We start from the raw sequence: 144,179 nt of genomic DNA, 5'->3' as shown, positions 1-144,179 counted from the left end.
TAAAAGTAGTTTTGCTTTTAAAGTTCTAAAGTTATATTTTAAGTTGGATCATTGGCTAAGACTAAATACCTGAATTTTCCAACTTTACATAAGGTCTATCAGCGGGTGGTTTTTGCATGAAACAAAAGTTTCCAAAATCTTAGAATGATTGATTGGGCAAAAGAAAAACTAATGTTAACAAATAAAATATAAAAATTGAAACTCAGAATACTGGTAGCACTCTTCTTTAAAAATAATGAAAAAAAATACCAGAAGAGCTAAGCGTTTCTACATAACTAAGAGAGCTATAGACTAAGATCAGTGTACCTCATCTTGGGATGCAGCAAATCGTGCTGCAAGAACATATGTTGTATCATCAGAAATACCACATCGCTTCAAGGATTCAGAAATCTAGAAAAAGACAGTTTTGAGGAATTGTTATATGGAGTTTGTAAACAACATACAAAAAAAATGGAATATGACTTGATACATGTTTGGATCCTGAGTAGTTATAGATCAGTTCTGAATGAAGAGTTCGTGTAGTGAGTGATTCCCTTGATTTGGATAGAAGTGCCTTATGTGCAGCCGCTAAAACAGGGAAAACGTCCGGTACCTGTAGTGACAATGTAAATTAAAAGCTAGAATGTACAATTTGGAAATCAAAAGACATCAGAAACACCACATTAAGAACACAGCCCAATTGCAGAGATACTGTGAAGTGTAAAGAATGCTACCAGGATGAAAACTTCATATACGTGAGCAATATTTTAGCACAAAGTTTTTTTTTAACAAGAGAAGCTCAATTAAAAAGAAGAGGAAAACGAGCATACTAGCGATGCATTTAAAAGTGCTACTTCTGGTTCAAGTTTTCCTGTCTGTACAGAGTCAAGAAGTTGCCTGGCAATTAATAAGAAAAAATTGTTAACTAACCTTTAAACATAAAGCATTTATTTGCAAGTTACATACTCACTGTCTCAGATAAATTAGGCCATTGATGTCAAATTTCCTTTGACAGGTGAAACAAAATACATTTCAACCAAAAAATACACAATATACTTAACAATTGCAAACACTATTTAGTTTCAAAGCACACAAAATATGCACTATAATTCAAACTTTTGTCATAACAAAATTCATAACATGTCGGAACCTAAACAATCAGTGTCAAACATGTAAATTTCAAGTGTAAATACACTCGTATCAACTTCAACATTCTAATTGAGTGTACTACACTAAGATTTTGCACATGATAAATAAATTGTTGTCAAAGATTCATCAGATCTAAGAATCCCCTAGAAAGGAGGAGCCATATAATGTTTCAGAAGCCCTTCCAATAGTAGGGCTTAGGTAAGTTTCTTTTGATGGATAAGAACCATCAGAATCACATTCTTATGAAACCACAGAAGCAGAACCACACCTGCCACAAGGTTCCAATTAAGATGGAAATTTAAGGATCATTCATTTCATAAGCCACTGACCCATCAAATATTTATAGATCAAATAGCAAGAATGTGTTTAAGAAGCCCTTCAAATAGTAGGTTACGTGGTATTGTTCTACACAATTTTGTGGGAAACAGTTCATTTTAATGGAAAATCTCTTCTCAAATAAAATAAATTCCTTCCAAGATTGCCAATTATTTCTTATAAGCATGTGATAAAGTAAATATCAGAAAAAGGAACTAATTCTAGATAGAATTAAATGAATAACTAATTCTAGAGAAAATAAGGTAGTACCTAATTTTAGAGAAAATAAAGGAAGATAATTCTTAATAATGGGAAATTGAAGCGATATTTAATATATGCTGTTGACATTCCAAACAAGCAGCCAAGCTTTTTTTTTGAAACCCATGGGGGTTCAAAGGAGAGAGAAGTAGTTCATTTTTCCTTTTCCCCTTTCCCCTGTTCAGAAAACTGAACCTCGTCCGGAGCAGGGAAAAGAAGGAAAAGGATGTTGGAGATGACTAAAACAAGAGAATCTGAACAGAAGACTCGACTTAGTCATCGAAGAATGATTGATGCTGAGCAAAAAACAAACAGATAAATGAAATTTGAAGGAGCACATAGAGTAACATCAGGGCAAATCCGAGCAATAGGTGAAGGTTGTAACCTGCTATTGGTAACGTCGGTGAAGAGAGCGAGGGAGAGAGAGGTGGTACCGTTCACCTGGAATTCCTTCATTTCTTCCCACACCTTTTCTTTCTTCCACTTTCCTTAGGAATCGTTCGAATAAGGCGCGGCCGTCGTAGTCGTAGTCGCCGTCGCCGCCGCCTTCGCCTTTGCCGCCGCCAAGGAGAAGCTGGGCGAGTGCACGAATGAGGGCAGAGTGTTATCGACGGGCGAGCGTTGATCCAACGGTTCGAACGGTTCTGCTGCCTGAGGAACCAACGGCTCGAGCGGTTCCTCCGGTTGTAGTGCGTTTTCCCAATTTCTGAGAATAAATTTAGTTTCTATTTATGTCGTCGAATATTTATATAATATTAAATTAAAAAAAAAGAAAAAAATCCTAAAATTTTAAATTATTATATTGAAACGAATTATAAAAATATAAATACAATCCTTTAAAAAAAGAATATGTAATATCCGAATTTAATTGCAACAAAGGGCCTTAACACTGCCCATTTGTTTCTCTCCCGTTTCCAAAAGCTTTAGACGTGTGTGTCTCATCAAGAACACATAATGGTTATTTAACATAGATTCTTTTATTTAGGATCTGGTAAGGATGTCAAACATAAATTTGACGTATCAATTGTAGGGGATATATTTAATCTGAGTGATTTTCATTGATTTTTTTTATGATAGATTTTTGTAAAGTTGATTAATTTTATTGACTTATATAAATCTCGTATAGTTGTGAAAAGAATTTTATAGAGTTCTATAAATTTTGTTGCAAGATTTTTAATATTTATAAATGTTTTCATGGAAACTTGTTGATTTATGAGAAAGAAAAATTCGTTTCGTTATTGCCAATATGATAAACATCGCTATACATTCGATTCGCTATTGTATCTCTCCATATATTGACATTTGCTCATTGTTGATCTTGAGTATCAGATAATTGGTCAGCAATTGACACCATGAACTTGTTGTGGTAAGGATGATGAAGCTTCGTTATCTAGTTCAACTAGAAATTTATTAGAACGGCACTCCTTACGAAGAAAATTATGTAATCCGGTACAAGCTAAATTTTTTATAATAAAAATTTTATTTTAAAAAAGATTATAAACTTTAAAAAAATAAAGAAAAATTAAAAATGATAAACTTAAAAAATCGTAAACTAAAAAAAAACGTAAATTTTAAAAAATTGTAAAGAAAAAAACATAAACTTCCAAAATAACTTAAACTAAAAGAAACGTCAAGTAAAAAATGTAAAAATTAAAAAAATCATAAACTAAAAAAACATAAAGTGAAAACTTTAAGGGTGCGTTTGGTTCAAGTTATCATGTATAACCTTGGTTATGTGATTACCAGGTAATCACATAACCAAGATTATGGGGAATAAAACATAATCAAATGTTGTTTGGTTCAAACTAGATAATGCAACAAAAACTTGTTTGTTTGAAGGTTTTAATGAATACCTTAGTTTAATATTTTACCGTATTACCCTCAATTACAAAATCAACTATACATAATAATAATAATATTATTATTATTATTATTATTATTATTTATTATTTTTATGTTTTTTTACTTTTCTTTTTCTTGTATATTTTTTTACCTTTTTATGTGTTTTTTTATTTTTTTTTAATGTTTTTATATTTTTTATATTATTTATATTTATATTTTTTTTACATTTTTTTAAATTTATTTTTTATTTATTTATTTTATTTTTAAATTTTTATAAATTTTTTTAAAAATTTTTAATTTTAAAAAAAAATAAAATTTTTAAATTTTTTAAAATTTTTTATTTTTTTAAATTAAAAAAAATTAATTTTTTTTAAAATTTTAAAAAAAAAATTAAAATTTTTTTTAATTTGTAAAAAAAAATTTAAATTTTTTAAAATGTTTTAAAATTTAAATTTTTTATTTTTTATTTTTAAAATTTATAATTTTTTTAAAAAAAATTATTTTTAAAAATTATTTATTTTTAAAAATTTTAAATTTTTTAAAACATTTTTTTACATTTTTTATTTTTTATTTTACATTTTTTCTCTTTTTTCCATGTTTTTTCTTATCGGAGGGTATTTTTGGTAAAAAAAAATTCGTTAACCTCGGAATCAAGAAAAATCTTAGGGTGTGTTTGGTTTGCACCATTTTCATTTTCATTTTCTGGAAAACGCGCGTTTTCTAGAAAACAGAAAATGACTTTTTGTCATTCTCTGTTTTTCTAGAAAACGATAGCCAATTTTTTAGAAAACGCGCGCGGAAAACGCAAACCAAACACCATTTTTCAAAAAACGCGCGTTTTCCAGAAAATAAAAATGGAAAACGCGCGTACCAAACGCCCCCTTAGTTTTCTGAGGTTTTCCGATTCCGGGCTTCATGACCCTTTTGCTGACGTGTCGGGCATGGAACATTACTCGGGAATCATCGAATACCTAAACCAAACAAGGTTTTTGTTGATAACCTTGGATGGGTAACCAAGGTTATCAAGAATAACCCTGAACCAAACGCACCCTAAAAGAAAACTAACTTAAAAAACATAAATTTCAAAAAAAAAAAAAACGTAAACTTTAACAACAAAAAAAATAGAGAGAAAACATAAAATTAAAAAAATAATAATAATAAAGTTAAAAAAAAACATGTATAGTTGGACTGCGACGTGATCAAGGTGGTGAAGGAATAACATCGAAAACAACGTTAAATTTGATCAAGGTGGTGAAAATTGGACTTACTCGTACAAAATTAAAATGATTTGAAGTCTAGAAATCTTAAGGGTGAGGAGAAGAATTTTTATTTTATATTTAAACTTGTATCGAGTATTTTGGAGAGTTCTCATTGGTTAGAATTTATATATAAGGAATTTAAAAGAATTCATGAAAATCTATTAAAATTTTGGATATCAAAAGATTTTCATAGAGTTTTAAAAAGTCAAATTTGAATACACATGACTTTTTAAAACTCTATAAAAATCCAATTTAGATACCATTATATTTTTATAGAATTTATAAAAGTCTAGATTAGATTTTAAAAGATTCTTTCTATTTTGGAACAATCTCTAGTAATAAACTAGATTACGAGTTGGAATGAATCAAAATACTCGTTTGAATGGGGTAGATTCCAACAAAAAAAAAAAACTTTTACAGTACACCTATACTAAGGTAGATCCGCTACCTTAGCGGTCCCCCTAGTGCCGGTCCCACGGATATGGAGGGAGGTTCATGCAGGTACACAAGCCATAGGCGCATGGCGGGGTAAACCCCAGGTCGTCAGTTCCTGATAATCAACCATTGGCCATTACGCTAGAGATACCATGCGCTCACCGTCTGCGCTACGCCCTGGAGGCTACAGTACACCTATACTAGATACTAGACAATGAAACATAGCAAAAAATGGAGTAATCTAATCGACGAAATCATAAATGATTTACATAACATTACATTTCCTAATGAAAGAATTACATATTATCGAATCATTTAGTACCAATTCATTATCTCTCCATTATTTGTGAATCAATCAATAAGGCTTCTCTTGTTCTACCAAAAGAAAGATTAGAAAGTAGTTTTAAAAGTCCAACATTGAATATACCCCCTTAGTAAATAGATTTAAAATATTAAATTTAGATTGAGAATTTTCAAATTCGAATTCAGGTTGGAAGTTTTCAGATTGCATTAGAATCAGCTCGAATTCGAGTTTACCTAAATTGACTTGAATTTAGTAGATTTTTAGGATTAATCAAATTTTATTTTAAAAATTATGTATATTAATATTAAGATTAGTATATTAATGATGAATATTAAGATAAAAATGACGAATTATGAAAAAATAATTTAAAAAATAAGGTAGGATTAGGGCATGACCAAAAGGCTAATTCCCTAAATGGTTAAAAAACTATAATTTTCTTGTTTTACCATTTTTTTAATTAAATCTCCATGTAGTTAATATCTTCACCAAGATTTTAAACGAAAAGGAAATAGAATTTTTACATTATACCATTTCACTTTTCCAGTTTGGTTATCCAAATTCAAATTTGGGTTTAGAAATTTCAAATTGTCGTGTTATAGTTTTTTTTATAAAATTTTTACTCAATCGAATTTATTGAATGCATCTAAATTGACACTCCTAATTTATGGATTTTGCACTAACTCAATAAATAAAAATGATAATTATGATTATGTAGAATACGGATATTGAAATGATCACTGCCCTGTACATCAATGCTAATCTTCTTTATAAAAAAAGACACAAAATTTACTAGTCAAAACAGCAGCTTCAAAGCCCTGTTAAAGTGATCGATCGGTTATATCCCACTGCGTTGCACCGTCGCCGCCGGCGAACTGCACCAGTTCTCCCTCCGCCCGTCATCCGCTTCGTCGTATCATCCTGTACACGCTGATTACAGAGAAAAATGGGAAGCAAATTATAGATTAAAGACGTCGAGTTATTAATTAAGAAAAGCAACTAGAAAAGAGCGCCGACGACGGTTCGCCGGAACCAAGGCACCAAGTCCTTGAGGTAGCCGGCGGAATCCGTGACGCGGCTCGGCGATCCTGCCGGTGCCTCCCGTTCACGTACCGGTACATCCAAATGGTTCCGGCCACCGCCGCGGCGGCGACGCCGCAGGCCGAGAGCGTCACGGTCACCGCCGCGAACAGGAAGATGGCTGCGGGGACCCATATGGGGCTGGTGAGAAGCAAGATGGGGCCGAGGAAAGCGAAGGTGAGCAGGGCGGCGATGAGGGTGGCGCCGGCGAGGAGCACGAAGATGCCGGCGAAAATGACGAGGGTGAGCAGGCCGACGAGCTGGTTGGAGTCAGGCACGTGGTTGCGGAGAACTCCTTTCCACGGCTCCGCCATGGAATTGTAAGGCAGTGGCACGTCCTGTGATGGAGGAAGAAGACGATCGAGGAAGTGAATTTAATGGCGTCGCTCGCTGCAAAAGACTCGTTCTGGTCGTGCATGATAAGTAGCACAACGGATAAAATATTCATGTCGATCTTATATTTATCATCGTTATTTTTATTTTTTCAATTTAGATGGATATTTCAATTGTTATCACCTTGAATATTCCAAACGTACCCATTGTATGATTTTATCTAAAATTAAAAAAAAAATATTTATTTATTTATAGATAAAATCAGAAAGTACCCCATCCATCAACCCCCATCCATCAACCCTCTATGAAATTATAAAGTTATCCTCAATCAATCGGCTAGTTATATCAATAGAATAAGTCTCTATTGTATGTGGTGCACAGGGTTAGACATTTAAATACATGAAATGTTAGTGAATAGTATTGATATAATATCAATTTATTTATATTTATTCAATAAATATAAAATTAATTAAATAAATAATTTTAAATAATTTATTAAATTAAATAAATAAGTTTAAACCGTCCATCCATTTCCCACTCCAAAACATTGAGGAAGGAAGGTAAATGATGATATTGAACTACGTTCTAGGTGGGAGAAACTAATTGCTTAAGGAAATGAACTCTTGGAGCTACTCAAGTATCAACTTGATTATAATATCTACGATTTATAATTGCTACACTATAAATATTGCTGAACGAGATAAATTATAGCAATCATAATTTAATAAATATGAATATTAGATGAATAGGTTAGTCATTACAAAACTATAACAGCTAGCGTGAAAAAATTATGAAATCATGACTTCTGCAACTTAAATATTATTTAATAAGCCAAGTACATTCCGAACTGTTGAGGATTTAAAATCAAAATCAATGTATTTAAAAATTGAAATCCATCAATTGAAATTTTAAAACTGATCAAAATAGTGCACTTATAAGATAACTATCTAATTCCGAATTTGTGTGGGGGCACTCGTGGGATTGCACTCGTGGGATTGATGTTTTTTAATAATAAAATAATATTGACGTATGATTAAGTCTGAAAGTCAAAAAAGACGGATGTTGATGACGTGACGTTCTTACTGACCTCCGGTGGATTTCACATTCACCTGTAATATAAACAGCGTCAATACCGAACCAGGAAATATATCCCGGCGATGATCTTTCGACGCTCAAGTCAGTCTTCGGCGGAGCAAGAATAAGCAAGAACTGTAGCGCAATAGTAGAAATCGCGAGAAAAGCATACCTCCGTCGATACTTGGACCCTCTTTATATAGAGTTCCGGGAGCACACGTGCACGCCTCCCAAGACGAGCATGTATCTCAAAGCTTTCCCTGAAAAGACGTGTCGGTAAAGTATCCCTGATACAATACCTTAACAGGTCGAGCATATCTCTGAAGTGACAGTGGAAGATTCCGCCGTACGATCCTTTGTCTGACTATACCGCCTGTCAGCGGCGCTAGCTCCAAAAAGGATATCCAAAGATAGTCTGCTCTGTATATTGCTTGGCCGAGCGGAATGGTCGCCCGGCTGGAACTCTGTTGTCCTGTCCGCTGTCACGCCGAGCGGGATAGCCGCTTGCCCGGAACTCCACTATCCAATTGTCATATGTTGTCGGGTCGAGCGGAATAGTCGCTAGGCAGGTAGTTCACTATCCGTGTGCTTGACTATGTCAAGTCTGCTGCTAAGGCGAGCGGGGGAGCCGCTCGGCTAGGCTTTTGCATGTCCCCTTAAGCGTCGGTTTGATTACTCCGTGTCGAAGACGGTGGATTGGCTCTTAATCCCTCAACTGGAGTATGCCTTGCCCGATCGGACAACATCATTTACTCGTTGATCGTCTTAATTCTGACCTCTTTTAACCTCTACCATGACAGTGAGGTGGGACCTCTCATCATTACTGCATCAGCATCCTTTGATGACTACAATGAAAAAAATGCCCCAATTAAATTTTATATGCAACTCCTCTGCTATGATAGAATGATAAAGTGCTTTTATAATTACTCAGATATTTATAGATGAATTCCTTATTATGGTTATGAAATGATTACGCAAGTAAAAATATTCATAAGATTAGATAATCATTTTTAAAATTAGTCTATTAGATTATGATCCGGTGACAAGGTCGGGTCCTACCTTGTAGAGAGGTCAACGTCACGTGGAAGGTCAAAGTCAAGGTGGTCAATGCCCCGGGCAAGCGTCCGATCGGGCAACCCCAGCTGCCGATCGAACTAGGGAATGGTTGGTCCGACATTATTACAGCTCGGTCTCTCATCGAGCTTCCGACGCTCAAAACTATCACCAAAGCAGGCGCCGACTGGTAAGTCATTTGCCGAGCAGTTGGACATGTGCCGAGCGAACAGTTGGATCGGCCACGGATCAGATCACAGCCATCAAAACGCAAACCCGACCCAGCAAACCTGGACAATGGAAGTAGCCGAACGGTCATCCCGCTCGGCTCAGACAGCAGAATTAGCCGATCGGCCTCCCCGCTCGGCCCGCTAGCATACAAAAGCTGGCCGAGCGGCCCACCCGCTTGGGCCACTAGCAGACAGAGGCAGGATCAACTGGTATCCTCCTCGAGACCCATGTCGTAGACAGACAACATAGTCGGCGACATGATTAGGCAAAGAATCGTACGACGGAAGCTTCCATTGTCTTGTCAGGATATGCTCGGGTTGTTGAGGTAGGGTGTCAGGTACACTTTTTTGACACGTCCAATAAGGAAGAGCTTTCATATGCGTGAATGCCTCAAGGATCGTGCGCGCGCACACCCGAGAGCCCTATATATAGAACCCCAAGCTTCGACGAAGGTATGCACATTCTACTGTAGCGATGCAACTTTCGTTTCTTTGCTTGCTTGTTGCCTTCGTCGGAGATCTGACTTGAGGGTCGAAGGGTCATCGCCGGGGAACCACTCCCTGGCTCGACACTGACGCTTTTGTGCTTGCAGGCTAGTCTCGCCGGAGGTCCACGCATGGTTAACAAGAGCGCCACATCCCCAGCATCCATCACCTCGACTCTCGGACATGATCAAATTTGGCACCGTCTGTGGGAATATAACCTGCATTCGAGCCGAGAGGATAGAAGAAGTTGGACGACTTCACACGGTGGCGCTCACTCAAGAGGAGCTCGATGCACTTGTACAATCGCGAGCGGCAAAATTAGTCGAGCAGCGACAGCAGAGAGTGCTAGCTGATTGGCTGGCTCAACAACCAACATCGGCCTCGGGAGGCCGAGCGGCCCATGAAGACCGACCGGAGCAATTGTCCATCTGGGGGCAAAATAAAGGGCCGACCGACACTCACGGGAAGGCTCCGCCCGCTCCTATTCCATTCCACCGAGCCTTGTTTCAAACGCCCTCCGAGATTGCTCAAGCCCATCAAGGAAGGAACTCTTCTTCAGATGAAGCACCCGTACGAGATGCAAGGAAAGGCAAGGCACCCCGAGCTGATTCATCACCCGAGAGGGTCAACCATCAATTCTCCGAGACAATCCTACAAGATCCGCTACCAAGGCACTACGCTCCTTTGGCGATTGGAGAATATAATGGGTCAACCGACCCGGACGACCATCTTGGTAAGTTCGATAACGCTGTCACTCTTCATCAGTATACATAGGGAGTCAAGTGCCGAGTCTTCCTCACCACGCTCTCCGGCTCGACACAATGATGATTCAGAAGGCTGCCAGACGGGTCCATCCAAAGCTTCAAGGACTTCCGAACGGCCTTCTTACACCACTTCGCAAGCAGCAGATGATACCAGAAGACGAGTGTAAGCTTGTTCTCCATGAAGCAAGGCCCCAGAGAGCCCCTTAGAGCATACATCCAACGCTTCAATCAGGTGGCCATGAACATCGTCTCATCGATCTCGCCCGAGACCATGATGAATGCGTTCACCCAAGGGCTCGTGGACGGAAATTTCTTCCGGTCTTTCATCCGAAAGCCTCCTCGGGACTACGACCACATGCTGAAGAAGGCCAACAAATACATAAACGTGGAAGAGGCCCAGGCGACGAGGAGGAAGGAAACACTGTCCGAACCATCAGCGCCAATCGAACGGAGGCCGCTAATCAGCCATCAGCCACCACGAGGACCTCGAGCCGAAGGGGCGCGACTACACCAGGAAGCAAGGCCTCATGCAGCTCAACACGTGGTCGCCGAGCATCCAAAACCGAAAGGAAAGGTATGGACCCCTATGTTTTGTTCCTTCCACCAGTCAACAACTCACAATACTCACGATTGTCGCGGATTCAATTCGGTTGACTAACCGGCGCTCAGAAGTTATTGTCGTCGGCCTCCATCTCCTGACCGGTGACACGGGCACCACGACGTCGAACAACGAGAGGAAGTAAGGAGATCATCGTAGTAGCCCCATCGAAGAAGCACCGAGCTCGACCGAACCGCACGTGAGCGAAGCAGACTGTCCTCTCGGGAGGAGGAGAACAGGAGCAACGTGACGCGAGGTAAGATCAACATTATAGCTGACGGACTGACTAGCGGAGACTCCAACCAAGTCCGAAAATCATACGCTCGGTGGCTGGAGATCCACGTCGTTAGCTGCAGCAGGGAGAATGCGAGCAGACCTGAGATCAGCTTTGGCCCCAGAGATCTCGAAGGAGTCGAAGTGTCGCACGACGATGCCCTCATTATCCGAGCGGTAATTGCAAACTATACCATTCACCGTGTATTCGTTGACACAGGTAGCACGGTCAATATCATCTTCAAGAAGGCATTTGATCAACTCTAAATTGATCGGGGCAAGCTACTGCAATGACAACCCTGTTGTACAGGTTCACCGACAATGAGGTCCAACCGATTAGCCAAATCAAGTTGGCCATATCACTTGGGGAGGAGTCGCTCGGAAGGAAGAGGGCCACAAACTTCATCGTGGTAGACACCGCCTTAGCCTATAACGTCATTTTGGGGCGACCGACCCTCAATGAATTCAGAGCTGTCGTCTCAACCTTCTGCTAGAAAATCAAGTTCCCGGTAAAAGATCGGGTAGGATAGGTAAAGGGTGATCAATTGACCGCTTGACGATGCTACGTCGAGATGGTCAAGACGGAGGCCAAGTCCGTCCGGAAGACTCCCTGGCTAGAGGTTAACACCATAACTAAAAAACCTCCTACTTTAATTTACGAAGAGAAGGAAGAGGTGCAGATCCACCCAAGCCGAGCGGAAGCTACTACCTTCATAGCTGTCGATCTGAAGGCCGAGCAGAAAGCCAAGCTGATCGAATGTCTCCGGCGAAACCATGATGTCTTCGCGTGGCCGACACACGAGCTCCCAAGGATCTTTCCTAAAGTTGTGCAGCACGGACTCCATGTCCGACCAAACGCTCGGCCGGTGAATCAGAGGAAGAAGGACTTCAGTGCCGAATAGAATGTAATCATCCGAGCAGAGATAGAGCTACTGGAGGCTGGCCACATCTGGGAGGTTCAATTCCCGAGCTGGCTTGCAAATGTGGTGCTGGTCTCTAGGTCAGGGAATAAGTGGAGAGTTTGCATCGATTTCAGAGACCTCAATAAGGCGTGCCCGAATGACTTTTATCCTCTGCCCCGGATCGATCAAATGGTATATTCAACTGTTGGGTGCGAGTTGATATGCATGTTGGGTGCTTACCAAGGGTATCATTAAGTGTCGCTCACCCAGGAAGATCAGGAGAAGGTCAGCTTCATCACGACTGATGGAATCTACTGCTACAACATCATACCATTTGGACTGAAGAATGCCGACGCTACCTATCAGAGATTGATGAACAAAGTATTCTGGCAACAGATAGGTCGTAACATGGAGGTATATGTCGACGACATTCTAATCAAATCCTTCTGAGCTGCTGATCTCTGTGCTGATATCAAGGAGGCGTGCCAGACGCTGAGGACATATGAGATCAAGTTAAATCCGAACAAGTGTCTGTTCGGCGCAATTTGTGGGCGTTTTCTGGGATACATAGTTACCGAGCGGGGTATTGATCGAACCCGAGCAAAGTGAAAGCACTGCAAGATATGTCGCTACCGAGAAATCTGAAGGAAGCCCAGCGTCTCACTGGGTGGATAACTGCCCTGTCGCGGTTCATCTCCAAGTCATCCGACCGGAGTCTACCATTTTTCAAGATACTGCGTCGAGCCGCCAAGTTTCAGTGGGATGAGGCATGCAACCGGGCATTCGAGGACCCTAAACAGTATCTCAACTAGTTGTCGTGCTCGCTAAGCCTATTGTCGGCGAGCCACTTCGTATTTATTTGTCCTCAACCGAGCATGCGGTCGGTTCAGCACTAGTTAAGCAAAATGGTGATGAGCAGTCTGTGTACTTCCTGAGCCATATTTTAAAGGATGTTGAGTTTTGCTACACCGGTCTTGAGAAATTGGCTTATGCACCTATGCTTGCCACTCAGAGTCTCCGTCCATACTTCCTCGCTCACACAATCATTGTAATGACCAATAGCCCTTTGGGAAGAGTCCTTAACCCCGAGGCGTCAGGGCGGTTGATCAAATGGACGACGTAGCTCAGCGAGTTCGACATCCAGTATCAGCCTCGAATGGCCATCAAAGCACAGTCCTTGGCGGATTTCGTCACTGAGGTATAGAATCCTGAACCAGAAGCTGTCTGGAAGATATATGTAGATGGGTCAACCGCTCGGCAGGGGAGTGGGATCGGAATATTGGTACAATCATGCCCTGGATATTTTCAATGTGTTGACAACTATTTAAGTTTAGGTTAATACGTTTGGATCTAACGTGTGCTGCAAGTTTTGCAGGAAGAAGTCCAAGAAGGTCGAGTACCGGAGTCTTGGCAGGAAAAATCCTTGCAGGTCAGAAGACCGGGTGTAAGGCAAGAGAGGTCCAAGAAGTTCGAGGACCGGAGTCTTGGCAAGAAAGTTCAGGGAAGCGTTTATCTGGCACGAGGTACTAATGGAGATACTGGCAATCGATTGAGACGCTTAACTATGGAACAGAATACTGCTGAATCGATCAGTCGATCGATTGGGGGAAACCAATCGATCGGTCGATCATAGCTTCTGCACGAGAGCACAGAGGGAAATTAAATCGATCAGCTGATCGATTGGAGATAACCAATCGATCGACCAATCGATTCACAAGTCTACTGCGCTCTCACACAGTGCAATATTCGATCGATTGGAGGTAACCAATCGATCGGCCGATCGATTCAATTCACCTCTGTATCCATACAATATGGGGCTAAATCGATCCAGTTTTGGATCAATCGATTGAGGTTGTAATCGTGACGTGATGAAGCACAACGACTATATCTGAATCGATCGGAGACATGCACAATCAATCGAAGGCGATAATTATGTGAGAAACGGCTACTTTCGAAGCCGAAAAAAAAGGGGGAAACAATTGTAGCAAACTCAACCTCTTGCAAAAAAAAAAAAAACACTGATTGTGAAAGAAAAACGTGTGCTCTCTAAGCAATTTTAAAGTGAAAATTTCTTGCACTCCTAATTCAAAATCTCATCTTGTAAAGAGGAAGAGGCAATCTTGTAAAGGTTTCTCCACCTTCGTTTGTGACTGGAGAAGGAGAAGTTCATAGTGGAGCTTGATCGTGTGGGCGTGTGCCTTGGATTAGTCACCTCAAGGAGGTGGAGACCAAGTAAACCAAGGAGTTAGCATTGTTTTCTTCTTTTTCTTGTCTTTCCTTCCTTTCTATTTGCTTCCGCTAACAAGTTGTAGGTAACAAATCGAAGAAAGGCTATTCACCTCCCCTCTAGTCGAACGCAAAGGTCCTATCAATTGGTATCAAAGCAAGGTTCACATTGGAAGAATTCATCGTCAACCGAAGCATCAAGATGGCGTTTCAAGAGGGATATAGCACCGCTCGACCACCTTTCTTTAATGGCAACGATTTCACATATTGGAAAGGTAGGATGAAATATTATTTGATGAATGATATTGAAAATTGGTTTAGTATTGTAGATGGATTTGAGAAACCAAAAGATGGATCGGGAGCACCTCTTCCAACCAAGGATTGGACAAAAGAGATGACAAAGAAGGCCCAAGCAAATGTAAAAGCCACAACAACCTTACAATGTGGACTCTCAAAAGAGCAATTAAGCAAAGTAGAACCATTCAACTCCACTAAAGAGCTTTAGGAAAATCTCATTGAATTAAATGAGGGATCAAGCGAATCTAGAAGGGCCAAGAGAGATCTCTTGTTGGGGCAGCTTCAAATCTTCACCATGAAGACCAATGAGACCGTGAGTCAAATGCATGGAAGATTCAAGGAGATAGTGAATGAACTCCATGTAATAGGTGAGAAAATTGACAATAGGGATCTAGTGAGGTATGTTCTCCAATCTTTTCCTAGAACCACTTTATAGGCATCAATGGTTGATGCGTATAAGGTATCTAGAGATCTTTCCTTGGTTAAGCTTGATGAATTGTTTTGCGAGTTTGAACTTTATGAACAAGCTAATGTGGTTTCAAAAGAGAAAGGTATAACTCTTATTGTAGAAAAGAAGGGGGAAAAAAAAGAAAGAAAAGAAGGTGGAATCCTCATCATCCGAATCCGAGCAAGAATCATCGGATAGTGATGATAAAATGTCGGCAAGTGAAGTGGCACATTATGTTAAGAAGATGATGGGAAGATCAAGGAAATTCACAAGAAAGGATGTGAAGAAAATGTTTCAACCCTCAAAAGGTAAAAGTAGTCAAAGTTAAAGCTTTAACACTAATGTTATTTGCTATGGATGTAACAAAAAAGGGCACATCAAACCAAATTGTCAGGAATTGAGGAAGAAAGAAGAAAAGGAGAAGAAGAAGGAGAAAAGGAAGAAGGAAGCCATGGTGGCTCAAGCTACTTGGGATACACCAAACATTGATTTATCGGATGAGGATGAACTATGCCATGTTACCCGACATACTGCATTTATGGCGTTTGAAAATGACAACGAAGAATCAAGTCAAGAGAAGAGGATTCATCAAATGAGGAATCAAGTGATGAATCATCATCAAGTGACGATGAGGTAAAAAAATCTCCCAAAGTAGAATTTCTTTACAAAACAATTGTTCATCTCAAGAATGCGTTTGTTAAGTCACAATCTAGAGTGAAGACCTTGAAGAGAAATCTTAGGACCATTAGAAATGATGCATGCATGTCTAGTGAGTCAAAAATGCTCAAGGAAGAAAATGAAAAATTGAAGAATGATGTGATTGAATTAAGAGCATGTTTAGATAAATTTACAAATGGATCCAAGTATCTAGATATGATTATTAGATATCAAAGAGTCGTTTATAATAAAGTCGGAATAGGATATAGACCTAAAGAAAGGGAAGTTGCATATATGTCTTTAATAAATGGTACTAGAAATGATGCACTTAGAAACAAAGTCAAGAAGAATTAAAGGCAAGGTAAAACAAGCTTGGGTGCCTAAGAAATATTTGAACGATATTTCTGAATCAAGTGCATGGGTACCAAAGAGTTGTGTGCTTTATGTTGTTTAGGTAGAAGAGAAAAAGGATGCAAGTATGTGGATTGTGGATAGCGGTTGCTCAAGACACATGACCGGTGATGTGAGCAAGTTCTCCACAATAAATTATATAAAGAAAGGAATGATATCATTTGAGAATAGTGGGAAGCTCAAGATCGTAGGTAAAGGTACAATTGAAGTATCATCCACAATCATCATTCATAAAGTCTTATTGATTAAAAATATGAGATTTAATTTACTTAGTATTAGCCAATTATGTGATGTCAGATATAATGTAGAGTTTCACCCCGATAAGTGTTTAGTTAAGCACAAAAATCTTAAAAATGTTGTGCTAAAAGGATTTAGACAAGCTAATCTTTATTATGTTGATCTTTCACATGATTCTAACCCTTCTATTAAGTGTTTGATATCAAAAGAAGAGGAAGGATGGCTATGACATAGAAGACTTGGACATATCAATATGAGAAACATAGTCAAGGTTGCCAAGATGGAGCTAGTAAAGGGACTACAAAAAATCAAGTACATCAAGGACAAGTTGTGTGATGCGTGCCAAGAGGGTAAGAAATCAAAGTCATCATATAGAGGTAAAACTTTAACTGGTACTTCATTACCACTAGAATTATTGCACTTGGATCTCTTTGATTGTCATAAAACACCTTCGTTGATAGGCAACAAATATTGTTTGGTGATAGTTGATGATTACTCTAGATATACTTGGGTGTATTTCTTGAAAAATAAGGAGGAAACTTTGGAAACAATCATAGGGTTTACCAAGAGGGTAGAAAACGAAAAGAATCTCAAGATTGATAGAATTAGGAGTGATCATGGTGGAGAGTTCGAGAATTTGAACTTTTCTAAGTTTTGTCTAGAAAATGGCTATAAGCATGAATTCTCTTATCCAAGAACACCTCAACAAAATGGTGTAGTGGAGAGGAAGAATCGAGCTTTACAAGAGGCGGTTAGAACCATGCTCAATGCATATTCCTTACCTAGCTATTTGTGGGCCAAAGCCGTTAATACCGCTTGTTATATTCAAAATCGTGTCTTGATTCATAAGTTTTTAGGGAAAACACATTTTGAATTATGGAATGACGCAATTCCTACAATTCACTATTTTAAGGTCTTTGGTTGTAAGGTCTATATTCTTAATACCTAAGATGACTTAGGAAAAATTTGAGGCCAAGTCCAATGAGGGAATTTTAGTTGAATACTCATCTACTAGTAGAGGATATAGAGTATACAACAAAAAGACTCAAACGGTTGAAGAATCATCCAATGTTGAGTTTGATGAGTCTACTAGTACTTACCCTAGAAAATCATCTATTGATAAGGATATAATTGAACATAATCAAAACATTACTCAAGAAATACAAAATCTACATTTAGGGGGTATTGATCAAGGGGGAGGAAGAGATGGTTCGGAAGATGAAAGAAACAATGAACTTCCCAACGACAATGCCCCTATAACTTCGAGGACCGTAAGGCACCATCAAGATCATCCTATTGATCAAATAGTTGGAGATGTGACTCAAGGGGTAAGGACTAGATCCTACTTTAGAGATCATACTAGTCAAATTGCTCTAATATCACAATTTGAACAAAAATCAATTGATGAAGCCTTAATTGATACTGATTGGATTCTAGCAATGCAAGAAGAGTTGAATCAATTTGAAAGAAGTGATATATGAGAATTAGTTCCAAGACTAAATGATAGTACAATTGTTACCACAAAATGGGTTTTTAGAAACAAATTGGATGATCAAGGAAAAGTCACTAGAAATAAGACTAGGTTAGTAGCTAGGGGTTTCAATCAAGTTGAAGGACTTGACTATGGTGAAACTTATGCTCCGGTTGCTCGATTAGAGTCCATTCGGATATTATTAGGATATGTCGCTTATATGAATTTTAAACTTTATCAAATGGATGTGAAATCGACATTCCTAAATGGGTTTATTAAGGAGGAAGTGTATGTGGAACAACCACCCGGATTTGAAGCCATAGATTATCCAAATCATGTTTATAAACTTAAGAAAGCGTTGTATGGGTTAAAACAAGCTCCTCAGGCTTGGTATGAAAGACTCTCATCCTTCTTAATCTCCAAAGATTTTATAAGAGGAACAATTGATCCAACCCTATTTTTAAAGTCTAAGGATGGAGACATCTTTGTTGCACAAGTTTATGTTGATGACATCAATTTGGTTCAACAAATAATGAACTTCTTCAAGATTTCATTAAACATATGGAAAGTGAGTTTGAGATGAGTCTAGTTGGAGAACTAAGTTTCTTCTTAGGATTGCAAGTCAAACAAACTAAAGAAGGAACCCATGTCTATCGAACAAAATTTGCTAAGGAACTTATCAAGAAATTTGGTTTGGAAAATGCTAAGGTAGTATCTACTCTCATGGGAACTAATACCAAAATAGATAGTGATCAAGAAGGAAAATTAGTAGACCCAAAGCAATATAGAAGTATGATTGGTAGTTTGTTATACCTAACCACTAGTAGACCGGATATACTCTTTGCGATAGGCATGCGTGCAAGATATCAATCATGTGCCAAGGAATCTCACTTAGTGGCGGTAAAGAGAATTTTGAGATACATCAAGAGTACCATTAATGTCGGTCTTTGATACCCTAGGACTCGGAATTTTGATTTGATTGGGTACACCGATTCCGATTATGCAGGCTGCAAATTGGATAGAAAAAGTACTAGTGGTGGATGTCAATTTCTTGGATCCTCTCTAGTGAGTTGGAGTAGTAGAAAACAACCTTGTGTTGTTTTGTCTACCACTGAGGTCGAATATTGTGGTAAAAAGGCGAATACGCTCGCCCCCAGCGCCTCCGTCAACCCGTCCCAAGGTCAACACGGAGGAGGTAAATCACGGGTGGCTACTAGCCTTTGGAATAGTGACTAGCACATAAGGGAGGTATTTACCTCGACTTTGTCGAGATTCGAACCCCAGACCTCATTGTGGCAACACCTCATGCGCTAGCCACTAGACTCATCCTAGGGGACCACCGAGGCCGAATATGTAGCTATGGGTAGTTGTGTAGCTCAAATACTTTGGATGATGCATATACTTTAGAAGATTATGAGTTTCACTATTTCAAAGTTAAGGTATTATGTGATAATGTTAGCACCATTAACTTAACTAAAAATCCGGTGCATCACTCTACGACAAAGCACATTGAAGTGAAACATCACTTCATTAGGGATCATGTGGCAAGAGGAGATATTATACTAAATTATATTGATTCTAAGTCAAATCTTGTCAACATATTTACCAAACCACTACCCGAGGAGAGAACTTGGTATGTGTTTTGTAGAATAATGAGTATAGCATTACATGATCCTATATCACATCACGAACTTACCTCAATGCGTCTCACAATAGACCTAAGAGGTCTTACTTGTGTATTTCTTCACTTAGACATTATGTGAGATGATTAGGATGATGCACTTGGCTCATCATGTTGGTTATGATACATTACTTTGAGTCGATATGACATCTAGTAACATTAATCCATAATGGTCCAATCATAGGGAAAGCAAGTGTACAAATCTTGTACACTTAGCCCAAAGATTATGATTGCAAATTTTACTTTAAATACGTATAAAACTTCTTTTTAAAACTTTTGTTGAAGTTTGTGTTTGAATGAGAGTTATCATTGAATAGTTAAGATAGGAACCTACAAAAATATTGAAGCTTTCGACAATTTCTAATTTTGTGTCAATCTTCAAAAATAGTCATTTTTGTCAATCTTTATGTTTACTTGATAATATGAGACATATATATAGTGTCTACATGAAATTTCATGATTTTTGGGGTAGTGTACAATTATTTGTGCTTTCAAAAATTTGGATCTGAAAATTTTCGGAAATGAAGTAATGTCAGAATTCCCAATCGATTGGGCAATCGATTGGGAAGCTCGGATTTCTCCATAAAGGGCAGTTGAATCGATTAATGAATCGATTCAGCGCATTTCGATCGATCGATGGATTGATTGAGATGCATTTTCGATTTTCACAGAGGGCATCTTAATCGATCAATGGATCGATTCAGAGCGTCTGAATCGATCGATGGATCAATTGAGATGCGGTTCTGCATTTCACAGAGGCTTCGTGAATCGATCGACCGATCGATTCACCGGCTCTTAATCGATCGGTCGATCGATTGGGTATTTAAAATCCAACTTAAATCACTGTTGATGTAAGTCCACCATCACTTTCTCTCATTTTCCTTTCAACTCAATTCGTGCCCTAACCTGGGCGATTCTCCCGACGAATCTCCCGCCTACATCGGTCATCCTCTTCGACGGTTCTCTCCGGTGAAGGGCGTTTTTCCATCTCTCTCCCATTTTCTCTCCTTCTCTCTCAACGAACGAGGCGCTCCTTCCTCGTCTCTGCGTCGCACACAAAATGCGGACTCTGAACCCTAGGTAATCTCTTCACTCTTTTCTCATTTTCTCTTTGGCTCTTGCTTCTAAACCTAGATTGCTAATCTACCTGTGTGTTGTGTGTTTGTGTATGGGCCATTGTATTTCCCTGATGCATTGCATTTTCCTGCATTTTCTTCCCTGCATTCTCTGTTGTCCTGCCTTTTTCTTGCCATTGCTATTGCTTGCTTCTTTTTCATTGGTTACCCAAAAATAGAAGGTCCGCGAGTCGGGTGAGGGTTATTCTCGGCCGCCACTTCGTCCTCTCCCTCCTACTAATCAGTGTTTCCCTAATGCTACTATGCAATAAGCCTTTAGCAAGCACGCATTTAAGCTTATCCCTACTAGGTCTATTGATCTTCCATTCTATAGGAATTCTTGTGTGGATGTCTACAATATCCTTGTGCATTACAACCTTGACTTCATACTCTCTTGTGAGCAAAGTATAAATGTGGCTCTTGTGTCCGAATTTTACAACAACCTGCATACTTTTGACGGTGTTTCGTATCGCACTCGTGTTGCGAAACGAATTCTAGACTTTTCCCCTGAGATCCTTCAAGCATTTTTGGGATGTCGTCCCTCCACTAATGATTTTGTATTCTATCCTTCACTCCCTGATCTTTTGCCTCTGCCATTTGAGCACACTAGTATTGCTACTATGCATCAGAGTTTGTTTGGTCGTCCTCGTCCGGACGGTCCAAATGCACAGCTCACAAACTTTTCTTCTCTTGAGGTGTCAGCTGGGGACAACGCACTTTACAAAGTGGTTGTTAACTGCATTTTGCCTATTGTCTCGCGTGCCCTCGCTGTTCTTCGACCTTCCCACATGTTTTTGTTGTATGCTATGCGGCAGACTCTTGACATCAACATTTCTCTAAACATCTTTCATTGCATCATTCATTTCATCTAACCAGTGCAGCAGACGATCCACATGCCTTTTGGCCATCTCATCACTGCCTGGCTTGAGTATATGGGGGTTGATGCCACTCGAGGTCAACTGGAGCCCATGCCCGCTGCATATTCCAGGATATCTTCCCAATCTTTCACGAAGATCGGCTTAGGGGTTGGTCCTGCAGGAGTCCGGTGGCTCGATGGGCGCGCGTTGGGTGATAGCCCAAGGGCTCGCCAAGGGGGCCGCACAGGCGCTAGTTCCTGTGGGGGCTGATGCTGAGGAGGATATCACCGAGCCTAATTCTCCGACATTTGAGGAGACTGTAGATACCCGCCTTGAGGAGCTGACCATGGAGGTAGCTCGCATGCGCACCGCGATGGACATTATGCCCATCGACAAACTGCAATGCAAGTGAGTCTGGACACGCTAGTGGATTTGGTGAGCTCTTGGGTGACGGGTCGTCCGCCTCAGTCTGTTCCTTCCACTGATCTCATCCCGTGTGCTGAGGTTGTTCCTGGTGCTGACTCTAAAGCGGCTCCTACTCCGGCTACTACGACTGCACTTGCTTCTGATCCTGTTCCCACTCCTCCGGGAGACGATACATTTGATTTCCCTGTATCTCTATGACACGTGATTTTGTACGTTGTGTGGATGTTTGTTGTGAAGTCCCTTTTGTGAACTTCACTTTATTTTGGATGTATGATATACTGCTTTTCTTTATTATCTTTCGTTTTTCGAATCCAGATTGTTATCTTATGTTGATATTTGTATAATTTAGGGGGAGTACCCCTCGGGTTTATCGTGTTTGTTTAGTGCACCAATTAAGGGGGAGTTTTTGTTTTGCTATTTGACAAAGAGGGAGAAGTAAGTTGAAGTTTATGCTTAATTAGGAAGGAGAGTTGAAGTTTATGCTTAATTAGGAAGGAGATTCATGCTTAGTCATATATGAATTTGCTATTATTGCTTATGATCAAGTAAGATGAATTTTATGCGTAGTTAATAACAATATTGTCATTTACTGTTAGCTCATGCTTAGTACTATTTACTGCTTATCATCTTATTATTATGGTGTATTGGAAATTAGCCTAAACTCAAATAGATTGTCAAACATCAAAAATGGGGAAGATTGTTGGTGCAATCATGCCCTGGATGTTTTCAATGTGTTGACAACTATTTAAGTTTAGGTTAATACGTTTGGATCTAACGTGTGCTGCAAGTTTTGCAGGAAGAAGTCCAAGAAGGTTGAGTACCGGAGTCTTGGCAGGAAAAGTCCTTGTAGGTCAGAAGACCGGGTGTAAGGCAAGAGAAGTCCAAGAAGGTCAAGGACCGGAGTCTTGGCAAGAAAGTTCAGGGAAGCGTTTATCTGGCATGAGGTACTAATGGAGATACTGGCAATCGATTAAGACGCTTAACTATGCAACAAAATACTGCTAAATCGATCAGCCGATCGATTGGGGGAAAGAAATCGATCGGTCGATCGATTGATAGCTTCTGCGTGACAGCACAGAGGGAAATTAAATCGATCAGCCGATCAATTGGAGGTAACCAATCGATCGACCAATCGATTCACAAGTCTACTGCGCTCTCACACAATGCGATATTGGATCGATCAACCGATCGATTCAATTCACCTCTGTATCCATACAATATGCGACTGAATCAATCCAGTTTTAGATCAATCGATTGAGGTTGTAATCGTGACGTGATGAAGCACAACGGCTATATCTGAATCGATCGGAGATATGCCCAATCGATCGAAGGCGACAATTACGTGAGAAACGACTACTTTCGAAGCCGAATAAAAAGGGGAAAACAACTGTAGCAAACTCAACCTCTTGCAAAAAAAAACATTGATTGTGAAAAAAAATGTGTGCTCTCTAAGCAATTTTAAAGTGAAAATTTCTTGCACTCCTCCTCCTAATTCAAAATCTCATCTTGTAAAGAGAAAGAGGCAATCTTGTAAATGTTTCTCCACCTTCGTTTGTGGCTGGAGAAGGAGAAGTTCATAGTGGAGCTTGATCGTATGGGTGTGTGCCTTGGATTAGTCACCTCAAGAAGGTGGAGACCAAGTAAACCTAGGAGTTAGCATTGTTTTCTTGTTTTTCTTGTATTTCCTTCTTTTCTATTTGCTTCCGCTAACAAGTTGTAGGTAACAAATCAAAGAAAGGCTATTCACCCCCCTCTAGCGGAACGCAAAGGTCCTATCACAGAATATTGCTTATCTCCCCTCAAGAAGAGCGGATGCAACTATCTGTTCAGCTAGACTACCGGACGACCAATAATGAAGCCGAGTACGAGGCGCTCTTAGCTGGCCTACATGTCGCTCGGCACGTCGGAGCTATCCGAGTCCTCATATACTCAGATTCGCAGTTAGCCGCTCAGTAGCTAACCGAGACGTTTGAGATAAGTAACAAGCGTCTCAGGCTCTACGCAGAAGCCTTCGAAAAGTTGGAGGCCAACTTTCAGAGGTAATCATACAGAAGATCCCCCAAGTGGAGAATCAAGCAGCGGACGAATTGGTCAAACTGGGCAGCTCTCTATCTCCTATCATCATATCACAGCCGATCGAGCAGGTGCCCCTCGTAGCCCACATTGATCGGATGGAGGGCTCACCTTTCCAAGCGACTGGAGAATGGCACGGGTAGAGTTTCTGCGTTCAAGAGCTACACCCTCCGATCGGGAAGAGACCAACGTACTTAGGAAAAGAGTTGGTCGGTTTACTCTGATCGAGGACCAACTCTACAAAAAAAGCTTTCGCCAGACCTTTGCTTAAGTGTATTGGATCGGAAGACGCCGAGTACATACTACGAGAGGTGCATTAAGGATCCTGCGGCGGGCACCCGGGCGGGAGCTCATTAGCAAGGAAAATCCTCCTGGCTGGATACTTCTAGCTCATCCTTCAGGAGGACGCCGCTTGGACAATCATCACCTACCTGTCTTGTCAGAAGTATCACACCTTCTTGTTGGTTGCTACTCGGAAAGGCTAGAGGTTTCACTGTACAAAAATTTTGTACAAAGGTCTGAACCTTTTCCTAGCTACCATGTGTTCTTTTAAATTAAATTTCGGATCGCCTGCGGAACTTAACAAGTTTGATCCAAAACTTAATCTATTTGTTCTTTTAGGTTTTGACTTGGATCTCCTGCGGAACTTAACACGTTCGACCCAAATCACCTTAAGTTATTAATTCCATTAAATATTAATTTCCATAATCGGTTCCCAGTACTGACGTGGCGAGGCACATGGCCTTCTTGGATATGGGAGCAACCACCACCGACTAGACAAAACCTTTTATAGAAAGCTAATATTTAATTTCATAAAATAACTTTAGGTTAATCGAAAAGAACAATCAAATCACAAGGAAAAGAAAAAATAAAAGAACACAACATCGAAAAATATATTCAAAATTCTAGAATCGTAAGCCTCTTGTATTTGGTATTATTTCCATAAATAACTAGCATGATGCGGAAAATGAAAAACTACTAGTTATACCTTCTAGAAAGACCTCTTGATCTTCTACCGTATTCCTCTTCTAACCTCGGACGTTGTGTGGGCAACGATCTTCCGAGATGAGAAACCACCAACCACCTTATTCTCCTCCTAGCTAGGTTCGGCCACAAAAAGCTTAACCAAGGATGAAGAACAAAACACCAACCAAGCTCCAAGAGATGCTAGCTTTCTCTCCTTCTTCTTCTTCTTCTTCTCCAAGTAGTATCCGGCCGCCACAAGAGCTCCAAGCCTTTGAGAGTTTCGGCCACCACAAAGAGGAAGAGAGGAAGAGGATGGCCGGCCACTCCAAGGAATAAAAGAGGGAGAGAAATAATAGAGGTTGTGTCTCATGAAGGCACCCTCACCCCTTCTTTTATATTCCTTGGCCTAGGCAAATTAGGAAATTTATTTACAATAAAATTTCCTTAATTCCCTTGACATGATTTAATTGAGAAAAATAAAATAAAATTTCCCCAATTAATCTCTAATGGCCGGCCACATCAAACAAATAAATTAGACAAGTTTTAATCAACAAATTAAAACTTGCTAATTTGTTTCCAGAAATTTTAAAAATAAAATTTCTCTTCAAAAATCTCTTCATGGTTGATAAAAGGAAATTTTTATAATTTTAATTTAACAACATGTGAATAATTTTTAAAGAGAAAATAAAATATCTCACCAATCTACAAATAAGGAAAGAGATTTAATCTCTTTCTTTAATCTTTTGTAGATATTTTACAAGAGAGATATTTTAATTTTAATTCTCTTTAATAAATTATATCTTCCACATAATAAAAATTAAAATTAAAATTCCTTTTTAATTTAATTTGGCCGGCCCCTCTAGCTTGGGTTCAAGCTAGGGCCGGCCACCCCAATTTATACCTAGGCTGGCCCTAGCTTGGTTCCCAAGCTAGCTTGGCCGGCCCCCTTTGGGTGGGTATAGAAAGTGGGTATAGGTGGGTATAGTACTCTATAAATAAGAGGCTATGATAGGGACCGAGAGGAGGAATTGGTTTTGGTCTCCCGATAAAATTAAGCATCCCATGTTCGCCCCGAACACACAACTTAATTTTATCAATAATAATTCATTCCACTAGAGAACTATTATTGAACTACCGCACCAATCCCAAATTACATTTTTGGGCTCCTTCTTATTATGAGTGTGTTAGTCTCCCTGTGTTTAAGATATCGAATGCCCACTAATTAAGTGAGTTACTGACAACTCATTTAATTAATATCTTAGTCCAAGAGTAGTACCACTCAACCTTATCATCATGTCGGACTAAGTCCACCTGCAGGGTTTAACATGACAATCCTTATGAGCTCCTCTTGAGGACATTATCAACCTAGTATCTCTAGGACACAGTTTCCTTCTATAATCAACAACACACACTATAAGTGATACCATTTCCCAACTTATCAGGCTTATTGATTCATCGAACTAAATCTCACCCATCGATAAATTAAAGAAATAAATATCAAATATATGTGCTTGTTATTATATTAGGATTAAGAGCACACACTTCCATAATAACCGAGATCTTTGTTTCTTTATAAAGTCAGTATAAAAGAAACGACCTCAAATGGTCCTACTCAATACACTCTAAGTGTACTAGTGTAATTATATAGTCAAGATAAACTAATTCCTAATTACACTACGACCTTCCAATGATTTGTTCCTTTCCATTTTGGTCGTGAGCTACTGTTTATAATTTATAAGGTACTGATAACATCATCTTCTATATGTGACACCACATACTATGTTATCTACAATATAAATTAATTGAACCACTACAAACAAATGTAGATAAATTGACCAAATGTGATTCTTTATTTAACATAAATGTTTACAAAAGCTTAGGCTTTCAGTATACACTCCAACAATCTCCCACTTATACTAATGACTAAGCTGCCATATCTTCTACCATACATCTGATTCCCATTCCCTCCACATGCCGATCAAAAGCTTTCGCCGGAAGGGCCTTAGTGAAAGGATCTGCCAGGTTATCCGCTGATGCAATCTTGGCGATGACAACTTCTCCTCGCTTCACGATATCTTATATCAGGTGGTATTTGCGCTCTATATGTTTACTTGCCTTATGAGCTCGTGGTTCCTTCGAGTTTGCAACTGCACCGCTATTATCACAATAAATTGTGATAATTTTGGGCAAACCAGGAATCACATCTAAGTCCATTAGAAAGTTCCTGAGTCATACTGCTTCTCTGCTACATACTCAGCTTCCATGGTTGAGTCCGATACGCATTTCTGCTTAACAATCCTCCATGAAATGGCTCCACCTCCTAAAGTAAACACATAGCCTGATGTAGACTTACTATTGTCCCTATCTGATTGGAAATCTGAATCCGTGTAACCCACAGGGAGCAAATCGTCTGCTTGGTAAATTAGCATATAATCTCTAGTCCTTTTTAGGTACTTTAATATATTCTTTACCGCAGTCCAATCTCCTTGTCCAGGGTTACTCTGATATCTGCTGACCATGCCCACGGCAAAACAAATATCAGGTCTCGTACATAGCATTGCATACATAAGGCTTCCTACAGCCGAAGCATAAGGAACTGCTTTCATGTCTTCTATCTCCTTTGATGTCTTCGGAGACATCTCTTTAGATAGAGCTATTCCATGCCTAAAAGGTAAGAAACCTTTCTTGGAATCCTGCATACTAAAACGAGCAAGGATTGTATCTATATATGAAGCTTGGGACAGACACAAAATTCTTTTCTTGCGATCCCTTATCACTTTGATCCCAAGAATGTGTGCACACTCTCCTAAGTCCTTCATATCAAATTGTTTGGACAACCATACCCTTACGTCTGATAATACCTTGACATTGTTGCCAATTAACAAAATATCATCTACGTATAGTACAAGAAATACCACCACATTTCCGTTACACTTCTTGTATACACAAGACTCATCCGGACATTGAATAAATCCATATGACTGGATTACTTCATTAAACCGGATGTTCCAAGACCTTGAAGCTTGCTTCCATAAATGGACCGATTGAGCTTGTACACTAGATGCTCTTTGCCTTTTCAATGAACCCTTCGTTGCTTCATATGGATGTTCTCTTCAAGACTTCCATTAAGGAAAGCTCTTGACATCCATTTGCCAAATCTCATAATCCATATGAGCGAATGGATAAGAGTATCCGGATAGACTTAAGCATGACTACCTGTGAAAAGGTTTCATAATCGATTCCCTCTTTCTGAGTACCCTTTCGTAACAAGCCTAGCTTTGAAGGTTTCTACCTTCCGTCTCCTCTTTTCCTTTTGTAGATCCACTTGCATCCAACGGCTTTTACACCATCGTGGTTCTACAAGCTCCTAGACCTTATTAGAGTACATAGACTCTATTTCGAATTCATTGCCTTTTGCCAAGATGTCTGCATCTATATCTTGGAGTGCTTCATAATATCTGTTCATGTTTACCCGGATCAAGTCCAAGACTCTCCCAAAACATGAATCTTCAGTTACCTTACAACCCTCCCACTACGACGAGGCATTGTCGTGGTTGTGTATCATGTGTGACACGTGTTGCGTCTCTTGTGGTACTTCATCTTGTACTGGTACTCAAGTAGACGTGTCCTCTCTAAGTTCTTCTAAAACAACTTTACTCTGGGTTTGTGATCCATTATATAGTCTTCTTTTAAAACGGGCATTGGTGCTAACAATGACCTTCTCGTCTTAGGACTATAAAATAAACCACCTTTCGTTCCTTTGGGATATCCTACAAACACGCGAACTTCTGTACGGGATTCTAACTTATCAGCATCTGGTTTCAGCACATGTGCTGGACTACCCCAAATCCGAATATGTCTTAGACTGGGGTTTCGCCCATTCCACAATTCTATGGGAGTAGAAGAAACTGATTTAGAAGGTACTAAGTTCGTAACGATATACTGCTGTTTCCAGAGCATATCCCCAAAACGAATTTGGTAATTCGAATAACTCATCATCGATCTAACCATCTCCATAAGAGTCCTGCTCCTTCGCTCGCTACACCATTCTATTGGGGTGTTCCAGGTGCAGATGGATTGAATCCGACCTCCGATAAGTAATTCCTAAACTCTCCTAAGAGGTATTCGCCACCACAATCAGATCGTAGTGTCTTGATACTTTTACCTAGTCGTTTCTCCACATCAGCCTTGTATTCTTTGAACTTATCAAAGCACTCGGACTTACGACGCATTAGATAAATGTATCCGTATCTTGAATAATCGTCTATAAAAGAGACAAAATATTCAAAACCACCTCTTGCCTGGACAGACATAGGACCACACAAATCAGAATGAACCAATTCTAACACTTCTTTGGCTCTATACCCCTTGGCCTTGAACGGTCTCTTGGTCATTTTACCTTCTAAGCAAAATTCACAAGTTGGAAAATTTTCCAACTTTAATGAACTCAAAAGTCCATCGGCTATAAGCCTCTGAATCCTACTTAAGTTAATATGACCAAGCCTTAGATGCTAAAGATATGCTTGGTTCATTTCCGAAGGTTCTTTTATCTTATTAGAGTTAGAAGATGAGTTATAAATTTCCATGTTTTGCTTTGTGGAAGAAATTGGATTTAAAGTATACAAATTGCCAACTAATGCACCAGAACAGATAATCACTTTATTTCTTTTAATAACTACATCGTTACTGAAAGAAACTGAATATCCATCTAAGAACAGTTTAGAAACTGAAATTAAATTCTTTCTAAAACTGGGTACATAAAGACAATTTCTTAAAACCAAATTTCTATTTCTACTAAAAAATAAGTAGACGTCTCCCACTGCAACAGCCGCCACCTTAGTAGCATTGCCCATGTAGACGGTAATCTCTCCTTCAGTTAGTCGTCGGGTTTCCTGAAACCCCTGCAGGGAATTGCTGATGAGACGACGGGCTCCCGTATCTACACACCAGGTGCTGGTAAATAACACCGCTAAACATGTTTCAACAACTAGAGCATGAGATATACCTTTGTTGTTCTGATTCCTACGAGGACAGTCCGCCTTCCAATGCCCTGACTGCTTGCATATGAAGCACTTGCCCTTCGGCTTCTTCACTCCAGCTTTAAATCCTGTACTCTGAGATTTATTCGCTTTCTTTGCTAAGCTAGCTTGTTTCTTCTTCTTCTTTCCTCTCGGTTTAGAAGTAGAACCATTTTCAGCATAGTGAATTTGAGAATTGTGACGAAATAATCCTTCTGCCGCTTGAAGTTCTGTCAGTAGTTCCCCTAATGAATAAATCCTCTTATTCATATTATAGTTCAGGCGGAACTGCTCAAAACTTCTAGGTAGCGTTTGGAGGATCATATCGATCTGGGTTTCCCCATCAATTTCTCCTCCAAGGATCTGTATCTCGTTCAGATAAGCCATCATCTTTAGGATATGATCCCTTACAGGAGTACCCTCTTGCATGGTGGCTGTCATTATCTTTCTCATGGCTTCTTGCCTAGAAGCCCTATCCTGATGACCAAAGAGTTCCTTGAGATTGTTCATAATATCATAGGCTGTTGGTAAATCTTGATGCTGATGTTGCAATACATTTGACATTGAAGCCAAAATATAACACCGCGCCATCTCATCTGCTTTTACCCATTTCCTATGATATTCAATCTCCTCTTGGGTAGATTCACCAGTAGGTGCATCAGGGCACTGCTCAGTCAGTACAAATTTATAGCTTTCAGCAGTAAGAACAATGTCTAGGTTTCTTTTCCAATCTATGTAATTAGGTCCAGTAAGTCTATTTTGTTGAAGTATGATGGACAGTGGGTTGAAAGTCATCCTAAGAATCACAAATAACTTTTGGTCAGAACTCTAAATTTAGAATAATATTGATTCCTCAAACAATACTATTTTAAATTAACCAACACCTCATAACACCGTGAATTTTGTATGCCACGTTAGTGTGGACGTATACAAATTCAACATTTGTAAAAGGAGGGTTTTAACCCATTAATTTTATTATCTTGTCAACCTAACTTTTTGACAAATAAAATTAATAGTTGGTATCATTTGGTCACACAAATAATAGCAGTGACTCCGATGGGGAGGATACTATTAGATATGTCTAAGTGTATACCATTACTTGACACTAAGTCCATTAATAAGATTATGCCCCTTCCGTTGGGGAAGATCACACGCTCTTAATTAACTTCCTATAGTCATCCAAAAATGGAAGTTTGTTCTAGTGATCCACAAACAAGCTCATCCGTTATGGAGGAAGGCACTCAGAGCCAACGCGCAAGCTTGTTTGCATCACTTACAAACCAGTAATGGAGACCATGGGATTTACTTAAAAAATCCCTCTCCCACTTAGTTATTTATAAATGAGGAATTTTAACTATGCTAGCCTACTAAACATGTAAACTAACATACACACATAACTCAATATAAAAGCAATAAATAGAAAATCTAATTTTCAATTATTATGGCTTTTATCTCTAGTTGTCCTCCGTGTGTTGTCATCCCAAGCTGCTGCCATATTTGGCCACCGCCACCGGGTCTAGCTGTCGCATCCATCTTGCTCCTAGTTCCGTTGCGCCTCTGGTCCTTAGAAGGTTCCACGCTTTGCAAGATTCGATCCGCGACATAAATAGAATTTTACATTTTTGATCCTATATTCCATAAAAGGAATGTACATGTATCTAGATCAAAAATAAAATCCTAATAAAACAGCTCCTGCTGTATTTTTAATACAATCATGCACACACATATAAATGCCCTTGACATGTCCAAGGGTCCAATCACACACATAATAACTAAAAGTCATAATAGTTGGATCCTGCATCCACAAAGTTAGCACATCCTACTATTAACCTGTCTAAATTATGTATGACATGTGCATAATTAAACTAATACCAAATACACAGAGGCAAAACCTAGCTCTGATACAAATTGTTGGTTGCTACTCGGAAAGGCTAGAGGTTTCATTGTACAAAAATTTTGTACAAAGGTCTGAACCTTTTCCTAGCTACCATGTGTTCTTTTAAATTAAATTTCGGATCGCCTGCGGAACTTAACACGTTTGATCCAAAACTTAATCTATTTGTTCTTTTAGGTTTTGACTTGGATCTCCTGCGGAACTTAACACGTTCGACCCAAATCACCTTAAGTTATTAATTCCATTAAATATTAATTTCCATAATCGGTTCCCAGTACTGACGTGGCGAGGCACATGGCCTTCTTGGATATGGGAGCAACCACCACCGACTAGACAAAACCTTTTATAGAAAGCTAATATTTAATTTCATAAAATAACTTTAGGTTAACCGAAAAGAACAATCAAATCATAAGGAAAAGAAAAAATAAAAGAACACAACATCGAAAAATATATTCAAAATTCTAGAATCGTAAGCCTCTTGTATTTGGTATTATTTCCATAAATAACTAGCATGATGCGGAAAATGAAAAACTACTAGTTATACCTTCTAGAAAGACCTCTTGATCTTCTACCGTATTCCTCTTCTAACCTCGGACGTTGTGTGGGCAACGATCTTCCGAGATGAGAAACCACCAACCACCTTCTTCTCCTCCTAGCTAGGTTCGGCCACAAAAAGCTTAACCAAGGATGAAGAACAAAACACCAACCAAGCTCCAAGAGATGCTAGCTTTCTCTCCTTCTTCTTCTTCTTCTTCTTCTTCTCCAAGTAGTATCCGGCCGCCACAAGAGCTCCAAGCCTTTGAGAGTTTCGGCCACCACAAAGAGGAATAGAGGAAGAGGATGGCCGGCCACTCCAAGGAATAAAAGAGGGAGAGAAATAATAGAGGTTGTGACTCATGAAGGCACCCTCACCCCTTCTTTTATATTCCTTGGCCTAGGCAAATTAGGAAATTTATTTACAATAAAATTTCCTTAATTCCCTTGACATGATTTAATTGAGAAAAATAAAATAAAATTTCCCCAATTAATCTCTAATGGCCGGCCACATCAAACAAATAAATTAGACAAGTTTTAATCAACAAATTAAAACTTGCTAATTTGTTTCCAGAAATTTTAAAAATAAAATTTCTCTTCAAAAATCTCTTCATGGTTGATAAAAGGAAATTTCTATAATTTTAATTTAACAACATGTGAATAATTTTTAAAGAGAAAATAAAATATCTCACCAATCTACAAATAAGGAAAGAGATTTAATCTCTTTCTTTAATCTTTTGTAGATCTTTTAAGAGAGATATTTTAATTTTAATTCTCTTTAATAAATTATATCTTCCACATAATAAAAATTAAAATTAAAATTCCTTTTTTAATTTTATTTGGCCGGCCCCCACTAGCTTGGGTTCACGCTAGGGCCGGCCACCCTAAACCATACTTAGGCCGGCCCAAGCTAGCTTGGCCGACCCCCTTTTGGTGGGTATAGAAGGTGGGTATAGGTGGGTATAGTACTCTATAAATAAGAGGCTACGATAGGGACCGAGAGGAGGAATTGGTTTTGGTCTCCCGATAAAATTAAGCATCCCGTGTTCGCCCCGAACACACAACTTAATTTTATCAATAATAATTCATTCCACTAGAGAACTATTATTAAACTACCGCACCAATCCCAAATTACATTTTTGGGCTCCTTCTTATTATGAGTGTGTTAGTCTCCCTGTGTTTAAGATATCGAATGTCCACTAATTAAGTGAGTTACTGACAACTCATTTAATTAATATCTTAGTCCAAGAGTAGTACCACTCAACCTTATCATCATGTCGGACTAAGTCCACCTGCAGGGTTTAACATGGCAATCCTTATGAGCTCCTCTTGAGGACATTATCAACCTAGTATCTCTAGGACACAGTTTCCTTCTATAATCAACAACACACACTATAAGTGATACCATTTCCCAACTTATCAGGCTTATTGATTCATCGAACTAAATCTCACCCATTGATAAATTAAAGAAATAAATATCAAATATATGTGCTTGTTATTATATTAGGATTAAGAGCACACACTTCCATAATAACCGAGGTCTTTGTTTCTTTATAAAGTCAGTATAAAAGAAACGACCTCAAATGGTCCTACTCAATACACTCTAAGTATACTAGTGTAATTATATAGTCAAGATAAACTAATTCCTAATTACACTACGACCTTCCAATGGTTTGTTCCTTTCCATTTTGGTCGTGAGCTACTGTTTATAATTTATAAGGTACTGATAACATCATCTTCTATATGTGACACCACATACTATGTTATCTACAATATAAATTAATTGAACAACTACAAACAAATGTAGATAAATTGACCAAATGTGATTCTTTATTTAACATAAATGTTTACAAAAGCTTAGGCTTTCAGTATACACTCCAACACTTCTCGCACCGGCCGACCGAGGAAATGAAAGCGTCCACGGTGTCTTGCCCATTCGACCAATGGGGCATGGATATCGTGGGACCCTTCCCAATGGCGACGGGTCAGCGGAAGTACCTGCTTGTCGTGGTCGATTATTTCTTCAAGTGGGTTGAAGTCGAGCCACTAGTCAGGATAACCGAACAGATGGTTAAGAAGTTTATCTAGCAGCACATCATTTGTCGATTCGACATCCCTCGCCAGCTCTTCTTGGACAACGGGAGACAGTTCGTCGGTCAAGAACTCAGGGAATAGTGCGAGGGGTGTAATATCCAGCAGACCTTCACCTCGTTAGCATATCCTCAGAGTAATGGGCAGGCAAAAGTCGCCAATCGGGAGATATTGCGGATCCTGCATGTACGGCTCGACCATATGGGAGGGAACTGGGTGGATGAACTTTCTAGCGTGCTGTGGGAAATCCGCACGACCCCCAAAGAAAGAACGGGAGCAACCCCTTTTCACTTGGTGTACGACGGTGAAGCAGTCGCCCCCGTTGAAGTTGGAGTAGAGTCCGACCGGATAAAGTACTATGACGAGGACAACGCCGAGCGGAGACTCTTGGAGCTGGACTTAGTGGACGAGGCACATGCTAAAGCCGCCATCCGACTGATGTCCTATCGACAAAGGATGAGGCAGAACTACAATCGAAGGGTAATCCCAAGATCATTTCAGGTTGGCGACTTTGTATGGAATAAGGTAAAGCCGGTCGGCGATGTTACCAAGTTGGAAGCTCCATGGGCCGGACCCTTCAGGATCGTGGAAAAGCTCCGCTCGGGCGCCTACTACCTAGAGGATGAGGATAGACGGCGATTAGAACATCCGTGGAGCGCGAACCATCTCCAGTCATATCGAGCCGGATGAGAGGTGCGCTGATGTAATCAATGTATTTTCTTTATTTCTGCGCCCTTTGAGTGCAGGACTGAAATCAAAAGCAAAAGGTTGCCAAAGCTCATGCCGAACGACCTTCACCAAATCGTCGAGCGACGACGTTTAATCCAGGTCTCCATCGACGGTCAAGCTGCGGCCTTAAACTCCAACCTTCACCAAATCGTCGAGCGGCGACGTTAAACCCAGGTCTCCATCGGCTGCCGAGCGACGACCTTAAATTCTGGCCCTCATCAAATCGTCGAGCGACGACGTTAAACCCAGGTCTCCATCTGTGATCGAGCGACTACCTTAAACTCTGGCATTCACCAAATCGTCGAGCGGCGACGTTAAACCCAGGTCTCCATCGGCGGTCGAGTGGCGACCTTAAACTCCGGCCTTCGCCAAATCATCGAGCGGCGACGTTAAACCCTAGAATCGAGCGACGACTATAAACCCTAGAGTCTAGCGACGACTATAAACCCTAGAGTCGAGCGGCAACTATAAACCCTAGAGTCGAGCGGCGACTATAAACCCTAGGGTCGAGCGGGGACCTTAAAACCCCAAAGGTAAAAACCTGATAAATTCCCGAGGTCAAATGGCGGCTTAAACCCGCGGAGGGGTCGTCCATTCGGGATTATATAACTAATGAATACCTCGGTCGGGAAGACTACGCGCAAACATGGAAAAGGGAAGCAGCGCTACAACGAGCGAGCATGCATTGCATTAATAGGAAGGGCACCGTCGAACGACGGGGATACAATCAAGACTTGCAAAAAAATTTTCCTACAAACTCCTCGCTCACTCAATGTAGTCAAAAGCTTCGTCAGGTATGGAGTCGAGGAGCTGGACGCGGTTAACAGCGTTATCGGACAGGGCTTCGGAGAGGTGGTCGTTTGTCTTTAGCTGGCTAAGCATCGCGTAGATGGCCAGCTCAAACGATTGGATGATCCGCTTGACTGCCTTGTCAAGGAACTGGTCCGAGCGGAGGTATGCCCGCTTCATGGTCTCGAAGCGGTTCAACTCGTCTGCCTGGGAAGTTACCAAAGAAGAGCGGGCGGTCTCCAAAGCTTCTTGAGGGTCTTCAGCTGACCTTGGAGAGAAGCCACTTCGGTCGATCGGTCGTGTCGTTCGACGACTAGATTGTCTTCAAGCCCCTTGAGCTTCTGAGCCAGATTCTGAGCATCCTGGTTTTTCAGCTCCAGCTCGATCTTGTGGTCGTAAGTTTTTACTTGGGCCTAGGGGTGTAAATGTGTCAAGCCGCTCGTGAGCTATTCGAAACTTGATTCGATAAAAGCTCGTTTGAGCTTGGTTAATGAGGCTCGTTAAGATAAACAAACCAAGCTCAAGCTTCACAATATTCAACTCGTTAGCTCGTGAACATGTTCGTTAAACTTATAAATCAACTTTTAAATAAAAAAATAATAGTTTTGATATTGAATTTATAGATTTTATACTCTACTTATGAAAAACATAGACAAATATATTAAATTTATTTATTAGAATAAAATTATAAACTTTAACAAGAATATTATAATTTTTTTAAAATATATAATTTAGTTTTTAATGAATATTTAAATTTATAATTTATATTTATTAAGCTCGTTTATGCTCGATAAAAACTCGAATAAGCTCGTGAGCCATGAATATATTCATTAAATAAAGCTCGAGCTTGGCTCGATTATAAACGAGTCAAACTCAAACATCCAAGAGTTCAGCTCGTCTCGGCTCGATTACACCCCTACTTGGGACTCGAGCGGGCCCAGCATAATGGCCTGATCGGCATACTTCTTCCACTGGACCTCCAGAAGTTTACTAGTTTTGGCCAGATCAACCTGCAGTTCGGCAATCGAGGGCCCCTGGGATGATAATCCACCGGAAATCTTGAGCTTCTTGAGCTCATCCTCCACAAGTGCCAGGCGCCGGCACATCACCATGCTCTCCACGCAATACTGTCGTCGAACTGAAAAACGTTAGTACTGAACAGAGGTAAAACCACGAATTAATCATTGCATACATACCCCGGTGGACATCTGCAGGTGGCTGTTGGCAAGCAGCCTGGGCGACATTGTTGTGGCGTGTGCTCTGGCCTCCTAAACCTTGGCGAGCGGCTCGCGGATGAGTATCTGATGTTCGGGGGTTTGTGGTTGATCTTCGGCCGCCAGAAACTCCTCCGTTGGGAGGTGGAGAATGGCCGTCACGGATCGACGGCCGCTCAGGGCCGATTGAGCCGACGCCGTGGGACCAGAGAATTGACCAACTGAAGCCGGGAGAATACTAGATCGCAGAATCCTCTGCCGAGCTGGAGGGAGAGACACGATCAGCTCGGCAGAAATCGGATCCGGTGGAAGATCAGAAAGCGATGGAGTCCGATCAGAGGAAATGACTTCAACTGTCTCGGGAACGACCGGAGAAGAGGTACCACCTCGCTCAGGAGAACGCACTACCGAAGTAGCCGAATGGGACGAAGTGGTCGTGCAGCGTCTCTTGCGCCTGGATAGGGGAACCTCACCAGAGGACCCCGAGCCTTCGACTTGGGTGGCAGGCTGCGACTCAGGAGGGAGTGGGTCTACAGTTGGTTCAGTGTGGGGCGTTCGATCGGCGGCACCCTCTCCCTCAGTTTGCGCCGCCTCGCTCTCACCCTCATAAGAGTCAACCGGAGTCAGACCGAGACTCTCCATCTCTTTCGCCGCCGCCGCCTCTATCTCAGTGTTCTTCAACTTCATCAGACCGGCTGCTCTGGCATGCAGCATTATGTTAGTTGCGAAAGAAGGAAAGAATCAGTTAGATTCAAGAGAAGAATGCTGAGAAATTCCATACCTAGGTTGTTCTGGAGTTTCGTTCGGATCGGGCTGAGTCCGAACACATACATCACACCCTCCGGCAGTAGCTTGTTGATGTCAAATTTCAGGCCAGCAAACAGGTTAGCCATGTGGAGGTTGTCCGGCTAACTTCGGTACTTTTGTAGGTCTGGTTGAGGTGGCAGTCCGACTTGCCACTTGGTACGAAAGCACGGCCGCTCGGGGAGTCGCATATAGAAAAAATAATTCTTCCAATGTTTATTGGAAATCGGTATTTTATCGAAAAAGACCAGACCGACTCAGGACTGGAAGAGGTAGGTGTCCAGCTCGGACTGCTTGGGATAATAAAAGTAGTGAAATACCCGAGGGATTAACGGAATTCCGTGCACTCGGAATAACAAGACCACACCGCACAGCAGGCGAAATGAGTTGGGGATGAGCTGGGCAAGAGGGACACGGAAGTAGTTGCAGACTTCGATTATGAGACTTCGATTATGAAGGGATGGATGGGGAATCGAAGATTGGCCACGAATTAGTCTCGGAAGAAATAGACTGTGCCGGTCGGCGGGTCATTGGGCCGATCAGACGGGGAGGCCAAGATTAGTTCATGGTTAGAAGGAAAGTCAAAAGCATTTATAAGGCTCGCAGCGTCGCTCGAGTCGAACCGAGTCTCCATGGTATGGTACCAAAGACCGGGAGCGGTGTCGGACGATTGAGAAGAGCTCACCATCGCGAGAAAATCGAAAAGCAGGAAGCTCGACGGACGAAAGGAAGGAGAAACGCGAAACACACACCAAAACAGTGGTGCGGGGAGAAAAGAACGACAAGAACTGGACGACGGGAAAGTTTTAAAGGAGCTTACGAAAAGGAGAAGTCGTCGAGGGATAAGAGCACATAGACGCCGAAGCATTGGTCCCACGCACAAAATCGCCGGCAGCTATCAAAGAAGAAGACACAGAGTGAGAAGAAGGAAGACGCGGCGGCTTTATAAAGGTCGGGCTCGGTCGATCGGAGCCGTCCAATCTAGGTCACGGGAATCGGAGCACAGATCTAGCCGTCGAATTCAAACCGCCAAACGTCACATCTGCATCTGTCACCTCGGATGTGCGGCGATTACGGAGGTGACACGTGGTACACTTTCACAGGGCAGCATTTACTAGGCGCCATTATTAGACGTGGGTGCGTGCTCGACCTTAATGGGGAGGATTTGCACGAATTCCGAGGAGATTCGGACTACGTCAGCATTGATCGCGTGGTCCACACTCATCCAAAGACGCCGAAGGAAGTGCAAACCCTCAGAACGCCGAGTGGCCTTAAATATCGGTCCTACATAAACCGGTTGGGGTCCAACCAGTATATTGGCCGATTGACCAACCAATCACCAGACTACCTTGTCCAGTCAGTCGGACTTGCCTCCTCCTTCGACTAGAATTGAGAGGGAGGCATGTGATCCTGTGACAAGGTCAGGCCCCCGCCCCCGCAGAGAGGTTAACGCCACGTGGAAGGTCAAAGTCAAGGTGGTCAACGCCCCGGGCTAGCGTCCGATCGGACTAGGGAATGGCTGGTCTGACGTTATTACAGCTCGGTCTCACATCGAGCTTCCGACACTCAAAACTATCACCAAAGCAGACGCCGACCGACAAGTCATTTGCCGAGCAGTTGGGCATGTGCCGGGCGGACAACTGGATCGACCACAGATCAGATCACCGCCATCAAAGCGCAAACCCGACCCAGCAAACCTGGACAATGGAAGTAGCCAAACTGTCATCCCGCTCGACTCATACAACAGAATTAGCCGATCGGCCTCCCCGCTCGACCCACTAGCATACAAAAGCTGGCCGAGCGGGCCACCCGCTCGACCCACTAGTCGACAGAGGCAGGATCAACTGGTATCCTCCTCGAGACCCGTGCCGCAGACATACAGTATAGTTGACGACATGATCAGTCAGAGAATCGTATGACGGAAGCTTCCATTGTCTTGTCAGGATATGCTCGAGCTGTTGAGGTAGGGTGTCAGGTACACTTTTCTGACACGCCCAATAAGGGAAAGCTTTGAGATGCGTGCACGCCTCAAGAAGCGTGCATGCACACCCCCTAAAGCCCTATATATAGGACGCCAAGCTTCGACAGAGGTATGCACGTTCTACTGTAGCTACAGTTACGCTGCCACTTTCGTTTCTTTGCTTGCTTGTTATCTTCGTCGGAGATCTGACTTGAGCGTCGAAGGGTCATCGTCGAGGAATCACTGAGCTCCCTGCCTTGGCACTGACGCTTTTGTACTTATAGATTAGTCTCATCGGAGGCCTATACATAGTCAACAGGAGCGTCACATCTTCTGAGTCTCATCATCTCAACTTCTAGATAGGATCATAATATTAAAAAAAAAAAAACCTTTTTCCTAAAATCCATAAAGCAGATGAAAAACCTCTGCCTCTTCCGGCACATCCCTTACATGTGTCAAGGTACGGCCCAGGCCTCATCTTATGGGAGGTGATGAGCTGCTATTTAAGGGTAGACAAGACAACGTGGAAGCAAAGCTACTTACGATTCGTCCTCTGCAAAGTAAATTGTCGACTGTGGCTGAGTTGGATCTTCTGTCCTAATAATTATATAATTTTATATCTTTCTATTGATCGAACGGGTATTATATATATCTAAAAATATCATGACCGTTCGATCGATCAGTGAATAAGAGGATTTAAACTCTTAGTTGGACAGCAATGGTGTATTGGTCTTGGGGCCACTCATTCTTCTACCTCAGTCAAGTGCAGTTTGTCATTTTGTGAAAGCTGGACCAGCTGGTGGCCACTCAGTGCTGCAGTGCATTCTCCGCCTCAGTTTCTGCCTCGATCAACTACGTACGGCGACTATCAGCGTTTTCAACTGGCGCCCACATGCTGGGGATGCGTTTGGAAGAATAACTAGAAAGTCCGGAAGCGTGGGCCGCGCCGAGGATCATGCCACGATCGCTCGGTAAATGGGACGGCGTCGACTCTCACGCGTAATCAAATCAAACTGCATCTGATGCTCACGTGGAAAGCCGTGCAGTTGGGCGCCAGCTTCAGCCGGTAAAATCAAACCGCAGGTGGATGATGGACCCCCCGCAAAGTCGAAGAAGCCAAATCCTGGCGCACGACACGGCATTCAATTCAGGCCGGAAACGACGCGCTGCGCTGCGCTGCGATCAACGGCAGTTGGCCCGTCACGTTCTCCTCATTTATCTCTTGCCGAATTAGCAATTTGGCCCTTTTGAATGAAAAAAAATACTTATTAATTTTATTTCTTTATGTGTAAACTTAGGCAACTCCCCTTCAGTTTCTCACCGACTGCATATGCACTAGGCTGCTACTTTAGTCCCGAAACCGAGTGGCGAATAGCGAGTGGAAGAAGGGGAGAGAGTGAAATGGTGAAGCAGCAGCGATTGCGATCGAGCTCGGCGGAAGCGGTGGGTTGGGGGGCGGTGGCGCTGCTTTGGGCCACCGCCCTGGTGGTGCCTTGCTTCGCCGCCGACCCCTACGCTTACTTCGACTGGGATGTGACCTACATCACCGCTTCTCCCCTCGGCGTCCCTCAGCAGGTCAGTCTCTTCTCCTGCCCTGCATCGATTTTGTTAGATCTCGGAATTAGAGCAAATGGTGAGATCGAGCTTGTCGTCGTTTTTAATCTGGCGATTGTCGATGGCAGCTGATCGCGATCTCGAATCAATTCCCTGGACCCGTTATGAACGTGACTACGAACTGGAATGTGGTCGTCAATGTGCTCAATAGTTTGGATGAGCCCCTCCTCATCACATGGTATCTTGTGCCGGATTGATTTGGTGTTTGTTTGTTTGTTTGTTTTGCTGATGGTATTGGTGTTTGTTTGACTGCTTGGTGATAAGGGATGGGATTCAGCAGCGAAAGAATTGTTGGCAGGACGGAGTTTTGGGCACCAACTGCCCCATCCCGCCCGGCTGGAACTGGACCTACCAATTCCAAGTGAAGGACCAGATCGGCAGCTACTTTTACTTCCCTTCCTTGGGCCTCCATCGTGCTGCAGGAGGATATGGTGGGATCACTGTCAATAACCGCGATGTGATCGCTGTGCCGTTTGGGAAGCCGGATGGGGACTTCACCCTCTTCATCGGGGATTGGTATATCCGGAATCACACGGTGTGTGATTTTGTTGAGTAGTTGTGTCTCTCGATGATTGAGATATATGCTTGTCTTGATCTCGGATGGATTCTTCTTGTAGGATTTAAGGCAGGCACTTGATGATGGCAAAGACCTTGGGATGCCTGACGGTGTCTTGATGAACGGAAAAGGCCCATATCGTTATAATACCACACTTGTCCCTGATGGCATTGATCACGAAACAGTCAACGTTGAACCAGGTAATTGTCTGCTCCATGAACTTTAAACACGAGCAAAGATTGTTTCGATTGTAATCTCGAATCTAGTAGGAAATCTCATTCCTAAGGAAGTTGCTTTTTTGGAAGCAGGAAAAACATACCGTTTCAGAGTTCATAATGTCGGGACATCAACAAGCTTGAACTTTAGAATTCAAAATCACAACATGATTCTTGTAGAGACAGAAGGAACATATACTGCACAACAGAATTTTACCAACCTTGATATCCATGTTGGCCAATCATACTCCTTTTTGGTCACCATGGATCAGAATGCAAGCAGTGATTATTACATCGTAGCTAGTGCTAGATTCGTAAATGAATCACTATGGACCAGAGTAACTGGTGTTGCCATTTTACATTATTCAAATTCTGGAGGTAAAGCTTCTGGTCCTCTCCCTGATCCTCCTAATGATTTCTATGACAAGACATTTTCAATGAATCAGGCAAAATCTGTCAGGTATGTTGCTTTACATCACTTTGGTTTGGGCATATTTCCTTTGATTGGTTAACATTTCTCTATTCTGTTTTTTTTTTTTCAAATAATCTGAGCAAGTTATGTCTCTTCATTGTTTCTTGAAGTAATAGTGCAATATGATTTTCTCTTTAGCATCCTTTAAAAAAAAAAATCTTTAGGAAAGAATCCGCTTTCACGTCTTACAGTTTTTCTATCAAGTTATAAGATTAATAAAGTCTAATATGTTTTGCTCTTTGTGATCCTTTTTCAAATTTTCTCTAAGAATATATTTTCTGTCGAGTTATTGAATATCCTTTTTTGTGTTTTTTTAACTGCAGTTTCTCTTTATAATCTCTTAAAAAACAAATATTATGGGGGCTTCTGTTATTACCAATTTTCTTGGCAATGGAACCCTACTCAACTTTTTCCTCATTTCTAATAGCCTTCAACCTTACTTTTTTTTTTCAGGATGAATGTAAGTGCTGGTGCTGCACGTCCTAATCCTCAAGGTTCATTTAGATATGGTTCCATCAATGTGACCCAGGTTTATGTTTTGAGAAATATGCCTCCTGTGACGATCAATGGAAAACGAAGGACTACTCTTAATGGCATATCATATTCTAATCCTGATACTCCCTTGAGGCTTGCTGATCAGTATAATAAGGAGGGAGTTTATACACTTGATTTTCCTACAAGACCACTTGATAGACCACCTCGAAATGGAACATCTGTGATCAATGGTACTTATAAGGGGTTCATGGAAATCATATTCCAAAATAATGACACCACAGTTCAGACATACCACATGGATGGATATGCATTTTTCGTTGCCGGGTACTTCAGTATTTTTTGTTTTTACATCTGTAGAATTAGGAAAAACAGTATGAGTTTATTCATTTACAATATATTTGATTTTTATTTAACTGCAGGATGGACTATGGAGAGTGGACAGAAGACAGTAGAGGCACCTACAACAAGTGGGATGGAGTTTCTCGCTGTACCACACAGGTGTATTTGCATGAGAATCCTCTAGTATTATGAAATGAATATGATTCTTTTGTAAAGAAAATATGTTTGTCCAAATAAGTAGCCAATACGATTTTATTCCCCCACAAATTGTCACACCTATCCTCTAGGATTGAGTTCCTCAATTTGGCCATTTTATTTGCAAAATTTTCTCCTTTCTGAGTGTTCAAGGCTTTTATTTTTTAATTTGTCGCTGCTTTTCCCTCTAACAAATATTTATGCACCTTCCCATCTTTCTGTTCCCAGGTATTTCCAGGGGCATGGACTGCTGTTCTAGTCTCACTCGACAATGTAGGATTTTGGAATGTGCGAGTCGAGAATCTTGATACACGCTACCTTGGCCAGGAGTTATATCTGAGAGTTGTCAATCCGGAAGACCACTCTAACAAGACCGAAATGTCAATGCCAGATAATGTTCTCTATTGTGGTCTCCTCCGCAATATGCAGACGTAAGTCCCATCACTTCTGAATCATCCTTTTGATTACATTTGAAATTGTAGTCAAACTTGTATATGCATATATTTCCATCGTTGATTGATAGATTCAATTTGCCAACGATGCAGGCAGCAGACACCTCATGGCTCTCAAACTTCGTCTTCTTTTATCACATATGCCGGAGGCTTGCTGTTCACTTCAATGTTGATTTTGGTCTCTACTGTTATTTCCTTTAACTAACCCAATTCAGAGTTAAAGCCCGATTGTGGATATGGAAGGTCTTTCAACCCGCCTCAGCAATCAGATTTGTTTGAAACTTAGATCTTGGGCACATCTTTTATTGATATTGAGTTTGTTTTGGTTCTTGTTACCATCATGTATTATGGTCATTCATTTAGGTAGGATGCATTGTTGATTATTTAACCAATGCAATTTTCCATTCACTCTCTATAGGATTACATAGTTGAAGTTAGAAAATGCTTAATTTTGTCACATGGCAAGTTGTAGAAGAAGAAAGTACACTTTTATCGACTGCAATTTTAATTCCCTTCTTTTATATGCACTTCATAATTGCATTGGGTTATTTCTTGCCATAAGTTCTCATGAACAGAGCTGTTTTTTTTATCCATGTGGAAATGTCTTTAGTTTGTTTCGATATCAAGGAGTTAAAATGTATAGCTATTAGAATAGAGTTAGGTTTCATTCAATTTACGAAAAAAAATATTCTAAGCAAATATACAAATCATGAGAAACAAAGAAACGTTATAAGCTATAAGAAATGAAACATTATTATAAACATAAGGAAACAGTGAAAACTCTAGAAACTTTAAAGATAGAAAGTTTGTAAGAATATATAGTAAAAGGAATAGGACAGCAAGAAATATGAAAGATGTAAAAATTTAGATGGAGATAGAGGAGGAGCTAGAAGAGGAGATGAAGATAATTCTTCTGGGCTGTTGTTTACCTGGTGGAAAAAGTGCAGAAGACAAAAAGAATGGTCACGGTCATGGCAGCCGTGGTATTCCTTCATCCTTTCCACTGGTCTTAAGTTACTCCACTCAAGTAAAATAAGGGAATGGACTGCCTATGAGAGCGATCACGATCATGCTCTATAAACAAAACTTACATGATATCTGAGAAATGGATGGAGTGCGGATGATTCATCAAATGCATACTTTTGATAGCCCATCGGGTGTAAAACCAATTTGCCAATGATCACTTCGAAAGCCAGTAAATAATTATGAACACTATGCAGACTGCAATGACTGCGGAAAGGATTAGAGAATCCTTCGATCGCTTCCTCCTGATGGCACCTGCGATCGCCGACAACTTACCGTTCAGTAATTTCCTTTTTTCTACTTTACAAAGAAAAAGAAAAAATATATGCATGTGATGAACAGATCTTGCATACCAAGTACGCCACGAATAACAGGAAATTTATCACCGAGCTGCTTCACTTTTCCCTGGACATCAAAATATAAAGCTCCTTGAGACCCCAAAACTGATCTTGTTGCTTGTGCTTGACTTATCAACTCCTCAATCTGGGTGGAACACGAGCAGTAGGGTGTCTTATCCCAAAATAATGTATAAAACTAAATTCTCTGATCTATAAAATATTTTCTCAGCATTAAAGGTCATAATGATTACAGAAGACTGAAGATCTCCATCTTATTTCAATAATTGGTTCTTCATCTTATTGACGATAGATAGTTTCATTGCTATCTCCTTATTGAATAATGGATGAAAGAAATAGAAATGTTATATACAATCGTGTTACATATTTCCTTAATGCTATTGAATAATTTTTTTTATTACTTAAATCACATGTCTGGTAGCCCCTTAACCGCATGATCGAATCAACTTCATCAATCATACTAGGTATTGGCTCAAATACCATATTGAAATGAGGAAAACTACGATCAATTTCTGGTAGTTCCTTCAACTTCCATATATAATTATCTCATCGGCGTTTAAAACATACGACTGTGTGTTTTGCATATAGACTAATATATATCCCTCACTTTGTGTTTTGACCATTCTCATTATATAGCGCTCACAATGCATCAGTTCTGGAAATACGATATTGAGGCATTGAATTACGAAAAAAATAAGAAAACTCACACTAAATAGTCGGATTTAGAGATCTTACATCACTGATGTTTCCGTGAATTGCTGCTCTCTCCCTCAGCAAACTTACCCTAGGCGACATTCCACCTGATCCCTGTACAAAGAAACAGATCATACAATCCCATATCATAAGGTCGTAAGAAAAAAACGTAATTTCGATACAATATTTTATTTGTGCTCACCTTGGATTCGGTGATATCATCTCTGACAGAGTTAAGGAGCTCAGCATGCTCCCTCATAGAGTTCAAGTTCCCTTTGGTTCTTCTAAATTCCTAAAAAGGATTTGAATAACAAGCACTGGAAAACATCAAGAAAGGGAAAGCAATCGAACGAATCTGTCTTGGCAAAATTTTGGTATTCTTGGCTGAAGTTAATACTGTTAACAATACAAGCAATTAAACCTACAGATATACAAATCATCTTTCCTATATTAACACATATAGATTATATGTGATTCACCCACCATTTAGAAACCCACAGAATGCCGAGTATAGAAAATGACAAGTGGCATAAGTGTTGGTGAAGTTGTCCTTTAAGTCAAAGTTGATCAGGTTGGATCAAGCTTGAGTTTTAATGTTTGACAACATACAAGCTTTAATGTTTGACAACATATGGAGGGAGACTACAGGTGCAATTGTCCATTAGGAAGATTATTAGTACAAGTCTCCTTTGGTCAAACGTTGACCGGTTTGAATTGAGAGAGTAGTCAAGTAGATCAAAGTTGACATACTTAACTGAGAAAGTCCTAACTGGAAGTTAGGCAAGGGCAAGACCAACGGAAAGATTAACAAAAGAAGAAAAATCAAATGGGTCAATGTTAAGTGGACACTTGGTGTGGGAAGTCCTAGTGAGTAAAGTCAGTCAGTTGGAAAGTCCGAAGAAAAACAGTAAGAAAGTCTTGGTGAGTCAAGTCAAATAGTTAAAAAGTCCTGGTGGGTGAAGTCAGACAGTTGAAAGATCCTGATAAGTGAAGCTAGATAGTTAGAAGTGTTATTCTTATTCTTCTTTCTGGTATCAGAGCTTGACAAACTCTTGTTGTTTGGGCTTGTTGCTATTACGCAACCTGGAGAAGCAAAAGGATAGATCCTAACTTGGTAAGAAAGGCAGGAAGCCTAAGAAAATCCAAGGGCACATATATATGAGATTTTCTGGGAAGGAACTGCCCTCGCCCGAGCTCCAAGAGTCCCTGTAAGTCCTGAAACTTTATGAGCACTTTTATTACTACAAGAAATACTACCTCTTACAGAGAAACAATTTCTTCGACTGATTCTATTGAAACCCCTTCCATCGGATTTGCTAAACCAAGCGACTACCAAGGTGTTACACCTGGGATAGCCGCAATCATTGCTTATTCAAATAGCTGAAACCTTAAAGGAAATCCAATCAGAGCTTCAAAAACAAAACTCTCCTCCTTTTCCACAAGATCTTATTTCTAGACTACAAAATTTGTCTCTTAGTCCCCCTAAGCCAAAGGAAAAGGCAGGTAGACTTCGGGTATTCAAAGACCCTTACAAAATTCTAAGGGAAGAACAAGAAAAGTTGAAAGGAGTATGTCCACCACCAGGACAGAGCAGCAAGTAGTCACAGCTCCACTATTTGAAGATCAAATAAGAAGCTACCGAAGAAACCAACGAAGACTCCATAATGCCCAGCAAGCAGCACGAAGAATTGGGCGACAATTCACTGGCGGGGCAACCACAAGATATACTCTAGAGCAGCAAATTGAACCAGAAACTCAATTACAATTATCAATGCAAGAATGAGCCTCTATAGTACCCGCAGAAGTACTGTATCATTTAAGACGAGATGATGCACATCATAGAGTTTATGTGCATAGATCTGAAGAAGCTATGTTAGTTACTGATAACCATCAAGCTGATAGAAGTTTTATTCAAGAAGAAAGCTTTAATCAATTGAGAAGAAGCCGTATGCAGTATATACATTTAGGCGTCCTTCAGGTACGTGTTCAAATATTACATAGGCAGCGAGAAGGAACGATGGCTCTTATTGTATTCAGGGACAACCGATAGCAAGGTGACCAAGTAATATTGGCAACCATAGAGGTAGATCTAACATCAGGAAGCCAAATGATCTACGTCATTCTAGAAATAATGATGACCATCGGAGATTTTTACAGAAACATTCAAATTTCTATCCTTACAAGAGGTTATGAAGCCTGGGAAAACAGTGAAGCCAACCTCTTAATCACAAGAGGACTTGTAGGTAGGCTTTCTAACACCCCTAATGTAGGTTTTGCTTATGAAATACAGGGAGTGGTAGATTATTTAACCTCCCATAGGGTAAATGCCCTATCTGGGCGAAGCTTTTCAACAAGAAGCCTACAAAGTCTCAACTGGGTAATTAATTCTACCCAAATATCAATCCCTGTACAACCTGTACATCAGAAGTCGACAGTCAAATAATGATGGATGGACGAATCTCACTTAGCTTTAGCAATTATGCTGTTGCACAACCATCAGAGCAACCAGTATATAATAACAAAGACGAAGAAATTCTAGAAATTCTGGCAGTTCTTATAGAAACAAAGCCAGAAGTTTTTACCAATTATAATGGCACAGTTGATGAATATTATGAAGAATATGGTGATACGGAGGACTACATTAAAGAAGACAAGCAAAAATCAAAGTATAAAACTGGAAGGTGGGATACACTGGGACAACCAAGCGGAAGGTTTGATTATTATGGAAACTATGATCTCCCATAGGCTCCGCCTAACTTAGAACTCCCTCCATCATGGGATGATGAAGTTATGGAAAAACCAACAACGGCAAGTGAAAGGTATTCCTCAATAGCTGAACCCCATGTTCTTGTTAAGAAAACTTCTCAACACGCAGTGTTACCACAACGTCAAACGGAGGGATCAGCAGGACTTGATATTTCTGCAAGTCATGCTGCTGTAATTGAACCATATGGGCGAGACATAGTCCACACATGTCTACGAATTAAAATTCCCTATGGTTATTATGGGCGATTAGCCTCACGATCCGGGTTAGCATGGAAAAATAGAATTGAAGTCGGAGCTGGAGTAATTGACTCCGATTATCGAGGTGAAGTGAAAGTTCTTTTATTTAATAGAACTAATATTCCAGTTTATATTTCTCCACAGCAAAATATTGCACAATTAATATTGGAGAAAATAGTTTTTCCGGAGGTTTATGAAGTACCTCACCTCAGTTACTCCGAGCGAGGTGATAAAGGGTTTGGTTCCACTGATACCAAGACTGTTACTCCTGAACCAGCTCAAGCCTCGACCTCACAGCAGCCCCGTAACCTTACTACCAAAGAAATTCTCTCTCTCCTTATGCAACGAGAAGCAGCTGCAGTCCTAGTGCAAGATGACTCGATCCAAAATAATTCCGAGCAAGACCAGGCAACGACTACAAGCCTATGAGCCTCTGTACCACGGTCCCTGGACCCTACTCTTAATTATAAGGATAATGATGATTCTTATCTGGACTGTATTCAATATTTATCATCACTTACAACCTCAACTGAACCAATCTGGGATGATTACCCCGAATCAGACACTGAATGGGTTAATCCTTTCGCCAGCAAAGGTGGTGGAGAAAATGAACTCATCGTAGCCAACTGTGAGATGGAGTACCCAAGTTTAAGACGGCTAGTGGATGAAGTAACACCAACAACAGAACAGATTTATTCTACAAGCATGGTTATTTCTCCATACCGACCTCCTACATATACTGCAATGGGACCACCAGGATATCCCCCAGCAAATAATACAACAAATCCTCCAGCCTTTCAACCAATCTACGAGCAGCAACCTCCAAAGGCAAAATTCAAAGGAGAAATGAATAATGAATTATGGACCTTAACTTCTGCTCAGCAGCAAAGTGGAGCATTATTTGTAATACCGGAACAATTAAACCACTTTGATGACGCCTTTTCACGATGGGAATCCATAACCAAAAATTTTGTGGCATCACAAGCATTTACGGATTCGAAGGAAAAAATTGAGTTCATAGAAAACCTACCGGGAGAAATTGAAAAAATAACCTGGGTCCAATAGAGGATGACCTATGCCACTGAATATGATGCTCTTATATCTATCAGTGACGGAAGGGAAGGAACTCAACATTTTATCCCAAATGAGGCGGGTTTTTTCAGCAGAAGATTCCACTCAAGGCTCTACTGAAATACAAAATTCTGCATATAGAGATCTGGAGAAGTTATCCTGTGACAACGTAAAAAACATTATTCAATATATCAATGATTATATGAGGCTAGCAGCGAAGACAGGACGACTTTATGCAGGACCAAAGTTATCAAAAAAATTCTGGCTTAAAATGCCTGGAGATCATGGAAACAGGATTAAAGCAACATTTGTAGCAAAACACCCAGGATTATAAGTTAGAGTATTTACAAGAATCATTTTTGATCATAAATTCCTAGAGCAGGAATGCAAAGATGCATCTTTCAAGCGATCTCTAAAAGACTTATCTTTCTGCAGCCAAATCCCTATACCAGGGTATTATCAAAAATTCGGACCAAAGAAAATTGGGGTAAGACAATCAAAAACTTACAAAGGTAAACCTCATGATTCACATGCACGAATTGAAAAGAGAAAACATTTACTCCGTAACAAAAAATACAAAGGTTATCTCTGTGGTCAAGAAGGACATTTTGCCAAAGACTGCCCAATGAGAGAAGAAACATAAAAAGAGTTATTATTTTCAAGCAACTTGAGTTACCAGAAGACTGTGACATTCATTCTGTTCAAAAAGGAGAAGCTCAAACTGACGCTATTTTCAGCATATCAGAAGGAGAGGAGGATATACACGAGGTACAAAGATCTATCCAAACACCACTGTTAAATACAATCTAGCTGTCTCCATCAATGGAAGCATAATGAAAGAATCTTTGCCCCCCAATCACATATCTGCACTTGTTGTAGAAGGACAACTATACGAGCAAGGATACACTGTCCTGACTGTCTGCAATTTATGCGGATCTTATTACTTCAACAAAGAGGTACCTGTAACTCCTGCTCCATCAACACCATTTTATCCAATGAATTTAATACAGGAACAGAGAAATTATATTATTTGGTGCGAAGAAGAGATAAAGAGATTAAAAGAAGAAGTCAGCTACGATAAATCCTACTATGAAGCTCTGGAATTAGAAAGAGACTTAGAGAAGGACTTTCAAGGTTTAGAGGATGAAGAAGCTGCTAACATGCTTATTGAAGAAACAGTAGCTGCAACACAAAGCCCACGGTTAGTGAAAAATATGTTGTATAACTTAATAGTTGAAATTGAAATTCTAGATATTCCAAGATTCAAACTAAAGGTGATCCTTGATACGGGAGCAACTATCTGTTGTATAGATCAAAGATCAGTCCCGAAAGAAGCACTGGAACAAAACACCTTCGTGTGGTATAAATTCACAACAAACCGCTAATATGAAGCTGAAAAATGGGAGAATGATGATCAAAGATAATATTTTTCGAGTCCCCTACACTTACAGTTTTCCAATGGTACTGGGTGATAATATCCAGTTTATTATCGGATGCAATTTCATAAGAGCTATGCACGGAGGACTCATAATTAAAGGAAATACGGTAACATTTTATAAAAATTTGACTACCATTAATACGTTACCATCTATTCATGCAGCAATAGAAGAATTGGAATTAGATGAAGAAGAGTATATCCAAATTAAGGAAATGGTTCACATTTCCATAGGGAGGATAAGTCAGACCTTTGAACAGAAATTCAAACCACTCTTGCAAAAACTCAAGGAACAAGGAGTTATTGGAGAAAATCCTTTGCAGCATTGGCAAAAGAACAAAATTGTATGTCAGTTGGATATTAAAAATCCAGAATTTACTATTGAAGACAGGCCTTTAAAGCACCTTACTCCATCCCAAAAGGAAGCTTTTACAAAGCATGTAAAGGCATTATTGGACTTAGAAATTATCAGGCCTAGTAAAAGAGCAGCATCAAACAACTACAATAATAGTAAATTCCGGGACCACAGTTGATCCAATCACCAAGAAAGAGAAGAAAGGCAAAGAGAGGCTGGTATTCAATTACAAACGCCTTAATGATATAACTCACAAAGACCAATACAGCTTACCTGGTATCAACACTATTCTTAAAAAGGTAAGTAATAGCTGCATTTTTTCAAAATTTGATCTGAAGAGTGGATTTCATCAGGTTGCAATGCACCCTGACTCAATTGAATGGACGACCTTCTAGGTTCCCGACGAACTATACGAATGCTAGTAATGCCATTTGGGCTAAAAAATGCACCAGTCGTATTCCAACGAAAAATGGATTTATGCTTTAAGGGAGCAGAAGAATTTATAGCTCTCTATATTGATGATATACTAGTATTTTCACCAGATGAAAAAAGTCATGAACAACACCTTCAGAGAATGCTCCAAATTTGCCAAGCAAATGGGCTAGTCCTAAGCCCAACTAAAATGAAGATTGTTGTACCAGAAATCGAATTCCTTGGAGCCATCATTGGAAATTGCTGAATTAAATTACAACCGCATGTTATATCTAAGATCGCGGATTTCAAGGATAATGATCTCAAAACCACTAAAGGTATGCGATCATGGTTGGAACTACTAAATTATGCAAGAAAGTATATCCCAAATCTTGGAAAACTCCTAGGTCCCCTCTATGCAAAAACATCTCTTAATGGAGAGAAAAAGTTAAATCAGCAAGACTAAGACTTAATTCATCAAGTCAAGGAGAAAATAAAACAACTCCCATATCTAGAAATACCCCCTCCGGATTGTTACATAATCTTAGAAGTTGATGGATGTATGGATGGATGGGGAGGAATCTGCAAATGGAAAAAGAAGAAATTTAACCCAGTCTCCTCTGAAAAAATATGCGCTTATTCAAACGGAAAGTTCAATCCTCCGAAATCAACAATTGATGCGGAAATTTATGCGATGATGAATACTATGGAAGCTTTGAAAATTTATTTCCTGGACAAATCAGAACTCCTCATTAGAACTGATTATCAGACAATTATTAGTTTTTTTTGGCAAAACCGCCAACCACAAGCCTTCTAGAGTACGGTGGATTTCTTTTACTGATTGTATCACCGGAGCCGGCCCAACAGTTCAATTTGAACATATTGACGGAAAAAATAACTAGGTAGCTGATTCATTATCTCGATTAATATCTATGTTAATTTTGGCAGAATGGCCGGAACAGGAGCTAGGCCAATTAGCCTTGGTGGCACCAGCACTCAAGGAGGTGGAACGTCAGCCCAACCCAAAGGCACAAGCAACACTGAACAGGATGTTACAGATTCTCTCAAACTCGCTGAGCAGTACCAACAGAAGCTTGATGAAATACACGGCTCCTGCCCAATTCAACTGGAAAAATACGACCAGCTCTATGAAGAATTACACATGCTCGAGCAAAGAGCTGCAATCCAGACCATTAACGCACTACAGCAACACAGAATCATCCACTCATTAAAGAAACAAGAGTGCAATAAAAGAAGGGGAAAGGACAACTGGTGGAATGATTGGTATCCCGCTATCAAACAAAATGACAAACTATTATCACAGACAACATATCTCCTTCAAGATTGTGTATTCAGAATGAGGAATTTTAAAGTCTAAAGCAGCGGACATGATGGACCCTGGAAATGACTACTCAGCTTTAATAAAGTAGATTCGCAAGCAACTTTGTTTAAAGTAGACCAATGTGCTGTAAAGATAAGATTCCTTCTTATCTTAAGATAGATCAGTGCATTGTAAAGTAACCATTGTTAGTTAGAGCCCTAGAGCCAATCATTTGATGATTGTATGGATTCATGTATATCATATTCTTATATATATATTAAGGCATTTGGTTTTTGGCTATTATGCTTATTTGTATTAGTGCCAGATAAAATAAGTATAGTAACGTCCTTGAGTAGAAGGTTCTTACCTATATCAATCGATTGGTTGAATCGATAGTGAGATGATATAGGGAACACTACTCTAAATCATTCCTAGTCGAGTATTAACATTCAGGGACAATGTTAATACAATAAGACTAGCATGTAGGTCAGCTCGATGACTTGATCTCACAAGTCATGGATATAGAGATATCAAGCTGACACATGGGTATGCATTAGAGAATGTATACTGAATGACCCGCCATGAGAAAGTATCATGGATCGTTATATGAGTGTCATATACTTTCTCATGTGGCTATTAGTATGACTATTAGTCCTTAGACCGTAAGTCACCATGGCTCCCTACATAAGGAGTTATGTACTTTAGTTTCGTCAAACGTCACCGGTGGACTATAAAGGCGATTACTGGGTATATAACGAATTATGTAGAGGGATGTGAGTGATGTAGATGGGATCTATCCTCCCATATGACGGAGAGACATCGGTATTCTTGATAGAGTGAGACCACTAAGTGCGTTGCCCAAATGAGTCAACATTAGATGTTGAGCTCGTTTGATCGAGTGAGTTTATTGGGTTCAAGATTTAGATTGATTAGAGGATGACACAGTCTACGCCTCACATGATCAATCTAGATGTCTAGGATAGAAGGACACTTGTCATTATTTTGTGAGTAGTCACAATTGGTAGTCACAAGGTGATGTCGGATCTCGACATTCTTGTAACTTGGGTAGTAATGATGTGTTGCTAGATACCGCTCATTACTTATGCTCCTAAATGGGTTTAGGGCATTGCCAACGTTACAAGAACCTATAGGGTCACACACTTAGGACAATTAGGTGGAGATTAGGTTCATATGATGAACCAAGAGGATTAGATTCATTTGATGAATCAAATTGGATTAAGAGTAATCCTAATTGGGCTAACTTGAGTTCGACTCAAGTTGATTCATGTGTTAAATGAGTCTAATTTAGATTTTGACTCATTGAATCAATTTAATTTAATGAATTAGATTCATTATATTAAGTTGGCTCGAATCAAATGATTGGATTAGATCCACCATGGTAGAGATTGAGTCAAGTTTGACTTGACTTGAGAAGGAAGACCAAAGGTCAATTTTGACTTGACCTTTTGCCACCTCATTGGTGAGTTGGCATTAGGTGGACCAATAATGATGTTCCACATCATCATGGGTGCCACCTCATGGAAGTTACAAAGCCACTCTCTTAATGGTTTCATATTAATTGCAATTAATGCAATTAATGTGATTTTATGGTTTCATATTAATTGCAATTAATGCAATTAATGTGAATTTTGAAAGTGGCCGACCACTTGGTTTTTGGGTGAAAAATTCATTTTTTCCCATTCACGTGGTGTAACTTCTTCTTCTTCCTTGTGTTCTTCCTCTCAAGCTCTCCCTCTCCCTCTTCTCCTCCCTTGGTTTTGTCATCTCCATCTAGTGTGTCCGTGTGGATACTTCAAGAGGACCGGCGCTCTTGAGATCCGGCATCATTTGGACGAGCGGGAACGCGAAGGGCATCGCATCAAAGGTATAAATGGTTTATCCTTATGTAGATCTACTGTAGATTAAAGTTTTCAAACTCGTACTCGTATTTTCGTTCGGTTTTACCTTGCACGAGATCCGTGGCTTGGGCGATTCGGGGTTTCCGCGACGCGAAAAGCGGTTTTCGCGGTCCGAAAAACCCAACAACCAGTGTGCTGTAAAGATAAGATTCCTTTTTATCTTCTTATCACCAAACGTGACGATGGGGCCAAAGAGCACCTGACGTTTACTATAAGAAAGAAGGCAATCTCTTCTTGCAAGGCATCAAGCATCCACTTGAGCTTTACTTGAGGGTTTCTAAGCTTTTCTGTAAACTTCTCAGTTTGTAATCTCCTCAGTTTCGGGAGATAATCAATTTCCACTTTCACCCATCTCGCTCTTTCATCACGCTTCCCCCTCTGGTATTTCTTATTTCTGGTTCTTCTTACTGGAATCTTTGAATACCCGAAGTCTACCTGCTTTTTCCTTTGGCTTAGGGGGACCAAGAGACAAATTTTGTAGTCTAGAAATAAGATCTTGTGGAAAAGGAGGAGAGTTTTGTTTTCGAAGCTCTGATTGGATTTCCTTTAAGGTTTCAGCTATTTAAACAAGCAATTGAATTTGAGTGTTATTTTGTTTGATGATTGCGGCTATCCCAGGTGTAAGACCTTGGCAGTCGCTTGGTTTAGCAAATCCGATGGAAGGGGTTTCAATAGAATCAGTCGAAGAAATTGCTTCTCTGTAAGAGGTAGTGTTTCTTGTAGTAATAAAAGTGCTCATAAAGTTTCAGGACTTACAGGGACTCTTGGAGCTCGGGCGAGGGCAGTTCCTTCCCAGAAAATCTCATATAGATGTGCCCTTGGATTTTCTTAGGCCTCCTGCCTTTCTTACCAAGTTAGGATCTATCCTTTTGCTTCTCCAAGTTGCGTAATACCAACAAGCCCAAACAACAAAAGTTTGTCAAGCTCTGATACCAGAAAGAAGGACCAGAAATAAGAAATATCAAAGGGGGAAGCGTGATGAAAGAGCGAGATGGGTGAAAGTGGAAATTGATTATCTCCCAAAACTAAGGAGATTACAAATTGAGAAGTTTACAGAGAAGCTTAGAAACCCTCAAGTAAAGCTCAAGTGGATGCTTGATGCCTTGCAAGAGGAGATTACCTTCTTTCTTATAGCAAACGTCGGATGCCCTTTGGGCCCCATCTACAGGTTTGGTGATAAGAAGATAAGAAGGAATCTTATCTTTACAGCACACCGGTTACTTTACAATACACTGATCTATCTTAAGATAAGAAAGAATCTTATCTTTATAGCACACTGCTCTACTTTAAACAAAGTTGCTTGCGAATCTGGTTTATTAAAGCTGAGTAGTCATTTCCAGGGTCCATCATGTCCGCTACTTTAGACTTTAAAATTCCTCATTCTGGATACGTAATCTTGAAGGAGATATGCTGTCTGAGATAATTGTTCGTCATTTTGTTTGATAACGGGATACCAATCATTCCACCAGTTGTCCTTTCCCCTTCTTTTATTGCACTCTTGTTTCTTTAATGAGTGGATGATTCTGATTTGCTGTAGTGCGTTGATGGTCTGGATTGCAGCTCTTTGCTCGAGCACGTGTAATTCTTCAGAGAACTAGTCGTATTTTTCCAGTTGAATTGGGCAGGAGCCGTGTATTTCATCAAGCTTCCGTTGGTACTGCTCAGCGAGTTTGAGAGAATCTGCAACATCCTGTTCAGTGTTGCTTGTGCCTTTGGGTTGGGCTGACGTTCCACCTCCTTGAGTGCTGGTGCCACCAAGGCTAATTGGTCTAGCTCCTGTTCCGGCCATTCTGTCAAAATTAACACAGATATTAATCGAGATAAAGAATCAGCTACCTGATTATTTTTTCTGTCAATATGTTCAAATTGAACTGTTGGGCCGGCTCCGATGATATAATCAGTAAAAGAAATCCACCGTACTCTAGAAGGCTTGTGGTTGGCGATTTTGCCGAAAAAACTAATAATTGCCTGACAATCAGTTCTAATGAGTTCAAATTTGTCCAGGAAATAAATTTTCAAAGCTTCCATAGTATTTATCACCGCATAAATTTCCGCATCAATTGTTGATTTCGGAGGATTAAACTTTCCGCTTGAATAAGCGCATATTTTTTCAGAGGAGACTGGGTCAAATTTCTTTTTTTTCCATTTGCAGATTCCTCCCCATCCATCCATACATCCATCAACTTCTAAGATTATGTACCAATCTAGAGGGGGTATTTCTAGATCTAGGAGTTGTTTTATTTTCTCCTTGACTTGATGAATTAAGTCCCAGTCTTGCTGATTTAACCTTTTCTCTCCATTAAGAGATGTTTTTGCATAGAGGGGACCTAGGAGTTTTCTAAGATTTGGGATATAATTTCTTGCATAATTTAGTAGTCCCAGCCATGATCGCATACCTTTAGTGGCTTTGAGATCATTATCCTTGAAATCCGCGATCTTGGATATAACATACGGTTGTAATTTAATTCAGCAATTTCCAATGATGACTCCAAGGAATTCGATTTCTGGTACAGCAATCTTCATTTTAGTTGGGCTTAGGACTAGCCCATTTGCTTGGCAAATTTGGAGCATTCTCTGAAGGTGTTGTTCTTGGCTTTTCTCATCTGGTGAAAATACCAATATATCATCAATATAGACAGCTATAAATTCTTCTGTTCCCTTAAAGCATAAATTCATTTTTCGTTGAAATACGGCCGATGCATTTTTTAGCCCAAATGGCATTACTAGCCATTCGTATAGTCCGTCGGGAACCCAGAAGGTCGTCCATTCAATTAAGTCAGGGTGCATTTTGCAACATGATGAAATCCACTCTTCAGATCAAAATTTGAAAAAATGCAGCTATTACTTACCTTTTTAAGAATAGTGTTGATGACAGGTAAGCTGTATTGGTTTTTGTGAGTTATATCATTAAGGCGTTTGTAGTTGAATACTAGCCTGTCTTTGCCTTTCTTCTCTTTCTTGGTGATTGGATCAACTGTGATCTCGGAATATACTATTATTGCAGTTGTTCGATGCCTACTCTTACTGGGCCTGATAATTCCTAAGTCCAGTAATGCCTTCACATGCTTTGTAAAAGCTTCCTTTTGGGATGGAGTAAGGTGCTTTAAAGGTCTGTCTTCAATAGTAAATTCTGGATTTTTAATATCCAACTGGCATACAATTTTGTTCTTTTGCCAATGCTGCAAAGGATTTTCTCCAATAACTCCTTGTTCCTTGAGTTTTTGCAAGAGTGGTTTGAATTTCTGTTCAAAGGTCTGACTTATCCTCCCTACGGAAATGTGAACCATTTCCTTAATTTGGATATACTCTTCTTCATCTAATTCCAATTCTTCTATTGCTGCATGAGCAGATGGTAGCATATTAATGGTAGTCAAATTTTTATAAAATGTTACCGTATTCCCTTCAATTCTGAGTCCTCCGTGCATAGCTCTTATGAAATTGCATCCGATAATAAATTGGATATTATCACCCAGTACCATTGGAAAACTGTAAGTGTAGGGACTCGAAAAATATTATCTCCGATCATCATTCTCCCATTTTTCAGCTTCACATTAGCGGTTTGTTGTGAATTTATACCGCTAAAGTTAACCACGAAGGTGTTTTCTTCCGGTGCTTCTTTCGGGACTGATCTTTGATCTACGCAACAGGTAGTTGCTCCCGTATCAAGGATCGCCTTTAGTTTGAATCTTGGAATTCCTAGAATTTCAATTTCAACTGTTAAGTTATACAGCATATTTTTCACTAACCTTGGGCTTTGTGTTGCAGCTACTGTTTCTTCAATAAGCATGTTAGCAGCTTCTTCATCCTCTAACCTTGAAAGTCCTTCTGTAAGTCTCTTTCTAATTGCAGAGCTTCATAGTGGGATTTATAGTAGCTGACTTCTTCTTTTAATCTCTTTATCTCTTCTTCGCACCAGATAATATAATTTCTCTGTTCCTGTATTAAATTCATTGGATAAAATGGTGTTGATGGAGCAGGAGTTACAGGTACCTCTTTGTTGAAGTAATAAGGTCCGCATAAATTGCACAGTCAGGAAGCAGTCAGGACAGTGTATCCTTTCTCGTTGTATAATTGCCCTTCTACAACAAGTGCAGATATGTGATTGGGGGGGGGGGGGGGGCAAAGATTCTTTCATTATGCTTCCATTGATGGAGACAGCTAGATTGGACTTCAGTTAATTTTACTTGCTGCCTGTAACCTCCATCTTCTAATCCAAGCATATATATTGTATTTAACTGTAGTGTTTGGATAGATCTTTGTACCCCGTGTATATCCTCCTCTCCTTCTGATATGCTGAAAATAGCGTCACTTTGAGCTTCTCCTTCTTGAACAGAGAGAATGTCGCAGTCTTCTGATAACTCAAGTTGCTCGAAAATAGCAACTCTTTTTATGTTTCTTCTCTCATTGGGGCAGTCTTTGGCAAAATGTCCTTCTTGACCACAGAGATAACATTTGCATTTTTTGTTACGGAGTAAATGTTTTCTCTTTTCAATTCGTGCATGTGAATCATGAGGTTTACCTTTGTAAGTTTTTGATTGTCTTACCCCAATTTTCTTTGGTCCGGATTTTTGATAATACCCTGGTATAGGGATTTGGCTGCAGAAAGATACGTCTTTTAGAGATCGCTTGAAAGCTGCATCTTTGCATTCCTGCTCTAGGAATTTATGAGCAAAACTGATTCTTGGAAATACTCCAACTGTTAATCCTGGGTGTTTTGCTTCAAATGCTGCTTTAATCCGGTTTCCAAGATCTCCAGGCATTTTAAGCTAGAATTTTTCTGATAATTTTGGTCCTGCATAAAGTCGTCCTGTCTTCGCTGCTAGCCTCATATAATCATTGATATATTGAATAATATTTTTTACGTTATCACAGGATAACTTCTCCAGATCTCTATATGCAGAATTTTGTATTTCAGTAGAGCCTTGAGTGGGATCTTCTTCTGAAAAAAACCCGTCTCATTTGGGATAAAATGTTTTGAGTTCCTTCCCTTCCTTCACTGATAGATATAAGAGCATCATATTCAGTGGCATAGGTCATCCTCTATTGGACCCAGGTTATTTTTTCAATTTCTCTCAATTTTTTTCTTGGAATCCGTAAATGCTTGTGATGCCACAAAATTCTTGGTTATGGATTCCCATCGAGAAAAGGCATCATCACAGAGGTTTAATTGTTCTGGTATCACAAATAATGCTCCACTTTGCTGCTGAGCAGAAGGTAAGGTCCATAATTCATTATTCATTCCTCCTTTGAATTTTGCCTTTGGAGGTTGATGCTCGTAGATTGGTTGAAAGGCTGGAGAATTTGTTGTATTATTTGCTGGGGGATATCCTGGTGGTCCCATTACAGTATCTGTAGGAGGTCGGTATGGAGAAATAACCGTGCTTGTAGAATAAATCTGTTCTGTTGTTGGTGTTACTTCATCCACTAGCCGTCTTAAACTTAGGTGTCTAATCACTTATGGTAAGTGATTAAGCACGACTTGAGCGATTAGGCTAATCGCTTAAGGTTGGAAATATAACTGTTCTGCAGGTTTTGAGCAGGTTGCTGACGTTATTGTGGTAATCACTTAAAATTTGCTTAAGCAATTAAGGCGCCCGAGGTTACCCTAGAAAAGGATTTTTCGTAACCGTTCTCCAAAAACAACACTCAACGCTAGTTCTTTGGAATTCTTGGAACTTAGTGTTGTTGCATTTCCATCTACCAAGAGGCAGATTCGAGCAATAAGAAGAGAGCAAGTTAAGATTTTATTGCTCTAATTGTATTTGTTTCTGCTCTTCTTGGTGTATTTTGTGTTGTTAGCTTGTACGAGACTTCTCTGCCTCCGGATTGTTTCCAAGAAGGAGGTCTTTCATAGTGTATGTGTGAGAGAGGGCTGAATGCTTAGATTAATCACCTTAAAGAGATGGATACCAAGTAAATCCTTTCCTTGATCCCAACAATAAGTGCACTTCATAAGCTATTAGGAAAACACTTATTATCAATGTTCTTTACTAAGCAAAACAAAACAGAAGATGTTAAATGCATATTTCAAATTTAGGGACGATTGATGAAGAGCCACCTGCTATTTGGAGAATCTTCATAATTTAATTTTCTAACTAACAGAAATAAACGTATTAATCTAGATCAAGAAATAAACAGAAAATTAACAAACTATCAGCTCCATAAGTACCAGATAGTTGGCAAAAAGGAATAAAACATTATATGTTTTAACGTTCCAACCACACATGGTACTCTTAAGGCCTAAAATAGTGATTTAATGACAAACATAATGCTTTTCAAGTACTATTTTTCTTCATTTTTCAATATTAAAAGCAAAATAAAAATAAAATAAATAAAAAGTTATACTATACCTGTGTGAATTCATGAAGTATGTCTCTATGTCTTGCAAGTTTTTGATTTATCGAAGTTGTGGCCGCTGTTGATGCAGCACATCGACTCATGGCATCATTGACATCCAATAACTTCTCTAGTAAGGATCCAATTTCCATCTCCATGGACTTCCATGATCTGTTAGATCCTATAGTGGGTGATCCATTGTCTCCATTACCTGAATATCCATCTTACTCTATGAACATAAACACAACCTAAATGGATTTTTCTAGGACATAAATAGAAGCTTAAAGTAGAAGCTGAAATAAAGCCAAATTTATATAACTTAAAACATACTTCACCAAATAACTGGAAAAAAGATTTTAAAAAAAAACAAAACCAAACCAAAATAGTGAATGAGTTTTAATTACTAAAACAACAATTATCCTATCTGCATTTGTCTGATTGTCTCTAAAGATTCATAAAGGTTATATCTCACAAAAAGCATATGACCAAAGCCTGTTCTTTCCCTCAGTAATTGGTTGTCTACTCATTCCCTAATGAAAACTTCCCACAAAATTTGCTATGATCAACAAAAACAACTCAACTAATTGAAATAGTGGCAAGCTAGTCGCATCAACTAACAACCAACTACAAAAATCTCCCTGAAACATCAAATAAAGGATTGTAGTTATAATGATGTTTATTTGTTCAACCTTCTGAAATTATACAAGTGTCAAAGTGAAGAAACATTTACGAGCAGTTTTTTCCCATTTGCTCAAATTCATCACACAATTAGGCTTTACAAACCAATTTATTGCCAGATCCGCCATAGATCAAGATTCAAATTTTACGAACAGATTAAAAGAGATATCACATATTTACTATCGTCCCACGAAGGAAAATAAACTTTAGGCAAAAGAATGAACTATAATAAAGAATGCCTACAACAAATAACACAGGGCACAATAAGATCTTGACGATTCTCGGAAGTTCAAGAGAAATTTTGTCTCTTAAAGTATATAAACACGCATATGCAGTAAGATTGGAATTCCAGTCATCGACTAGGGTGGTCGATGGACACCGCGAGGGAGAAACGTGAATCGCCTATCTCTATTAAACACCGATTCCGAGTATGGAGAAGTGCGGAGAAGAGAAAGGGAGGGCCGAGAGCGTACCGGAAGAGTGGGTGAATATGGAAGCGAGCTTGGCGTAGGAGGAGAGTTTGACGTCCAGGTCACCCTCAATCTTCCTGGCTTCCTTGCGGAGCTCCTCCCACCCTGTGGATTCTTGGGCATCCGTCGAGCTCATTCTTCTTCTTCTTCCTCTCCTTGCCCTTGTCGCTGGCGGTCGGGGAGATCGCAGATCGCGGAGATTGTGGTTCCATCGGCCGAGAGAAGAGGAGAGAAGCAGAGGGAGGCGAGAAAAACACGGGCGGATCTTGTTCGTGGTCTTCCATGAACCGAACCGAACCGGGTATGATCTCACAAAATACATTTTCAGAGTAAAATTGTTACTTATTCTATTGTTTTATCAATTAATATTCTTTAGATTATTCTACGGAAATTATAGATTTATCTTGTGTTATACATGTGATTTTTTTCTTAATTTTCTTGTTCTTGTATAATCGGCTAAATAGTTAATAATTTTTATTTTTCATCTTATATACCTAGAAAAAAAAGGCACCAATGTATTTATTGAACCTAAATTGTTTAAACAAATAATGTTTGGGTCTTAGAACTACATTAATGGTCTTGATTTTCATTTTTAACTCATATCTAGTAAGTGGTCAATAGTAATGATTATTTAAGAAGTCAATAGTGATGCAAGCTATGGTAGGGTTTTCAAAATCTTGAATACTCCCTATATTCAAAACTTAAAATATAGAAAAGTTATTATATGTGGCATTTAATTGTTGTAGAACTCATCGTAAAGAAACTCCACCATCTACACTTTTTGTTAAGCATATGATGCTTTCTTAACGAGTTGGGACTTCATCTGTTAAAATGCTCCATCTCTGATACTTCTTATCAAATATCAAATCCTCAACCCATCAAAGTCTTGTCAGATATCTTCTAGTTCTCTTGATCCGTCGGAACTTCATTGCCAAAAGCACATTCTCTCAGACTTCAAACCTACAAATATCTCATCTCATATATTTTCACCCACCAAACTTGGCCAAACTACGATTTCACATTTTAATTCAAATATTCAGTTCTTCAACCCGATTAATTATAAAGATGACCTACCCGAATGTATGAAAATTTTCCACTAATCAAGATAAATTACAAATGACTGGTTGCACTGCAATTAGCATTCCAGGATTACCTTCCACCGGAGAAAATTAATGTGTAGCAACTAGGAATCAACCCATGAATATCATTCCAGCATCTTAACACTTGCATCTGGCATCTTTGTACATGATCAATTTGTCATCGTTGCTAAACTATTAACAAGGCAACATTTTAACATATTACTATATTGGCAATCAAACTCAATATTTAACGTGTAGGGAGGGAGTAATGACAACAATTGATTATAATTAGCAAGGATTTACCATATAAATAGTACTTGATGTTGTTTTTGTAAATATCATAACTCATATAACTAGTGATTGTATACCATATTTATGAATAAAGTATAAATATGCGTATGAGAAGCAAAAAATATTCTCCGAACTTATTTCCCACTCTCTGATTTCTACAAGATCAATCATCTCGTTGTAAGACCAAAAAAAAAAAATAGTGAAATTTTTTAAGGTGAAATCACCCGCTAAAGCGTAATGGTAGAACTGCATAGCAGGTTTACTGTCTAGATCAACTTGAGGACGAAGGTGGGGCAGTTTAAGAATCGGAGAAGAACAAAGGGTAGAATAGATGGATCAGGTGATCAAAAGACTAAAATTATGATCCACTTTTGAGCATAACCAGAAATTCGATAACTCTTTCTAGGAAAATCAAACGGAAGGAACACGAAGGTAACGGTAAGAAAAACAAGTAATTGAAGTGACGAACTTGAACCCAAACGATCCTTAATTATCTTTCTGCAAGTGACAGAAAACGAACGCCGACTATTGATTACGCCGTTTCTTGCACTCGCATCAGCTCCTCGTCACCGCATGCCCGGCGGCAAGTCGGGCACGTTCTCCTGGCCACCACCCACCGCTCGACGCACTGGGCGTGGAACCCGTGTCCGCACGCCGGCAACACCCGCACGGCGTCGCCGTCCACGAAGTCCGCCAGACAGATGGCGCACTCGACCGCCGCCCCGGCCAGTCTCGTGTCCCCCGCCGAGAACAGTAAAGCCGGCGCTGCAGCCTCCATCATCTCCGGCTTCCCCGGAGGCTGGCGTTCGCTGCCGAAGCGGCGGAGGAGGAGGCGGACGGCGGCGCCGAGGGAGAAGGCGAGGAGGGAGGTACAGAACAGGGAAGCGAGAACGATGGCCATGTTGGTGCCGAAGTCGCCGGCGCCGGAGTAGGGACCCCACTTGTTGGCTGTGGCGTTGCTGGTGCTCTCTGCCGGCTCCGGCGCCGGAGGGCGGTGGACCACTCCGCCAGTGCCTGCGTGAGGCTCCGCCATGGTCGCCTTCTTGGAGATTTAGCTGGTCGTCAATAGAGGGGGATAACAAAGAAAGTTTCTGGCTTTGATTTTACAGAAGAGTCAGTTGCATGATGCGACTTAAATAACCAAAGCAATGCTAGAGACACATGAAACAGATGAACTCTCAATGTGTTCACAGTAACTAACTTTTACTAAGAAAATGGTCCTGCTGAAAAAGAAAATGGTCCTACTGCTACCTGGCAGTGGAACTATCATGCTAAAAAAGAAAATAGCCTGATGATAAGGCACGGAGATAAATGTTTACATAATTCAAATCATAGTTTAATCAAAGATATTTCAGAACATGGTAACCAAAACAAAACAACAGGTAGAGAAGATCAAATTGGTGGAGTGGTCAAAAAGGTGATAGAGCATATTGATGATGACTGAGGAAGTATCCCTCTTCCACCAGCAGCAATATAATTCCGTAAAGTGAAACTTGTAAATGTCTAATTGGAAGACGTATATCAGCAAACACTTTGCTAATATTATTTTTTTCAAGAATTGAGAACTTCATCCTCCAAATCTCAAGCGACGGGCCATCTTCCAATTCAAAGAAAAATAGCTTTTATCCACTGCTATTACCCATCAATAACATTGAATTATTGCAGAACCATACCAGAATTGATACAAGGACAAGACTAGTGGCAACTAAATGAGGCTTGATCAGGTTACTTGTTAGGCTCTTCCTCTCCTCTTCACAGGAAAGAAATGGTGCCAAGGCATCCAAGCCAAAGTATATGCATTGGTTGCCCAAAATGTACGGCATCATCAATCAATCTTCTGCAGAGAAATAAACACAAAGGACAAGAGAATCGCCACAAGGTGATATGTTTGTCTGTACTGCTACAGTTAGAAACATTGTCTTCATGCACACATCTGCCAACTTAATTAAGCAAGATGAGAACTTGGGGCTGAGGCAATGGGTCGTGGTCCTTGTACATATGCTAAATTTAATGTTTTTTTTTCTTACTATAGAAGAAGATAAGTTCAACATTTTGATGTTCAAGTAACAAAGAAAGAAAGAAGATAAATGTAAATATTTGTAACATAAAGTTATGATTATAGCTTCAAAAGTACAATTAACAATGTTTATAATTTTTTTCCTAAATCTTATGAATCCACAGTTGGATTATTGACAATTAGATAATTCACTAAAATCATTTAGGATACAACTTTAATTGTTTATCATAATTTAAATTATATTAATAATACTAATAACTTTAGTACTGTATTATTAAGTTAATAATTGACTAAATTAAATTATTATTAATAACAATGCATGTACATTATAAAATCATATCAAGTATCTGTGAACAAAATTATTATTAATAAGTAATAACTTTTGATATTGTTAATTGATAACCTTATTTTATTGATTTGATTAGTAATTGTGAACAAAATTTTACTTTTCTGATAAGGTAAGATTTGACTGTTTACTTTTCTAGCAGTATCAGCAAGTGAAACATAATATTCACTATTGTTAAAGTTTTGAAGCTTTACTTTCTTATCTTGTTATTAAATTATTACACTTTATTTTATGTTCACTTTTAAAAATATTTGGATCTAGTATAACCAATCTTTAAGTTTCTAATGGGTCAATAGTGCTCAAAGAACTATGGGTAGAGAATGACCTAAAACCAAATATTGGCCACCCCTTGCAGCAATAGGAAAGCTGATGACACCACCATGGTTCACATTACATGAAATGACCTCCCTCCTAGCTTTCACCCTATGGCCTTAGTCATGGAATTGTCATTCCATGATAGTGGATGGATGAGGCCATCAAGCCCATCGTTTCAATGTCATCACCTGCCAAGGTCAGGGACAATGGTCCCTTAAGGTCACATTATAGAGGATTGGTACAATAGGGAGCTCATAGTGATGATTGAGGAAGGTGGATCTTTGCCTTTCCACGCGAGGAAGTAGCAGTGACAGGTTACATGAACATTGGAGAAGGGGTTAAGGGTGTTCCACTGCATAGTCAAGAAAAGGGTAGAGGCACCAGTTCAAGCTTCCCTAAAACTCCCATCATCATTGGTACCCTAGTAATAAGCAAGAAGAAGAAAGTCCAATGTATTCTCTTCCTATTTCTTGGTGTACTGATTAAATGTTAGATCATTCTATATATTTGTTTGAGCTTGAATATAACAAACTGCTTTTACTGGATTGTTTCATTGTCTTATGTTGTAACCGTTCAATTTGTGTGTGCATACATCTTTGTCGATGTGAATTGAATTACCATACTGAATATTCTCTCATTTTTTTCTACTGAGATTAACAAAATTGTAAAGAGAACAATCAGCTCTATGACAATCACCAGAATATAAAGACACATCTAGTGTGATAAATGCTTTATTTGCATTTATATATCAGGCCAACAATTAGTAATGACAAGAACATACATATGTGTGTAATGGAAATCAGAGCTAGAAGAAAAACCTCTTCTTGGGCTTCACCTTCTCGTCTTTACCGATCTTCCTCTTCAAGTCCAAATCCTCCTCATCGTCACTGCTGTCATCCTCATCATCGCTCTTTGAAGGATCGAGCCGAGCCGAGTCCATCGCCCACTGCAGCAATTTGTCTACCTCTTTCTTCGAAACTCCACCCTCCTCTTCCTCTTCCTCTTCCTCCTCCTCCTCCTCCTCCTCCTCTTCGAAGGGAAGTTTCCTTTGCGGCATCTCCAGACCTGAATTCTTGATACCCGGATCCGATCTCCCGGCACCTGAGCTGGAGGAGCCCTTAAGCGCCGCGAATCTCATCGCGAGGTCATCCCCCAGGACCTCCCCCCACTGCCGATCGTCCGATGCCGACGAAGCTCCTCCCTTCGTCACGGTTATGAGAGGATCCAAAGGACGAGGCTGTACCGCCGAGGATGGAGGCGGAGGGGGCGACTTCAGGTCCTCGAAGCGGCGAGCGAGGTTTGGATCCAAAGGCGATGAGCGAGAGGAGTGAGTTCCAACGCTGAGTTTCAGAAGGAGATCGTCCTCCGCAGCGCGGAGTAACTGCTCGACCTCGGCCTCAGCCGGATCAATTCCCCCCGGGCGACGGCGGCGGCCGCTCATTCTAGTTGTCGGAAGACTATCGATTGGAAAGGTAGCAAGAGAGATGGAATTGGGTCCCTCGGGTTTCCTTGAAGGATCTGAGAATGGTCTATCTCTTGCATCCGACCCGTTAAGTCACACCCATATGACGTATGACAACCAATAGATACTTTTAACCCATAAGTGCACAACTGCTATCATTTCTCATAATGTCAATTAGTCAGATACTTATAGCTTATTTTTACTGAACTAAAATTTCAGCATTATTCATTTCCCTTCGCGTACTGAATTTTCATAATTTAAAAAAAAATACGTATAGCATTGTTTTATACACCTCCTTTCATTTCACATCCAAAATTTACTTGAACCATTTACAATTTATTATTCCCAATTTACATTATCTGTGAGTATAGATGCATTATGAAGAATACAGATTTTAACTTGAAATCATTCGAAATTTTTTATATTCATTAATTAATTTGATCTAAAATTAAAAGATGGCCTATAGTATTTGAATATTTAAAAAATTGGTATTTTTTGAACTCAAGGAGCCATAGAAATTTGTCGACAGTTTTGTTAATAAGTATTATTATTCTAAGTCTTTAACGAGCGTGTGACAAATTTTATAAATTTAAAAATTTATTAATTTGATCTGAGAACAGATATATTAAAAAAGTTTTTGAAGGTATATTAATTTTGATTCGAAATTATTTATGTTCATCAGTAAATTTCAGACTAAATCAATGGACATATATACCGCTCAAAATTAAAATTTGATATTTTTAGAACCATTATTCTAATTTACATTAGGACCCTAGGAGCGGCTCTAGGCGATATCACGTTGCTGGAGCATGGAGCAAGTGGACCTCTAGTTTTCAGTTGTCTACGGTGTTCCTGGGGAGTTGGCGTTGACTGATGCTGCAAGGAGCGGGTGCATCCCTTCGAGCGGCCTCACATCGCAGGTGTTGCAGACGATCCAGCAGGCGTCGAACTACAACAATAGCATGGTCAGGAGTAGGTTCTACGATGTTAATAGTGGATACAGCTAGATCTGACCACGGTTCGGAACTAAAGGTTCAACGGTTCGGAATTGAAGGTTCGACGGTTCGGAACCGCCGGTTCAACGGTTCCAAGCAGGTCGACCCTTAACCTTAACCGCCCAAGACGGTTACGGTTCACGGTTCAGAACCGCCGGTTCACGGTTCGGTTCACGGTTCGTCACGGTTCGCCACGGTTCAAGATTAATATGTTAAAAAAATTAAAAATTAAAAATTAAACATTAAAAATTAAAAATTAAAATTTATTGAAAAAAGGGCTTGCACTTATTTAAGTTGTCTACGTATCCCTTTAGGGGAATCAAAGCCCACATAGTTCTTTTATATTTTTATCCTTTTATATTTTCATTCACTTCCATTTCCTGTTCCTGTCGTATTTGTTCCTTCAGTATCAAAATCTTTAACTCCGTCATCTGAAAGTTGCATTCCTTGGATTCTTTTCTCCGCTCTGGTCCAATCGTCCAGTAATGTTTGGGCTTCCAATGAGTCGAGAGACAAAGTTGATTGTCGTTCATCTAATATGTTGCCGCCGGCACTGAACGTCTGCTCCACAACAACAGTTGACACTGGACAAGCTAAAATTTCTTTTGCGATCACGGAGAGAACGGGAAAGCTTTGAGCCTTCTGTGACCACCACTTTAAGATATCGAAGTTTTCGCTATCTGCTTCATTAAAATTAAAAGAAGTAGTAAAATGATTCTCAAGTTCCTGTGTGGAACTTGAGGATCCTCGTGGACGTTTTGTCCGTTCTTTTAATAAGAGTTGTGCTTTTGTAAGTTTTAAATTACTAGTAGTAGTTTGTTGAATTTCAGAAATATTAATTTGTGTTCCATATTTTGCATAATACTGATTATAAATATCATATAAATAAATTCTAACATTATATATAATATTAACTGGAGGGAAGAAGAATCTTTAATTAGAATTAAAGCGTCATAATATAAAGTTAACATTTCTGGTAAAACTTCTAATTTAAATCTAGGATCTAAAGCAAATACAATTAAATAAATTTCAGGAATTAAATAAAAATATTTTTCCCATTTAGTTTTCATAGCTAAGATGCAAGGAGATAAAAATTCATTATTAATATGTTCATTTAAAACTAATACTATATTAGAAAAATTTTCTAAAACTAATTGAGCAGTGGGATAATAAACATTGGAAAGTTGTTCGGTTGCATCATTAAATACTTTTAAAATTTCACAAATACTACTACAAATATTCCATTGTTGTGAAAATAAATATATATTAGTATTAGTGTTTTGTGCAAAAAATGAACATAATAATTCTTTATATTGAAATGAATATTGTAATAATTGGTATGTTGAATTCCAACGTATTGGTACATCATGTGGAAATTTTTTAGATCTCATTCTATTAATTTTACAAAACCTACCTCATTGTTTCATTATAGATGGATGAGACCATAAATAAGAAATTACAATTCTAATTGGTTTAATATAACTTTCTTAAATTTTTAAACCATCTTGAACACATAAATTTAAAACATGGCATACACAACGAATATGAAAAAATAAACCTTCAATAATATGTTGACAAACAAATTTTAGATCATCTATACAAGCGGTATTAAAACTAGCATTATCTAATGATATTGAAAATATTTTATGAGTTAAACCATATTCTTCTAAAATTAAACATAATAATTGTGCGATATTATGAGCATTATGCGATTCATCAAAACTCTATAAGCTAATAATCTTTTTTGGAGGTTCCAAGAGTTATTGATCCAATGGCAAGTCACACCCATATACGAATGTGTTTGCCAATGATCACTCCAAATATTGGAACATAAAGAAACTTTATTATCTAATTTACTAAATTCATCAATTAAATTCTTTTTTTCCTTATTTTACTAATTTTTTAATTGTACGAGTAAGTGTAGAACTAGGAACACGTTTAGCACATGGATTAAAAGATTCTTTACAAAAATCTTCAAATGTGCATTTAGATCCAAAACTAAAAGAAAGATGTTCTACGGAAATAAATTTAGCTAATGATTCTCTTAATTTATTATCCAAATATAAAAATAAACCGGAATCGGTACTACCGCTAGTTGAAGAAAATTTTGATAATTGTGTTTGAGAACGGTCGAGTCCATATTCCGTCGGGTGCTTCGTTTCTACATGTCATTTCAACGACTCATAGCCGCCGCCAGCTTGGAATTTGTAGGAAGCATTGCAGTGCTTACATTTTGCACGCATTTCTCCCGACGGAAGAGTGACCTTCTCAAAATGTTTAGTAAAAATAGAAGACTTTAGAGGAGGAAGTTCCCGAACCTTAGAAGTAATTGCATCGATACTTCCTTATGTTTCGGGTGTCAGATTCGGAAGATGCTCGATCTCATCATCGGTGGATTGAATGTTGGGGTCCTCCTCCCGCGGATTCATTATTTGCTTTCCCTTCCGAGCTCGAGATGATGCACCTCTATGGCCTCCTTCCATTGTAATTGAAAATTAAAAACGAAAGCGTGTAGAGATTAGAGAATACGAAAATGAGATTAAGAGTAGAGAAGATGTGTGTGAAAAATGATGAAATGAACTTTCTATTTATAGAGTTTTGATAGTAGCGGACACTAAATAATAGTCATTGATCAAAAAACGGTCAAATGATCTTAACCGTTGAAAAAAATACTCAAAAAACCCTCCCAACGGGTACGAACCGCCGGTTAGCCGGCGGTTCCAACGGCTATGAACCGCCGGTTAACCGGCGGTTCAAGCCGTTTTTTTTTTAAAAAAAAATTGCGGCTGAACCGCCGGTTTTACAACCAATGAACTGGAACCGGCCCGGCAACTTGCCGGGCCGGGTCCAAGCTAGACCCGGCCCGGGGTCGGGTCTAGATACAGCCAGGGCTGGCTCAAGGCATAGGCCTATGCCCAAGGCCCCTATTATATTGGGACCCACAAATTTTATATATATATATATATCAAATATAAATATTAATTTAAAAACATATGAGTTTAGATATTAAATATTTAAAATTATAATTAAAATAAATTTTAGTCGAGATTTATTTTCATCAGTAATTTTAATTTTTTACTAGCTAAACTATATTTGGTCAAAATTTTTAATTTTTTTATAGATTAAATCTGGATTGTTTTTATTTTTTTACTCGTGTTAAATTTAATTGATAATTTAATTTTTTGTTTACTATTAAAATTAGATTTGGTTGGTAATTTATTTTTATTTTTTTTATTCAAATTTAATTAGTAATTTTAAATTTTTTAATGTTAAAAATTAAATTTATTAATCAAAATTAAATTTCGTTAATAAATTAAAAATATTTATTGATTATACTTAATTAATATTTTTTTATAAAAAAACTTTTCAAAAGTTAAAAACCTATTTAATATTGTAGTATTATTTCTTTCTTAATTTTTTTTTCTTTCATTTTTTAATAATTCAAATATTTTCTAGCTAAATATTTTTTACTAAATACATTTTATTAATAATTTATCAAAGTTAAAATTGATAAAAAAAAATTACAGTTTAGTTAAGCTCCCATCAATAATGGATTTCGGGGAAGAGTATATTATAAGTAGTAACTATATCTAGTACTCAAAATTATTTCCTCTAGGTCACACAATAATTTTACTGCTATGTCCAGACTTTCCTTCTTGGAGTTAAAAATAATTGATATTTTTTAAAAAAGTTGTAATTAAAATGTATATTAATAATATTACAATAATTTATTACTTGTTTCTAAATTAGTTAATATAAAATATTTTTTATTTTTTAGGTTTGACATAAGATAAAATTATTGGCCTAGTTAGCTACTACTTCCTATAAATAATCATTAGCAATATATGAAATTACCCTACCATGAATTAATTATTTGGGTAAGATTCACCCATGCAACATGCAATAGTGACGCTAGAGAATTCCGGCAACAAACTACTGTAACGGGCTTTCCTATGCAAAAAATTACTTTAATTTAATATTATACTTTTCTTAGTAAAAAAAACTAAGAAAAGTATATTTTTTAACATCGTCGGCCTAAAATATTTATAGAAGCTTCTTTGATCATAGTGTTGTCATTTCTAAGATATGGGACTAAAGAGGACTATATTTTTTTATATAAAACAACTAAAGAAAATTAATGATGAGAAAAATTCATAATAATACGCTGTAGCTGAGTCTCAAACTCTAGATCACTGATTGTTTCACTTGTGAAATTACTAATAAACCTTGAAATTATTTTTTAGTGTAAATAGAAAAAAGGACATTAACGTAAATGCATTTTAGACTTCACCAAAGTTAGTTAATAAAGGAGGGAGATTTTTAATAAAAATAGTAAGATTGTTACAATGGGCAAGATGTTGAATCTCGGCAAAACCAAGAAAAATGCTCTCCCCGTAGTGACCAACTGCAACTTCCCGATTTATCTCCTTACATATGCTTGTAGGGTCAGTCGTGTTGGGCTGTTAGGGTGGTAAATTTCACATTTTGCTATAACTAAAAAAATTAAATATTTCTAATAATATTTATTTAAAAAAATATTAATTTTTTTTCATGGTTTAAAGTGTCATGGCGAAACGGTCAAAACGGGTGAAACGTCTCGTTCCGCTTGGTGACCGACACGACCTCGGTACCACACCCACGACAGGTGCGACGTGTTGCGCGACCTCATGGTCACAGCGGAGGGGGCACTCGACCCTGCAACAGTAGCGGAGGGGTCGCATAACCCTTCCGTTGCCACCGCGGAGGCATCATACGACCCTGCGGTCACTACAGAGGGGTCGCACGACCAACGTGGTCGCGCCGAAGGAGTCACTCAATCCCTGCGGCCATGGCTGGTCAGACAACCCCGCGACAGCACTGAAGTAGTGTGGGCTTGCGAGTGGTGTCAAATTTCAGATTTTTTAAAATTAAACTTAAGTTAATTATTTTAATCAACTCCTAGTTATGATAGAGATAATTAAAGAGACTTTATTAAATCCTAATAAAATTATCTAATTAATTTTATATTTTATTTATTTTAATTTAAAAATTATAATAAAATTTTTATTTATTTATTTTCATATCTTTTTCTTTTTAAAAGATTATTTTTTATCTGGTTTATTTTTAAAATATTTATATTAAATATTTGAGTTTTTAATTAATATATTTTATATTTAAAAAATATCGAAACTATATCGGCACGGTACGATACAGTACCAAAACTGTATCGTTCCGATACAGGATCGAAATCTTGGCACGGGTCAAAATTTTAAAACTTGATTTTTTTCGCCTAGGGCATCAAGAATGGTTGAGACGACCCTAGATACAACACTATTGTACAGAACTTCACCCGGTCAACAAATTTAATGGTAAGGAATTATTCAACCATTATAATTTAATTAAAAAATTATTAATTTTCATAATTTATTTAAATTTTAAAAATAAGTGAAGACTTTTTTAAAAAATAGATAAAAAAATATTAAATAATGTGTCTTAAAAGCATTTGATTGTAAGTAACATTTGATTGTCATCTAGTATATTCATTATTATTCAATGTGTCTTAAAAGCGAGGTCCCAGGGATTGCAGGAGGATAGAAATTGATATCATTGAGGTTAGTGTTCAACACTATCTCCGTAAGATAATATTACTCTGCTACAAAGGCTAGTGTTCAACACTATCTCCGTAAAACAATATTGATCCGCTATAGGTGCTGACGAACCTTCTCGTAGGAGTGCGCTAACAAAGCGCCCATTGGGTGCTCGTAGGTGTGAGCACTTGCTCGCCCATTGGAAGAGAGCACCTTGTGCCTTTTGTGTTAACTCTATTAACACAACAATACATATAAGGAAACAATCTTTCTTGGAAATTTCAGATGTGAAACTATTCCCCATCTTCTTCCTTAATACTATTTTGGATTTAACTTTAAATAATTAATTTTGTTATTCACATATAATCGGTTTTGAGCAAATTAAGAGTCTAGATTCATCTACGCGAAACGTATATTTCGATTTAGAAGTTAATTCTGACTTTCATCGATTGATGACACCTCGATTTTTCCTTGCAAAATCGTATTGGTCATTTTAAGACCCAATATCCAACACGTAGATAAATATAGACTATTAATTTGTTCAAAATTGATTACGGATGAATGAGAAATTAATTGTTTAAAGTTAGATCCAAAATAGCATTAAGGAAGAAGATGAGGAATAGCCCCATATCCGAAATTACCAAGAGATATTGCTTCTTTATATGTATTGCTGAGTTAATGGAGTTAATACAAAAAGCACAAGGTGCTCTCTTCCCATGGGTTAATTCTGGTCTTTTATCATCATAGGCTGGAACTTTTTCTTTTCTTTTCTTTTGCGATTTCTTCTATTTGATTCCTGATTATGATTGTCTTATCAGCAAGATCTTTCATTTCATTTTCTATGAATAAAAAATTTGTCCAATTCATAGATTTAATTTGCATGGTCGATTCAGGAATAATCTTATTATTATCTTTTGAATCTTTTGCATTTTCATTTGGTTCATATACTTTCACCTTCTTGAATTCAAATAAATAAATTGGGTTTACTTCGAAATTTGAAGTGTTGCTATTTTGGTGTATCTTGGGAAATGAATTGCTGCTATCTGCAAGCACCTGTAGCGGAGCAATATCGTTTTACGGAGTTAGTGTTGAACATTAATAGCCTCGACGATATCAGTTTGCATCCTCTCGGTGGCAATCCCCGGCAGTGCTAACAATCGTACAACGACTACAAATTCGAGCTATTGGAGTCAAAGAACAATCGTAAAATGATATCGTGCAAATTGATGGTTGGGATCAACGACGGTTCGACCACTATTCCACACGGAGAAAAGCCAGAGAAGTTCAACAGAACTGACTTCAAACGATGGCAGCAAAAGATGTTGTTCTACCTGACAACACTAAACCTTGTACGATTTTTGCATGAAGATCCACCGGTTGCTCTAGAAGGCAAGTCCGATAATAAGGTTGCATGCGATACATGGACATACAAAGATTTCCTATGTCACAACTACATTCTCAACGCATTGGACAACACGTTGTATAATGTGTATTGTTCAATGGAAATGACAAAATCTCTGTAGGAATTACTTGAAAAGAAATACAAAATTGAAAATGTTGTATTGAAGAAATTCATTGTCAGACGGTTTCTGGATTTCAAGATGTTGAATTCCAAGAGCGTGGTGTCTCAAGTCCAAGACATGCAACTGATACTGCATGATCTAGATGTCGAAGGTATGAAGTTGAACGAGTCATTCAAAGTAGCCGCGGTAATCGAGAAACTCCCTTCGTCATGGAAGGATTTCAAAAATTACCTAAAGCACAAGCAAAAGGAAATGACACTTGAAGACCTAATCTTGAGACTACGAATAGAGGAAGATAATCGAAAGATGTCTGACTCCAGAGGAACGAAGTGGACAACCGACGAAATGTCCAACCTAGCTGAGCCAAAAGCCAAAAAGTCGAAGCAATCCAAAAAAAATGCTCAAGGAAAAAAATTTAAGGGCACATGTTACAATTGCGGAAAGCCAGGATACATGTCCAAAGATTGCAGACGCCCGAAGAAACCAACCAAAAGTCAGAAGGATGTTGTGAACTAGGTCGTAACTGTCGGTGCAATCATGCCCTAGAAGTTTCAATGTGTTGACAATTATTTAAGTTTAGGTTAATACGGTGGAACTAACATGCATTGTGAGTTTGCAGAAGGAGTTTCTTGCAGGTCAGAAGACCAGATGCAAGGGAAGTCCAAGAAGGTCGAGGACTAGATTCTTGGCAAAAAGAGTTCTTGCGGGTCAGAAGACCAGATGCAAGGCAAGAGAAGTCCAAGAAGGTCGGGGACCGGATTCTTGGCAAGAGAAGCTCCTGCAAGTCACAAGATTATGTGTGTGATAGCCTCACTGTGAGAGATCGACTGGTAAATCGATTCAGACATAGCTGTGCGGCAGATTGCCTCTGAATCGATCAGCCGATCGATTGAAGGTAAGGCAATCGATTGGCTGATCGATTGGTAAGGTTCTGCGCAGCACAGAATGCGTCTGGATCGATCAGCCGATCGATTCAAGGGATTGAATCGATCGGCCGATCGATCCATGAACATTCTGTGCGAAGCACAGAATCGTTCTGAATCGATCAGCCGATCGATTCAAGGGATTGAATCGATCGGCCGATCGATCCATGAACATTATGTGCGAAGCACAGAATCATTCTGAATCGATCAGCCGATCGATTCAAGGTATTGAATCGATCGGCCGATCGATTCACGAAACTGCGATTTCATGAGCAAATGACTGAATCGATTCAAACGCTGCCCCAATCGATCCAAGTCAAATAAAACAATCTGCACCGTTGATCTTGACGCGATGGCTTCCAACGGATACTTGTGAATCGATTGGGATATAACCTCAATCGATCCACGGCGATGGCGGCGTGAGAAACGGCTAGTTTTCTCAACGTTTAAAACACGGGAAGAAACTGGAAAACAAAGGATAACGAAAAACATACTGTTCCATTGCTCTCCAAGTCTTTTGAAAGTTCTCAAGCGATCAAGATTCAAAGAAAAGGGTTCAAGCTCCTCTCCACTACGTACTGAAGTTTCACCTGCAAAGAGGAAGCCGGTTAAAGCTTGTAATCCTTCTCTTCTTCTTCTTTGTAGTGTTTGTAATATTTACTTTGAAGAGAAGGGAGAGTTGTATTTCTGTTAAGGTTTCTCCACCTTTGGTGTGAATCCAAGAATGAGGGTTTTTGATAGTGAAAGAGTGTGAGTGGTGTGGATCCTTGGACTAGTCACCTCCTTGAGGAGGTAGATACCAAGTAAATACCGGTGTTAGCATTGCCTTCAGACTTCCGCTGTGCAAAACAAAGTTGGTCAGCAAAAGAAGTGAGCCATTCACCCCCCCTAGCTCAACCGATCCTAACAAGTGGTATTAGAGCATTGGTTTGCTTTTGAAGATTCATCATCAAGAAAGCACAAGTTAAAGAGCTACAAGATGTCAATGAAGGAGGGACGACCACCATTCTATGAAGGCAGCAATTTTTCTTATTGGAAGAGCCGCATGGAACACTATCTCATGACCGAAATTGATATGTGGTTCTCAATCATGGAGGGATTCATGGCGCCAACTGAAAATGGAAAAATGCTTGAGTCATCAAGGTGGACTGTTGAACAAAAAATGAAGGCTCAAGCAAATGCAAAGGCGATTGTGACTCTTCAATGTGGATTAAGCTCGGAACAACTCAACAAAGTTGGACCCTTTAAGAGTGCCAAGGATTTGTGGGATAAGCTTATTGAACTAATGAAGGCACCAAGGATTCAAGAATTGCAAAGAGGGATTTGTTGATAAATCAACTTCAAAACTTCACCATAAAGGATGGAGAAACGGTAAGCTCACTACATGGGAGATTCAAGGAACTCCTAAATGGTCTTCATTCAGTTGGAGAGAGTGTGAAGAACCGAGATCTCATAAGGTATGCTTTAAAATCTTTCCCAAGAAATTCTTTATGGTCATCCACGGTGGATGCTTATAAGATTTCAAGGGATTTGTCAATAGTAAAATTGGATGAATTATTTTATGAACTTGAATTGCATGAGCAAGCTAACACAAGACATAAGGAGAAAGGTATAACCTTGGTTGCAGGTGAAAAGAGAAAAAAGAAGCACAAGGAAAAGAAAAAGGAGAAGAAGGAGTCATCTTCAGAATCCGAACAAGATAGTGATAGTGATAGTGATAGTGATAGTGATAGTGATGAAGAGCTATCATCAAGTGAAATGGCAAACTTTGTTCGAAGAATGATGAGACATTCAAGGAAGTTTGACAAGAAGGATGTTAAGAAAATCTTCAATGATGAGAAAAGAAAAGGTAAATCTCTTGTGGATTCTAAGAATAAGACTGATGTAATTTGCTATGAATGTAAGAAAAAGGGGCACTACAAAATGGAGTGTCCAAAATTGAAGAAGCAAGAGGAAAAGATCAAGAAAAAGAAGAAGGCGTTGAAAGCCACATAGGATGACTCATCATCAAGCTCATCGGAAGAAGATGAAAGGAAGAGCTCAAAGCACATGGCTCTCATAGCCTTAAGTCATGTAGAAGACAGTGAAGATGAAGATAGTCATGAAGAAGATGTGGAGTCTTCAAGTGAGTCATCATCTAGTGATGATGAGGTAATTTCTCCCAAGCTTGATAAGATGTATGCCACCATTGCATGCTTAACCAATGCACTAGCTAAATCAAAAGGGAAGGTTAAAAGATTGCAAAATGAATTGAAATCACTCAAAAATGAAATTGTGCCATGTGAAAGATGCATGCTTCATGAAAATGACAGAAATGATGTTGATGATCTTGAAAAAGAAAATGTATCATTGAAATCACAAGTTGATGATCTTAGATGTGCTCTAGTAAAATTTACCTCAAGCTCAAAATATTTAGACATGATTCTAGGAGCTCAAAGAGGCGTGTACAACAAAGCGGGACTAGGTTTTAAATCTCAAGATAAGGAAGTTAAATTCATGTCCCTAATTAGTAGAAACCATGCTTCAAGGGTTAAGGTTGTTCAAGCTTGGGTACCCAAGCAATTTGTTATTGATGCTACCGGACCCAAAGTGTGGGTACCAAAACATTTGGTTCATCGTGTTTAAACAGGCATGCGAAAAGGGGGAGCATCCAACAACATGGTTCGTAGATAGTGGATGCTCTAAGCATATGACGGGAGACTCATCAAAATTTTCATCATTTAGACACAAAAGTAAAGGTACCGTTTCTTTTGGTAATAGTGGTGAGCTAAAAGTTATTGGAATTGGAGATATTAGAATTTTTGAGAAATTTGTAATAAAAAATGTGTTACTAGTAAAAGGCATGGCTTTTAATCTTTTGAGTGTTAGTCAACTATGTGACTCGGGGTATAGAGTTGAGTTCAACTCATCTCAATGCTTAGTCAAACATAGTGAACTAAACAACAATGTTCTTATAGGCCATAGAAAAGAAAATATTTATCAAGTTGAACTATTTGGTGCTACTAATGTGTTTGCTAAGCGTCTCATGTCCAAAGAAGAGGAGACGTGGCTTTGGCACCGGAGACTCGCTCACACCAACATGAAGAATATCAAAAATCTTTCAAAGAAGGAGTTGGTGAACGGATTGCCAAAGTTGAAGTTTCAAAAAGACAAAATATGTGATGCATGTCAAATGGGTAAGCAAACCAAAGCTACTCATAAAGGTAAAAATGTTGTAAGTACTTCAAATGCTTTAGAGCTCATTCACATGGATTTATTTGATAGTAGTAAATATATTTCTTTAAATGGTAGTAGATATTGCTTTGTGATTGTGGATGATTACACTAGATATACATGAGTGTTTTTCTTGAAACATAAGGATCAAACTCTAGATACCTTGATTGCGTTTTGTAATAGAGTAGAAAATGAAAAGGCTCATAAGATAAACAAAATAAGAAGTGATCATGGAGGTGAGTTTGAAAATGATAGATTCACGAGTTTTTGTATGGAAAAAGGCTACAAACATGAGTTTTCAACCCCTAAAGCACCTCAACAAAATGGAGTTGTTGAGAGGAAAAAATAGGGTGTTACAAGAGGCCGCTAGGAGCATGTTAAATGAATATTCACTACATAGTTTCTTATGGGCCGAAGCAATTAATACGGCTTGTTATGTCCAAAATCGAACTTTAATACATAGGTTTCTAGGAAAAACACCTCATGAATTGTGGTTTGGTAAACAACCTACAATTAAGCATCTTAGAGTATTTGGGTGTAAGGTCTATATTCTAAACACCAAGGATCACTTGGGAAAGTTTTCCGCTAAGGCGGATGAGGGGATTCTTGTAGGTTACTCAAGTCATAGCAAGGCATACCGAATTTACAACAAAAGATCAAAACTAGTGAAAGAATCACTAAATGTTGTGTTTGAAGAAAATCCCTCTTTAAACTCTATAAGAACAAACAATGAAGAATTACAATTTGAGTTAGAGAAACTAACACTAAATGAGGTAAATCATCAAGGAGAAGAAAATCAAGAAAGTGATGGTGAGAAAAATGAACCTTTGCCACTTGAACCCGAAATTATAACAAATCAAGACTCAAGACCTACTAGGACTCATGTAAATCATCCCTTAGATCAAGTAGTAGGAGACATTACTCAAGGAGTGAGAACTCGATCTTACTTTAGAAATGAAGGAAGTCAAGTTGCCTTAATATCTCAAATAGAACCAAAAACCATTGATGATGCCTTGTTTGATCCGGATTGGATTTTAGCAATGCAAGATGAATTATCTCAATTTGAGAGAAGTCAAGTTTGAGATTTAGTTCCTAGGCTAACAACAAATCAATTATTGATACAAAATGGGTTTTTAGGAACAAACTTGATGATAAAGGGATAGTGGTGAGAAACAAAGCTAGATTGGTTGCTAGGGGTTTCAATCAAGTAGAAGGGTTGGACTATGATGAAACTTATGCACCCGTAGCAAGATTGGAGTCAATTAGAATGATGTTGGCCTTTGCCACCCACAAGGGCTTCAAATTGTACCAAATAGATGTAAAATCAGCATTTTTAAATGGTGTAATAAAAAAAGAAGTATATGTTGAGCAACCACCGGGATTTGAAATTTTGGAGTGTCCAACCCATGTATATAAACTTAAAAAGGCCTTATATGGACTAAAACAAGCTCCTCGGGCTTGGTATGAACGATTATCAACATTTCTAGTATCAAAAGGGTTTCATAGAGGAAAAATTGATCCTACTTTATTCTTGAAAAATAATGGTAATGATTGGTTTGTGGCCCAAGTATATGTAGATGACATTATTTGTGGTTCCACAAATAAAGACTTTTTAAATGAATTCATTAATCACATGGAGAGTGAATTCGAAATGAGTTTGGTTGGTGAGTTGACATTTTTCCTAGGATTACAAATTAAGCAAACAAAAGAAGGCATTTACATTCATCAATCTAAATATGTCAAAGAGCTATTTAAGAAATTTAGAATGGAAAATGCAAAGGAAATATCTACCCCCATGGCCACAAATACTAAGTTGGATAAAGACATTGAGGGGAAAGAAGTTGACTCCAAAGTATATCGTAGTGCTATAGGAAGTCTTCTCTATCTCAAGGCTAGTAGACCGGATATACTTTTTACCGTAGGTATATGTGCTAGGTATCAATCTTGTGCCAAGGAGTCACATTTGAGTGCCGTTAAGCGAATTCTTCGTTATCTCAAGGGGACTCAAAATGTTGGTCTTTGGTATCCTAGAACCGAAACTTTTGATCTAGTGGGCTATACCGATTCCGATTATACTGGATGCAAGTTGGATCGCAAAAGCACTAGTGGTAGCTGTCAATTTCTAGGGTCCTCTTTAGTAAGTTGGTCAAGTAGAAAACAACATTGTGTAGCTCTCTCCACAACCGAAGCGGAATATATTGCCATGGGAGAGTGTGTATCACAATTATTGTGGATGACTCATACTCTAGAAGACTATAAACTTACCTATAACAATGTTCAAATACTTTGTGATAATGTGAGTACAATCAACTTAACCAAAAATCCCGTTCATCATTCAAGAACGAAACACATAGAGGTTAAACATCATTTTATCCGTGATCATGTAACTCGAGGTGATATCATGTTAAATTATGTTGGATCAAAATCAAACTTAGCCGATATCTTCACCAAACCTCTTCCCGAAGTTGAATTTAGCTTTCTTAGAAGAGAATTGGGAATGTGTTGTATTGATTAAATCAAATCCTCCATGGTCACTTTATAGGTAAAGCTTTTAGGTTCACCTTAATTTTTGCCTCTCACAAACACATAGGGTTATCTTCTTTGTGTGATTTAGATGGGGATGAGAGGTTAGGAACATTTATCTTGGTCATAATGCTTGTTATGATGCATTAAGTTGGCCAAGAAAAATGAGTTTCACATGAAACATTCATTTGTCCAATCATAGGGAAAGCAAGTGTACAACTCATGTGCCCGTTGCCCTACGATTATGATTGGAAATTTTCAATTTACCATATAACAACTCACTTCTGAAACATTGGTTGAAGTGTGTTATTGGATGGGGATTATTATGAAATAGGTAGATACAAACTTCCTTTGAAGTTTTCAATAATTTGTGGTTTTGTGAAAGTTTTCACTAAGGCGAGTTCATTTTTATTAAACTTTATTTTTTTTATAATTTGGGACATACATATAGTGTCTATGCAAAATTTCATGAATTTTGGAGTAGTGTACAATTAGTTGTGCTTTTCCAAATCTTGGTTCTGAAAGTTTTTCAGACGTGCAGAAATATCAGGCTTCCCAATCGATTGGTCAATCGATTGGGATGCTCGCACTTGGCCACAGAAGGCATCTGAATCGATCAATGGATCGATTCAGAGCACCTCGATCGATCAATGGATCGATTGAGACGCTCTTCGGTTTTCCACATGGCATCTAGATCGATCAATGGATCGATTCAGAGCACCTCAATTGATCAATGGATCGATTGAGACGCCCTTTCGGTTTTCCACAGAAGGCGTCTGAATCGATCTATGGATCGATTCAGCCGTTTGTTCGATTTTCACAGAAGCATTGTGAATCGATCGACCGATCGATTCACTTACTCTCAATCGATCGGTCGATCGATCGAGACTTTAAAACCCGTCTTAAACCCTTAGATCCGAATCGATCCCCTCATTCTATTTCTTCCTTTTTCTCTCTCTCGATGCGGTCTTGCCCTAGGCGACTTCCCAGGCGACGTTTTCGTCTGTCTCGATCGTCACTCCGGTGTGCTTTTCCGGCGAAGGGGAGCTATTCCACTTCTCTTCCAGTTCTCTCTCGACGCACTGGGCAGCTCCTTTCCTCGTCTTCGCGTCCTCACACAAAATGCGGACTCAAAACCCTAACCCTAGGTAAGGTTTTTGCTCTCCTCTTGTTGTTCTTTTTGCTCCTATTTTTGACCTAATCTATATGTTTCTTGTGTGTCTTTGTGCATTGCATTATCCCTCATGCATTGCATTACTTGCATTGCCCTTGAATCTTTGCTTATACTTCCCGTTGACTGTCAAACCGTGTGCATCTCTTGCATTTGTTTTCGATCCCACAGAAAGAAACAAAAGGTTCGTGAATCGGGCGAAGGATCGTCTGTACCCTCCTCATGTCCTAAACCTCCCACTGATCCTAGGTTTCCAAATGCTGCAATGCAACAAGCTTTCACCAAAAATGCTTTCAAACTTATACCCCCTAGATCAGTTAACTTGCAATACTATAGGAATCTTGTTTTGATACCTATAATAGGTTCAAGCATTATAAATTTGACTCCTTGTTGACCTGTGAGAGGGACGTCAATATAGGTCTTGTCTCCGAATTCTATAATAATTTACACACTTCAGATGGTGTAAATTATCGCACTCGTGTTGCAAAACGGAGCCTGGACTTCTCTTATGAGATTCTTCAATCTTATCTCGAATGTCTACCTTCAGACAATGATTTTGTCTTTTATCCAAATCTTCCCGATGAGCTGCCTCCACCTTTTGAGCATATTAGCATTGCATCCATGCATCAGTTCTTCTTTGGTCGTCCTCGTCCGGATGGGCCAGATGCTCATATCACGAAGTTTTCTTCTCTTGAGTTATCCGCTGAAAATGCCGCTTTGTTTAAAGTGATCATCAACTGTCTTTTCCCCATTGCCTCTCGTGCCCTAGCCGCTCTACGACCGCCTCATATGTTTGCTCTCTATACCATTCATCATTCCCTTGACATCAACATCGCTCTGAACATCTTTCATTGCATCATTCATTTTACCCAGGCCGTGCAGCAGACGATACATATGCCTTTTGGGCATCTTATCACAGATTGGCTGGCGTCCCAGAAGATAGATGTCTCCCAGGGACGGCTGGAGCATATGACAGTGGCTTACTCTCGGATTTCTTCACGATCTTTCAAGAAGTCGGGTCTGATTGGTGGTCCAGCTGGAGTTCGATGGATCGATGGCCGTGCTTTTGGGGAGGGACCCCGGGCTCGCTACAGGGGGGATGCACAGGCCTTGTCTCCTGCGGAGGATGAAGCTGAGGAGGAGTTCCACGGGCCAGCTTCTCCGACTCTTGAGGAGACGGTTTCCACTCGCCTTGAGGAGCTGACCTTGGAGGTAGCCAGCCTGCGTACCACGTTGGATACCGTGGTCCAGCAACAGACTTTGATGCAGGCGACTATGGATACCGTGGTCCAGCAGCAGACCTCGATGCAGCGGACTCTGGATACACTAGTGGACTTAGTGGGCTCGTGGGTGACAGTTCACCCGTCTCAGTCTAGTCCATCCACCGCCCCTGTTCCCCCTGCTGAGGATGCCCCTGATCCTGACTCTACGGCGGCTCTTGCTCCGGCTACTACGTCCGCTCCAGCTGCTGATCCTGATCCCACTCCTTCTGGAGACGAGCTTATCGAGTTTTATGTTCCTATGTGATATGTTTTTTTGTATGGATGGTTATTCTGGAGTCCTTTCTGTGAACTCTCCTTCATTTTGAATGTATGATATACTTTTATGCTAAGATCTCCTTTTGATTCTACATTTCAGTGTTGTTATGTTTTGATTGATATATGTGTGTTTTAGGGGGAGCATTCCTCGGATTTATCGTATTTGCTTTGTGCACTTATTGAGGGGGAGTTATTTGCTTTTGATTTTTGACAAAGGGGGAGATCTATGTTGAAGTTCATACTTATTGCTTATACTTATCTCAGTAAATTAAAATCAAGCTTACTGCAATTATGCAATTATTATTTCAGCAAGCTACAATCATTATTTATCATTGTATTGGAAACTAACCTAAACTTAAATAGATTGTCAAACATCAAAAAGGGGGAGATTGTTGGTGCAATCATGCCCTGGAAGTTTCAATGTGTTGACAATTATTTAAGTTTAGGTTAATACGGTGGAACTAACATGCATTGTGAGTTTGCAGAAGGAGTTTCTTGCAGGTCAGAAGACCAGATGCAAGGGAAGTCCAAGAAGGTCGAGGACTGGATTCTTGGCAAAAAGAGTTCTTGCGGGTCAGATGACCAGATGCAAGGCAAGAGAAGTCCAAGAAGGTCGGGGACCGGATTCTTGGCAAGAGAAGCTCCTGCAAGTTACAAGATTATGTATGTGATAGCCTCACTGTGAGAGATCGACTGGTAAATCGATTCAGACATAGCTGTGCGGCAGATTGCCTCTGAATCGATCAGCCGATCGATTGAAGGTAAGGCAATCGATTGGCTGATCAATTGGTAAGGTTCTGCGCAGCACAGAATGCGTCTGGATCGATCAGCCGATAGATTCAAGGTAATGAATCGATCAGCCGATCGATCCGAGAACATTCTGTGCGAAGCACAGAATCGTTCTGAATCGATCAGTCGATCAATTCAAGGGATTGAATCGATCGGCCGATCGATCCATGAACATTCTGTGCGAAGCACAGAATCGTTCTGAATCGATCAGCCGATCGATCCATGAACATTCTGTGCGAAGCACAGAATCGTTCTGAATCGATCAGCCGATCAATTCAAGGGATTGAATCGATCGGCCGATCGATTCAAGGTATTGAATCGATTGGCCGATCGATTCACGAAGCTGCGATTTCATGAGCAAATGGCTGAATCGATTTAAACGCTGCCCCAATCGATCCAAGTCAAATAAAACAATCTGCACTGTTGATCTTGACGCGATGGCTTCCAACGGATACTTGTGAATCGATTGGGATATAACCTCAATCGATCCACGACGACGGCGGCGTGAGAAACGGCTAGTTTTCTCAACGTTTAAAATACGGGAAGAAACTGGAAAACAGAGGATAACGAAAAACATGCTGTTCTATTGCTCTCCAAGTCTTTTGAAAGTTCTCAAGCGATCAAGATTCAAAGAAAAGGGTTCAAGCTCCTCTCCACTACATACTGAAGTTTCACCTGCAAAGAGGAAGCCGGTTAAAGCTTGTAATCCTTCTCTTCTTCTTCTTTGTAGTGTTTGTAATATTTACTTTGAAGAGAAGGGAGAGTTGTATTTCTGTTAAGGTTTCTCTACCTTCGGTGTGAATCCGATAAGGAGGGTTTTTGATAGTGAAAGAGTGTGAGTGATGTGGATCCTTGGACTAGTCACCTCCTTGAGGAGGTGGATACCAAGTAATACCGGTGTTAGCATTGCCTTCAGACTTCCGCTGTGCAAAACAAAGTTGGTCAGCAAAAGAAGTGAGCCATTCACCCCCCCTCTAGCTCAACCGATCCTAACAGTAACTTCTGACGACATGGAATTAGATCTCACTGCGGTCGTGTTTGAAGCCAACACGGTGACGGACAACACTTCGACTTGCTTCAAAACTTGATATTTTGCTTCAAAACTTGATATAATGTAGAAAGCTTTTATATTCATTAGAAAAGTGTTTTAAATCATTTTTGTAACTTAGACGGCTCTGTCAAAATTATTTTGGCAAAGTCACTTTGAAAATATATTTTTTTTTAAAAAAAGGAAGTTTCTACAAATCTTTACTTTAAAAAAATCCTCTTAATAATAAACTCCTTAAAAGTTTGGCTTGCTTCAAAACTTTCATTGAAAATGTTTTTCTTTGAAAATTTTCTTCTTCTTAATTTTTTTTTTTTACTTTTCTATACAAGTTGTTTTTTAAAAAAAAGTTTTTTCTAGAAAAATTTAAATCTTTGGAAATAATTTTTGAAAAGTTATTAATTTTGAAAACTACTTTGAAAATCTGTTTAGAAATATTCTTTTATTAAGTGTTTTGAAAATTAACTATCAAGAATTGTTTAAATTTTCAAAAGTTACCCTGACAACCAACTTAGAAAAATTAGTCTGCATCACCTCTTTTGAAACACTTAATTATGTCTTTCGAATATCATTGTTGGTTCAAAAACCTAATCGGGAGTAACCTTAAGTTTATACCCTTTTGATGTGTGTCAAAGGGGGAGAGTGATCTTAAGTTAGAAAAGTTAAAGGAAGAGAGTTATCTTAAGTTAGAAAAGTTAAAACATTTCTAATCTCTCAAACTTTTTGAAACTCTCAAACTTTAAGAATTAACCCTTAAAGACCCAAGCCTAACTTAAGAAAATTGTAAAATATCAAAAAGGGGGAAATTGTTATTGCAATCAACCTCTAGGGTTTCGATGTTTGATAATATACCTAAGTCTGGTCAGTTTGACCAAGGGTTGATCCAAACATGACCTAATGTTTGGAAGAAAGAAGTCTAGTCAGGACTAGATGACTGTCAAAGGTAAGTCCTAACCAAAGGATAGGCAGGTGAGAAGTCTACTGAGTGACCAGTCGTAACTGGAGGTTAGGTAAGGTGGAAATCCTGGTGAGTGAAGTCATGCCCTAGTGAGTGAAGCTAAGTGGTGGAAGTCCTAGTGAGTGAAGCTAGACCCTAATGAGTAAAGCTAGGTGGTGGAAGTCCTGGTGAGTGAAGCTATGCAACCCTAGGGGGAGATAACCCTACGTTATATGTGACTGACTGGTTTGTCGATTGGACCAGCGAATCTTGGATTCTGTTAACACTATTTTGCCTTACCATTTTATCTATTGTGCTAACTCAATGTTGCAGGGAAGTTCAGCTAGGTCGACGGGCCGACCGAATAGCTGGCATGAAGTCCAGACTAGTCGACGGGCTGACCGGATGTCTAACAAACGGTGAGTAAAGGTAAGTCACTAGAGGGGAGTGACTTGATGAGGATACGTTCCCCGTTCGAGGGAACATTAGGCTTCGATCCAACTTAGATCCATTTTAGAAACTAAGTTGAGATCTTGACTAGATTCTGGTCTCGATGAGATGGAATCTAATTACTACTTTATTTGACTATAATTGTGCTAACACTTTATTTTGTATGGTAGTATAATTTGTATTTACCTCGGACTAAAATTTTCTTACAGAAAAAGAATTTGCTGGAAAATGGTGGTCCGGGCGCCCGGAAGGGATCCGAGCGCCCGAAATGCAAAATTTTATCTCGACGCAGACATGGAGCGCACTGGTTGGGTGGGCCTACATCACAATCCAGGTGCCCGGAAGGGATCCTGGTGCCTGGAGCTTCCTATATAAGGAGGCCACCACCTAGAGTAAAAGACAACAACTTTTGCAACAACTGCTCTGTTGCGCACTGCTCCTGCGATGCCATGAAGTTTCTCCAACAACCTACGATTTAATCTTTTGTTTCTGTTGTCGGTATTTTTTTAATAATTTCTGTACTCATTTTTGTAATCATTTTTACTAGTTATTAGTGATTGCCTAACGAAAGCACTCGACGAGTGCGGGTCTTGAAGTAGGAGTCGACGAAGGCTCCAAACCAAATAAAATTAGTTATGTTAGTGTTGCCCTTACTTTCCTTATTTCCACTGCATATTCGAATTGATTTTCGAATTCTTAAAGATCGCTATTCATCCCCCCCTAGCGAACTCTACGATCCAACAGCTATATTATCAACAAACCACATTCTCAACAAAATCCCGCACAAGAAAAAAGATAAAATACCATATGAACTATGGAAAGGTCACGAGCCATCGTACAAATACCTGAAAGTGTGGGGGTATTTAGCAAAGGTCGAAGTACCCAAGCCAAAGCAAGTAAAAATCGGATCTAAAACGTTCAATGCGATATTTGTCGGATATGCCCATAACAGTAGTGCATATCATTTCATAGTTCACAAGTTAGACATTCCTGATATTTATGTGGGAACAATCATAGAATCTTGTAATGCGATATTCTTTGAAAACATATTCCCGAATAAGAAGGGAAACATTCAAAGTGATAACAACGGAAGTTCTAATGAAAATGATGTTTCTAAACTTAGTTGTCATAAAAGGCCTATTGACAATCAAAGCGAAGAGCCACGTCGGAGCAAACGGGCTAGAGTTGAGAAATCGTTCGGGCCGGACTTCATGACTTTTATGTCGGAAATGGACCCAAGAACATTAAGCGAAGCTCTCTCTAGTTCCGAAGCCTCATTGTGGAAAGAAGCTGTCAATAATGAAATCGAGTCCATCATGAATAATCATACTTAGGAATTAGCGGACCTTCCTTTTGGTACTAAACCATTAGGTCAAAAGTGGATACAAAAACGCAAATATAAAACTGATGGATCGATTGACAAGTATAAAGTCAGACTTGTAGCCAAAGGATACAAGCAAAAGGAAGGTATTAATTACTTCGATACCTATTCACCGATGACAAGGATTATGTCCATACGAGTGCTGATAGCCATCGCAACACTGTTTAACCTTGAAATATACCAAACAGATGTTAAGACTACATTCTTAAATGGTGAGTTAGAAGAAGAAATCTATATGGAGCAACCCGAGGGGTTCGTAGTTCTATGAAAAGAGGAAAATGTGTGTTGACTTGTTAAGTCATTGTACAAACTTAAACAAGCGCCTAAACAATGACATGAAAAATTTGACAAAACAATGCTGTCAAACGAATTCAAAATAAATGAATGTAATAAATGCATTATGTCAAACACACACCTGAAGGTCATGTAATCATTTGTCTATATGTAGACGACATGCTTATATTGGGACCAAGAATTTTGAAATAAAAGATATGGGTCTAGCAGATGTTATATTGGGAATTAAAATTCTCAGGATATCCGATGGGATAGTTTTAACACAATCCCATTATATAGAGACAGTGTTGAAAAGGTTCAATGTGTGCGATCTCTGTACAGTAAGAACATCTATGGATCTAAATCAACACTTAGGAAAAAACTATGGTGAGCCCATATCGCAATTAAAATATTCTCGGATAATAGGCAGTTTGATATATCTCGTAAACTGCACACGTCTATATATTGCTTGTGTGGTAAACAAGCTGCTTCGAGTTGTCCGTTACCGTGTTAGCTTCAAACACGACCATAGTGAGATCCAATTTCATGTCGTCAGAAGTTACCACCTGGTTCGCAACATCCTTCTGACTTTTGGTTGGTTTCTTCGGGCCTCTGCAATCTTTGGACATGTGTCCTGGTTTTCCGTAGTTGTAGCACGTGCCCTTAAATTTCTTGGCTTGAGCATTCTTTTTGGATTACTTCAGCTTTTTGGCTTAGCTAGGTTGGACATCTCGTCGATTGCCCACTTCGTTCCTCTGGAGTTGGACATCTTTCAATTATCTTCCTCTATTCGTAGCCTCATAATTAGGTCTTCAAGTGACATTTCCTTTTGCTTGTGTTTTAGGTAATTTTTGAAATTCTTCCATAATGAATGGAGTTTCTCGATTACCGCAACTACTTTGAATGACTTGTTCAGCTTCATGCCTTTGGCATCCAAATCATGCAGTATCAGTTGCATGACTTGGACTTGAGACGTCACGCTCTTGGAATTCAGCATCTTGAAATCCAGAAATCGTCCGACGATGAATTTCTTCAATCTAGTGTTTTCGGTTTTGTATTTCTTTTCAAATGATTCCCACAAAGATTTAATCTTTTCCATCGAACAATACACATTATAGAACGTGTTGTCCAATGCGTTGAGAACGTAGTTGCGGCACAGGAAATCTCCATGCGTCCACATATCACATGCAACCTTATTATCGGACTTACCTTCCATAGCAGCCGGTGGGTCTTCATGCAAAAATCATACGAGGTTTAGCGTTGTCAGGTAGAACAACATCTTTTGCTGCCATTGTTTGAAGTCAATTCCATTGAACTTCTCCGACTTTTCTCTGTGTGGAATGGCGGTCAAACCGTCGTTGATCCGAGCCATCAGTTTGTACGATATCGTTTTACGATTGTTGCTTGACTCCAATAGCTTGAACTTATAGTCATTTTATGACTGTTAGCACTGCCAAGGATTGCCGCTGAGAGGATGCAAACTGATATCGTCGAGGCTAATGTTCAACACTATCTCCGTAAAATGATATTGCTCCGCTACAGGTGCTTACGAATAGCAGCAATTCATTTCCCAAGATACACTGACGTTGTCTCGAAATAGCAACACTTCAAATTTCGAGACCGACGAACCTTCTCGTAAGCTTTTTGGACTCCGAATGTAGAAGATGGATGAATGAATTGCTTTTCTAATGTTGTGTGTCTTTTCCAACATCTGGAGGGTTCTATTTATACAGGAGAAGAGGTGATGTACCTTTTGGTGAGGATTCATCTGAGCCGTTTAATACAGAGGGTTGTATCCTTTCAGATAACCCTTGATTTGAGCCTTCAGATCTGAAGGTTGTAACCATTCAGATCGCTTTTTGATCTCAGCCGCTAGATTAACTCATTTAATCTGACACTTCAAATCAAGTCTGGTCGCCAATGGTCAGATTGTGACTCTTCGTGCTCATTTAATCTGACACTTCAAATCAGGTCTGGTCGCCAATGGTCAGATTGCAACACTTCATGATTAGCGCTCCAGATTGTATCACTTATGATCCATCACCCTCTTTTATCCAATGGTTGCCATTTGTCTTGCCCAGTCATATATCTCCTGTGCCACCTAGGCACATGACATGTCATCCGAGTGCCATATCATTATCACCTGGAGCATAAATTTAAGCTCCTCGCGACGATACAAAGTGCAAAGTGTGCCAACAAAGCGCCCATTGCGGGCTCACAGGTGTAAGCACCTGCTCGCCCATGGGAAGAGAGCACCTTGTGTTTTTTGTGTTAACTCCATTAACACAACAATACATATAAGGAAGCAATCTCTCTTGGAAATTTCGGATGTGAAACTATTCCCCATCTTCTTCCTTAATATTATTTTGAGCTTAACTTTAAACAATTAATTTCTCATTCACCTGTAATCGGTTTTGAGCAAATTAATAGTCTAGATTCATCTACGTGAAACATAGATTTCGATTTAGAAGTCAATTCTGGCTTTCATCGATTGATGACATCTTGATTTTTCCTTACAAAATCATATTAGTCGTTTTAAGACCTAATATCCAACAAAATTGTCTAAAAAGGAGACAAACTTTGGAAGAAAATGAGAGTTTTTAGCTTCCAGGTCTAAAAATAACCTAACAAAAATATTGAAAAAAATAATAGATCTTTGAGTTAAGAATGTGGAAAAGATTGTGAATTATCAACTCAAGAATCGTTGATCGTTGCTTTGAGGAAGGTCAAATCTCATAGCGAGCAAGGTCTAGCCTTGTGACCTCGCCACAAGGTCGTGGGATGAGGTCCGACCTCGCGACCTCACTACGAGATCATTGGCGAGGTCATCGCCGAGGCATCCATGAGTCGTTACCTTACCATGACAATGAAGACATCATTGCTTTCCTTTCCCTTTTCATTTACTTTTTAGACTTTGTTTGGTAGTTTTAAATTGGAGAGAAAGGAAAATATTTGGATGAAAAAATGAAAAAAATAGTGTTTGGGAGTTTTTTATATAAAGAAAAAGCAAGTGAGAGAAGGAAAAGTTTTCTCTTTATAATCAGAAGATTTTCCAACCAAAAATGGAAGGAAACGGGAAACTTTTGTTGAAGGAGAAAAAATTACTTTTTATACCAAATATATTCTTCAAAAGTTGATATAAAATAAATTTATCCCCAACCTATCCTATAATTGATAAAATGGGTTTCTCTTCCAAAGAATTCCAACGAACACAAGAGCTTCACAAGTTGAGGAAGATTGAAAAGTGCACATCTTCTACAATAATCAATTAACAAGTAATATTTTCTTTTATTTTTCATTTTATTGATATCATTTACCTCTTTCTCACTACTTCATAGTTATTTGTTGATTTATTTAATTATTTTGTGTTTATTTTTGTTGATGGGCTTTAGTTGTTTTAATATTTTCCTTAATTTTTCATACTTTCTCTTTTTCTCATAATTATTCGTTGATTTATTTAATTATTTTGTGTTTGTTTTGTGCTTATGCTACTTTGATGGAATATAGTAATCATAAATTATTGAAGGTATTCAATTAATTTGAATACTAATGATTGTATTTTAGATGGATATAGAGAAACCAAAGTTGTAAGAGTGATATTTGTCGACAATTAGTTGTCGTTGAAGTTATTTGTTGTGTTATAAGATTAATCATTTTCCAACATATCTCTCGTCTAAATTATATAGATCTATCTATTGGAAATAAGTCAAATTTAAATAAGGTGATTCACATGGGGCCAGAAACATTTGGTCGTTTGTGTGAATTATTACAAACACGTGGTGGTTTAAATTCTACTCGAAGAGTCACGGTAGAAGAACAACTTGTTAAGTTTCTCCATGTATTATCAATTCCGACAAAAAATGGCACAATGACATTCTTTTATCGGTATTCTAGTGAAACTATTAGTAGTCATTTTCATAGAGTTTTGAAATCAATTATAACATTGGAAGATCAATTTCTTCGACAACCTACAGGAGAACAAATTTCTCCCGAAATACTTCACAATGAAAGATTTTATCCATATTTCGACGTGACTTCATTTGCTCAACTAGTTAAAAATTTTAGGCATAATTACCTACAACTATAATATAAACAAACATGTTTATTAGGATTGTGATGGTGCAATTGATGGAGCACATATATCCATGAAAGTATCTAGTAATGATGCAGCAAGATATCGAGGTAGAAAAGAACATCAAACACAAAAGTGCTAGCTGCATGTTCTTTGGGCATGCGATTCACCTACGTTTTACCCAGTTTGAAAGGAACTATATCAGATTTGAGAATCATAAAAAAATGTGCTTAGCAGAGAAGATAAATTAATCATTCCTGAAGATAATATTTAGCTGCATATCAATACTTTAATTAAGAAGTTAATAACTATTTGAACTTTTATAGGGAAATATTATCGTGTTGATATTGGATTCATGTTGAAAATTGGACTTCTTACACCCTATAGAAATGTAAGATACTACTTGAAGCAATACTCAAATCGACAACCACAAAACTATCATGAATTGTTTAAGCTGCACATTCTTTCCTACGTAATGCAATTGAGCGATCATTTGGTGTTCTGAAAAAAAAGATTTCTTATCAGTGGAGATACTCAACCAACTTATAGTCTTGATGTACAATCACAAATAGTTCTTGCTTGTTGCATCTTACATCATTTTTTAATGGAAGTTGATCTTAATGTGGAATATAGTCATGAAGTAGATGAAGAATTGCCACGACAATCTCCACCACAAGAAGATACGATTGAAGTAGTAAGTATTAAAAAAGATTCAACATAAAATGAACACTTAAGAAATCAGATAGTCATTCAAATATGGCAAGATTATGTATTGTAACCTTCTATTTTTTCATATGATATGGACTTCATTTTGTTTAGCATGTTTTGTTTTTTTTAGCTAATGCTATAAAATTTTGATTTTTGTAAGTAAACTTATGAATTATTATTTATTAATATATATTAACGGTAATTCTATTTTGTAACATTTTCTATTTGAATTAATATTTGTTATAATTAGAAAGATTAAAAAAAAATCAACATGACGATAGAAAACATTAAATGGACAGCCCGTATGGATGAAGCATTCATTGAGGCATTATTAAATTAGCACTACCAAGGATTTCGAGTGGATGAGACATTTACGACAACCACTGTATATAATAACATTATCATTGAATTGAAAGAAAATCTCCAAATGGAATTCCCTAAAGTCCATTTGAAGAATGGCATGAAGATACTCAAGGAACATTTCAATGAGTCTTATGATTTTTTTTTAGGAATAGAAAATTAAATGGTTTTTGTTGGAATCCATTCAAAAAACTTGTGTGTCAAACCTGAAGTTTGGGACAATTTATAAAGGTAGGTATTAATTAGAATTTCAATTATTATTTTATTTCATTTATTTTTCATCAATGAGTTAATCACTATTGGAGTTGAAGAAAATCATATTGATGATTGCTACATTTTCCTCACTAAAAATCTAGATAAAATAAGAACTTTTTTGGGTGTCCAGCGGAAAGGCACAAGAATATTTTAGACAAATTGATGTTTAATTCTCATTCTTGAATATTGGCATGCTATGAGTGATGAAAATATTTTTAAAAATAGAAAATTATTTTGAGTGGCCAAGATCTTTCTTTTTATTATCTTTTGTTTTAGGATATATAAATTAAGTGAAAATACACAGATGTACATGTTTGTGTCTGTGCAGAGCATATCTTGTGTCACTTTTAGTGAAGTTAATATCTTGAAATGAATTATGATTTAATGGTTAAGTCTTCATTAAATTACTTTTTTTATATTATTGGGAACTTTGAATTTATAGAAATTATTTAAACTTTCTTACCGGAAAATATATTTATGAATAAGTTTGTAACAATATTTATATTATCCATGTTGCAGCAAATAACTATTCCAAAGGTCAATAGTCGTCCGTAATTTATCTATTTCGTGTTGATCCTGGAACGGATTGACGAAAACGCTAAAGGCGAACTTATTCATCTTTTATCATCATGTTATAGCAAATAACTTTAAAATTTTTCATGATGAATAAACTTATTCTCTAATATATACTGTATCAACCATATAATTAGAGCTTAAAACAAATTAAAAATTATAAAAATCAAATGAATATATTATTAAATATTTTCCTTTCACTTTCCTCCAACTCCCAAACAAAAAAATAATAATTTCCTTTCTTTTCTTTCCTCCACTCCCAAATAAAAAAACACATAATTTCCCTTCCAACTTCCCAACTAAGCCTTATCCTTTGTCTTTCCATTATGCTTTCCTTTCCCTTCTCCTTCACAGATATATTTCCACGGGGATTTTCTTTCCCTTCTTTATCCGCACCTCCGAATAAACAAACGGCGGCTTCACCAAATCGAAAATCCTGCATCCGCCCCGGATTTGCTCTAGGCCTTATGATGCATAAACTTTCTTAAATCTTTGCCCTGGTTCTCCAGTTTTTTGCGAATATATAAAGGCTGCAACTGAAACTATTTGTATAACAGGTTTACATGTTCAAACTTTGGCTGTTGAGAAAAATCAAGAATTCACACATCATGCCTTGTTATCCTTTGGTTACGAACCTAAGACCATTTAGTCATTGCACATCAAATTAACAAACATAAACAAAAAGATAATGAAGTGCATATTCTATAACAGAAGTTAAAGAAGAATTTCCTTTGTTTCAGAAAGGAATTTTATCTAGTGTTACACTTATTCTTCAATCAGTAACTTGATCAATGAATTCCATCAAATTTACTAATCGATGAATTATATCCATATAAATTCAACCAAAACAATGGGGGATCAAAGAATTGAACTGGAATTTTTCCACTTAATTACCTTCATAGCATGTATCCTCCATCGACAGTGATGCACTTCAGCCTCTAGCCGGCTTCTGTAGCAGAGCGGAGAGATACCGTTGTTGTGCCTTCTCCGTGCCGCTGGCTTCGGCCTTCTCCTCGACCGCCCATTTAAGTTTTTTGTACGCCAGCCTCTCTATCAGCCTGGTTACCATGCGCTTCCGCTCGTCGCCGGCGCAGAGGTAGTTGTCGAGCCAGAAGAAGCCCCCTGGTCTGAGGACGCGATCGATATCGAACATCAAGAACTCTAGCGCCTCTGTACGGCTTGCCTGCCCCAGTACTGGAGCTCCGCCCTCGTCCAAGGCATTCATTGTGTGCACCAGGTCGAATACCGAGTCGATGAATGGAAACCTCTGTGAAGGGGAGAGGAGCAGAGGAAAGAGGCCTCGAGCAGCTATGAATTCGTTCATTGGCTTTCCCCCTACTTCGAGGGTCGACGTCACGACGGTGACGTTCCGCTCCGCCATGCGGGCCGCAAAGTTCCCAGCTCCGCCGCCGATATCAAACCCGATCCGGATCCCACCGCGGCCGAGAGCAAGGACATCATCGATCAAGATATCACTTTTCCGCCGGGGTTTGATCCATAATTGCTTGTCGAGGCCATAGATTCCGGCGCCAGGGTTCTTGGTGCCGGGGCTCCAGAGAGACTGAGGAAACGGAAGGCGGGGGGCTGCAACGGTAGCTGTTGAGTGCGAAAGACAGCGTCGGCGAGGGAGGGGCTCGCAGGCCTTGGCGACGAGCTTCTGAGGGAGGAAGGGATCGTCGAGAGGGCAAGGGGCAGCGGGCTCATAGGACATATAGCGGGCGAGGAGATCGGCGGCGGGAGAGCGGGCGCAAGAGTGAGCGACGGAAGACACCATCTCGGTGATGCCGGAACGAGCGTCGCGGCCAAGGGGCAGGGGGTGGCGAGCGAGGAAAAGCTTGAGGTCGGGCGGGAGAGAGGACTTGGCGGGATCGAAGGTGTCGTAGCCAGCTAGCTCGCGTTCGATCTGGTGGAGTCGGCGCTCGGAGGCCTCGATCTCGCGGACGATGAGGGCGACGTTCTCAGAGATGAGGGAGATGTTGCGGGCATGGGCGGCGGCAGAAGAGGAAGAGGGGGAGGAGGTGAACGCGTAGAAAGCGAAGAGGTTAGTGGTGATAACGGAAGAGAGCATGAGGAGGTGGAGGGCGGAGGAACAGAGGGTAGCGCGGCGGAAGCGAGCGGTGCCGTCGCCGATCTGGAGGGAAACAGAGCCCATGGCTGTGTGGCGCACGACAGCGGAGTGAGTGAGGGAGAGCGAGTGAGCACGTGACGCGCCACCCTCTTTCTCTCTCTTTCACGCGCAAAGACACGTGTTTTTGTTTCTACCGCGCGTTTGGGGATGGTGGAGATCGTTGTCGGTTTCGTCAAACTGCCCGCATATGTTAATTATAAGGTAAAAATAAAACTGATAATGCATTACTAGTAAACGTTATTGATCTGTTAATTAAGGACCAAATCCAAATCCTTAATCTCCACGTGGATTGGTTCGTCGGTAGCTCCGGCCAACATGATCGCCGCCGCCGCGGCGGTGGCCATGCCCACTTCCATGGCCTCCACCGCATCTTCTACTGCCGCAGCCACTACCTTTTCCACGACCGTTCTTTGCTCCACTGCCATATTCTCCTCCATGACCACTACCTCCGCCGCTGCCATTCCCTCCACTGCCTCCGCCGCCGCTTTGCCCGCCTCCACCACCACCCCCACCGTTACCTCCGCCACCGCCTCCTCCCCCTCCGCCGCTGCCGCTGCCCCATCCATAGCCGTAACCGCCGTTGCCACCTCCGCCTCCTCCTCCACCATTGATACCACCGGGCGGTGGGCTGACTCGCGCGCCGATGGCAGGGTCCGCGGCTATGGGAAAAGCAGCCGGATAATATCCAAGATGGTCACTTGCGCTCTCCATGGCTGCGGCGGCGGTGGCGTTGTGATTTGGTGGATGAGAATGATGATGGAAAAGAGCAGCTTCTGCAACTGCAAAACACATTAAGCACAGCGCGAGTGTCCTCTGCCAGAGAAGCCCCATTGTCATGCAAGGCATGTATGCTCCTGTCCAATGCTTTCTTATATAGGCTTTTGGCATGGTAAAATTATCAAATATATCCGGATGAAGTTGGAGACATACTGTACAGGCCAAGATACAAGATAATACATGTTACACGTCGAATTTCGACTCTAATATTTGACACCCTATCCCTCAACGAGGAGACAACTTTTGGCAAATTATATAGGCTTATGGGATAGATGTCAAATTATTTATTTTTTAAAAAAAATAATACGACTATAAAAAAAATAGGGTAAAAATTAAAAAAGCACACTCCAAATTAAAAGAAATATCAAATAATCATCCTGGGTTAAATGTAAAAAAAAAAAGATAGACATCTTATTAGTGATTTTATCTGCCTTTATCCAACAATATTGTAATACCTTCTACACATTTAGAAAGTATTTAGGATTTTGAGTTTACATTGCGTAGAAATTATTCAATATGTACTATAATATATTTAGGGAGTGTTGATCCTCCGGTTTATAATCTTTGGTCCCCTCCTTGTCCCTTTCACAATTTATACATCAGATCGCGATTGGAATCCGGTCAAAATTGATTATAATATCTTTTAGGGTCATCTTCCCATCTAGGTTATAGTTTGGGTTGAGGCAGTTGCCCGAAAGCTGCCGATTGTGTGTGGGCCGCCCCCCCTTCTCAACACCATATAGTCCGTCCACCGTCGGTGGCCTCCGATCTTTTGCCTCGACCTAAATTATAACCTGGGTGGGAACGTGAACCCAGGGAGATCACAGTCAATTTTAGCATGATTCTGGCCACGATCTGACTTACAATTTGTGGAAGAAACTAAGATGGGTGCAGGAATTATGGACTAGAGGATCCACTCTCGTATTTAGGGTGAATTTAGAGTTTAAGATTGTAACAACTATGATCCTGTTTGAAAGTGTGAAACTGGAAAGTCGGGAGGTGGCGGCATCACTAACCGGACGTGGACTTCGCTCTGTTCTGCAAAACAGATGATGTGAGTACCGGGCCAGGGAAGGAGTCCCCGACGTTAGCCCTCCGACGCTCAAGTTAGTCACCGAAATGTGAAGAAAGCAAAGCAACAGTAGCAACAGTAGAACTCAAGAATAACGCATACCTCCGTCGGTGATGGACCCCCCCTTTATATAGAGTCCTGGTGGGTAGTGTGCACGCTTCTCGAGGCATGGACATGCTCTTCCATGTGTTCCATGAAAGGACTTTGTCAAGAAAGTACCTTTGACATCATGCCTTAACAGGGCATGCATATCCCTGACGTGACAGTAAAAGCTTCTGTCATACGATCTGCCTGTCGACCATGCATTGTGTCAGCAACACTATCTCCCAAAAGGATGTCGAGAGATATTACAGTGGTCCTGTTACTTGGCCGAGCGGGGCAACTGCTCGACCAGGACTCCTCCACTCTGTCGGCCTCCGTGGTTCTTCTATACAGTGACCATGTAGTAACATATCTTCCCTTGTTCAGACCAACTATGCAATCTCCCTTAGCGTTATGCTACTCCGTATTATGTGTCGATTGTTTTGCGTATCATCCTGAGTCGGAATGAGGGTCGGCTCGGACCCATCTCCTGTCGATCCGGGTATGATTGCCCGACCGACTATTGCAATTGTCCTACGTTCAGCTCTTTGACACTCGGGCGTTGATCACTTGACTTTGACGTCCACTTTGACAATTGACCTTGAGCTAGGTAAGCCTCACTCCATCACCGCATCAAATTATATAATAATTTCTATAACTATTTTAAAATGATTTTAATAAAATTTAAATATTTTTAATTAAGTTGATAAATAGTAGTTTGATATAACAATATTTTAAAATTCTAAATACTAAATCATAAACTCACCCTATAATCTCAAACTCATCATTACTAGATAGTATACATTATAGAGGACAAATCCTCTAGTCCGCAATTTGCGGACCAAGGGATAGTTCACTATTGTAGACCCTTGATTTGGATGGACCCTACCAACTTAAAAGTGAGCTCCATTCAAATCAATAATCCACATACAGTGGACCATCCTCTGATCCGCAAATTGTGGACCAGAGGATCCCTACTATACATTATATTAACTATTGTACAACTTCTGCATAAAATAGAAACTACCGGTAGCCAAACTCATCCCTATACATTATATCAATTATTACACAACTTCTATCTAATATAGTAACTACCGGTAGCTAGCTGCTATAACAAAGTTAAATATTTCCAAAATACATCATTGAAGGGGCACCCTTTTTGAATTTTTGTTGAGGCCCTTTTTTTCATTTTTGACAAAAAAAAAAAATATTAACATGATGCCATTTTTGCTGCAAAAGGTTGGAACCACCAACCTAGCGGCCCCCTCAACCCGGCCCCACAAGTATGAGAGGGAGTAAATCACGGTGAATACGGGCCCAGCTATGACATGCGGAGGATGCCTGGCACTTGAGTAGAGATAGTGGACAGTGGAATAGTTGCTTGTATTGCACTAAATGTAATCCATCTATCCATTCATGGATCATCCATGGCCAGGGTGCGTGCCATGTACAAGATGAGTGGGATCATGGAGCACATGGAGAGGCCCAAGCGTCGCTCATGTGCTCTTCTAACTATTCTCCACCACCTCCCATCACACTTTCTTAGTTGTCCAACACTACAACCATTTGTGGTCGCCACCATGGAGATATACGCATATTGTTCAATAAAATGAAAATATCTTCTAATATTAAACTTGAACAAGTGAAGAATCAATGAATTGTGTATCTAAAGATTCTTGAACCCCCATCCATGCATGCAATCATTAACTGAGTTCAGTGGAACAGACTACTTTTTGCTTGGACATCAAAGGAAATGACCAGGCAGCTTCAAATGAAACAAATTGCGGTTTAAAAATGACAACATTCTATCAATTCAATCAGCTCTAGTGCGAACAAGCTACCGTTAACCTGGATGCCGGCTATCTGAGACTACTCAGAGGAAAGTTCCTCAATGGATTGTCTTTGAGCATTTCTGTTTCCCTGATCAAGAAGAAGACAAGATCAGCCAAACAACCTCAATAAACAGAGTTTGTAAGTTTGCAAACGCATACTTCTTTAAATTTGCAGTAGCTGAGTTTCCGAGTTTGAAGGTGGTAGTCTTCAAATTCTTTGCAGCCTGAACTGAGTTTGAGTTTATCCTGATGCATGCAAAATTTGAGGGAAGATTAATTGTCAAACAGTAATTTGGGTTAGCTAACTTGATTTGTTGTGTGTGCAATAGGTAATATATCACTTTGTGTGAAAAGTTTAAATCAAAAGGCTGAAGTTGCTGTGGACATACTCTGCACATTCTTCATCAACATACACCTTAATCAGTGGAGTTGGTGCTGCTGAACTTGTTCGCTGTCCTTTTTGTGGAACCTGATAGAATGAAACAAAATGATATTCATCGTGCGAAGTAGCAGTTATGGAGTAAGCGAGGGTATCTTTGAAGGCAACTCTCCAACCTTATATGATGTCCATTTGGTAGGCATTGAGGTATTTTCCTTGTTTCGATCGAATCGACTTCCTAGGGAATTCCAAGACTTCTCATTTTTTTTCATGTTTGAGTGTTGATCATTTGTATTGGAATTTTCATCTTGGTACACAGAGAGGGGTCGATTATTACTGATCCTGCAAAAACAGACGCAGAAACGCATCAATGCAACAGTTGATCAATTTAGAGCGCGCTTGAATCCTCTTTGCCAACACAAAGAAACATTGTAATCTTGGATTAAAATCTGATCAGTTCACTCACTTCTGTAGAGGGATCATCCTTTTAGATGAGCTTGGATTTTCTGCAGCTTGTCTTCCTGGTAAATAACAAAAGATTAACCTTTTTGTGTGGCATGAAAATAATAATGAGTTATACTGCTTACTTGAGTCCAGTGCTGTTAAAACAGTCCCAAAGCTTCGAACTGGCAAGGTTTTATCTAGCAACTCTTCCTATACATTTAAACACGGAGCGAATGAATATAGATTCAACACAATCGATCAAATTCATTGAAACTTACTTCCTTGTCGCGCCTCTTTGTAGAACGCACAAGGAATGCCCTGTATGCAGCTTCCAACTTCTCGATTGGTTTTGCCTTCCTATGATAAGAGTAACGACACTAATCAGAAGATTGATAGTACATATAGATAAATGATTGTAGTTCTTTGCATTTATATATGAAATAAGTGCAGTCTTACTTCATCAGTATGAATAACCTAATCTAAAGAAGACTCCACAGAGGTCAGATGAATTTATAATTATGCCAACAGGAAAAGATCAAAGCTTTATATGTGGATCTTAACTCCAAAGAATACCAAACAAGGCACTAGTTGTGGCCAACCAAACGAGCAGAACAGGTAGCTGGCAAACTGGGAATCAACAAACCACTTCATAATCTTGTGTCACTCATTCCAGCAGCAGATAAACAGAGATCCCTCACCTGGCTAATCCAAGATTGTAAATCTCATCAGCCTTCTTGAACTTGTTCTTAGACTCCAGCAGCATGGCATAGGATGAGTAGAAGATCGAATGACTTTGCCCGATTTCATTTGCCTCCAAAAATTGGTATATCACTTCAGCATCAGAACAATTGGCCGCCTTGGGAAACAAACACGATCGATCATATTCATCATTCTAGTAAAAAAAGAAAGAAATGAAAGAATGTCACTCACGTATTCCACCCACACTTTGAGGTACCGCAAATCCTCTTGATAACGTTCGTCATGCCAAAAGGTGCGCACACATTGCTCATACATCACAACTAACCCCGAGCATTCTCCTCCCGTCGGAAATGATTCTTGAACCCATTTTATGCAACTTGATTCCGGTCGTGTAAAATAATTAGACAACCTCAACGCAGACGATTGCACAAAAATTACAGAAATTCTTACTCGAGCCATGGCCGAAGGGGATCCTCTCCATGGTACTCATCAATCGCCTCGATCATCCTCCTGATTCGTATAGAACCAAAAAGAAAATGATGGTGAATCTTTCAGGAGAGGGGATCTGAAAGGGCAAAAAAAAAAAAAAATCCCTTTGAGGCTTTGAAGACAGAAAAATACCTGCGGGTTTGGAGGAGGGAGGCCTTAAGGTCGCGATCGACCTGGGCTTTGAGGGCTCTGTTGAGGAGTTTCGTGTTGCGGCCGCGCTTCAAGGGCCGTACGTTTTCCTTGTGCAACTCCCACTCGAATCCGTCTGTCTTCCCAGCCGCTGCTCCGGCGCCGTCCTCCTCCGGCTCCATAATTCGCTGGAGCAGCAAGAACGCCCCCTCTGGATCTGCCTGAGCCGCTGCCGCCCAAGTCGCCTCCTTCTCCGCCTCCGCCATATCCTCTTGAACGTTGGAGGTGAGTGAAAGAGAGATTTGTTTAAATAAAAACTGCAGGCTCCGCTCTGTTGTTTCGTTGCCGTTGTGATCCCACATGGGAATTCAAATTTTGAACGGGCAGAAACTATCCATAGGGAGCCTTAATTATTTAATTAAAATGGCAACAATTAATGTAGAAAAGGTACACAATAAAGTCAATATATGTGAAATATTTTTTAATATATATATATATATATAGGGAAAAAAATAAAATAATAAATCCTACTCATGTTTTAGAAATCTTAAATATCTTCTAAATTAATCCACTAGTAATTTACATAAATACTAGCAGATAAATACGAAAATGGGGATAAATCTTGATTGTGTAATATTCGAATTATTGTCCAGGAAGTCCATCCAATTATTTATCATGGCACCCTAGCCTCCTATATGTCAGTCTCTAAAATATTTAATCAGATCTTTAGCCTCTCTCTTCTCCTCTAAAGCCGGATCAGGATCCTCTGATCTATTTTTTTTTTAATCAGAGGATGGTCCATAATATATCATAATTTAATTATAATTAATTGTGATTTTTTTTAAATTTATTTTTTCATTTAAGTTATAATTTACATCAGGGTGAACGGTCAAAGGTCACTTGGAAGTCATCTCAACTTAGTGCCCCACAGTCTAGCTACCTGCCCATCGCCGACGACCTCCGGTCGTTCACTCTGAGCTAAACTATAACTTTGACGCGAAAATAAACTTAGAGAGAAATCATAATTAATTATGATCAAATCATGATCACGATCCGACCACAATTATATTATGAACTATCCCCTAATTTAAAAAGTGGATCAAAAAATCCTTGATTCTCTTCTCCACTCCTTGTGTTCTTCTTTATTTCTTCCTCCACCTCGAAATAGAAAAGTTATATTTCAACTTAATTTAATATTCTTCCTCCACCTCGAAATAGAAAAGTTATATTTCAACTTAATTTGATTGATTGAAGGTAAAAAAATTTCAATCAATTGAAGTTATGAGAGGAATGTTGGTATAATATCCCCTTAGTTAAGGTTGACCAGGTTGATTAAGTTTGAATTGGCGTAAGCTTGCGTTTTGATTTTTGAGTTTCGATATTTGACAATATATGGAGATTGCATATGCAATCGTCCGTTTGGGAGATTGTTGATACAATTTCCCTCTGGTCAAAGTTGACCAGTTAGATGTGAAGAAGAGTCAAGTAGGTCAAAGGGTTGACCGGATACTTGACTGGGAAAGTCTTAACTGAATGTTAGGCAGTTGAAAATCCTGGTGAGTGAAGCCATGTGAAAGACCTAGTGAGTGAAGCTAGGCAGTTGGAAAATCCTAATGAGTAAAGCTAGGTGAAAGTCCTGGTGAGTGAAGTCAGGCAGGTGAAAGTCCTGGTGAATGAAGTCAAGCAGGTGAAAGTCCCGGTGAGTGAAGCCGGACAGTGGAAAAATCTTGGTGAGTGAAGCTAGGTGAAAACCCTAGTGAGTGAAGCTAGGTGAAAATCCTAGTGAGTGAAGTCAGGTGAAAACCCTAGTGAGTGAAGCTAGGCAGATGGAAAGATCTGGTGAGTGAAGTCAGGCACGTGGAAATCCAGATGGGTCAAGGGCGATCAGACATCTGGTGGAAGTCCAAGTGAGTCATGGAGGACCTAACACTTGGCACAAGATGGTAAGTCCAAGTGGGGCAAGGTTGACCGGCCACTGGCACGAAGAGAAAAGTTTAAGTAGGTCAAAGTGATTGATCGGAAACTTGGTGAAAGAGTCCTAGCAGGTCAAGATTGACCGGATGCTAGGCATAAGGTTCCAACAGGTCACGGTTGACCGGATGTTGGGTTTGGGGATCTTGGACTTGAGTTTAGTCAAGTCCAAGGATGGTCAATCAATCGACTAATTAATTGAACCAGAGTCCAATCGATCATCCGATCGATTGGGAGTGTGGCGCGAGTGAAGGTTGGCCCAATTGATCGACCGATCGATTGAGAGCAATTGTCGCGAGCACAGAACCTTTCCCAATCGATCAGTCGATCGATTAGGCACCGCCAATCGATCGACTGATCGATTGATAGCTGGTTTTCTCACGCAATTGCGAGGAAGCTTGAATCGATCGGTCGATCAATTCAAGTCTTTGTCCAGAGAGCATAGAGGTGCTCTGAATTGATCAACCGATCAATTCAAGTCTTCTCAATCGATCAACCGATCGATTGAGATTCGACCGTTGCATAGGAAGCGAGCGATAAATGGCTGGGATGGCGCATATCTGACGTGACAATCGATTGGGAGCATGCTCAATCGATTAGAAGCCCTAGGAGCATGAGGTATATAGTCATTGGCGAGCTTCTTCTCCGTATCTCTTCTCCCGATCTACACACGACTTCTCCGACTACAAGCCGCCAGTTCTTAGAAGCTCTTGGAGACAAGTGTTGTTACACTTTTAAGGTTCAAGAGGCATTTACAAGCATCAAGTGAGCAAGAAGAAAAGTTTTTCAGTTGTATTCTTTATATTTTCTTCTTGTGTTGGGTTGTATGCTTAGGTGAGTCTTGTACGAGGTTTTTCCACCTCCGGTAGTTATCGAGAAGGAGTGTTTTCGTTAGTGAAGGGTGTGTTGCGTGCGGATCCTTAGATTTGTCACATCTTCTTGAGGTGGATACCAAATAAATTCTACTTATTAGCGTTGTATTGTGTTTCGTATTCTTTCCGCTACATATCATCATCACAAAGCAAGCAATGAATGTGTGACGCTATTCACCTCCCTCCCTCCTAGCACCAAATGACCTTAACAAGGAAAAGATGATATCGTTCATCATAAATGATTTAATATTGTCAATCCCATGATAAGAAATAGCTAAATCATAAAGTATTTTACCCTATTATAACCACCTTTTACATGGAGTGCTATCAATTGAAGTTATCAAGCTAACAAAATTAATACATTACATAGTAATATTAGTTAAAAATAAAATAAAGTTTTAATCAAAATTATTTAAAGTAATTTAATTAAAATCATTTTTAACAATGATATCTTTAATTAAAACTATTTTTAATTACAATAATTGTAACTCAAACTACTAACTAGTATTAGACAATAATTCGATAAGAAAATTTAAGGATTTTTTTGACAATAATGAAAATAATATAGGGTAAATTACTGAATCACATAGTTTAAGTTTCATATTATTCAAATCACATAAGCAACTTTGAAAATATTCAAATCGGGTATTCGATATTCATTTTGCCCCATAGGTAAATTATTGTAGCAATTGATTAAAAGCTTTTTTTTATAAAAAATGCTTAAAAGTTTTTTTATGATAAAAAATTCGCTACTCTGGAATATCAAATTGACGTTTGAGAATATGGATATAATCAGAAAAACTAGATAAACACATAAAGACATAATTTCATATCATTCTGAGCTCTTTAGGTCCTATGTGTTTATCTAATCCTCTTAATTATATTCATGTCCTAAAAGATTAACTTTATATACTATATCGAGAACAATAATTTTTTTTTATCATAGAAGACTTTTTAATCATTTTTTTTTTAAAAAATAATTGATTGATAGTAATTGATTAAAGTTACTTTTCATGGTCACTAAAATAATCAATTGAAAAATCTGATTTGTGTTTAAAAAATTGCTACTGTCAATATGACATATGAAAAATGATATTTGGGGGCATGAATATAATTAGAAGAACTAGACAAACACATAGGACCTTGTTTTATATTATTCCGAGCTATCTAGGTCCATTAGTTGGTTTTGGCCAAAAGAGGTTGATGGATCTAGAGAGCTCGGAATGACATAAAATCAAATCTTATGTGTTTGTTTAATTCTTCTAATTATATTCATACGTTCAAACATCAATTCGATACACTGTATTAAGAGCAATGATTTTTTTTATCAAAGAAGACTTTTTAATATATTTTTTAAAAGTTTTTAATTGATTGTTATACTGTAACAATAGATTAAAAATCTTTTTTTTTATCGTAAAAACATACCGAATTGATTGCTACATTGCAACAATCGATTCATCAAATGAAAGCGAATGAGCAGAGGCGCAAAATGGATATCTGGTACGTGATTTGAGCATTTTAAAGTTACTTATGCGATTTGGATAATATGAAATTTAAATTACATGGTTCAGTAATTTGTTGAATAATATAAGCTATGACAAAAAGTGATAACACTTATCTCAGTCGGCCAGTATCATCAGCCTCTGGGTTAGATACAGGTAGGAAAATCATGGGGCTTTACCCAACAATAATAGGACATGCAAGAATGAGTAACCCATAGGGGTTTTGAATTCGGGAATCAACCCTAGGCTTATCTACGGTAACACTAGTACTGCATGAACTATCTGCCCTATACTTGGGGAATTTAGGGACATCCACAATGATGAAAGCTTTCAAATAGCTCCTTCAATGTCACATCAGTGTTATTTTAAAAGTAAAAAGTCTCACACATCTATCCACTATTAAAAAAACCTCTCAACCACTCTTCTATGAGTTCTATGTTTGTTTCAAAACACCTCACTCTTTTATTCTTTTTATTTTTAAAACAAAAAAAATCATTTTAATAATTTTTTAACACCTCACTCTTTTTTATTATTATTATTTAAAAAACTAAAATTTAAAAAATCATTTTAATTAAAAAAAGAAGTAACGAGTGGCTCCCTCCTTGTCGAAAATGAAGGAGCTCCTTCCCACTATGTGAGGGAGCTCCCTCACCTATGCCATGTCAACAAAGAGCTTGCTTTAAGGGCATCCACAATGAGAACTCACGTTGCGACATAGAGGGAGCTCCCTTGGGAGGGAGGTCCTTTAATTTTTTAAAGGAGCAACTCCATGTTTACAAAATCGTTCCTTCATTTTTTTTTAATTAAAAATAATTATTTTGTTAATAATTGTTTTAAAAAAAATATGTTGTAGAACAATGTCTAATAAGCCATTGAACAATGATTAATCTTTAGCTATTGTTTACCCGTAAAAAATTAATTTTTAAAATTTTAAAAAATCTATAAATATATCTTCAATCTCTCATTTTTTTTCCATTTATCTTATCATTCTCTTCCCTCTCTACTTTGAGATGGATGAAAATTTTAATACTTTTTTTTTTACAAATCTTTTAAACTTTTCAAATGCAAAAGAAAAATCTATCTTCTCAAAATACTCACATTCCTCTAAATGTTCAGTATTCTCATTTTTTTCTCTCACACATAATACCCTCTAAAATTTTAAAATATTTTATATATTCCGTAATATCTCCAAACTTCCCAAATTCCCAAAGTTCTCAAAAATTTTTGACGAATCAGAGTAATGCTGCCCCAACTCCATTTGGTATGTATCCACCCTAAGATTGGTCATCCATGGGCAGTTAATTTAGGATGCCTTCTCTACCTTATGTATTTTCTCTTCCTTAACCATCAGTCATACTTTCAAATGAATCAAGAAGAGCTACTATTGACACATTTATCAGCGATGATCCTGTCCGAATGCTAAATCAACGGACGCTAGGCACATGGCGCTCCCCGGCTGCTCGACTGGTTGCACGAACCTCCGGCGAACCTGCACAGAAGTCGGGCCGGGAAGGGGTTCCCGGCGTTGACCCTCCGACGCTCAAGTCAGGTAAGCGAGTAGTGAAAAATGTGGCTCCAAAGGTGTTCTCCCGCGTGGCATTGACCCCTCAGAATGGGGGTCCCCTGTTCTAACTGTCGGATCAAGCGACAAAGAACCTCTAATGTCATCATCTATTCTAACGACTTAGTTGCCACCACACTCATCACAAGAAGAGCATGAAGTTGAACTAGAGAAAGTTGATTCAAAACGAAAATTTTGGTCTCTCAATGAAGACGTGATCCTTGCAAAGTCATGGGCAACTATCAATACCGATGCAATCATTGGTGATGATGATCAAACTTTTTGGAAACATATGGCTAATTACTACAATAAGGATCGACCCACTAGAAATATGACTAGAGCTATTAGCGACTAAAATCACATTACTATAAATTTGTGCCAATGGTAAATGAAATTTTTTGTAACCTATAATAATTTTTATACTCATCATTAAATTGGTCGGAGTGACGAAAATGTATTTGAGAATGCAGTGAATATGTGAAAAACCTATTGGATCGAAAAGAATTTAGATATCTCCATAATAATATGATACTGTCCACTTTAGGCCTAAGCCCTCATGATTTTGCTCTTAGGTTCTACCCAAAAAGCCTCATACCAATGGAGATATCTTTCTATTATAAACTCATGATCTTTCCCATGTGTTTTTAATGTGTGACTATGTTTGCAACCTTGAAACCCCAACAAAACCAACAACATTACTAAGCATTTCAAGTATATGCATATGTGGAGAGTGTAAGTTCCCCAGGAGAGTTTTGATGTGATCAACCGGGTTAAGTTAGGGACTTAAGAATATAAGAAGTTGAGCGGAAGACGCAACTAGCGAGAAAGATACATAAGAAGCCAGTCGACGAGCTTGGTGCATTCAAGGGACGAGATGCTGAGGAAGAGTACACCGGCGGACAGGAATGATGTGTGCGAAGCTTCAGAGGGATGAGAAGCCGGAGCAGAAAATTGCTCGAGGAGAAGGCTAGAGTTGGGTTCAGGTGAGATCAACTCTGAATGCCCGGAGAATCACCCAAGCGACCGAAGCAGCAATAAGACAAGTCAACTTCAGTTGACTTTATAGGACTATAAATACATTAGGGATGAATAGTATTTGTTGAAAATCGAGAGATAAAACGAGTTACGCAATGGAATAAAGAAAATAAAAAATAACGCTGACACAGATAATTTTACTTGGTTTTGAGTCTATGATGACTCCTATTCTAAGGTCCACGATCGTCGATCATTTTCATTAGGCAATCACTATCAGTTTGTAAATGGATTACAAAGATTGAGTATAAGAATTGAAAATAAAACTGTTACTGACAAATAGAAAGGAAACAGAAGAAGTCTTCATTTTTCGAACTTCGGAACAGCCTTTTAGTGTTGTTGAAGCACTTTCGAAGCAGCACGCAAGAATGAAAGTTACAAAAAGTGTTGTCTTGAAGCTGTTGGTCGAAGGCCCTTATACAGGCCCATTTTGGGTGTCTGGAACCCCTACGGGTGCCTGGACCGTTGATGTGAGTTCGCCCAGTCGTTGCGCTTCAACTCAATTTCGAGATAACTTTTCTGGTCCGAGCGCCTGGACCAGCTCCGGGCGCTCGGATCGCTCGGGTGCCTGACAGGCCGCCTGAGTGAAGCTAGTCCAGGCACCTAGAGTCTGGGTGCCCGGATCCCTTTTGGGCACCCGGACACCCTTTTTTCAGCACTTCTTCCTTACAAAAAAGGGTTAGTCTAGGTAATAAAAAATAAGTTTATCCTACAAAACAAAGTTAACACAATACAACAGAATGGTAGTAGTAATTAGATCATATCTCTCTGAGACCAGGATATAGTCAAGGTCTCAACTTAGGTTTTCAAATAGACATAAATTGGATCGATGCTTACAGTTCCCTCAATCGGGAATGCATCCTCACTGAATCTCTCCTCCCATTGCTTACCTCCACTTACCAACTACAATCACTTGACTTGTTTTTTACTCACCGGGTCTTCCCACCAGTTGTCAGGTCCACGGACCCAACAAGACTTTGGTTGATTGTGAGGTCCTGCTGACTCAACCGGACTTCCTGCCAGATATCAGGTCTTGCACACCTATCTGGATATCACACCAACTATCGAGTCCCACGGAGTTAACTGGATTTCAGCTTGGTGTCATGTCCTTCAGACCCGTTAACTCCTGCACATTTGGTAAAGTAATTAGATCACAAAATACTCTAACTTTAATCCACTTGTCATCCATTAAAATTTGAATTACATCATTAGTACAAATTGAACTAACAGACTTGTCTAGGTGCCTAGATCAGTCCGGGTGCTTAGACTCTAGGCGCTCGGACAAGTCTAGGCACCCGGACTAACTTGGGCCAACATAGGCACCCTTTTAGAGACGTTGTAGCGGGGATAGAGTTTGGGTCCACTTTAGCAACACTCCAAGCTCCCGGACTGGTCCAAGCATCTAGGTGAGGATAAAACTTTATCTTCAACCCATTGAAGAGTCATTTCGAAATAGATAAGGTGCACTGCTGGGGTTGTCTGGACTTACTCCAGGTGCCCAAAGTTGCAACATCAGCCAATAGATGAATTCAACCAATAGGCTATAAATATAGTCCTACTCGTAGAAGTTTAAACAACACACTTGCACTTCATTTTCATAATCATGTTTTTAGTTGTTCATAATTTCAACGCTTGTAAGAGGCTTCTCTTCCCACATCGAAGGAGAATCATAGTAAGGTTCCATTACCTTGGATTATCAATCTTCCTAGTTGCCAACCAAGTAAATTTCTTGTATATCTTACTTTCTTTTTAGACTTTTATTACTTGTTTAAATAGCGCGTGTTAACTAAAGTTCAAAGATTGAGAAAGGTGCTACCTTCTTTTGTAGGCTATTCACCCTCTCTAGCTAGTCTTATCGGGACCAACAGAGAGTTCTCAAAGAGTATGAGAAATATGCTCCACAAGCAACCTTGACCCACCTGAATTTTCACGTGTCTGCCTTCACTCACCAAGATTTTCACTTAGCTTCACTCACTAGGATTTTCACCTAGCTTCACTCACAAGGATTTTTCTCTACCTGACTTCACTCATCAGGACTTTCCATCTGCCTGGCTTCACTCACCAAGACTTTCACCTAGCTTCACTCACCAGGATTTTCACCTGGCTTCACTCACCAGGATTTTCGCCTGGCTTCACTCACCAGGATTTTCACCTGGCTTCACTCACCAGGATTCTCACCTTGCTTCACTCACTTGGACTTCCAACTGCCTAATCTCTAGTTAGGACTTTCCCAATCAAGTATCTGATCAGCCTTAACCTACTTGACTCATCTTCACACCAATCTGGTCAAACCCTAACTAGAGGAGAATTGCATAAGCAATCTCCCCAATCGGACGATTGTACCTGTAATCTCCACGTATTATCAAACATCGAAACCCAAACATCAAGACTCAGGCTTCAGCCAACTCAAGCCTAGTCAACATGGTCAACCTTGACCCAGGGGATATTGCACCAACAATCTCCCCACTTGTGATGTTTGACAATACTTTTAAGTTAGGCTAATCCATAGTCTCAACTTCTTCCTCATGCCAAAGCATGAATGAGAGTTTCCTTAATTCTCTCTCTTTCCTAGAGGGCAAACTCCCTCTTAAGGTAATGAAGGCATAGTACAAACCCTGCATTCTCCTCCTAACTTTCCTAGAGGAGCAAAGGTCTAACTTAAACCCTACATTCTCCCCCTATAAGCACACATCAAATACTCTCCCCCTGAAGAGTTACCCAACATTGTTCACAACCTCACATGTTGTTCACAACACTACAATGAATGTAACAACCACCCTTCTTACTACTACTACTCTTTAAGGATGACCGTTACTTATCTACTAACTCTACTTAACCGGTATAATTAAAATCCTTGAAGAAACCCTACCGAAAAATTCCGGCAGAGTCTCCCCTGTACCGGTGACCATAATCATTAATACATGACATAATATACATAGCCACAAGCGGCTGGAACACATATCAATCAACGACGCAGTTTATATATCAAAAAGAAGCACAATACCAAGGAAAGATCAACTCTAACGAATACACGACAAAACAAACCAAATAATAACATGCACAAGTTCTAAATACGTTAAACACTTAAACCAAAACATTATAAATAAATTCTGGTTCAATCTCTTAGTCTACTCCATAGTCCAAACATCACACACCATCCGCGCCACCTTGTCGCCTTCCTTGCTACATCTTTTCCTTTCCTATATCTGCAGTAAGAGGAAGTGCAATCTATAAGCAAAATTTGCTTAGTAAGCGCTATCTAACTCACAAAATCTCGATATGCATGTACATATACTGAAAACTAAAACTGAATGCTCAAAAGGGAAACTACTCATGCTCATCTACTAGTAAAAGAAAGTAAGCTAATCTAAATAACATGCTAACATAAAAGAAAACTCAACTTGCTACTTAGTAAAACAAAATGAAACTTATTTCATTTATTCTAAACTTATTCTTTAATTTCACTTGTTTAAAAACTTCTTCTTTAATACTTTTATACTGATGTAAAACTTACTTTACTTGTTCAAAAACTTATACTTATAATACTTCAAAATAATAATCAACTTCTCTTGGGCCCGACAACTGTGCTTTTACTTTTGTAACGACCCGACCCATTCGGCGACCCATTTGGCGACCCTATGGTCGTCGACCGTCGACCGTCGGCCGAGCCGTTACTACTAGGTTATCTAAACCTAGGGACGACTATGGGAGCCCAATCCAAGGACAATTGAGAGTTCAGTACAGTGCCACTGATAAAAGTAAAATACTTGTTATCTTTTAATACTTCTATATAATGCTTCGGCATTTTCTTTAGCACCTTGTGTGCCAAAATCCCTAAAGTCTTGACTTTGGGATCTACTTAAGGCCTTGGCCTTCTTCTTTCTTTTCTTTATCTTTCTTATATTTTTCTTAAACTCTTAAAAAGAATATAGGCATGCTACAACAGAATTAAATCAAAGGAAAGAAAATCTGACTTCTATAAGCATGCTATATCAGAGACAAATCAAAAGAAAGCATATCTAACTTCTTCAAACATGCTACAACAGATTTAAAACAAAGGAAAACAATTCTGAAATCTTTAAGCATGCTAAAATGAAAGCTGTTCAGATTTGTTATAATGCAAAGGAAACCCAAAGCTGCAACGTGAACTGACATAGCTGTTCCTACTCATTGGAGCTACATAAACTTGAAATCTGCATGCATAAAACTAATAAGGAAGGATCTATATCAAACTAAGCAATGGAAATGCTAACAGCACAAAACCACTCTACTGCATGCTCGTTAAAAGCCCTATTCCTACACATGCCAGCAAAGAAGAAAATCAAATACTAGGATGTTACATGCTCTCATTCCCAAATCTAAACAACTAAATCTGGTCTTATGGCAGCAAGCTTCAAGATAAACCAAACCCAAGTCTGTTCATGTTATTCTAATAGCAAGGAGAAACATTACAATTCAACACTGCTCATGCTCTTCTAGTAATAAAGAAACTACACATGCTTAACTAATAACAAATAGGAAAGTCCAACAACATGCTAAATCATGAAACTAAAGAATCTAACTCACATGCCTTATATTCAAGAATGCAAATATACGGCAGCAAATGAATTAATAACCAAGCTAAAGCAGCAGAGGAAATCAACACATAATTTGCTGGAAAATCAGAACCTAAACCACATGCTCAAAAATCTAAACCATCACAGGTTCATTGCCTGGCAGCAACAATATCCGAATTGCACAGTAAGCCCCAAAAGGAACTGCTCGTGCCCCTTTCCTAGCACAACCGAACTCCACAGAACACTTCAAGAGAAGCTGTTTTTATCCTTTTCATTGCACAATACTAAGTTATGCTTGCTGGTTTGTTTTTAAAATAAAACCTATGCACAAACTTATTCAACCTTTGAGCATGCTACCACAGAAGCACAAACGAGGAATCAATTCTCAGAACTACACTTAACCCTATAGCAAAAACCCAATTCTGCACATCACTCCGGAAGCAAAGAAAGAGATCAAAATCCCTAGCAAATATGAATTCAGCACAACACAATCCAAAACAAAAGCACCAACCACCTACAATTTATCTCAAGCTTTCGGAAAAAGAAAGAAACAATCGGAGCTATCCTACTGCAGGTGAGTAGCAACTTACCTTGGGTTTCTTGGACTTACAACCGAGAAGGAGGCTTCTAGGGCTTTCGGCGAGCTCGAAATCCCGACTCTTCTTCGTGCTCCCGACTCCTCCTCGTCGAGAAGAGCTTAAGGAGATGGAGGAACTCCTCGGAGAACCTTGGCCGACCGCCGGATCGAAGCCCTAGCTTCGTCGGCTTCGCCTTCGCTCGAGCCGAAACGCCGTCGCGCGCAGAAGGGAGGAGGAGAGGGGAAAGGTTAGGTCACGGGTAATCAATCAAGCCCTAAGTTCTCCTCCTTTATAACCTCATACTTCTGTTAACTTGTTAAATAAATTTTCCTACCTTTTCTAAACAAAACCGACGGCTGGATCACTTGGTCATCCGGATTTTGACCAACTCTAAGGTCACGGCTTCGATTCCTTAGCCGCGCACTTTTCGTTTCAATTTATTTCCAATGTTCCTAACTATACCTTATATACATTTTATTCCATATATAATTAACAAAACATTTGCAGCCCAGTTGGTTGGCTGAGTTCGTTAAGATCCTTATAGGTCCGGGGTCCTGGGTTCAAAACCCGGCTTCAACATATGTTATTATTTATTTTTTTTTAAACTTCTTTCTCTTGGTAAAAATACCAAACAAACTTCAAAAATTGCATAAAAATACTCTATAAATTTCTAAAAATCTCTAGAATTTTTCTAAAGTATTTCTAAATATTTTAAAGCACTTTTAGAACTCCTAATGAGGAAAATTGGGTCGTTACAATGAAGTCTCATACCCTTCATTGTATCCAATGCTCATTCGTGAGCATTAACCTCTTCACAAACACAATGAAGATCTCATACCCTTCATTGTATCCAATGCTCGCCCTTGTGCATACACAACTAAACAATGAAGATATCCACTCTCCATTGTTTCCTAATGTTCAACCTTGAGCATTTGTCCAAAAGAAGGATATACCACCTTCCATGGTTTCAGAAAACAATTTCCATGTCTTTAAAGAATAGATCCCCCTAAAGACATGCTCGTAACTTCTGTCATTGCACCAACAATGACTTAGAATCCCTAAGGTTTAGGAAATCCAAAATTTAAAGTTTTGAGGTTTAAAATTCAATATTGAAATCAAACTTAAACCTAAACTTCAACTTAGTCTTCCCTAACCAATCCATTCTTACTTTCAACATGAAAACTCCCCCTAAATGTGTACAAAAGTATTCCAAGGGGTTAGGAATGATTACCTAGACTAAAAATAGTTTAAAATGCTGAAATCAGGCTTTCCCAGCCAAAATCAGCATTCCTAATCGATTGAAGTTGGGTCTCAATCGATTGAAACCATTTCAATCGATCGCCTGATTGATTCCGCGAGCTTCTGTTCGTAGAAATTGACTCTAAATCGATCCACTGATCGATCCAGGCAGGTTGAATCGATCGGCTAATCGATCCAGCGAGGCTTTGCTCGTGAAGAAATGCAACTCAATCTATCAACTGATAGATTGAGGCTTCCCAATCGATCGACTGATCAATTGAGTTTCTGAAATTTTGAAATCTAACTTCAACTGAATTTCAGAAATACCCTAAAAATTCTACAAAATTCTAAAAATCATGAAAACTCTTGTAGATACTATTTAGGATATATACTATTATGGAAAAATAGTTTTCTAAGAAAATACATCTTATTTTCAATGATTGACATAAAATTAAAAACTTGTAAAAACTTCAATGTTTCTTCCAAGTTTATGTTTAACTTTTCAATGATGATTACTATCAAAAGATAGTCTTCACCAAGATTTTCCAAAGTATATTTAAAATATTTTTCAAAACTAATTTCCAACCTTGTTCTTTGGGCTCAATGCACATGACTTGTACATTAGCTTTCCCAATGATTGGAGTACACATAACCATATATTTTGATGAAATTAAAACTCAAATAGATGCATTAAATCAACATCTTGAGTTTTTTTCATCATCTGACATCTCACTGGTATCTAATGTATATTAAAACACATATAAGTCACCTTATAGTCATTTGTAAGATGTAGATTTGATTTTACCTTAAACTAGGGATCATGCACATCTACCTAGGTATTTTAGAGAATATGAACATCCACCTAGGATGTCACTTATTAGTAAATATCATTGTCCTTAATTTCAAGAAATTAAAATAGTGAATGATGGGTTATGACATACATCAAAAAGAAATAATTTTCAAAAAGAAATATGTTATTGCTATTTTATCATGATGTATGTATGACATGCCATGATATTTTTGTGTTTTTCATAATAAAAATGAATGGACACATGATGACATGGTATATGATGGGCAAACAATCATGGCAAATTAGTATAAATAAAATATACCTAGATTACTTATCTAAGTATCCTTAAACCTTAGCTAACTTAAAATTAAATCCTAGATTGTCCACTTTTTCTCAAGAAAATGTCAAACTCCTAATTTTGACATTTCTTTTTCTTTTCTTAATTTTTGCTAATTTAAATTAAGCATAATTCCTCAAGTTTTGACACATGTTACTCTTACAAGAGTAAACATCTTAAATTAAGGCCTAAATTTTGCCCTTAACTAACTCCTTAAGAAAATACCAAAATCCCAACTTGACATTTCTTTTACTCTTGATTTGTTGTGCCAATTAAAATTACATTAAATTTCTCAAATTATGACATATTGTACTCTTACAAAGAGTAAATCAATAATTCATTTCATTTTCAAAGGTTAATAATAACCTTGAAAATGCTCTCCAAGTGTCAACTTCATCAAGATTCGATTAACTATCCTTCCAATTAGAGTTGACATGCTCTAACTCATCTAAGAGGTAGAGAAAGTGCTCCTAGGAACCCAACGTCTATTGGTGCTCCTTGTATGCTCTAGGTACTCACTAGGGATAACTTCCCTAGATACCTTCCTAGGCTTCTTAAAAGACTTAGTCACCTCTTTTAGGTCAACTCTAGGGATTATTTCCTTTGTGACCTTCTTAGTGTCTTTCTTAGACTTCTTAGAAGTCTCAAGCACATTTGTCGTTGCAAAGATACTCCTAGGGATAACTTCCCTTGTATCCTTAACTTGACCCCTAGACCTAGAGTTGGTTCCATAGTTATATGGAACCCTATGGTAAGAAGTCACATCCTTCTTAGCCTTAGGTTTGTATCTCAAATTAAACCTCTATGGCCATTGGATGACTTTTGTACTCCTAGACATAGTTATGCTCATTTTGCCCTTTTAGGATATTTTTCATCCTTTTTAGGGTCTTTTCCATTTTATCAAGCTTTGACCTCAAGACTTGATTTTCTTTCCATAAATCCCTATATTTTGATTTTTCATTTAGTCCTTGAGCATTTTTATTTCTAGGCTTATAACTACGGTCCTTAGTGTTCTTGCCTAGTTTATCTACCTTCCTAACCCTAGGTTGAGTTATTTTAGCATGAAGAGCCACATACTTTCCATTAATTCTATCATGCCTCCTATTTTTATGGTAAATTATATTAAAATAATATAAATTAGAACTAGCATGCTTGTTACCATTTCTAAGAGGAATTACATCAATAAATGTACCTTGGGTTTACTCTTAAGAACTTCCCCTTGACTTGTGATTCCTCTTTTGGGCTTGACCGACCTCTTCCCTTTTGGACATTGGCTTCGATAATGTCCATTTTGCTTGCATAAGAAACACACAATATATTCCTTGCTCTTCTTTGTTGTGGGGGTGGTCGTCTTGGATTTCTCCTTGCCCTTTAATGTCGGTTGCCTCTTTTTCTTGGTCAACTTTGGGCATTTGCTCTTATAGTGTCATTTTCCCTACACTCAAAATATATAATATAATTTTTATTATTAATAATTGAAACCTTTATATCTTCACATGTAGGGGAGACACTTGATTCTTTTGATCCGGAAGTAGAGGCTTCTTCTTGATCCGGCAATGATGGCCCACGCTCCCCCTTAATCCTAGAGGTGGAGGCTTCTTCCTCTTCATCCTCGGATGTTGAGTATCTCCCAACTTCCAAATCCTCATGCACATGAAATAAGTACACTCCTTTGTCTTTATCTTCGTGCCCTCTTGAGGATGGACTTTCCTCTTCTTCTTCCGATGTTGAGCACCTCTCAACTCGGAGACATCTTTCTCTTGGTCTTGCCCCCACTGAGTTGCCCTCTTTGAATTTATCTTGATTTGGTACAGTGGAGGGTTCTTCATGAAGCTTGGCCAATTTGCTCCATAGCTATTTGACATCTTTAAATTCTCCAATTTGAGCCAAAATATTGTTTGGCAATAAATTGACCAATTACTTGGTCACCTTGTCATTTGCCTTGCTCCTTCGAATTTGCTCTTGGCTTCATTTGCTCTTCTTGAGAATTTTATCTTTTGAATTTATTAGAGCTTTAAAGCCTTCCATTAGAGTAAATCATTGCTCTATCTCCATCATAAATAAATTTTCGATTCTTGATTTCCAAGAATTGAAGCTCGTCATTGTGACTGGTGGAGACACCCTTGTGTCTAATCCGAGTCCATCTCAGTATTCCATTTTGAAGTTGAGCTTTTTGAATTCTTTGACTTTGCTGAACTTGCTTCAACTTCTTCACCCTCTAGCCTTGTTGCCCCTTCTGGCGATGATTACGGTAAAGAGCGACCTCGCTCTGATACCACTTGTTAGGGTCGTTTGGTGCTAAAGGGGGGGGGGGGGTGAATAGCTCGTCGCGCGCTCATTACTTGCTCGGTGATGATTTGTAGCAAATAGTCTTCACAATAAGCTCACAATGCTAACAATACGATTTACTTGGTATCCACCTCAAGAAGAGGTGACTAATCCAAGGATCCACACGCGACACACACTCCACTAATCAAAACACTCATTCTTGGTAACTACCAAAGGCGGAGAAGCCTTGTACAAACTCTCAATACAAGAAGAAAGAAAAGGGAAGCAAATACAAGTAAAATCTTACAAGATTTACAGCATGAAACCCTAACCTTAGCTTCTTCTTCTTGTGTGGAACGTCTCTTGATCTTGGAACTGCAACAACACTTTGCTCCAAGAAAACTTCAAGAATTGGTATGAATCTCTAAGAGTGATCGCTAGAAGTGGAGTGGAAGAACTGCGGAGAAAGACGCTCGCCAACGGCTTTATCCTACGCAACGGTCGCCTTCCAATCGATCGGTTGATCGATTGGGGAGGTTGAATCGATCGACTGATTGATTCATCCTTCTTCTATGCTCTCTTGAAAACGCCTGAATCGATCGACCGATCGATTCAAGCTTTCTCGTTATCACGCGAGAAAAACCAGCCCCCAATCGATTGACCGATCGATTGGAGGTGCCCAATCAATCTGCTGATCAATTGGGAAGCGTTCTGTACCTATGACAAAGGCTCCCAATCGATTTACCGATCGATTGGGTCGCTGCTTGTCGCAACACAGTGCCAATCAATCAGTTGATCGATTGAACCACTGTTCAATCGATCGGTTGATCGATTGGTCTCCCCTTGACTTGCTTAAACCAAGTCTAGGGTCCCCAAATCCAACATCCGGTCAATCATGACCTATTGGAATCTCATGCCTAGCATTTGGTCAACCTTGATTTGCTAGGACTCCTTCACCAAGTGTCCGGTCAATTCCTTTGACCCACTTGGACTTTTCTCCTCGTGCCAAGTGTCCAGTCGACCTTGACCCACTTGGATTTACCGTCTCGTGCCAAGTGTCTGGTCCTCCATGACCCACTTGGACTTCCACCAGATGTCCGGTCACCCTTGACCCATCTGGATTTCCTCGCGTCAAGTATCCGATCAATTCTTTGACCTACTTGGACTTCCCAACACTAGGTGTCTTGTCAACCTTGATCCACCTAGATTTCCATGTGCCTGACTTCACTCACTAGGACTTTCACCTAGCTTCACTTACTAGGATTTTCACCTGGCTTCACTCACTAGGATTTTTCTCTGTCTGGCTTCACTCTCCAGGACTTTCCATCTACCTAGCTTCACTCATCAAGACTTTTACCTAGCTTCACTCACTAGGATTTTCACTTGGCTTCACTCACCGGGATTTTCACCTGACTTCACTCACCTGGACTTCCAACTGCATAACCTCCAGTTAGAACTTTCCTAGTCAAGCATCTGGTCAGCCTTAACCTACTTATCTCTTCTTCACACCAAATCTGGTCAAACCCTGACTAGAGGAGAATTGCACCAGCAATCTCCCTAATCGGATGATTGCACTTGTAATCTCCACGTATTGTCAAACATCAAAATCCAAACATCAAGACTCAGGCTTGAGCCAACTCAAACCTTGTCAACCTGGTCAACCTTGACCCTGGGGATATTACACCAACAAAGAGGAGGGTAAATTCAAAGTCAAAGAGAGCTACAGAATGAAATAAAGCATCGACAAAAAATGACAAGATATTAAAGAATATCAGATGTAAAAATAGTTTTGCAAGAAGCCGAGATTTTTCATAAGAATTATGAAATTCTTATGAAGGATATTAGTGAGATGACACTCAGACAACTTCATATACATGATATGATTGAAAAAAATTAAATAGAGATGTGGGTTGATATCAATGCATTTAAGTTTATTTTTATATATTATTATAATTTGTCTTTTTGTTTGATGCACTTTAATGTTTATGTATTTTTTAAATTATTAATGTTATTCCATGTTAACAATTTATGGATTTAAATTTTATAAAAAATTGATTATATATAATGTAAAATATGAATGAGAGATGAAAATATATATAATGAAAAAGTGTAGAACCCATGAAGAAGTTGTTAAGAGGTTTTTTTATATTGGAGAAATGTGTAAGATTTTTTTTTTTTACTTTTGATGTGGCATTGACGTAGCAATAAAGGAGCTCTCCAAGAGCTCTCTCAATACCACATCTATTTCAAAACTAAAAAATCTCATATATCTCTCAACTATAAAAAAATCTTTCAACAATTCCTTTATAGTCCACACTTTTTCAAAAACCTTTATTTATTTATTTATTTTTTAAAAAACAAAAACTAAAATTAAAAAAAAATGCAAATTAAAAAAAAAAAGCAAGGTGAAGGAGCGGCTCCCTAAACAGGGAGCCACTCTTGTCGAAAATGAAGGAATTCCCTCCCATTGCCATCTATGCCATGTCAATAATGGGAGCCTAAGAGAATCACCAGTCGGAGCTCCCACTGGTGACGTGGCTTGAGGGAGGAACCTCCCTCCCATCTCCCTCAAGCGAATGCGGAGCCGCTCCATCGTTGTCTTTTTTTTTTAAAATTATTTTTTTTTAATATTTGTTACTTGAAAAATAATGTACACATAGTAGGTAGGTTGAGAAGAAATTAATTGAACAAAGATAGACGTTAAACAACAGCTACTTTGATAACCGTTGTTCAACATTTAATTTTTTTAATTAAAAAAATTCTATAAATATACCACGAACTCATATTTTTTTCATTCATCTCTTCATTCTCTATTTCTTTCATCCTTTCATTCTCTATTTGTATTTGAAATGAACAAAAATTTTAATGCTTCTTTTACAAATCTTTTGAATTATTCAAATGCAGAAGAAAATACATCTTCTCAAAATATCTGCATTCCTCCAAATTATGATGCCCAATATGCTAGTACCCCGTGGTAATTTTGATGTGATCAACCAAGTTAAGTTAGATCCTGTTATGTTTTTATCCCCTGTGTTTAAGTGTGCAGGAACTTAGGAGCACAGGAAGTTGAGCGAAAGACGTAGCTAGCGAGAAAAATGACACGGGAGAGAGTCGACGGGCTCATTGCGTTTGAGGGACGAGGCGCTTCGGAAGAATACGTTGGTGAACGAGATGGAAGCGTGCGGTGGTTTCGAGAGACAAGAAGCCGAAGTGGAAGGATGCTCGAGAAGACTGGAAAATGGGTTCATGCGAGCCTTATTTTGGATGACCAAAATCATCCAAGCGAGTGGAGCTGGAGCGGAAGACCCGGAGGAAGAGTCAACCGGAAGTTGACTGTGCTCCGAGATCTCGGAGCTATTCCGGGCGCTTGGACCGCACAGACCCAGAGCGCCCGGACCACCCAGACCCAGGGCGCCCCAAGCTCACGCCCTGGTCGAGCCTGTTCAGCCAGGTCTGGGTGCCTAGAGCGGGTCTAGACGCTCAGACCAGAACTTTATCGAAATGCTAGCTATCACGATCCATTGTGATGAGAATAAAATTTTATCCCCTCCAAACGCCTGGAGCACTTCCAGGCGCCCGCCCCCCATCAGGGCTATAAATACAACCCTGAAATCAGAAGCTAAAAACATCACTTGTAAAATAGTTTTTATTTTTGTTCTACTACTTTTGTCAGCTATTAACGTTGAAAAGAGGTTGCTCCGTCCAAAGGAGATTTGAGTGAACTTCATTTGTCTAGGATTGGCAATCCTCTGATTGCAAACCTAGTAAATTCTCTTGTCTTGATTTTTAAATTTATGCATTTACATTTTGTTTTTATACAAGTGCTTTCTTAATTTAGTTTGAAACATCGAGAAAGGTTGATTTTAATTTTCAATGCAATTCACTTCCCTCTTGTTGCCCACCAGGGGACCAACACAATATTCTCAATTTTTCTCTCACACGCAATACCGCCTAAATTTTCAAAATATTTAATATGTTCCACAAGGTCTTCCAAAGTTATCAAAATTTTCACTCCCCCTTCAAAGTAACGTCGCCCTAGCTCTATTTGGTATGTATTCACATCCAAATTGGTTAGCCATGAGCAACCAATTTGGGATGCATTCCATGCCTTTTGTATTTTCACCTCCTCAACCACCAGTTATGTTTTCAAATGAAGCAAGGACTACTATCGACCCATTTATCAACGGCAAAGAACCTCTAACGCCATCGTCTGTTCCAACATCTCAGTGGCCACCACACTCATCACAAGAAGAGCGTGAAGTTGAACTGGAGAAAGATGATTCAAAATGAAGATTTTGGTCTCTTGATGAAGATATGGTCCTTGAGAAGTCATGGGCAACTATCAGCACCGACGCAGTCATTAGTAATAACAGAAGGATCAAGCTTTTTAGAAACGTATAGCTAATTACTACAACAAGTATCGATCCATTGAAACTATAAAGAGAAGCTATCAGGTGCTAAAATCATATTACTATAAGTTTACGCCGATGGTAAATGAATTTTCTACAACCTATAATAATTTGTATTCTCATTGTCAAAGCGGATGGAGTGATGAGAATGTATTGGAAAATACACTAAATATGTGGAAAGCCAACAATAAAAATAGGGATTTTAAGTATATGCATGTATGGAGAGTTCTAAAAGAATATAAGAAATATGCTCCACAATCAATTGCTCATTCCTCTTACAAGAAGACAAGGACATCGGAATCATGGGGAACACTTCAGCATCAAATCCAAATCCATATACGAGTGTTGATGTTGATGACTCTGAAGTCCGCATTCATCTGATAGGGCAAAAAGCAACGAAGAGGAAAGACAAATCCAAAGTCAGAGAGTGCAATGCAATGGAATAAATCTTTGACAAAGAATGACAAAATATTAAATAATATCAAATGGAAAAATGGCTTTGCGAAAAGTTGAGATATTTAATAAGGATTATGAAATTTTTATGAATTATACTTGATCCGGCGGTAAGAACAGGGGACCCCCGTTCTGGGGAGTCAACGCCACGTGGAAGTCAAATGGCCAGGTGGACGACCGGAGATGGGTGGGTCGAACGTCTGGCCGGCTGACTGGTGTTTAACTGGCAGAAGGCGCCCCAGCAGGAAGCTGGGCCCCGGCGCTCATGGTATAGGATCGTAGGGCCGAGCGGAGGGCACGCTTGGCCGAAGACATGAGGTAGCATACTGCTAACAGTCTCCACAAAGTACATTACCGAGAATCTCCCAAGTAGACCGCTATAGTTGTCCGGCCGGACATAAGGCAGAGGCTGGCCGGTCGGACGCTCGGTCGGGAGCAAGGGGAAAAGGACAAGGGACATCTTTTTCTGACAGCGGGCATGTTCTACGTTTAGTCCATACCCCAAATCTTACGACAGGAGGTTCCGCTATCCCATCGAAGACGTGTTTGGACTGTAGCAGTATGGGATCAGGTAAGCTCACTGACAGGCCCTTACTGGGGTATGGGCTGAGGACACGTGTACACCTCGGTATGTGTGCACCCGCTTCTCCAGAGCCTTATATAAAGGCCCTCATCCTTCGCCGGAGGTACGCGTTCTACGATTCTTGGAGCCACTTTCTTGCTGTTGAGCTTTGCCTGACTTGAGCGTCGGAGGGTCGTCGCCGGGAACCCCTTCCCGGCCTGACTTCTGTGCAGGTTCACCGGAGGTCCGGGCGGATAGTCAGCGGATCTACGTCAGCAGCTTGGAGAGCGCCACGTGACCAGCGTTCGTTGATTCAACTTTCGGACAGGATCAATTTGGCGCCGTCTGTGGGAACGCTCCTGCATCCGATCGGAAGCAATGGATGAAGCTGGACGACAGCACTCGGTGATGCTCTCCACCGAGGAACTCGACGCTTGTGGAGACAAAAACAAAAGTCACAAGCTAAGCGGGCAGAGCAGCAAGCAACATCAGCATCAGGCGGTCGAGCGGAAGCACCTCAGGCCACCGTTGCATTCCATCGGGCCCTATTCCGCACTCCTGAAGCCGCAACAACTAATCGAGATCGGGGATCTTCTTCGGATGAAATGCCAAGACGAGATAACAGAAAAGGGAAAGCCCCCCGAGCGGACGCATCGCCCGAGCGGATCAACCGCCAATTTTCAGAGGCTATTCTTCGAGATCCTCTGCCCAAGCACTATGTGCCTCCGACGATCGGTGAATACAATGGAACCACCGACCCGGATGATCATTTGGGTAAGTTTGATAACACGGCAACCCTGCATCAATACACAGATGGGGTGAAGTGTCGAGTTTTCCTCACCACCCTCTCTGGATCGGCCCAACGGTGGTTTCGGAGGTTGCCGGACGGATCTATCACAAGCTTCAAAGACTTCCGTACGACCTTCCTCCACCACTTCGCAAGCAGTCGGTGCTATCAAAAAACCAGTGTTAGTCTGTTTGCCATCAAACAGGAAACCCGCGAATCGCTCCGAGCCTACATCCAGCGGTTCAACAGAGTGGCCATGGATATTCCAACGGCCACCTCGGAGACCATGATGAATGCCTTCACACAAGGCCTCGTCGATGGGGATTTCTTCCGATCACTCATCCGGAAGCCGCCCCGAGACTATGACCATATGCTACACCGGGCCAACGAATACATCAACGTGGAGGAAGCCCAAGCAGCCCGAAGGAAGGAAACTCCAACCGAGCGGGTTCCTCCTGCCGAGCGGAAGCCGCAAGCTGCTCATCATCCACCCAGAGGACCGAGGGCCGAAGCAATCCGCTCCCCCCATGCTAGGTCCCACGTGCAAGAGGTAGCTGCCGCGCGACCCAAGCCAAAGAAGAAATAGACCCCAATGTTCTGCTCCTTCCACCGGACGGACACACATAACACCAGGGATTGCCGGAGTCTTCCTCTAATCGCCCACCCCGTTCCCAGTGGTGGTGGTCGTCGATCGCCATCAGCTGACAGGCGACAGAGGCCTCTTGAAGCCGATCGGACGATAGCTGACAGGCGACAACAACAGACTCTCGAGCGGCATCGCTCTCCAAGGCGGGAGAATCTGCGGATGTCTAGGGAACGGCCCCGACTGTCCGCTCGGGAAGAAGAAAATAGAAGTAATACTTCCCGAGGCGAGATCAACATCATAGCTGGTGGTCCGACCAGAGGAGATTCCAACTGAGCAAGGAAGGCAAGCGTCCGGCAGCTCCAGATCCATGCGGTTGGCTGCAGCCAGGAACGAGCGAGCGGACCCGAAATTAGTTTCGGGCCCAGGGACTTGTAAGGGGTTGAAGTTCCCCACGACGACGCTCTTCTCATCAAAGCGGTAATAGCCAATTACACAATACATCGCGTTTTTATTGACACAGGAAGCTCGGTCAATATCATATTCAAAAAGGCCTTCGATCAACTACAAATTGATCGAGCCGAGCTGCTGCCCATGACAACCCCCATCTACGGGTTTACGGGCAATGAAGTCCTACCAGTCGGACAAATCCGGCTGGCTATCTCACTAGGAGAGGAGCCGCTCAGGAGGACACGGACAGCAAACTTCGTGGTGGTCGACTCTCCCTCGTCATACAACGTCATTTTGGGACGACCGGCGCTCAGCGAGTTCCGAGCGGCTGTCTCCACCTTCCACCAGAAGATCAAGTTTCTAGTTGAAGACAAAGTGGGAGAAGTACGAGGAGATCAACTAGCGGCTCGGCGATGCTTGCCGGGTGGCGGACTATTCCTTCCCCTCTCGCATGGGAGATGTGCGCTATAACTGAAAAACCTCTCTCTTTGGTTTATGAAGAAAAAGAGGAAGTGCAGATTCACCCGACCCGATCGGAAGCCACGACATTCATTGCATCCGATCTGGAGGCCAACCAGAAAGAGAAGGTGATCGAATGCCTCCAGAGAAACTGTGATGTCTTCGTCTGGTCGACGCATGAGCTTCCCGGAATTTCGCCGTGCATAGCGCAGCACGAGCTGCATGTCCGACCAGACGCTCGGCCGGTAAAGCAGAGAAAAAGGGATTTCAGCGCCGAACATAATGCCATCATCCGGGCGGAAGTTGAGAAGCTTTTGGAGGCCGGCCATATACGCGAGGTTTAGTTCCCAAGCTGGCTGGCGAACGTAGTATTAGTCTCCAAGCCGGGCAGCAAGTGGAGAGTATGCATAGATTTTCAGGATCTCAACAAAGCTTGCCCGAAAGACTTTTATCCTCTGCCTCGGATCGATCAATTAGTGGACTCCACAGCTGGCTGCGAGCTGATATGTATGCTCGACGCTTACCAAGGCTATCATCAAGTGCCGCTCGCCCGTGAAGATTAAGAAAAAGTCAGCTTCGTTACAGCCGACGACACCTATTGCTATAATGTGATGCCGTTCGGATTGAAGAACGCGGGAGCCACATATCAACGTCTGATGAACAAAGTGTTCAAGGAGCAGATCGGGCGAAATCTGGAAGTATACGTGGACGACATTCTCATCAAGTCCGTCCGAGCGGCCGATCTCTTCGAAGACATGGAGGAAACTTTCCGAACGTTACGGAAATATGGAGTCAAGCTAAACCCTCAGAAGTGTCTGTTCGGAGCAAAAGGAGGGCGTTTCTTGGGTTACATAGTGACCGAGTGGGGGTATCGAAGCAAATCCCAGCAAGGTGAAAGCTCTACAAGATATGTCGCCTCCAAGAAATCTGAGGGAAGTGCAGCGCTTGACCGGTCGGATAACAGCATTGTCCAGATTCATCTCAAAGACCGCCGACTGGAGCCTGCCTTTTTTCAAAATCTTGCGCAAAGCCACCAAGTTTCACTGGGATGAAGAATGCGATCGGGCGTTCGAAGATCTAAAGACATATTTGAATTCTCTCCCGGTACTAGCCAAGCCAGCTGCGGGTGAGCCGCTTTGTATCTACTTATCTTCGACCGAGCAAGCAGTCGGCTCGGCACTAGTAAGGGTGAGTGGAGAAGAGCCTGTATTGAATCTCGCTACACTGGGCTCGAGAAACTGGCTTTCGCTTTGGTCCTCGCCGCTCGGCGCCTCCGTCCCTATTTCTTGGCCCATACTATCATCGTCCGGACGAACAGCCCACTAGGAAGAGTGCTGTTGAATCCAGAAGCGTCCGGGCGACTCATCAAATGGACAACGGAGTTGAGCGAATTTAATATTCAATACCAGCCCCGTTCGGCGATAAAGGCGCAATCCTTGGCAGATTTTATCACCGAAGTACAAAGGCCAGAACCCGAAGCCATGTGGAAGATATTTGTGGACGGATCGTCCACTCGGCTCGGAAGTGGGATTGGAGTATCACGCCTCTCCCAAGGAGAAAAGATGCATCTATCCGTCTGGATTATAGAGCTACAAATAATGAGATGTGGGAGCTGTCAAAGTCCTCATCCATTCGGGCTCCCAGTTGGTCGCTCAGTAGCTGTCTGGGACGTTCGAGATAAGCAATGCCCGACTCAAGCTTTATGCGAAAGCCTTCAAAAAACTGAGAGCCAACTTCCGGGAGGTCATTATACAGAAGATCCCCCGATCGGAGAATCAGGCTGCAGATGAGCTGGCCAAACTAGTTAGTGTGTTATCGTCGATCGACATAGCACAGCTGATCGAGCAAGTATCTTTGGTCGCACACATTGATTGAATGGAAGGGGTCACCTTCCCGAACGACTAGAGGATGGCTATAACAGAGTTCCTACGGTCAAGAGCCGCACCTTCTAATCAGGATGAAGCTCGCTTGCTGAGGAAAAGAGCCGGACGGTTCACCCTGATCGGGGATCAATTATATAAAAAAGCCTTTTCCAGGCTTCTACTCAAATGCTCGGATCGGAGGATGCTGAATATATCTTGCGAGAGGTGCATCAAGGATCCCGCGGAGGACATCCGAGCGGACGCTTATTGGTGCGAAAAATACTTCTGGCCAGATACTTTTGGCCGACTCTCCAAGAGGATGCCGCTCGGACGGTGGCCACCTGCCTGTCCTGCCAAGAATATCATAACCTCTCGCATCGACCGATCGACAAGATGAAGACATCCATAGTGTCTTGTCCGTTCGACCAATGGAGCATCGACATCGTCTGGTCGTTCCCCATGGCGATCGGTCAGCGAAAATTTCTGCTAGTTGAGGTGGACTATTTCTCGAATTGGGTGGAGGTCGAGCCGCTTGCAAGGATAGCCGAGCAGATGGTCAAGAAATTTATCCGGCAACATATCATCTGCCGGTTCGGCATCCCGCGTAAGCTCAATTCACAGAAAGTTGCTCAAGATTGGTGCAAAAGCTATGACATTGAGCAACACTTCACGTCCGTGGCATACCCCCAAAGCAATGGTCAAGCCGAAGTAGCCAATCGGGAAATTCTTCGTATTCTGCGCGCTCGGCTCGACCATTTGGGAGGAAGCTGGGTAGATGAAGTGTCGGGAGTTCTGTGGGCCATCCAAACGACCCCAAAGGAAGGAACAGGCGTCACGCCTTTCCACCTGGTGTACGGCGGCAAAGCGGTGATTCCTGTTGAAGTCGGCGTCGAGTCCGCCCGGATCCAGAATTATGATGATGGTAACGCCGAGCAGAGGAACATGGAGCTAGATTTGGTTGATGAGGAGCGAGCCAAGGCGTCCGTCCGACTGATGGCGTACCGGCAACGGACGAAGCAAAACTATAACCGGCGCGTCATCCCCAGATCATTCCAAGTCGGCGACCTTGTCTGGAAGAAAGTAAAGCCGGTCGGCGACATCGGCAAGCTAGAAGCACCTTGGGCGGGCCCCTTCAAAATCATCGAAAAGCTCTGCTCGGGCGCTTATTATTTGGAAGACGAAGACGGGCGGCAGCTGGATCGGCCGTGGAGCGCGAATCATCTTCAGCCATACCGAGCTGGGTAAGAGGTGCGCTGATGTAATTTCGTATACATTTCGGTTGCCCATGTACCTGTAATGCAGGAAGCCAAAATAATTGAAGGATGACAAATAGCTTCGCCGAACGGCTGTGTCAAGTTAGCCTTAAAGGCCGTCGAACTCCGACGTTAAATATCGAGAGACGAGCCGACGTCTATAAACCCTCCGAGCGGAAGACCGTCGAGCTCCGACGTTAAATATCGAGCGGCGCCTATAAACCTCCGAGCGGAAGACCGTCGAGCTCCGATGTTAAATATCGAGACGAGTCGGCGTCTATAAACCCTCCGAGCGGAAGACCGTTGAGCTCCGCGTTAAATATCGAGAGACGAGCCGGCGTCTATAAACCCTCCGAGGACCGCCGAGCTCCGACGTTAAATATCGAGAGACGAGCCGACGCCTATAAACCCTCCGAGCGGAAGACCGCCGAGCTCCGACGTTAAATCGAGACAAGCCGGCATCTATAAACCTCCGAGCGGAAGACCGCCGAGCTCGACGTTAAATATCGAGACGAGCCGGGTCTATAAACCCTCAGCGGAAGACCGTCGAGTTCGACGTTAAATATCGAGAGACGAGCCGGGCGTATAAACTCTCCGAGCGGAAGACCGTCGAGCCCGACGTTAAATATCGAGACGAGCCGCGTCTATAAACCCTCCGAGCGGAAGACCGCCGAGCTCGACGTTAAATATCGAGACGAGCCGGCGTCTATAAACCCTCCGAGCGGAAGACCGTCGAGCTCGACGTTAAATATCGAGAGACGAGCCGACGTCTATAAACCCTCCGAGCGGAAGACCGTCGAGCTCCGACGTTAAATATCGAGAGACGAGCCGACGTCTATAAACCCTCCGAGCGGAAGACCGTCGAGCTCCGATGTTAAATATCGAGAGACGAGCCGGCGTCTATAAACCCTCCGAGTGGAAGACCGTCGAGCTCCGACGTTAAATATCGAGAGATGAGCCGGCATTTATAAACCCTCCGAGCGGAAGACCGTCGAGCTTCGACGTTAAATATCGAGAGACGAGCCGGCGTCTATAAACCCTCCGAGCGGATGAGGCCAATAAAAAGGAGGCAATTGTCCAAGAAACTCGCCGTCAATGTCGTTCGATCGTCTCTACGTGCCGCTCAGCCCAATACCCAAAGGTACTTCATTGGTGTCTGGCGAGCGATCTCTACTATCAAAGCGGAATGTTACGTATTCGAAATATTACATATTTAGCCGAGCGGAAGGGCAACACCAAGTACTTCGTAAAAATCTCTTTCGAATACCAGAGGTGTGATAATAGGCGAGCAGACAACACACATATTAACTAGCAAAAGGACAAAGTGCAAAGGACAAAATACGCGAAAGGAAAACATTGCATTAAAATTAAAACTTTAGGCCGAGCGGCCAAAGTACAAAAAAGGATCATTTTTTGCCTATCGGCCTAACTACATATACAGACGTCTACTCAATATAATCATAAAGGTCCTTGGGGATGTTGTCCAGGAGCGCCACTTGATCGCCGGCCGGAATAGTAGTGGACTCCGGAAGAAGACCTTTAGACTTCAGATACGTGGTGGTGGCGGTTATAACCAAGTTGAAGGCTGTGTACATCCGCTCACAGAATTTCTCCGAGAATTCAGGCGAGCGGATGTAGCTCTCTTAGCCGGCTCGGCCTCTTGATATTCTTGAAGGGCTGGGAGGCGTAAGGGCCTCATTCAGATTTTGAAGCTTGTCCGCGTCGGCCGCGGCCCTTCTCTCTCGCCGTCCAGCTCCTTTACTCAGCCGAGCCTCCACGTTCTTTTCTCCAGATCGGAGAGGGTCGTGTTTTCGATGGTGGCGAAGTTATTTTTGTGTCGAGCGACTTGACTTGTCGCCGGACTGCCAGGCATGGGCCTCACCTTTCGCCGCCACCAACGGATCTTGAGCTTTCTTCACCTTTTCTCGTAATATGAGGGGCCTTGAGGGTCGGACGGACCAACCGCCGCCTTTTAGTTCTTCATCTACTAAGGTCAGGCGGTTGGAGACAAATCTTCTCTCCGACAAAAGAAAGAAGTTGTTATTGGCCGATCGGAAGGAAAAAAACTTGAGAAAATAAACTTACCCCCGATATGACTATTGGCCAAATTTTGAGGGGATGAGCACGACGCTGCTCGAGGCCGCCCACATCTCGGCTAGTGGGCCCTTTGAGTGATGGTATGCTCGGCAAAAGAACTTGGAAGGTGAAGAGTGACTCGGACAGCGGCATGACTGGTCGTCCGACCCATCCAAAAGAGGATCGAGCCAAAACCGAGAGTGGATGGTTGAACGCCGGTTGGTTGAGAGGGCGGAAGGGTGCTGACCGGAATAGCCTCGCCCCATTCCGAAGGAGTCCGATCGGATGAAATGGCTTCGACCGAGCCTTTCCGCGAGCACTTGCAGTGGCTCGGGCGGAGGATTGAACAACAGACGGGCGAGCGGACGAGGTATCCACCGGCGCCCGAGAGAGGTCGCTTCATCCCGAGTCTGGCCACCCCGAGCGGAAGGCTCGTGGCTGATGGTTGCTCCAACCACCGGCTCGTGGAGCCTAAGCGGTCGACTGCATGTGTCCCGCTCTCTTCTTCGTAAGCCGACCGGATACCAAGTGCTTCCATTTCTTTGGCCGCCGCGGCTTCGAATACCGGCCATTACCGACTCCATGACGATGTCCGCGCAAAGGAAAGGAGAAAAATCAGTTAGCTATCAAAGCGAACGCCCAAGTAAAATTCTACCAAGGCAAGAGGAGTCCGTATGGACTCAGTGAAGATGTACATCACCCTTCGTGAAGAAGCTTATTGATGTCGAGCCACGGACCGGCTAGTGTAGTTGCATGGAGGTAGTCTGGTCGGGTCTTGAACTTCTTCAGCTCAGGAGTGGGGGGTAGGTCGACCTGCCACTTGGTCCGGAAATTGGCCTGATCGGGCATACGAATATAGAAAAAAATACTCCTTCCAATGTTTATTGGAAGAAGGTAGTTTGTTAAAGAAGACTAGGCCGGGCCGAGCTTGGAACATGAAGGTGCCCGGCTCGGACTGCTTGGGGTAATAGAAATAAAAAAAGACATCCGGTCGGAGGGGGATGTTGTGGATTTTGAACAAAACAACAACCCCACAGAGAAGGAGAAAGGTGTTGGGTACTAGACTGCCGAGCGGAACACCGAAAAAGTTACAAACATCTATAATGAAAGAATGTACAGGGAAACGCAGACCGACAGTAAACTGGTCGCGGAAGATACAGAAAGCTCCGCGCGGCGGCTTGTGTGGCCGAGCGGAGGGACCGGCTAAAAGAAGTTCAAAATCGTCGGGGATTTCAAAATTATCGGTCAGAATATTAAAGTCATGCTGATCGAATCGTGACTGCATGTAGTGTACCAGGGGCCGAGGGACTTGATGGAGTGTATACTGAAAGCCTAAGCTTTGTAAACATTCATTATGAATAAAGAATCACATTTGGTCAAATTATCTACATTTGTTTGTAGTTGTTCAATTAATTTATATTGAAGATAACATAGCATGTGGTGTCACATGCAGAAGATAATGTTATCAGTACCTTATAAATTATAAACAGTAGCTCACGACCAAAATGGAAAGGAACAAATCATTAGAAGGTCGTAGTGTAATTAGGTATCAGTTTATCTTGACTGTATAATTACACTAGTACACTTAGAGTGTATTGAGTAGGACCATTTGAGGTTGTTTCTTTTATACTGACTTTATAGAGGAACAAAGACCTCAGTTATTATGGAAGTGTGTGCTCTTAATCCTAATATAATAACAAACATATATATTTGATATTTATTTCTTTAATTTATCAAAGGGTGAGATTTAGTTCGATGAATCAATAAGCCTGATAAGTTGGGAAATGATATCACTTATAGTGTGTGTTGTTGATTATAGAAGGAAACTGTGTCCTAGAGATACTAGGTTGATAATGTCCCCAAGAGGAGCTCATAAGGATTGTCATGTTAAACCCTGCAGGTGGACTTAGTCCGACATGACGATAAGGTTGAGTGGTACTACTCTTGGACTTAGATATTAATTAAATGAGTTGTCAGTAACTCACTTAATTAGTGGACATTCGATATCTTAAACACAGGGAGACTAACACACTCATAATAAGAAGGAGCCCAAAAATGTAATTTGGGATTGGTGCGGTAGTTCAATGATAGTTCTCTAGTGGAATGAATTATCATTGATAAAATTAAGTTGTGTGTTCGGGGCGAACACGGGATGCTTAATTTTATCGGGAGACCAAAACTAATTCCTCCTCTCGGTCCCTATCGTAGCCTCTTATTTATAGAGTTCTATACCCACCTATACCCACCTTCTATACCCACCCAATAGGGGCCGGCCAAGCTAGCTTGGGAACAAGCTAGGGCCGGCCTAGGTATAAGAAGCTAGTAGGGCCGGCCAAAATAAATTAAAAAGAATTTTAATTTTAATTTTTATTATGTGGAAGAAATAATTTATTAAAAAGAATTTAAATTAAATTATCTCTCTTATAAAATTTACAAAAGATTAAAGAAAGAGATTAGATCTCTTTCCTTATTTATAGATTGGTGAGATATTTTATTTTCTCTTTAAAAATTATTCACATGTTGTAAAATTAAAATTATGGAAATTTCTTTTTATTAACCATGAAGAGATTTTTTGAAGAGAAATTTTATTTCTAAAATTTCCGGAAACAAATAAGGAAAGTTTTAATTGTTGATTGAAACTTGTCCAATTTGCTTCCCATTGATGTGGCCGGCCACTTGATTTTAATTGGGAAAATTTTATTTTATTTTTCTCAATTAAATCATGTTAAGGAAATTGAGGAAATTTTATTGTAATTAAATTTTCTAATTTGCCTAGGCCAAGGAATATAAAAGAAGGGATGAGGGTGCCTTCATGAGACATAACATCTATTATTTCTCTCCCTCTTTTGTTTCTTGGTGTGGCCGGCCATCCTCTCCCTCTCTTCCTCTTGTGGTGGCCGAACCTCTCTCTCTCCCTTGGAGTTCTTGTGGTGGCCGGATACTACTTGGAGAAGAAGAAGAAGAAGGAGAGAAAGCTAGCATCTCTTGGAGCTTGGTTAGTATTTTAGTTTTTCTCCTTGGTGAAGTTTTCCTTTGTGGCCGAACCTTGCTTGGAGGAGAAGAAGGTGGTTGGTGGTTTCTCATCTCGGTAGATCGTTGCCCACACAACGTCCGAGGTTAGAAGAGGAATACGGTAGAAGATCAAGAGGTTTTTCTACAAGGTATAACTAGTAATTTTTATTTCCACATCATGCTAGTTATTTATGGAAATAATACTAAATACAAGAGGCTTACGTTCTAGAATTTCGAATATGTTTTTTCGATGCTGTGTTCTTTTGTTTTTTCTTTTCCTTGTGATTTGATTGTTCTCTTTGGTTAACCTAAAGTTATTTTAGGAAATTAAATATTAGCTTTCTATAAAAGGTTTTGTCTAGTCGGTGGTGGTTGCTCCCATATCCAAGAAGGTCATGTGCCTCGCCACATCAGTACTAGGAACCAATTATGGAAATTAATATTTAATGGAATTAATAACTTAAGGATACTTGGGTCGAACCTGTAAAGTTCCGCAGGAGATCCAAGTCAAAACCTAAAAGAACAAATAGATTAAGTTTTGGATCAAACGTGTTAAGTTCCGCAGGCGATCCAAAATTTAATTTAAAAGAACACATGGTAGCTAGGAAAAGGTTCAGACCTTTGTACAAAATTTTTGTACAGTGGAACCTATAGGTTTTCCGAGTAGCAACCAACAGGACTGGTCTTCAGGATGAGAAGAACTAGCCATGATCCGATCGGAAGAAATTGAAAAGGCAAAAAGGTTAAGTTAGTTTGGAAGCGAAAACTGGGGAAAGAAATGTAAAGAAAGTGTTGGTGCGGGTAGCACTAACGGTCTAACCTAGGTTTTGATGAATGACAAATAGGTTAAGTTAGTTTTGTTGTTGTCTGACACTTTGATCGAGTGTGCAGGATAAGTCCAGACAGGTCGACGGGCTGACCGGATGTCTGGCACGAAGTTCAGCTAGGTCGACGGGCTGACCGAATAGCTGGCAAGAAGTCCAAGCGGGTCGACGGGCTGACTGGACGCTTGGCAAGAAGTCCAGCTAGGTCACAGCGACTATAGCGACGGAGAAGTCCGTCGGTAAGCCCGGTTGGGAGTGTAAGTGAGGTAAGTCACTAGAGGGGAGTGACTGCGAGGACGCGTTCCCGGGAAGGGAACATTAGGCGTCGATCCGGCTTAGATCCATTTTGGATGTCTAAGTCGAGATCGTAACTAGATTCCGGTCTCGGAAAGACGGAATCTAAGTCATACTATTTGTGTTAATTCATAAATGTGCTAACAATCTATTTTGGATATATATTGCCTTGGACTAACTTTGTTTTGCGGAAAAGGAGTTTCTGAACAAGGAGGTCCCGCGAAGCAAATTATATCCAGGCCAAGTCGTCACCACGGAGCATCTCGGTTTGAGCTACGTCACATTCCGTGCGCCGGAAGGAATCCAAGCACCAGAGAAACATATAAAAGAAGCCCTGGTAGGAGCTTGAATCATCTTTCACATCCGAGAACTCGAGATTACTCGCTCTGCTGTGCTCCAACGACGCCACAAAGCTCCGACGACACGTTCCCGCTCTTTTAAATTCCTACATAACTTTTGTTTTCTTTTCATTAGCATCTTTTGTACTTAAATTGTAATTATCCGAATTGCTAGTGAATTGCCCAACGAAAGTACTCAAGGAGCACGGCTCGAGTAGGAGTCGCCACAGTCTCGAACGAAGTAAAAACCCCGTGTCATTTTTACTTTTCCACGCTTATACTGATATTTTCAATCGATATTCACCCCTCTCTATCGAATCTAACGGTCCTACAAGTGGTATCGAGTCAGGTTCGCTCTGATTTAACCACCAATCAGACTGGGGGTGAAACCTTTTATTTTTTTTCGGTCTTCACTTTTACACTTTATTCCAAACTGGTTTATTTTTTTTTCAATTAAATATAAATTGGTGCAACACCAATCTAGATTTTTCTACTTTTCCCGCACTACTAATCCAAGACCAAGTCTTGGTATATTTTTTTGGCTATTTACTTGTGTACAGGATGTCCCAACAAGAAGGCTTCAGCACAGTACGACCTCCACTCTTCAACGGGGACGATTTTCCGTACTGGAAGAAGCGCATGGAGGTTTACCACAAAACAGACTTCGACCAGTGGATGAGCGTCACGAGACCCTATAAAATTCCAGCGGACAACTCTGGGAATATACTGGATCCTGAAGACTGGACAGCAGATTTGAAGAAAAAAGCGTCAACAGAAAATAAAGCGATCAACACTCTACACAAGAGAAGAACTAAGAGTCGGTCCACACAAAAACGCTAAAGAGCTGTGGGACAAATTGATCGAGCTGCACGAGGGAACGAGCGACGCCAAGGTAACCAAACGAGACCTGCTCTTAAATAAAATTCTTAATATAAAAATACAGGAAGGTGAAACGGCAAATCAGCTCCACGCGAGGATCAAGGACATCCTCAACGAGCTTCATGCGATAGGCCACCAGATGGAAAACAGAGACTTAATAAGGTATGCATTAAATGCTTTTCCACGTAATAGTTTGTGAGCATCAATCGTAGATGCCTACAAGATTTCTAAAAATCTTTCTAAGTTAAAATTAGACGAGCTTTTCTGTGAATTAGAATTACATGAAAAAACTAATGCTGGAGCCGAGAAAGGTATAGCTTTATTTGCAGGTTCGTCCAAGGAAAAGAAGAGTGATCCGGTGGTAAGAGCCCGGGACCCCCTAAAGAGGGGTCAATGCCACGTGGAGGTCAAAAGGCCAGGTGGTCCGTCGAAGAAGGGTAGGCCGACCGGACGCATGGAAAAAGGGCACGCCGATCGGCCTGCCCGTACACGTCTGATAGTGAAAGACGCCCTGACAGGAGTCGGGGTTCCGACGCTCAATGAAGTAGTAAATTGCCGAGCGGAAGGGCTAAGAGAGGGCAGGACATAATGGGCGCGCCGCCCGGCTGGCGCGGGAAATTAAGGCCATCCGGACGATGCTATTCACGCCGGTCGACCGGACGGACGTCCCGGCCGGGCGGTGGTTGAAGGATAGGAACATCTTCGGACAGCCGTCAAGTTCTATGGCTAGGTCATACTCTAAGTCTGACAACAAGGTGTTCTGTTGTCCCATCAAGAAGACGCTCAGACTGTATGGGTAAGCTCTCGACAGTACATACCGAGGTATGGGCTGAGGACACTTATACACCTGTGGAGCTCTCTCACCGCCTATATAAAGAGCCTCTTCCTTGAGGGAGGCATTCTACGATTTGAGCCACCTTTTTCTCGTCCGACAGCGCCGGAGGGTCGCCGGAACCCCTTCCTACCGACTGCAGTGATCGCCGAGCTGAGGCTGTGTCAGAGAGCGCCACGTGCCTCCTTTGGTTCGACGATTCGGACAGATCAATTTGGCGCCGTGGGAACGCTCACGTATCCGAGCGGAAACAATGGACGAGGCTGGACGACAACACTGGTGACGCTTTCGAACGAGGAACTCGACGCCCTGATCGAGATAAGGGCCGCCAAGCTGGAGCAAAATAGAAAGCCACAAGAGCGTCCGAACAACAAGCAACATCGGTTCGTGGCCGAGCGAAGCACCACCAATGACAGCATTCATTCCATCGGCCCTTCCGCACTCCACAAGTAGCAACTAATCGAGAATGGGATCATCTTCGATGAAATACCAAGACGGACAACGAAAAGGAAAGCCCCGAGCGGACGATCTCCCGAGCGGTCAATCGCCAATTTCGAGGGCATTCTACAAGACCCTCTGCCTAAGCACTACGTGCCTCCGACGATCGGCGAGTATAATGGGACGACTGACCCGGATGATCATCCAGGTAAGTTCGATAACATACCCACTCTCCATCGCATACGATGGAGTAAATGCCGAGTTTTTCGACCACTCTCTGATCGGCTCAACGGTGGTTCCGGAGGTCACGGACGGATCCATCACAAGCTTCAAGGACTTCGAATGGCCTTCCTCCATCATTTTGCAAGCGGTCGGCAAAAACGAGCGTGAGCCTGCTCGCCATCAAGCAAGAAGCCCGTGAGTCGCTTCGAGCTTACATCCAGCGGTTCAACCAAGTGGCGATGGACATTCCAACGGCCACCTCGAAACCATGATGAATGCCTTCACACAAGGCCTAGTGGATGGGGATTTCTTCCAATCGCTCATCCGAAAGCCGCCCGAGACTATGATCACATGCTACACCGCGAACGAATACATTAACGTGGAAGAAGCACAAGCGGCAAGGAAAGGAAACCCGGGCTCCTCCAAATGAGCTGAAACAAGAGCCGCCATCACCGCCTAGAGGACCAAGGGCAAGCAATCCGATCCCCACGCCAGGTCTCATGTGCAAGAGGTATCCGCCGCCCAGCCGAAGAAGAATGGACCCCGATGTTCCGCTCCTTCCGGACAAATACGCACAACACAAGGGATTGCCGACTTTCCTTCGTGGCTCATCCTGCGCTCCGGAATGCCGGGCGACGGTTTCCATCAGTCAGGCGACAGAGACCTAATGAAGCCGACCGACACGAGTTGATAGGCGACACCAGACGCCTGATCGACGTCGTTCTCCAAGGCGGGAGGATCGCAGAGCGAGAGAAGTCTCGACCGACCGCCGGAAGAGGAAAATAGAAGCAATACTTCCCGAGGCGAGATCAACGTTATTGCTGGCCGACCGGAGGAGACACCAACCGAGCTAGAAAGGCGAGCGTCCGGCAGCTCCAAATTCATGTCGTTGCCTGGGGACTTGGAAGGAGTTGAAGTGCCCCACGACGACGCTCTGCTCATCAAAGCGGTAATAGCGAATTATACTATCCACCGCGTTTTTGTAGATATAGGAAGCTCGGTCAACATCATCTTCAGGAAAGCATTCGATCAGTTGCAAATTGATCGAGCCGAGCTGTTACCCATGACAACTCCGCTCTATGGGTTCACCGGTAGATCCAGCTGGCCACCTCGTTGGGAGAAGAGCCGCTCAGACGGACAAGGACAATAAATTTTGTGGTGGTCGACTCTCCCTCGTCCTACAATGTCATTCTGGGACGACCGGCGCTCAGCGAATTCCGAGCGGTCGTCTCAACCATCCATCAGAAGATCAAGTTACCCGTGGAGGACAAAGTGGGAGAAGTACGAGGAGATCAGCTAGCCGCTAGGCGATGCTACATAGAGATGGTCCGAGCAGAAGCCTGTTCCGCTCGGAAGGTGCCCCGGATCGAGGTAAACGCCATCACCGAAAAGTCACCGTCTTTAATTTATGAAGAAAAAGAGGAAGTGCAGATTCACCCAACCTGATCGGAGGCCACAACCTTTATAGCGTCCGATCTGGAAGAGAAGCAGAAAGAAGAGTTGATCCAAAGCCTCCGAAGAAATCATGATGTCTTCGTATGGTCGACACATGAGCTGCCCGGAATTTCACCAAGTATAGCGCAGCATGAACTACATGTTCGACCGGACGCACGGCCAGTGAAGCAGAGAAAAGAGATTTCATGAGCACAATGCTATCATCCGAGGAGGTGGAGAAACTCGAGGCCGCCATATCCATGAGGTACGCCTCCCGAGCTGGTTGGCTAACGTAGTATTGGTCTCAAGCCGCAACAAGTGGAGAGTATGCATAGATTTTCGGATCTCAACAAAACTTGCAGAAAGATTTTTATCCTCCCCGGATAGATCGGTTGGTGGACTCTACTACGGATGTGAATTAATTTATATGCTCGACGCTACTGTGGCTATCACCAAGTGCCGCCCGTGAAGATCAAGAAAAGTCAGCTTTATGACGGACAGCACTTATTGCTATAATGTAATGCCGTTCGGATTGAAGAATGCGGGGGCATCGCTTGATGAATAAAGTGTTCAGAGAGCAGATCGGACGGAATCTGGAAGTTTATGTGGACGACATTCTCATTAAGTCCATCCGAGCGGCCGATCTCTTCAAGGACATGGAGGAAACCTTCCGAACGCTGCGCAAATATGGGGTCAAGTTGAATCCCCAGAAGTACTTGTTCGGAGCAAAAGGAGGGCGCTTTCTGGGGTACATAGTGACCGAGCGGGGCATCGAAGCAAATCCCAGCAAGGTGAAAGCTCTACAAGATATGCCGCCTCCAAGAAACACAAG

At 40.4% G+C, this 144,179-nt stretch overlaps 9 protein-coding genes across 12 annotated transcripts in view; 2 read left to right on the top strand and 7 right to left on the bottom strand.

Moving 5' to 3' along the window:
• Positions 1 to 2,297, bottom strand: part of LOC121996060 (EKC/KEOPS complex subunit TPRKB-like) — a 2,865-nt gene extending 568 nt beyond the window's left edge. Inside the window, exons 1-4 of the mRNA XM_042549873.1 lie at positions 2,087 to 2,297; positions 810 to 876; positions 470 to 592; positions 307 to 390 (exon numbers count right to left, since the gene is read on the bottom strand). Of these exons, the coding sequence (XP_042405807.1) occupies positions 307 to 390; positions 470 to 592; positions 810 to 876; positions 2,087 to 2,157 (345 nt within the window). The 5' untranslated portion in view covers positions 2,158 to 2,297. The remainder of the gene's footprint in view (positions 1 to 306; positions 391 to 469; positions 593 to 809; positions 877 to 2,086) is intronic.
• Positions 2,298 to 34,592: 32,295 nt separating this feature from the next.
• LOC121994670 lies at positions 34,593 to 35,423 on the top strand. The gene is made up of 2 exons (XM_042548626.1): positions 34,593 to 34,712; positions 34,869 to 35,423. Exons 1-2 carry the CDS (start codon positions 34,593 to 34,595, stop codon positions 35,421 to 35,423), a joined length of 675 nt encoding a protein of 224 aa, XP_042404560.1.
• A 6,106-nt stretch (positions 35,424 to 41,529) lies between these two features.
• On the top strand, positions 41,530 to 45,094 carry LOC121996056 (monocopper oxidase-like protein SKU5). The gene is made up of 9 exons (XM_042549868.1): positions 41,530 to 41,804; positions 41,912 to 42,021; positions 42,108 to 42,378; positions 42,461 to 42,599; positions 42,708 to 43,074; positions 43,540 to 43,905; positions 44,001 to 44,079; positions 44,344 to 44,546; positions 44,661 to 45,094. The coding sequence occupies exons 1-9, from the start codon at positions 41,631 to 41,633 to the stop codon at positions 44,770 to 44,772; spliced, it is 1,821 nt and encodes a 606-aa protein (XP_042405802.1). The 5' UTR covers positions 41,530 to 41,630; the 3' UTR covers positions 44,773 to 45,094.
• A 242-nt stretch (positions 45,095 to 45,336) lies between these two features.
• Positions 45,337 to 64,976, bottom strand: LOC121996057 (Golgi SNAP receptor complex member 1-2-like). Of its 2 annotated transcripts, none has more exons than XM_042549869.1 (6): positions 63,642 to 64,976; positions 62,505 to 62,701; positions 46,842 to 46,931; positions 46,682 to 46,753; positions 45,944 to 46,073; positions 45,337 to 45,845 (listed from the first exon to the last, which is right to left on the bottom strand). In XM_042549869.1, exons 1-6 carry the CDS (start codon positions 63,958 to 63,960, stop codon positions 45,748 to 45,750), a joined length of 906 nt encoding a protein of 301 aa, XP_042405803.1. In that variant the 5' UTR covers positions 63,961 to 64,976; the 3' UTR covers positions 45,337 to 45,747. The 2 variants fall into 2 exon arrangements, with proteins under 2 accessions (XP_042405803.1, XP_042405804.1); XM_042549870.1 differs by having other exon boundaries at positions 45,944 to 45,995.
• Positions 64,977 to 65,377: 401 nt separating this feature from the next.
• On the bottom strand, positions 65,378 to 66,292 carry LOC121996059 (RING-H2 finger protein ATL79-like). The gene has a single exon (XM_042549872.1). The coding sequence runs from the start codon at positions 66,039 to 66,041 to the stop codon at positions 65,541 to 65,543; it is 501 nt and encodes a 166-aa protein (XP_042405806.1). The 5' UTR covers positions 66,042 to 66,292; the 3' UTR covers positions 65,378 to 65,540.
• Positions 66,293 to 66,464: 172 nt separating this feature from the next.
• On the bottom strand, positions 66,465 to 69,210 carry LOC121996058 (histone-lysine N-methyltransferase EHMT2-like). The gene is made up of 3 exons (XM_042549871.1): positions 68,505 to 69,210; positions 66,682 to 66,845; positions 66,465 to 66,605 (listed from the first exon to the last, which is right to left on the bottom strand). Exons 1-2 carry the CDS (start codon positions 69,125 to 69,127, stop codon positions 66,761 to 66,763), a joined length of 708 nt encoding a protein of 235 aa, XP_042405805.1. The 5' UTR covers positions 69,128 to 69,210; the 3' UTR covers positions 66,465 to 66,605; positions 66,682 to 66,760.
• Positions 69,211 to 97,601: 28,391 nt separating this feature from the next.
• LOC121996054 (probable methyltransferase At1g29790) lies at positions 97,602 to 99,744 on the bottom strand. 3 transcript variants are annotated; one of them, XM_042549865.1, is made up of 2 exons: positions 98,339 to 99,744; positions 97,602 to 98,079 (listed from the first exon to the last, which is right to left on the bottom strand). In XM_042549865.1, the coding sequence occupies exon 1, from the start codon at positions 99,594 to 99,596 to the stop codon at positions 98,376 to 98,378; it is 1,221 nt and encodes a 406-aa protein (XP_042405799.1). In that variant the 5' UTR covers positions 99,597 to 99,744; the 3' UTR covers positions 97,602 to 98,079; positions 98,339 to 98,375. The 3 variants fall into 3 exon arrangements, with proteins under 3 accessions (XP_042405799.1, XP_042405800.1, XP_042405801.1); XM_042549866.1 differs by having other exon boundaries at positions 97,602 to 98,022; XM_042549867.1 differs by having other exon boundaries at positions 97,602 to 97,986.
• A 101-nt stretch (positions 99,745 to 99,845) lies between these two features.
• On the bottom strand, positions 99,846 to 100,403 carry LOC121994669 (putative glycine-rich cell wall structural protein 1). Its single transcript, XM_042548625.1, has one exon. It carries the CDS (start codon positions 100,401 to 100,403, stop codon positions 99,846 to 99,848), a length of 558 nt encoding a protein of 185 aa, XP_042404559.1.
• A 2,757-nt stretch (positions 100,404 to 103,160) lies between these two features.
• LOC121996053 (mitotic spindle checkpoint protein BUBR1-like) lies at positions 103,161 to 105,781 on the bottom strand. The gene is made up of 11 exons (XM_042549864.1): positions 105,478 to 105,781; positions 105,307 to 105,366; positions 105,088 to 105,232; positions 104,856 to 105,013; positions 104,436 to 104,514; positions 104,301 to 104,367; positions 104,180 to 104,234; positions 103,890 to 104,055; positions 103,724 to 103,803; positions 103,494 to 103,580; positions 103,161 to 103,422 (listed from the first exon to the last, which is right to left on the bottom strand). The coding sequence occupies exons 1-11, from the start codon at positions 105,738 to 105,740 to the stop codon at positions 103,362 to 103,364; spliced, it is 1,221 nt and encodes a 406-aa protein (XP_042405798.1). The 5' UTR covers positions 105,741 to 105,781; the 3' UTR covers positions 103,161 to 103,361.
• Between the last annotated feature and the right edge of the window lie 38,398 nt (positions 105,782 to 144,179).

The sequence above is a fragment of the Zingiber officinale genome, chromosome 6A (genome assembly GCF_018446385.1).
Source record: "Zingiber officinale cultivar Zhangliang chromosome 6A, Zo_v1.1, whole genome shotgun sequence".
Classification (NCBI taxonomy): domain Eukaryota; kingdom Viridiplantae; phylum Streptophyta; class Magnoliopsida; order Zingiberales; family Zingiberaceae; genus Zingiber; species Zingiber officinale.
The sequence above is the reverse complement of the archived record's forward strand: the minus strand, read 5'-3'. Positions and strand labels throughout refer to the sequence as shown.

Coding starts and splice junctions, on each gene's coding strand:
- LOC121994670 (XM_042548626.1), top strand. CDS start 34,593: ATGGATATCGTGGGACCCTTCCCAATGGCGACGGGTCAGCGGAAGTAC. Junction 34,713..34,868: donor TCAGGATAACCGAACAGATG/GTTAAGAAGTTT, acceptor GCATATCCTCAG/AGTAATGGGCAGGCAAAAGT.
- LOC121996056 (XM_042549868.1), top strand. CDS start 41,631: ATGGTGAAGCAGCAGCGATTGCGATCGAGCTCGGCGGAAGCGGTGGGT. Junction 42,379..42,460: donor GGTATATCCGGAATCACACG/GTGTGTGATTTT, acceptor TTCTTCTTGTAG/GATTTAAGGCAGGCACTTGA. Junction 43,906..44,000: donor TATGCATTTTTCGTTGCCGG/GTACTTCAGTAT, acceptor ATTTAACTGCAG/GATGGACTATGGAGAGTGGA.
- LOC121996057 (XM_042549869.1), bottom strand. CDS start 63,960: ATGTATTTTGTGAGATCATACCCGGTTCGGTTCGGTTCATGGAAGACC. Junction 46,932..62,504: donor TACTTCATGAATTCACACAG/GTATAGTATAAC, acceptor AATCCTTTTTAG/GAATTTAGAAGAACCAAAGG. Junction 45,846..45,943: donor TGTTATTCGTGGCGTACTTG/GTATGCAAGATC, acceptor CGGCGATCGCAG/GTGCCATCAGGAGGAAGCGA.
- LOC121996059 (XM_042549872.1), bottom strand. CDS start 66,041: ATGGCGGAGCCTCACGCAGGCACTGGCGGAGTGGTCCACCGCCCTCCG.
- LOC121996058 (XM_042549871.1), bottom strand. CDS start 69,127: ATGAGCGGCCGCCGCCGTCGCCCGGGGGGAATTGATCCGGCTGAGGCC. Junction 66,846..68,504: donor AAGGTGAAGCCCAAGAAGAG/GTTTTTCTTCTA, acceptor ATTTCTCTGCAG/AAGATTGATTGATGATGCCG.
- LOC121996054 (XM_042549865.1), bottom strand. CDS start 99,596: ATGGGCTCTGTTTCCCTCCAGATCGGCGACGGCACCGCTCGCTTCCGC.
- LOC121994669 (XM_042548625.1), bottom strand. CDS start 100,403: ATGGGGCTTCTCTGGCAGAGGACACTCGCGCTGTGCTTAATGTGTTTT.
- LOC121996053 (XM_042549864.1), bottom strand. CDS start 105,740: ATGGCGGAGGCGGAGAAGGAGGCGACTTGGGCGGCAGCGGCTCAGGCA. Junction 105,233..105,306: donor CCCCTTCGGCCATGGCTCGA/GTAAGAATTTCT, acceptor ACCGGAATCAAG/TTGCATAAAATGGGTTCAAG. Junction 103,423..103,493: donor GCTACTGCAAATTTAAAGAA/GTATGCGTTTGC, acceptor CTTCTTGATCAG/GGAAACAGAAATGCTCAAAG.